We start from the raw sequence: 144,179 nt of genomic DNA, 5'->3' as shown, positions 1-144,179 counted from the left end.
TAACCCCTCATTCATTACCTGAAAGAGGTAGGCTAGGACATATACAGCTCTGGAAAAAATGAAGAGACCACTGCAAAATGATCCGTTTCTCTGGTTTTACTATTTATAGGTATGTGTTTGAGTAAAATTAACATTTTGGTTTTATTCTATAAACTACTGACAACATTTCTCCCAAATTCCAAATAAAAATATTGTCATTTAGAGCATTTATTTGCAGAAAATGACAACTGGTCAGAATAACAAAAAAAGATAGTGTTGTCAGACCTCGAATAATGCAAAGAAAATAAGTTCATATTAATTTTTAAACAACACAATACTAATGTTTTAACTGAGGAAGAGTTCAGAAATCAAATAACCCTGATTTTCAATCACAACTTTCATGCATCTTGGCATGCTCTCCGCCAGTCTTTCACGTTGACTTCCGGCGCCGACAGAGATGGCCGCCTCGCTTCGCGTTCCTAGGAAACTATGCAGTATTTTGTTTTTTTATGTGTTATTTCTTAGGTTTTATTACATACAGTCGGGAGGAACTACTGGATATAAGAGCAACGTCAACTCACCATCATTTATACCAGGAATACGACTAACCAGAAGCGTGTTTTGCCCACCACCCAGGACAATGGATCAGAACCCAGCCGGCGAACCAAAACTATTACGCCATAAAAGGGGCAGACGAAGCAGTCTTCTGGTCAGGCTCCGGAGACGGGCACATTGCGCACCGCTCCCCAGCATACTACTCGCCAATGTCCAGTCTCTTGACAACAAGGTTGATGATGAAATCCGAGCAAGGGTAGCATTCCAGAGAGACATAAGATACTGTAACGTTCTTTGCTTCACGGAAACATGGCTCACTCGAGAAACGCTATCGGAGTCGGTACAGCCAGCTGGTTTCTTCACGCATCGCGCCGACAGAAACAAGCATCTTTCTGGTAAGAAGAGGGGCGGGGGAGTATGCCTTATGATTAACGAGATGTGGTGTGATCATAACAACATACAGGAACTCAAGTCCTTCTGTTCACCTGACTTAGAATTCCTCACAATCAAATGTCGACCCCATTATCTACCAAGAGAATTCTCTTCGATTATAATCACATTATAATCACAATATATAATCATATATTCCCCCACAAGCAGACACATCGATGGCCCTGAACGAACTTTATTTGACTCTATGTAACTGGAAATCACATATCCTGAGGCTGCATTCATTGTAGCTGGGGATTTTAACAAGGCTAATCTGAAAACAAGACTCCCTAAATTCTATCAGCATATCGATTGTGCTACGATCATTGTTACTCTAACTTCCGCGACGCATATAAGGCCCTCCCCCACCCTCCTTTCGGAAAAGCTGACCACGACTCCATTTTGTTGCTTCCAGCCTATAGACAGAGACTAGAACAGGAAGCTCCCGCCCTCAGGACTGTTCAATGCTGGTCCGACCAATCTGATTCCACGCTTCAAGATTGCTTCGATCACGTGGATTGGGATATGTTCCGCATTGCGTCAACAACATTGATGAATACGCTGATTCGGTGAGCGAGTTTATTAGCAAGTGCATCGGCGATGTCGTACCCACAGCAACTATTAAAACATTCCCAAACCAGAAACCGTGGATTCACGCAAAACTGAAAGCGCGAACCACTGCTTTTAACCAGGGCAAGGTGACCTGAAACATGACCGATTACAAACAGTGTAGCTATTCCCTCCGCAAGGCAATCAAACAAGCTTAGCGTCAGCATGGAGACAAAGTAGAGTCGCAATTCAACGGCTCAGACACGAGGTATGTGGCAGGGTCTACAGTCAATCACGGACTACAAAAAGAAAACCAGCCCCGTTGCGGACCAGGATGTCTTGCTCCCAGACAGACTAAACAACTTCTTTGCTCGCTTTGAGGACAATACAGTGCCACTGACACGGCCCGCTACAAAAACCTGCGGAATCTCCTCCACTGCAGCCGACGTGAGTAAAACATTTAAAAGCTTTAACCCTCGCAAGGCTGCAGGCCCAGACGGCATCCCCAGCCGCATGCTCAGAGCATGCGCAGACCACCTGGCTGGTGTGTTTACGGACATATTCAATCAATCCTTATCCCAAATGCTTCAAGAGGGCCACCATTGTTCCTGTTCCCAAGAAAGCGAAGGTAACTGAGCTAAACGACTACCGCCACATAGCACTCACTTCCATGAAGTGCTTTGAGAGACTAGTCAAGGACCATATCACCTCCACCCTAACCGACACCCTAGACCCACTCCAATTTGCTTACCGCCCCAATAAGTCCACAGACGATGCAATCGCAACCACACTGCACACTGCCCTAACCCATCTGGACAAGAGGAATTCCTATGTGAGAATGCTGTTCATTGACTACAGCTCACCATTTAACACCATAGTACCCTCCAAACTCGTCATCAAGCTCGAGACCCTGGATCTCGACCCTGCCCTGTGAAACTGGGTACTGGACTTCCTGACGGGCCGCCCCCAGGTGGTGAGGGTAGGTAACAACATCTCCACCCACTGATCCTCAACACTGGGGCCTCACAAGGGTGCGTTCTGAGCCCTCTCCTGTACTCCCTGTTCACCCACAACTGCGTGGCCATGCATGCCTCCAAGTCAATCATCACGTTTGCAGACGACACTACAGTGGTATGCTTGATTACCAACAACAATGAGACAGCCTACAGGGAGGAGGTGAGGCCCCTCGGAGTGTGGTGTCAGGAAAATAACCTCACACTCAACGTTAACAAAACAAAGGAGATGATCGTGGACTTCAGGAAACAGCAGAGGGAGCACCCCTTATCCACATCGATGGGACAGTAGTGTAGAGGGTGGTAAGTTTTAAGTTCCTCGGCGTACACATCACGGACAAACTGAATTGGTCCACCCACACAGAACAGCGTGGTGAAAGTACCTCTTCAACCTCAGAAAATTTGGCTTGTCACCAAAAGCAGTTGCCTGGTACGGCAACTGCTCTGCCCACAACCGTAAGGCTCTCCAGAGAGTAGTGAGGTCAGCACAACGCATCAGCGGGGGCAAACTACCTGCCCTCCAGGACACCTACACCACCCATTGTCACAGGAATGCCATAAAGATCATCAAGGACAACAACCACCCGAGCCACTGCCTGTTCACCACGCTATCATCCAGAAGGCGAGTTCAGGACAGGTGCATTAAAGCAGGGACCGAGAGACTGAAAACAGCTTCTATCTCAAGGCCATCAGACTGTTAAACAGCCACCACTAACATTGAGTGACTGCTGCCAACATACTGACTCAACTCCAGCCACTTTAATATTGGAAAAATGTATGTAAAAAATGTACCACTAGCCACTTTAAACAATGCCACTTAATATAATGTTTACATACCCTACATTATTCTTCTCATATGGATATATTGTACTCGATACCATCTACTGCATCTTGCCTATGCCGTTCTGTACCATCACTCATTCATATATCTATATGTACATATTCTTCATCCCTTTACACTTGTGTGTATATGGTAGTTGTTGTGAATTGTTAGGTTAGATTACTCGTTGGTTATTACTGCATTGTCGGAACTAGAAGCACAAGCATTTCGCTACACTCGCATTAACATCTGCTAACCATGTGTATGTGACAAATAAAATTGGATTTGATTTGACATTGCTGTTGAGTGACTTTATGCCATTCCTGTTATTTTGACCAGTTGTCATTTTCTGCAAATAAATGCTCTAAATGACAATATTTTTATTTGGAATTTGGGAGAAATGTTGTCAGTAGTTTATAGAATAAAACCAAAATGTTAATTTTACTCAAACGCATACCTATAAATAGTAAAACCAGAGAAACTGATCATTTTGCAGTGGTCTCTTCATTTTTTCCAGAGCTGTATATCAATATTGAACAGGATTATCTATTTTGGATGCAATTTGAATGGAATTGATGAGAAGAGAGGGGAAGACTGCTCCATTTCACATCATGCTGTTGATATAAATCATGTATTGTAGTTTACCGGTTTATCGCTGTATTTTATCCTGGGAAAAGGGAGTGATTTTGGGCCGTAAATCTCAGTAACCGGGTTCCCACCATTCAACCCTACCTTGGACCTTTTACTCCGATACGGTTGAGAAAGAGACGAGGACATAGGATGCAAGGAATCGAAGAAAGACAAATTGAGTCAGCGCCAAGGAGTTGATTCTTAAGGAAAGAGCACACTGTCCGAAAATAATCCTCATTGCCCTTTGACCCAACGGTGCTTTGAGAATGACCTCTGACATCTGAATGGCCTCTGTTTCATCCAGAACATAACATTGCAATTTTGCCAGGGCCTTTTATGATTACGATTGTGTTCTAACAAGCTGACATAACACTAAGAAGCACATGACTAGACTGATAGGTAAGTGCAGTAAACCACTAGGGGGTGATGTGAGCCTAGATTTTCCAGCTAAGGATTATTCATATTCAGCTAAGGGATTGAAACAGAAATCAATGGGCTATAGTTGTAAGAAATACACATACTCTTCAAAGTATCGAAGCAGGCATTGCATTCTACAGTTTGGTCAAATAACAGAAGTTCTATCCGCACTATTGGTTAGAGCCTGTAAGTTAGCATTTCACTGTAAGGTGTCCACCGTACAGAAACAGTTGTATTCGGCGCACGTGACAAATAAACTTTGATTTGATTCTTATTCAGAGTGACTTAGTCAGAAACACAGACAAACATGCGCACACACACACACACACACAGGATGTGTGTGTGTGTGTGTTGGGTAACATGGTGTTTCTGTAACAGGGTTTCTTTGAGGAAGAGGAGAGTAAAGAGTTCATCTATAAGGAGCCCAAGCTGACAGGACTGTCCGAGATCTCCCAGAGGCTCCTCAAACTCTACTCTGACAAGTTTGGGGCCGACAACGTCAAGATGATCCAGGACTCCAACAAGGTCAGTCTACTACCTCCCCCCAGCATCCAAACACTATCACATGTATATGTTTCATATACAGTATTATTCGACGTGTATCGGGCCTCTTTAGTCCTTGTCTCTGTGAATTTCATAGAAAGATTGCTGTCAAAATATTGTAAATGAATTCATGTACTACTACATTTGGTCAGCAATCTTTCTCCATAGAAAAGCAGCCAGTGAAGTAGTGATTCATTTAGACCATGCCTCTCCAACAGGTCCATTGCTCACCAAACAATTTTGAAAGTATATGCAATTTTCACGTGTTCCATCGCAAACTGCCATAAACACATCTCACAAGTATGAGACACCGCAAACTCCCAGCTGCTATGTAATCAACGCAACTTGACATTATTCCACCCCTGGTTAGCCACTATCGGCTTAAAAAGACAAACCTAACCCAATATCTGCACATTAATTTCCAGCAATATTGCCCCAGTGTGTCTGTGTGGTGCACGCGTTTGTCTATCCCTCCCTGTGTAGGCAGTTGATGTGATAACCGTTTAAATGAAATGTTAACGGCACGGTAGGTTTACCTGGCAGAAGTATATCATTTGTATCTTTTATTTGCTATGAAATGAGCATCAGCAGCATCGCTAGACCGGCACATTAGACTGCACATTCCTCACTCGCTAGATGCGCAATTAAAGGGCCAGATGTGCAATTAATGGAGCATTACACTCAAAAATCTCAATTCTTTCAGACATATACACATCAGCAACCCCAGCGAGTAAAGTCACTGCAACCCTGAACAAAGAGCTGCAGTCAGTTTAGAAAAAAAGGTGACCAGTAATAAACTGGTCCTGAACATCTCTAAAACTAATAGCATTGTATTTGGTACAAAGTTGAGGAGACTAAATTACTTGGTGTTACCTTAGATTGTAAATTATCATGGCCAAAACATATGCTGTAGATTCAATGGTTGTGAAGATGGGGAGAGTTCTATCCGTGGTAAAGAGTGGCTTTGCTTTTTTGACACCACGCTCCACAAAGCAAGTTCTGCCGGCTTTAGTTGAATCTTATCTTGATTATTGTGTGTTTAAAGGTCACATGTACAGGTGTGATTACTGTAAAAATGTTAGGCTCGGAGCTCCAACATGCAAGACAAGTGAAATAAAATACTGAAAATGGTATTAGAAAATCAATAGAAATAGCACTATATACATCATAACTATAGCAGTGATTGATAAATAAATGTCCAGAGTAAAAACTCCATAGGCGGAGTAGCATGACCATTGTGAAATAAAAATGATAAAAATGATATATTATGATATTGTCAAGACCTGCAAAGAAGGACCGAGTTAAGCTGCAGCTTGGCACTGAACAGAACGGCACGTTTTGCTCTTCATTAACATCAGAGGGCTAATATCAATACTAGGCATGCCAGTCTCTCTTGGCTAACAGTTGAGGAACGACTGGCTTCATCACTACTTTTTATAAGAAACATGAATTTTTTGCATATTCAACTTACACATACAACTTACACACACACTTACACACACACTTACCCCACCAGACATGCCACCAGCGGTCTTTTCACAGTCTCCAGAACCTGTTTCCAAAACAACGAATAAAGCAACACCTATGTATGGTCTTAATTTGAGGCAATTCGCTACAGCAGGAAAACAATCCTGCAGCAAAAGGAGATGTCAATTATTGTGTGTTTTATCCATTTTTTTATGTGTAGGTGTTGATACATTTTTCGTTAGGGCAAATCAGGTCTGAAATGTTCAAGTGGAAATGACAAACTTCAGAAGCCTTTTAAACCTCAAATACACTGCAAATTTGCATTTTCAGTGGTGCACGAAAATTCCTGCAACAACAGGATGATCAAATTAAGATACAACATCTGTGTGTACTGACATGTATGTGTAACTGATAGATGCATACTGTACATACACACACACACACACACACACACACTACATGTTAATGTATTTAAATTGTAACGTCTTTTCTCTGTAATGTCTTTTTCGTTATGTGTCGGACCCCAGTAAGACTAGCTGTCTCTATTGGCGTCGGCTAATGGAGATCCTAATAAAATCTAAATATACACTTCATCGTTCACAATATATCAGTGCATTCGGAAAGTATTCAGACCTCTTGACTTTTTCCACATTTTCTTACTTTACAGCTTTATTCTAAAATGGATTAAATCGTTTTCCCCCCTCATCAATCTACAGACAATACCCCATAAAGACAAAGCAAAAACAGGATTAGATCATTTTTTTTCAAATTTATAACAAATAAATATTTGAAATATCACATTTACATAAGTATTCTCGACCCTTTACTCAGTACTTTGTTGAAGCACCTTTGGTAGCGATTACAGCCAGTAGGCAGTAGCCTTGCATGCCAGGCTTCGAGGTAGAGCAAGAATACAGCTGACTGACTACGCAAGACTGACTATGAGACTGACTCAACAAGACTAAAGAGACCAACACAATTCGTTAGACTGATCCTTTTAAGAGAGCAGGGTCGTTAGACACCAAATGGTGGAAAACGGACCAAAATGGGGAGAGACTACCTGAATTTGTCCAATAAGTAATTCTCGTTTTTGTTTGCGAAACATTTTCCATTGCAAAAATGTTTTGCCACGGTTTTCTACGTAGTGAACTAATGAATACGACCCAGACTGTGAACTGATTGTGCTGTTTGATATAACCCACCAGGTAAATCCTAAAGACCTGGACTCCAAGTACGCCTACATCCAGGTGACCTACGTAGTGCCCTACTTCGACAACAAGGAGCAGCAGGAGAAGAAGACTGACTTCGAGCGACATCACAACATCAATCGCTTCGTGTTCGAGACGCCTTTCACTCTGTCGGGGAAGAAACATGGCGACGTGGAGGAACAGTGCAAGAGACGCACCATACTAACCAGTGAGTTATTAAAAATATCATTTTTGCTAATATTTGTATCCAAAGAACTGTCAACATTTACTGTCACATACACTACATGGCCAAAGGTATGTGGACACGTGTTCGTCTGACTTCTCATTCCAAAATCATGGGCATTAATATGGATTTGGTCCCCCTCTTGCTGCTATAACAGCCTCCACCCTTCTGGGAAGGCTTTCCACTAGATGTTGGAACATTGCTGCGGGGGCTTCATTTAGCCACAAGAGCATTAGTGGGGTGGGGCACTGATATTGGGTGATTAGGCCTGGCTCGCATTCAGCATTCCAATTCATCCCAAAGCTGTTCGATGGGGTTGAGGTCAGGACTCTCTGCAGGCCAGTCAAGTTCTTCCACACAGATCTCAACAAACTATTTCTATATGGACCTCACTTTGTGCACCGTGTCATTGTCATGCTGAAACAGGAAAGGGAAAGTTGGTAGCACAGAATCGTCTAGAAAATCATTATATGCTGTAGCATTCACTGGAACTAAGGGGCCTAGTCCGAACCATGAAAAACAACCCCAGACCATTATTCCTCCTCCACCAAACTTTACAGTTGGCACTATGCATTGGGGCAGGTGGCGTTCTCCTGGCATCCGCCAAACCCAGATTTGTCTGTCCGACTGCCACATGGTGAAGTGTGATGCATCACTCCAGAGAACGCGTTTCCACTGCTCCGGAGTCCAAAGGCGGCGATCTTAACACCCCTCCACCCAACGCTTGGCATTGCGCATGGTGATCTTAGGCTTGTGTGCGGCTGCTCAGACATGGAAAGCCATTTCATGAAGCTCCTGGCGAACAGTTATTGTGCTGATGTTGCTTCCAGAGGCAGTTTGGAATTCGGTAGTGAGTGTTGCAACCGAGGACAGACCATTTTTACATGCTAAGCGCATCAGCACTTGGGGTTCCCGCTCTGTGAGCATGTGTGGCCTACCACTTCGTGGCTGAGCCATTGTTCCTCCTAGACGTTTCCACTTCATAATAACCGCACTTACCGTTGACTGAGGCAGCAAAAATGTTATGAACTGACATGTTGGAAAGGTGGCATCCTATGATGGTACCACATTGAAAGTCACTGAGCTCTTCAGTACGGGCCATTCTACTGCCAATATTTGTCTTTGGAGATTGCATGGCTGTGTGCTCGATTTTATACACCTGTCTTAAACGGGTGTGGCCGAAATAGCCACTGAGCCATTAGCTTGTATGGTAGTATACTATACTAACTAGGAAGTGTCTGAGTAACCAGTAAATACTGAGCCGTAACTGTCTGAATCACTAGTATACTGACCAGTGCTGTAATTGGTGACCTATTCTGACCAGCAAAGTTTTGGTGTAGGTTCAATGGTTTTCACTTCAAAATGGAAGAAAGATCAGACAACAATTCCCAAACAAACCCAACCGTTCTGGTTTAATACAATAAAATATATCCCATCTAGCAGACACTTTTATCCAAAGCGAGTTATTACAGTAGTGCATGCATACATTTTTTCATATGGGTAGACCCAGTGGGTATCAAACCCAGTCCTGGCTCCCTACTCATGCCTGAGCCACCCAGGACCACAAGGATTAACCAATTGGTTCCTCATACCCTGTGTCTACTCCCCCTTTCTGTCCCCCCCACCCAGCGAATTCCACCTTCCCCTACCTGAAAAAGCGTATCCAGGTGGTGGAGCAGCAGAGCACGGAGATGAACCCCATCGAGGTGGCCATTGACGAGATGTCCTGCAAAGTGTCGGAGCTCAACCAGCTGTGTGCCATGGCAGAGGTGGACATGATCCGGCTGCAGCTCAAACTACAGGGTAGCGTCAGCGTCAAGGTAAGGGTAGGGGTGGAGGAGGAGAAAGATGTAGAGAGACACACAGAAGGGTTGAGTTGAGAAGACATGCACATAGTGTACAGACAAACATACACTCCACCACTCAAGTGGGTTGAGCTGACAGTCAGACACAACTGACAGACAGACACACACACACAACAACATGCATACACACATGAGTGAGTTCACACATAGCTGAGCTGACACACACACACACATCCTGGCGTAGGATGCACCCCACCTCCCCAAACCCCCAAAAATTGGCAGCTATGAAATCGCTATGGCAAAATGTGTAGGAAGTTAGCTGTTTTCCTAAATGCAAATGTATGCTTCATTTGTAAATTGGGAGGTGCCAAGCAAAAAGTGTGTGTGAGAGTGGGGTGTCCAGTGGGGGCTCTGAGGTACAAGAACACATGAAAAAACACACCTTTATAATAAAGCATTGCATGCATATCATTGCATTTCCATAGTGGCGTAGAGCAGTAGAGTAGAGGTGCTTGCAGAAGTTGCACACATGGGGAAAATATTGCCTTTTATAAAAGCATTTTATAATGACTGGAGACTTTAGCATAATATTGTTTAATACTGTACATATGATTAAAACGGCAGGCTACTTTGACACTGACATACTGAGAATATAAGATCAATAGAAAATACCTTGTCTTGAATCCATCAACACCCCAGGCCTGCAGTAGGTGTGTGGAGCCACACATATTGTACAATATGAGGAAGAAATTATAGCTCTGAAAAAGGCTTTCCAGTTTCACTGACTCGCGCAGCTCACCAGACATGGCCTATGCGCTCGAGCCAAAAGCATATCTCTCCATTTTTTGTTAGCCTCTGCAGACAGATTAGAGGCTTCTTTTTTCAACAAGAGCCATTTGCTTTCCAACCTATGTTTTCCCACCATTGTATTTTAAATATTGGGAGGTGCCTATTCACTGACAGATTTGACGCACATTCCGGACTGTAGGCTATGCATTGTAATTGGTCTACACACAATCCACAGCTAGGCAATAAAAGTGTGGCTGTGGCTACATTATAGGCCTACTCCTGGTGTGGTAGTCTGAGTTATTTCATTTATTTCTGAACAGACAGCAGTAATTATATTACTTTGGCAAATGTATTGAAATATGTCAGGGGTGCTGCAGTACCCTTTCCGCAGCTATGATTCTATAAGGATGATGATGACGATGAAGTGCAACGCTGGAGAGATAATAGTTGCAGGCTCATGTCTATCAGAGCAGAGCGAGGGAGAGAGATAATAAAAAGTTTATCTTATTCTAGTCCTGTGATAGATAGGCTGCAGGTATGCTTCTCTCTCACCACAGCAAGGCTACAATGTTGAGCAAACCATAAACCTGACCCCCTCCCGCCACCCAACACCCAAAAGTTCCATCATGATCCGTCTCAAATTAAGCACTGCTCATGAAACGGCGCCAAAGGCACTGGTCACACACTAACATGAACGCACACACGCTTGCACTTATCCACACGTGGTATATTATTACCAAACAGTCTATGCTGAGACCCATGCTCTCCATAATCCTGCCTCTTCTCAGGCTTTTCCCGGCCCTAATCCCCTGTAAATACAGTGAAATGTGTGAAAACAGCTTGGCTCAAACAACTATTCATTACATAAAGAAACTCAAAAGCGCTGTAAAGTAACACAAAAAAGACAAGCAATTTAGAAAACAACAACAACATGTTGAGGTGTATACCACCTCAGTCATCGGCTTTATCAATAAGTGCATCGACGACGTCGTCCCCACAGTGACCGTACATACATCTCCCAACCAGAAGCCATGGTTTACAGGTAACATCCGCATCGAGCTAAAGGCTGGAGCTGCCACTTTCAAGGAGCGGAACACTAATCCGAGTTCTTATAAGAAATCCCGCTATCCCCTCAGACGAACCATCAAACAAGCAAAGCGTCAATACAGAATTAAGATTGAATCCTACTAAACCGGCTTTGACGCTCATCGGATGTGGCAGGGCTGGAAAACTATTACAGACTACAAAGGCAAGCTGCCCAATGAAGCGAACCTGCCAGACAAGCTACATTTGAAGTCGGGAAGGTTACAAACACCTTAGCCAAATACATTTCAACTCAGTTTTTCACAATTCCTGACATTTAGTTCGAGTAAAAATTCCCTGTTTTAGGTCAGTTAGGATCACCACTTTATTTTAAGAATGTGAAATGTTATAATAATAATAGAGAGAATGATTTATTTAAGCTTTTATTTCCGTCATCGCATTCCCAGTGGGTCAGAAGTTTGCATATACACTCAATTAGTAATTGGTAGCATTGCCTTTAAAATGTTTAACTTGGGTCAAACGTTTCGGGTAGCCTTCCACAAGCTTCCAACAATAAGTTGGGTGAATTTTTGGCCCATTCCTCCTGACAGAGCTGATGTAACTTAGTCAGTTTTGTAGGCCTCCTTGCTCGCACACGCTCTTTCAGTTCTGCCCACACATTTTCTATAGGATTGAGGTCAGGGCTTTGTGATGGCCACTCCAATACCTTAACTTTGTTGTCCTGAAGCCATTTTGCCACAACTTTGGAAGTATGCTTGGGGTCATTGTCCATTTGGAAGACCCATCTGCGACCAAGCTTTAACTTCCTGACTGATGTCTTGAGATGTTGCTTCAATATATACACATAATTTTCCTCCCTTGTGATGCCATCTATTTTGTGAAGTGCACCAGTCCCTCCTGCAGCAAAGCACCCCCACAAATGATGCTGCCACCCTCGTGCTTCACGGTTGGGATGGTGTTCTTTTGCTTGCAAGCCTCACACTTTTTCCTCCAAACATAACGATGGTCATTATGGCTAAACAGTTCTATTTTCTGTTTCATCAGACCAGAGGACATTTCTCCAAAAAGTATGATCTTTGTCCCCATGTGCAGTTTCAAACCGTAGTCTGGCTTTTTTATGGCGGTTTTGGAGTGGTCACTTCTTCTTTGCTGAGCGGTATAGGACTCATTGATATAGGACTTGTTTTACTGTGGATATAAATACTTTTGTACCTGTTTCCTCCAGCACCTTCACAAGGTCCTTTTAATGTTGTTCTGGGATTGATTTGCACTTTTCGCACCAAAGTACGTTCATCTCTAGAAGACAGAACGCGTCTCCTTCCTGAGCGGTATGGCGGCTGCGTGGTCCCATGGTGTTTATACTTGCATACTATTGTTTGTACAGATGAACGTGGTACCTTCAGGTGTTTGGAAATAGTTCCCAAAGATGAACCAGACTTGTGGAGGTCTACAATTGTTTTTCTGAGGTCTTGGCTGATTTCTTTTGATTTTCCCATGATGTCCAGTAAAAAGAGGCACTGAGTGTGAAGGTAGGCCTTGAAATACATCCATAGGTGCACCTTCAATTGACTCAAATGATGTCAATTAGCCTATCAGAAGTTTCTAAGCCATGACATAATTTTCTGGGATTTTCCAAGCAGTTTAAAGGCACAGTCAACTTAGTGTGTGTAAACTTCTGACCCACTGGAATTGTCAACTATAAGTTAATTATAAGTGAAATATTCTGTCTGTAAACAATTGTTGGAAAAATGACTTGTGTCATGCACAAAGTAGTCCTAACCGACTTGCCAAAACTATAGTCTGTTAACAAAAAGTTTGGAGTGGTTGAAAAACGACTTTTAGTGACTACCACCTAAGTGCATGTAAACTTCCGACTTCAACTGTAAATGCCTTCGAGGCAAGCAACACTGAAGCATGCATGAGAGCACCAGCTGTTCTGGGCGACTGTGTGATAACACTCTCGGTAGCCGATGTTAGCAAGAGCTTTAAACAGGTCAACATTCACAAAGCCGCGGGGCCAGACGGATTACCAGGACGTGTACTCAAAGCATTTGCGGACCAACTGGCAAGTGTCTTCGCTGACATTTTCAACCTCTCCCTGACCGAGTCTGTAATAGCTACATGTTTCAAGCAGACCCTGTGCCCAAGGAAGCGACGGTAACCTGCCTAAATGATTACCGCCCCGTAGCACTCATGTCGGCAGCCATGAAGTGCTTTGAAAGGCTGGTTATAGCGCACATCAACAGCATCCTCTCGGATACCCTAGATTCGCATACCGCCCCAACAGATCCCCAGATAACACAATCTTAATCGCACTCCACACTGCCCATTCCCACCTGGACAAAAGGAACACCTATGTCAGAATGCTGTTCTTTGACTACAGCTCAGTGTTCAACGCCATAGTGCTCACAAATCTCATCACTAAGCTAAGGACCCTGGGACTAAACACCTCCCTCGGCAACTGGATCCTGTACTTCCTGACGGGCCGGCCCTAGGTGGCAACAACACATATCTTACGCTGATCCTCAACACTGGGGCCCCTCAGGGGTGTGTATTTAGTCCCCTCCTGTACTCCCTGTTCACCAACGATTGCGTCGCCAAACACGACTCCAACACCATCATTAAGTTTGCTGACGACACAACAGTGGTAGGCCTGATCACCGACAACGATGAGACAGCTTATAGGGAGGAGGTCAGAGATCTGGCAGTGTGGTGCCAGGACAACAACCTCTCCCTCAATGTGAGCAAAACAAAGAAGCTGATCATTGACTACAGAAAAAGGCGGGCCAAACAGGCTCCATTAACATTGGAGCTGGGGCTGTAGTGGAGCTGGTCAAGAGTTTCAAGTTCCTTGGTGTCCACATCACCAACGAACTAACATGGTCCAAACATACCAAGACAGTCGTGAAGAGGGCACGGCAACACCTTTTCCCCCTCAGGAGACTGAAAAGATTTGGCATTGGTCCCCAGATCCTCAAAAAAATCTACAGCTGCACCATTGAGAGCATCCTGACCGGTTGCATCATTGCCTGGTATGGTAATTGCTCGGCATCTGACAGACACTAGAGGATAGTGCGTACTGCCCAGTCACTGGGGCCAAGCTTCCTGCCATCCAGGACCTATATACTAGGCGGTGTCAGAGGAAAGCCCTGAAAAATGTCAAAGTCTCCAGTCACCAAAGTCATAGACTGTTTTGTTTCTCTGCTCCCACATGGTAAGTGGTACCAGACAACCAACTCTAGGACCAAAAGGCACCTTAACAGCTTCTAACCCCAAGCCATAAGACTGCTGAAAAATTAATCAAATTATTCACATTGACACACCCCCACACACATTTGTTTTTTACACTGCTGCTACTCGTTATCTATGCATAGTTCACCCCTATCTACATGTACAAATTGCTTCAACTAACCTGTACCCCCGCATTTTGACTCGGTACCGGTACCCCCTGTATACAGCCTCGTCATTGTTACTTTATTGTGTTACATTTTATAGTTCTTCTACTTTATAGTTTATTTGGTAAATATTTTCTTAACTCTTTCTTGAACTGCACTGTTGGTTAATGGCTTGTAGGTAAGCATTTCACGGTAAGGTCTACACATGTTGTATTCTGCGAATGTGACTAATACAATTTTATTTAATTTGATCATCAGTCATGAAAGGGAAGGTCATGAGATGGTCAGAAAATTCATGGTTTGAGTGGCCATTGGAGGGAGGTGGTCAAAAGGGGGAGAGCAAGCAAAGATAGTCTCTGGGACATGTCCGGGGGCAGGCAGGCAGCACGGTGTCATCAAGGTGTCTTGTCATCCTTGCCGTCTGTGTGGCTTCTCCATAGTAAGACTCGGATTAAGTTTGAGCTCAGCCACTGCAGTTCATGGACTCTGTAGTTGGTGTAGCTAGCTAGTTCTTCACGACTACCAAAATGAAGCACCCACTTGGGGCAGTTACATGGCGCCAGAAAGTACACCACATTTCAATAATATTTCAAGAGTAGCCTTGTAACCTAGTCCTCCTCATATGATCCTCATCATTGCATACCTCAGCCGTCTTGCATTTGGGATTCTCTCCATCCTCAACCTCCGGACACATGGCTGGCCTTCGAATCAAAACAATTACCAGCTAGCTAGCTGACATTAAATACAACAAACAAATGACTTGCCAGCTTCAGTTTTAAAAGTCTGTGGTGGATTCTGGGTTGGCAGGTAGCCTAGTGGTTAGAGTGTTGGGCCAGTAACTGAAAGGTTGCTGGATCGAATCCCCGAGCTGACAAGGTTCTGCCCCTGAACAAGGCACTGTTCCTCGGAAGGACGTCATTGTAAATAAGAACTGACTTGCCTAGTCAAATAAATAATTTAAAACATTGGTATATTAATTGTTTATTCTTAAAACAAAAGATTTGCAGGGAAATGTATTAATTATATACAAAATGTACAGGAGCTCTCTGCCTAAGTGACCTCATGGCGCCATGGCAACCACGGAATTAGCATTAGCCTCAAGCATCACTATTATCATTAGCGTTTCGCATCTTTAGCATTAGCCTCTCCCATCACTAGTATTAGCCTCTTGCATTATTAGCATTACCCTCAATACTCTTCATACTGTGCTGTCTGTTGAAAATGATGCAGGTGAATTTTTTTTTTTTCATTTTAATTTTACCTTTATTTTACTAGGCAAGTCAGTTAAGAACAAATTCTTATTTTCAATGACGGCCTAGGAACAGGGGGTTAACTGCCTGTTCAGGGGCAGAACGGCAGATTTGTACCTTGTCAGCTCGGGGACTAGAACTTGCAACCTTTCGGTTACTAGTCCAATAACCATTAACTTACTTTACAGGTGAATGCAGGGCCCATGGCCTATGCCCGAGCCTTCCTGGAAGAGAAAAATGCCAAGAAATACCCTGACAACCAAGTCAAACTGCTCAAGGAGATTTTCAGGTATTCTTCACACTTTTCATGACCTAGATCAAAGAAAATACCTTTATGCACCACTTAGCAGATGCTTTTATCCAAAAAGTACATTTTTAGTATGTGTATATGACCCCTGTGGGAATTGGATCCACGACCTTGGCGTTGCTAGAGCCACACTCTTACCAACTGCGCCACACATAGATCGATGATGCATTTGATACATCTAAAGCAAAAGGGTTGGGGTCAATTCAGGTCAAGATAACTAGAACCCAGAGTTTTTCCAGATCAGGTCACATGATCAGGACAGGGAAAACTCTTGGCCCTTGGCCCTAACAATCTCTGTCTGGCCCTGCAGGCAGTTTGCGGAGGCGTGTGGCCAGGCGCTGGACGTCAACGAGCGGCTGATCAAGGAGGACCAGCTGGAGTACCAGGAGGAGATGAGGGCCCACTACAGGGACATGCTCACCGAGCTCTCCACTGTCATGAACGAGCAGGTCTGTGGAACCGCCCAGAAAACATAGAAACTGCTGTTTCTTTAGAGAACTGAGGGTGTATGCATCAAATGTCTCAAAACAGGAGTGCTACCAGTGCTGTCATCTTATTCATTGTGATGTTAATTTAAAAAAAATATCCTATATCAGAACTCCTATTGTGAGAAGCTTGGTATATGCGGCCATTGGGCATGCCCAGCTACTTACAGTACTAACCTTCACACTCATCTTATCAATGTTTTTGTTCACCTTCGTGTGGTGCACTCTTTTTAATCCATCATTACTTGCTCTGATATCATTGTTTCATTATTTATTTTTACACATATATTTTTCTGGACTAACCAGAGTTTTGTCTCTTGGTCTCATCTCTTTGTGTTGTTTTCTTTGTTCATTTGATCTCTTTCAATGGATCTCAGCTGCATAGACACATCCTCTCATTCAGTTTCTGCTCCTCTCTTTCTAACATCTCCCTCACTATCATTTCTAAGACTGGTATGTCACACAATCCCCCCCACACACACACTTTAGCATTTTGGAGCAAGTGGCACTGTGCTGTGCATTATACTAACCTCTCAGCATATATACACTGCTCAAAAAAATAAAGGGAACACTTAAACAACACAATGTAACTCTAAGTCAATCACACTTCTGTGAAATCAAACTGTCCACTTAGGAAGCAACACTGATTAACAATACATTTCACATGCTGTTGTGCAAATGGAATAGACAACAGGTGGAAATTATAGCTAATTAGCAAGACACCCCCAATAAAGGAGTGGCAGGTGGTGACCACAGACCACTTCTCAGTTCCTATGCTTCCTGGCTGATGTTTTGGTCACTTTTGAGTGCTTTCACTCTTGTGGTAGCATGAGACGTGGTCTACAACCCACACAAGTGGCTCAGGTAGTGCAGCTCATCCAGGATGGCACATCAATGCGAGCTGTGGCAAGAAGGTTTGCTGTGTCTGTCAGCGTAGTGTCCAGAGCATGGAGGCGCTACCAGGAGACAGGCCAGTACATCAGGAGACGTGGAGGAGGCCGTAGGAGGGCAACAACCCAGCAGCAGGACCGCTACCTCCGCCTTTGTGCAAGGAGGAGCACTGCCAGAGCCCTCCAAAATGACCTCCAGCAGGCCACAAATGTGCATGTGTCTGCTCAAACGGTCAGAAACAGACTCCATGAGGGTGGTATGAGGGCCCGACGTCCACAGGTGGGGGTTGTGCTTACAGCTCAACACCGTGCAGGACGTTTGGCATTTGCCAGAGAACACCAATTCGCCACTGGTGCCCTGTGCTCTTCACAGATGAAAGCAGGTTCACACTGAGCACATGTGACAGACGTGACAGAGTCTGGAGACGCCGTGGAGAACGTTCTGCTGCCTGCAACATCCTCCAGCATGACCGGTTTGGCGGTGGGTCAGTCATGGTGTGGGGTGGCATTTCTTTGGGGGCCTGCATAGCCCTCCATCTGCTCGCCAGAGGTAGCCTGACTGCCATTAGGTCCCGAGATGAGATCCTCAGACCCCTTGTGAGACCATATGCTGGTGCGGTTGACCCTGGGTTCCTCCTAATGCAAGACAATTCTAGACCTCATGTGGCTGGAGTGTGTCAGCAGTTCCTGCAAGAGGAAGGCATTGATGCTATGGACTGGCCCGCCCGTTCCCCAGACCTGAATCCAATTGAGCACATCTGGAACCTCATGTCTCGCTCCATCCACCAACGCCACGTTACACCACAGACTGTCCAGTAGTTGGCGGATGCTTTAGTCCAGGTCTGGGAGGAGATCCCTCAGGAGACCATCCGCCACCTCATCAGGAGCATGCCCAGGCATTGTAGGGAGGTCATACAGGCACGTGGAGGCCACACACACTACTGAGCCTCATTTTGACTTGTTTTAAGGACATTACATCAAAGTTGGATCAGCCTGTAGTGTGGTTTTCCACTTTAATTTTGAGTGTGACTCCAAATCCAGACCCCCATGGGTTGATACATTTGATTTCCATTGATAATTTTTGTTTGATTTTGTTGTCAGCACATTCAACTATGTAAAGAAAAAAGTATTTCATAAGAATATTTCATTCATTCAGATCTAGGATGTGTTATTTAGTGTTCCCTTAATTTTTTTGAGCAGTGTATTTGTGTGTGCGTGCCTGCGTGTGTGATCGCATCATACATTCATCAAATGTCTTTTTGTGTGATTTGAAACATGAAATTACTATCCATGTCTCTCCTCCATGCCAAGATCCCTCACACAAGACCACCAGGAACAGAACGACACAGTGCCTTCTGAGCAGCCAGTAGGTATGTTGGAATCTGCCAATGCCCAGGAGGACATGTTTCTCCAAAATGGCTCCTGATGACAGACGTCGTTCTCCCTCCTGCCAGGAATTATACAGGAAGGAGAGCGGGGGACTGGAACTGTGACTTTATGGGACCTGGAAAAAAGGGAATTGGATGGGGAAGTCCAGAAGTCTGTAGACTTTGATCATGGTAGTCTGGAGTTGTATGGTGTCCAGTCCTGGTGATGATGATGATGATGTCCAGTAGACCAGGCTGCTGTACTGTTACTTTGTTTTGTTTTTAAGGCTCAATCCATGTTTTCACTCCCCTGCCGACCGTTTCATCTCCTTACTCTGTACACATACACACACAGACAACACACGCCTTCTCTCCCCAGCCCCATCCCTTTAGAAAATGGTGACCTTAATGAGCTCGAGGTGCGTTCAACAGAGCAAACGTTTGGTTGTAATTCTGGCCACAACCATGTCGATCATAATTTGTCCATATTCTGTTGGTTATCTTTATGCCGCAAATGTTTGTCACCTGTGTGGTTAGCAATTCCAAAAGGTATTGTAAAATGACAGTTCAAGGAATTCTATAAAGGAAATTAGGGTCACATTCAGTAGTCAAACATTGTTGATGTTGCAGATAGAAATAGCATGAACACAGCCAACATGATTACTTCTTCTATACGGCAGAGAGACATGTTTGTTCCACATCATTTATTTCTGTCAGAATGTTCCACATCGTGGTGTCCTGCTGAACAGATTGACATGTAGCCTAATTCTTATTTGATTGAACACACCTCTAGTTCCTGTTTGAATGTACAGCAACTCCCAATAGCGACTTTGTATCCTAACATTCTGGAATTCCCAGCTCACAAATTTTCAAATGGAAAGTTTATGTTTTATAACATTTTTATTATTGATAATGTTGTTATTATTTACTGTACTGTTTTAAATTGTAAATAAGAATTAATATTTAAAAAAATATATGATTTTTTGTTTGGCTAAATAAAAAAAAGAATGAACAAAAGAATGAACAAACTAAAGTTTTATGTATAACATTTAAATAAAATTGGTTAACGTCCATAAACCACAGGGTAAGTGCCCATTTCTCTCGAAGTATTTTTCTTTGCATACCGGTACAAACAAACATAAGGGCTACATATATGCTATTCCCCTTTGAGAATAAAAGTTGAACTCCAATACAATGCAATTACTGAAGTTACTATGTAACAATGTGTCAATACAATGTTACTAGAGTAATTACAGTGTTAATGCACGGGTATAAGACCAACTTAATGCAATAAGTCTGGCTGCACAAAAAGAAGAAACTGTACTATGAAGCAAAGATAAATTATATAAAGAATGATATTAAAAAGCTTTAGAGCACCTTAAATGACGTTTTGGGCAAAAAGGCAAACTCGGCTCCATCATTCATTGAATAAGATGGCTCATTTATCACAAAAAAAATGATATTGCCAACTACTATTACAAACTACTATTTTTTTCATTGGCAAGATTAGCAAACTTAGGCATGACATACCAAAAACAAATTCTGAATCTACAGTATTGTGTGTGTGTGTACTCTGTCTCTCTGGATGTGTCCCAAATGGCATCCTATTCCCATGCATAACTGACAAAATTATGAAAGACACGCATTGTAATTTTGAATTCTGTAAAGTGAGTGTGGAAGAGGTTAATAATTTTTGTTGTCTGTCAACAATGACAAGCCTGACAACTTGGATGGAAAATTACTGAGGATGATAGCAGACGATATTGTCACTCTTATTTTCCAGGTAAGCCTACAGGAAAGTGTGTGACCTCAGGCCTGGAGGGAAGCAAAAGTAATTCGCTACCGAAGAATAGCAAAGCACCCTTTACTGGCTCAAACAGTCGACCAATCAGCCTATTACCAAATAGTAGTGCTATTTCACAGTAAACAAATTAACAACAGATTTTCAGCACGCTTATAGGGAAGGGCATTTAACATGTATGGCACTTACACAAATGACTGATGATTGGCGTAGAGAAATTGACAATAAGATTGTAGCAGCTGTTTTGTTAGACTTCAGTGTTGATTTTGACATTATCGATCATAATCTGCTGCTGGAAAAACGTACAGTACCAGGCAAAGGCTTGGACACACCTACTCATTCAAGGGTTTTAGTTTTGATGTCTTCACTATTATTCTGCAATGTAGAAAATAGTAAATAAAGAAAAACCCTGGAATGAGTAGGTGTGTCCAAGCTTTTGACTGGTACTGTATGTCTTATGGGTTTACATCCTCTGCTATTTTGTGGATCGAGAGTTACCCGTCTAACAAAACACAGAGGGTGTTCTTTAATGGAAGCATCTCCAACATAATCCAGGTAGTCAGGCATTCCCCAGGGAAGCTGTCTAGGACCCTTAATTTTTTCAATCTTTACTAATGACCTGCCACTGACTCAGAGTAAAGCCTGAGTGTCTATGTACTTTAGCTTCCACTGCAAATTAAATCACTGTAACACTTAACAAAAAGCTGCAGTCAGTTTCAGAATGGGTGGCAAGAAATAAGTTAGTCCTAAATATTTCAAAAACTAAAAGCATTGTATTCGGTACAAATCATTCACAAACCCTAAACCTCAACTAAATCTTGTAATGAATAATGTGGAAATGTAGCATATTGAGGAGACTTCACTGCTTGGAGTAACCCTGGAATTGTAAACTATCATGGTCAAAACATATTGATGCAACAGTAGCTAAGTTGGGGAGAGGTCTGTCCATAATAAAGCACTGCTCTGCCTTCTTAACAACACTATCAACAAGGCAGGTCCTACAGGACCTAGTTTTTTCGCACCTGGACTACTGTCTAGTCGTGTGGTCAGGTGCCACAAAAAAATTATAATTACAATTGGCCCAGAACAGGGCAGCACGGCTGGCCCTTAAAATGTACACGGACAGCTAACATTAATAATATGCATGTCAGTTTCTCCTGACTCAAAGTAGAGGAGAGATTGAATTCGTCACTACTTTTTTTGAGAGAAGTATTGACATGTTGAATGCGCCGATCTGTCTGTTTAAAATACTAGCACACAGCTCAGACACCCATGCATACCCCACAAGACATGCCACCAGAAATCTGTTCACAGTCCCCAAGTCCAGAACAGACTATGGGAGGCGCACAGTACTACATAGAACCATGACTACATGTAACTCTATTCGACATCAAGTAACTCATTTACATGAGTTAGTAAAATCTGAGACACATTCATAGACGCACACATGATAACCAACGCACTAAACACACATTGATTTTGTGTTGTAGAGTAGTGGCCTGAGGGCATACACTTAATGTGTTGTGAAATGTATTGTAATGTTTTTAAAATGTTATATAACTGCCTTAATTTTGATGGACCTCAGGAAGAGTAGCTAATGGAGATCCTTAATAAATGCAAATACAAAGTATTACAGTACCACAATTACAGTAAAGCTAAACTTTAGGTTTAGCCAAGCAAGAAGTTAGAGTCGTGATGTACCCAATGCATTTACAAGCCCACCTTCCCTCCCGCACACCCTCCCTCCTTCTCTCATTCGTTCTCTCCTTCACCACCTCCTCCTTTCTGATCTCACCTCAGAATGGGATTCTTCATTCGTCCAACAGTCATTTGCATTCACAACATTATCGGAGGCAACACATTCTGTCCTGTTGTTCTGTGAGAATGAGAGGAGGACTGAGCCAGCTGCGCTCTCCCAGCTGTGCCGCTGCCTGCGCCGCTCCTCGACTGCGTCCCGTATGGCAGCCTATTCCATATAAAGTGCACTAATTTTGACTCTGGTCAAAAGTAGTGCACTATAATAGGGTGCCATTTGGGACAACGCCCTCATTTCCTTTTCGTTGAGTGTGTGAGGAGACAGGGCCGCACCGTCATTATACAGTAGATAATTGCAGGGCCTTCACCTGTATCAATGGAGGGATGTGTGTGAAGTGGGGAGCGTGTGATCAGAAAACCTCCTTTTATGCTATCTGACTGCTAGAGCCTCTGAGAAACAAGACAACAATGAGGTTTCTCTCTCTCTGCTCTCTCTCCCTGTTCTCTCTCTCTTCTATCTCTGACACACTTTCTCTCTCACTCTTTCTTATCCACATGGCTGCTGCAGAAACAACACTACAAATCTATTCTGCTCACTGAACAGAACTGGTCAGGAACAAGTGGGTTGGAATTTGACTCAACAATTCACACGTAGCTGAACATTGATGACAATTAGCAGTGTTGAAAAATACCTCCAGAAAACATTAGCTATCCAAGGCCCTCTTTCTCCAATACCCCCTTTTTCATAGGTCTGAGTGCTGCAGAAGAGGGGGACTGTAATATTGTATTGTGATGCAGAGGAAGAGGCGCTGTTAGCTTGCTGGAGGTCAGACTGACCTGGAGGAATGGATGTGCTGCAGCATTCTCTCTGACCTTTCATTTAGAGAGGAAGAGAATTCAGGTGCATGTGTGTGCGTGTACTCTGTCTCTCTGGATGTGTCCCAAATGGCATCCTATTCCCACCCTATTGGTCCAGGTCAAAAGTAGTGCCCTAAATAGGGAATAGGGGGCCATTTGTCTCTGTCAAAGGAACAACCAGTCTTTTGCTTCCTGATGGTTAGGGGAGAGTGGGGTAAGTTGAGCCAAAGGGGTAAGTTGAGCCACCCTTGTTTCTAGGAAACCATACACAAAATGTATAATTTTACCAAATATTTAGGAAGAGGTGATAATTTCATGGTCTGTGAAGGAAGAAACCACATGGAAAAAGTGGTGTAGGGATCTTAATTTGATCACCCTGTTCCAGGATAACTTTTCTGCAATGCCTTACGAACAATACACTGAACAAAAATATAAACACAACATGTAAACTGTTGGTCCCATGTTTCATGAGCTGAAATAAAAGATCCATACGCACAAAAAGCTTATTTCTCTCAACTTTTGTGCACAAATTAGTTTACATCCCTGTTAGTGAGCATTTATCCTTTGCCAAGATAATCCATCCACCTGACAGGTGTAGCATATCAAGAAGCTGATTAAACATCATGATTATTATACAGGTACACCTTGTGCTGGGGACAACAAAAGGACACTCTAAAATGTGCAGTTTTGTCACACAACGCAATGCCACAGATGTCTCAAATTTTGAGAGAGCACGCAATTGGCATGCTGACTGCAGGTATGTCCATCAGAGCGGTTGCCAGATAATTTAATGTTAATTTCTCTACCGCCTTCAAAGTCATTTTAGAGAATTTGGCAGTACTTCCAACCGGCCTCACATACGCAGACAACGTGAACCACGCCAGCTCAGGACCTCCACATTCAGCTTCTTCACCAGTGGGATTGTCTGAGACCAGTCACCCAGACAGCTGAGGACTCTGTGGGTTTGCACAACCAAAGGATTTCTACACAAAATGTCATAAAACCGTCTCAGGGAAGCGGTTTTATGCTCACCTTCGATGGCCATTGGCATGCTGGAGAAGTGTGCTCTTCACAGATTAATTATGGTTTCAACTGTACCAGGCAGATGGCAGACAGTGTATTGTTTGAGCAAGCGGTTTGCTGATGTCAAGGTTTGAACAGAGTGCCCCATGGTGGCGGTGGGGTTATGTTATGGGCAGTGTCCTGTCTGGAACTGTGAGGGGTAACAGCGTAACCTACTGTTGTTACCATGACGGAGACCAAAGCCAGCGGAAGTACCGTTGAGGACAGTGGTGTCTCTCTGTCACAGGTGAAGGATCTTTTAAACAAACAAAAATAGTTCTACAAGCAGTTGTTACAACAACAAGAAAATAGCTTCAAATGTTAATCCAAATACTGGTGGAGTCAACTAATGAAAGAATGCATGACCTGACCAGAGAGGTCCAGGACCTGAAGAAGAGTTAGCAGTTTTCCCTGGTTCAGCTCAATGAGTTTAAACAGGAGAACGGCAAGATGACAGCAATCTGTAAGTCATTGAGAGAGGACGTCAGTTCTGTATGTAAATCCATGATAACAATGACGGAGAAATCAGATTATCACGAGGGCCAATTAAGGTGGAACAACATGGTTGTGGACGGAATTGCAGAATCTCCCCATGAGACTTGGACTGAGTCTGAGGACAAAGTGAGGGAAATGATCTCAGAGAAACTAAAAATGGACCACAGGAAGATTGATGTGGAGCGTGCCCACAGGACTGGAAAACCCAACACCGGCCCAGGTGACAGGCCCAGTCCGATAGTGGTCAAGTTCCTGAGGTTCAAGGACAAGGTAGCTGTTCTGGAAAGTGCCAAAAACTTGAGAGGAACATATATCTTTGTCAACGAGAACTATCCTGAAGCTGTGCGCCAGAAGAGAAAATAACTTATCCCAGCCATAAAAGCTGCCATAGCGCGTGAGGACATTACATTGCTAACATCCACTAGGACAGATTGTCCACCCTCCCTCCCAAAAGCCTGGAAGGGATGAGAGAGCCAAGCCTATGGGTTCATAGTTTAACCCCAGCAGCACATACACACACATACATACACACACCCACCAATTAATGGACTGCTGAATTAATATTTATTTCTCTTGCTTTGTTTTCTTTTCCATATTATGTCTATCTCTGAAAAGCTACCCAGGAAAGACCTGAGAATAGCCCATATTCATATATGTAGCCTATGACAGACAAAATTGTAAAACAGGGTCCAAAGAATCACATTGTAGGATTTTTAATGAATTTATTTGCAAATGATGGTGGAAAATAAGTATTTGGTCAATAACAAAAGTTTATCTCAATACTTTGTTATATACCCTTTGTTTGCAGAGAGAAATCAATAACTTGCTAACATCAAATAGCATTCATATACTGGCAATTTCTGAGACTCACTTAAATAATGAATTTGATGATACAGCAGTAGCAATACAAGGATATAACATTTATAGAAGAGACAGGAATGCTTGTTGCGGTATACACTGCATTCGGAAAGTATTCGGACCCCTTGACTTTTTACAGCCTTATTCTAAAATGGATTAAAACATTTTTTTCCTCAACAATCTACACACAATACCCCATACTGACAAAGCAAAAACAGGTTATTAGAAATGTGTGCCAAAAATTAAATAAATAACTGAAATATCACATTTACATAAGTATTCAGACCCTTTACTCAGAACATTGTTGAAGCACCTTTGGCAGCGATTACAGCCTTGAGTCTTCTTGGGTATAAACGCTACAAGCTTGGCACACCTGTATGTGTGGAGTTTCTCCCGTTCTTCTCTGCAGATCCTCTCAAGCTCTCTCAGGTTGGACGCAGCACAGCTATTTTCAGGCCACTCCAAAGATGTTCGATCAGGTTCAAATCCAGGCTCTGGCTGGGTGACTCAAGGACATTCAGAGACTTGTCCCAAAGCCACTCCTGTGTTGTCTTGGCTGTGTGCTTAGGGTCGTTGTCCTGTTGGAAGGTGACCTTCGCCCATGTTTGAGGTCCTGAGTACTCTATCCAAGTAAGCCAAAGTTCCAAAAACTGGGCTTAAAATAGTGTATAGGAGATCATACAAAATATTTTGCTGTGCCTCTTATGTGGATGTTAAAAATATTTGTTGCTCTGATGTGATTAATAAGGAGCATCTAGATGCTGCACTTGATGAATTTATGGAATTGTGTTATTCCAATTATTGATAAACATGCACCTATTAAGAAACTGACTGTTAGAACTCTTAAGTCTCCATGGATTGGTGAAAAAGGTATAAACTGTATGACTGAAAGAGATGGGGCAAAAGGAATGACTAATAAGTCTGGCTGCACATCTGACTTACTGCAAATTGAGAAATGATGTGACTAAACTCAATAAAAAGAAGAAGAAGAAACTCTATTATGACGCCAAGGTCAATGATATAAAGAATGATGGAAAAACTTGAGTACTTTAAATGAGATGGCTTTTTTATCACAAAACCATTTCATGTTGCCAATTATTTTAATGATTGCTTCATTGGCAAAGTGGGAAAACTTAGTCAGGAAATGTCAACAACGAACAGTGAGCCAAACTACTCATGCATAAAAAATGAATAATGAAAGAAAAGCAATTTTGTAAAGTTAGTGTTGGAGAGGGAAAAAGGGAAAAATTATTGTTATCATCAATAATGCCAGGATTGGCATTGACAACTTAAATGGAATGCTACTGAGGATGATAGCTGACTCTATAGCCACTCCTATCTATCATATCTTTAATCTGAGCCTACAGGAAGGTTTTTGTCCTCAGGCCTTGAGGGATGCCAAAGTCATTCCTCTACCCAAGAGTCATAAAGCTGCCATTACTGGTTCTAACAGCTAGGGTTGCAAAGGGTTGTAAAACTTTACAGTAAATTTCCATGGGAAGTTAAGCTCGGAATTTTGCTAAAATTCATCAAAAAGGTTAGCTTATAACAGTTAACCTTTTTTTGTGGGATACACGTGGCAACTCTAGGTCTTGTGGAATATTTTGGTTAAACTATCCCCAATTCAATGGAATTGCCACCCTCTGCATGCACAGTGCATTCTTCCATCACCTGTACAGCTGATTCTCAAGATCTTGCACACTAATGAGATGCCATTGAGCCCACACTACTACACTGTCTGAGCCAAGGACCTCATGCTTTCTAGTAAGTTTTGATTACAATACTGGGTGGGGTGAATATATTTTATAGGACATACATTATTTTTTGTTAACTAGTAGCCGACAGCAAAGTGTGTTTAAATCATTTCTAACTTGTTAACAATTACTGCTAGTTAGTTTTTACTACAATGTGGGTTTTAGCTTGCTTGAGCCTTCTAACTGAGGAGTGTTAATTCACCCGTTAACATACATGCGTCATTTTTAAAAATGTATCTTACAATTGAGTTGTTTAATCTAACTGCTTAACTATTTATCTGTACATGAAATTGTTTTTTTTCTTCTAATCTTTACAGGAAAATGCTACGGGCACTATCTGATGTTTGGAGACATTTCACTGCAGCTAATGTAGAAGGAAACGCTTTGAATATTTGCAAATACTGTGCCAAATCATATGTGAAGAATTCAACAAAGATGCAGAATCATCTGGCCAAGTGCATAAAGTTCCCTCAGCCCTCACAATAAGCAACCTCTGACAAAAGTCCCTTTACTTCTATTCAAGGTGAAAATGATGAATCCGACACCTTATTGATAGCAACAGCTTTATGGTCCTTCTGGAATCAGAAGTTTTTTTGACTCAATGTAGGAACATAGTCAGAGAAATGCAGATGGATGTCTTGCTCGAGCTGTGTATGCAACTGGTTCACCTCTGATGCTCACAGGCAATGTGTATTGGAAGAGAATTCTGAATGTTCTTCACCCAGTATACACCCCTCCAACCAGACATGCTTTATCTACTTATTTGCTGGATGCAGAGTTCAAGTGAAGGTCAAGCATATCATAGAGAAAGCAGTCTGTATTGCAATCAACTCTGATGGGTGGTCGAATGTTGGTGGGCAAGGAATAATTAACTACATAATCTCCAACACTTAACCAGTATTCTACAAGATCACAGACACAGACAAGAGCAGGGACAACAGACATACCGGTCTCTACATTGCAGATGAACCGAAGGCAGTCATCAATGACCTTGGACCACAGAAGGTATTTGCACTGGTAACAGACAATGCTGCGAACATGAAGGTGGTTTGGTCTAAAGTGGAGGAGTCCTACCCTCACATCACCCTCATTGGCTGTGCAGCTCATGCCTTGAATCTGCTCCTCAAGGACATCATGGCACTGAAAACAATGGATACACTCTACAAGAGAGCCAAGTAAATGGTTAGGTATGTGAAGGGTCATCAAGTTATAGCAGCAAATTACCTCACCAAGCAAAGTGAGAAGAATAAGAGCACCACATTGAAGCTGCCCATTAACACCCGTTGGGGTGGTGTTGTCATCATGTTTGACAGTCTCCTGGATGGAAAGGAGTCGCTCCAAGAAATGGCCATATCACAGTCTGCCGATACGGACAGCCCTATCAAGAGGATCCTCCTGGATGATGTATTTTGGGAGAGAGTGGTAAGCGGCCTGATACTCCTGAGACCTATAGCAGTAGCCATTGCACCGATTGAGGGAGACAATGCCATCCTGTCTGACTCTGCCATCCTGTTCAGACACTGTTCAGACTCTGCTTGCAGATGTAAGGAAAGAAATCCGTACTGCCCTGTCCACTTCACTGTTGCTCCAAGCAGAGGAAACTGCAGTTATATAGATCAAATAGATCAAAAAGCGTGAAGACTTCTGCCTGAAGCCCATACATGCCACAGCGTACATTTCAGACCCCAAGTATAAAGTCATGTTCTCTGAGGTAGGCATATCTGACAACCTCACAGGTCCCAGTGTCTGCTCCCAATCCCCCCTCGAACTCATCTCCAGGCACACCTATATAGAGGGAAACACCAAGTCAATTAGTGGGCCTAGGTGTGTACTAATTGGCTTTACACTGAGTATCAATCCCATGAGGATGGTTCTGTCGCGTCGTCTTCCTCCGGCTGTTCACTGAACCCTCACAATATCTTTGTTAGAAAGAATACTATATTTCCCTTGATGGAGTGACACTGAATGTAAAAAATGGCTCAACTTACCCCACTCTCCCCTACTGATTGGCTGACAAGTGGGCATAAGAAAGTCAGTGTACTTGCATAGTCTCTTCTCACAGCCTCTGGAGTGTGCAGAGCGCCCTGAGTCTGGCAAAACTTTCCATGTGTGAAAGTGGAAAAATAATATGATATATAAAATCTTTGAGCTGAAGTGATTTGGACACTTTTCCTCCTTTGCTGTGTTTGTCTCTATTGACCTATTTGAAAGGGACATTTTTCGGAGTCCTGCTTGAATTGGGCGGTGATGGGCAGCAGTCTTAAGGAAAGCTGTGCACTGTGAACGTCGGCTTTCCCATTGTCTGGTGTCAGATGGCGTCACTCCTACGCAACACTTGTCCCTCAGACGGCTTGTCGCGCTATCTGACGTAAGACAATGAGGTTTTCCATAAATCCCATTTGGAGGAATCCTAGATTTCCAGCTTAATCCCTCAAAATGTCAGTAATATTCCAACAGGGATCTCTGGGAATTTAGGAAAAGTTATCAGCATTTTGCAACCCTAACCCTTATATCGTATGCAACTCTATAGACTGGTTTCTCAGACATAGTTGAGCCTAGTCCTGGACTAAAAAGCATATTCAATGGAGAATCCCTATTGAGCGTGCTATTGCAGGACTAGATTTAATCTCGCGGAAGATCCACGTTAAAATGTATGGAAATAGAAAACTAGAAAACTTTTAGACCTGACTATACGTATTAAGTATATTTCAGTGGTGTGTCCTGGAGAGACGGGGGGAGGTGGTAGAGGGGATGGGGGGGGGGGCAGTCTCTCTGAAGTTAGCTTTCTGATTGATTTCCACTTCAAAGTAGAAAGTCAGAGACCACATTCAATTAGGACTGAGCCGTTCTGGAGAGATATGTGAGAGCCCAAAGGCCCAACACATTGCTCTCTCTCTATATATTTCTCCTGTACTGTCTTTCCTCGCTCCACACCTAATCACATTGTTAAAGGACTTAAAACATGTGTGTTTGAAGCTTGTTGAATGAACTCGTATTAGAATTATCTAAATATAACTACAAAGATGAAAAAGTGTGTGTGTGTGTGTGTGTGTGTGTGTGTGTGTGTGTGTGTGTGTGTGTGTGTGTGTGTGTGTGTGTGTGTGTGTGTGTGTGTGTGTGTGTGTGTGTGTGTGTGTGTGTGTGTGTGTGTGTGTGTGTGTGTGTGCGTGTTTGATATTAACTCAGGCCAGGATTTAATCTGACCATGTTCTGTTGTCGTGCTTTGTCGATGCATTATTTAAAGGTCATTTAAAATTAAATTAAGCTGACATATGGAGTGGTTACTGTGAATGTTTCCTTTGATTCTCTCTCTCTCTTTCTCTGTATGCATGTTGGTTTGATACTGTGTCACTCTCATCTCTGTGTGTGTGTCTTTTCTGTCTGCCTGCATGTCTGTCCGTCCGCCTGTCTTTCTGTCCTTCCGTCTATTTGTCTGTCTCTGTCAATGTTTGCCAGGCTCAAAGGGAAGATAAGGATCATCATTAGGGATGTCATCACTGCATCAGTGTACCAGGCTCTTAAAAAATTCATCCACCAGGCTAATACTTCAACAAGAATATGAAGATGAGTCCTCAATTATTCCATGGTCATCTCTATTTGTTGTGTGGGCTCATTTCCAGAGCAATGCTTTAATCCAAGAGAGGGGGAACTGGAGTCTTGAAACAAACTATGTCTGAAGACATGTAATGTGTCTGAATGTGATACACCTAGCCATTATTGTAATTTTACTCTTAAAATGATAAACTCTTTATTTTCGATTATCTATGATACAGTAGCATTTAGTCTTACAGTCCTAGACTGGAATTAGGGTGCCATTTGGGACACAGACCCAATATTTTCCATCTCGCTGGAAGTATATTTACTGCCCATGGAAATGCAAGGAGCAGAGTGCCTCTTTACTTATTAATGGTAAGCCTCGTGCTCGAGCAGCACACATGAAAACAGGGTTAAGTGTCCCCGTGGCTTAGCGATAAGGGCCCTGAGTGAGGTGGATGAAGGGAGAGAGAGGCTGAAATGAATCATAGGGGTGTCACAAAATCCTTCCCTCCCTTCCGCCCTTCCTTGTCTCCTGTGTCCATAGGTCTGAGTGGCAGTCAGTCAGTCTGTGTAAAAGCGATTGGGTTTCTCTCCCACACAGACAGGCTCATGTATGATTCACAGACTGGCCTGGACTCTGCAGATTGCTCTGAGCCAGCAGAATCCAAGAACTGGGTTGAATCCAAGAACTGTGTTGAATCCCAAATGGCACCCTATTCTATGGGCCCTGGTCAAAAGTAGTGCACTATATAGAGAATAGCGTGCCATTTGGGATGCAACCGTGGCCGGTAAACTAACTAACGATCATATTCATGAAAATAATTATACTGCTATGTGTGACTGGTGTAGTAGTACTTTGTTTGACACAATGTTGTTTTGCACAATTTCAGTACTGCATGATTTTTGTGTTATATGGTTTGTTACCATCGTTAAACCTAAAGGTGTCTTGCAATGATCAATAGATCAATCAAATGAGCAGTTACCATGGTCATGATTTCTCACTGGTTGTTTGAGCTACTAACCACATGACCTGCATTACAATACCTGACCACACAACTTCTATCACTGCACGGGGAAACTGTGATTCAGAGACTATGCATATTAGTGTAATTACCTGTAATTTTCTCCTTTGTGTGTTTTGCAGTGTGCTTTTATTTGATGTTTATCACCAGGGTTTGTTTTCTTGTTTTTATCAAAAGCCCAGTTTAATTTTGTATGTATTTTGGCGTACGCTGTCTGTAATCATTGGGCTGACCCCTGACCCCTGTCTTTATATAGTTGGGACATGCATATTCAAAAGCCAGGACCATAGAACTGAACTATCAATACAACATAATAGAACATCATAAGAACATAATAGCAACGCCCCCGGCCCATACATGGACCCTAATTACACCCACCTGACAGCACAGCCTCTGATTAGATGATTGGATGGATCTAGCTACTTACTTTCATTGCTGGGTTTTGTTTTGACCAAACATAGCCAATCAATTTAGGCCAATTGCTATAATTCCATTATCTTGATTGTACAAAAAAAGCTAAAGTAAATAAGAGAAGAAAAGGGAGAGCTTGTGAACATCAGCGGCTGATTTGATAATAATTTGATATTTAACCAGGTAGGCCAGTTGAGAACAAGTTCTCATTTACAACTGCGACCTGGCCAAGATAAAGCGAAGCAGTGCGACACAAACAACAACACAGAGTTACACATGGAATAAACAAACGTACAGTCAATAACACAATAGAAAAAGTCTATATACAGTGTGTGCAAATGGCGTGAGGAGGTAAGGCAATAAATAGGCCTTAGTAGTGAAGTAATTACAATTGAGCAAATTAACACTGGAGTGATAGATGTGCAGATAATGACGTGCAAGTAGAAATACTGGTGTGCAAAATAGCAAAAAAGTAAATAAAAGTTATGGGTGGTATATGGGGCGTGGGGACAAAATGGATGGTACTGTGGTAGACTGTGAGTGAAGGAGGCTTTGTTGTGAAATAGTAAGCCGGTTCTAGATTTAATTTTAGATTGGAGATGTTTAATATAAGTCTGGAAGAAGATTTTACAGTCTAGCTAGATACCTAGGTTTTTGTAGTTGACCACATATTCTAAGTCAGAACTGTCCAGAGTAGTGATGCTAGTCAGGCGGGTGGGTGTGGGCAGCGATCGTTTGAAAAGTATGCATTTAGTTTTACTAGCGTTTAAGAGCAGTTAGAGGCCACGGAAGGAGTGTTGTATGGCATTGAAGCTCGTTAGGAGGTTTGTTAACACAGTGTCCAAAAAAAGGCCGGATGTATACAGAATGGTCTGCATAGAGGTGGAGTCGAAAGCCTTGGCCGGGTCAATGAAGACGGCTGCACAGTACTGTCTTTTATCGATGGCGGTTATGATATTGTTTAGTACCTTCAGCATGGCTGAGGTGCACCCGTGACCAGCTCGGAAACTGGATTGCACAGCGGAGAAGGTACGGTGGGATTCAAAATGGTCAGCGGTCTGTTTGTTAACTTGGCTTTCAAAGACTTTAGAAAGGCAGGGCAGGATGGACATAGGTCTGTAACAGTTTGGGTCTAGAGTGTCTCCCCCTTTGAAGAGGGGAATGACCGCGACAGCTTTCCAATCTTTAGGGATCTCGGACGATACAAAAGAGAGTTTGAACAGACTGGTAATAGGGGTTGCAACAATGGAGGCGGATCATTTTAGAAAGAGAGGGACCAGATTTGTAGCACATCTGATTTGTACGGGTCCAGGTTTTGCAGCTCTTTCAGAACATCTGTTATCTGGATTTGGGTGAAAGAGAAGCTGGGGAGGCTTGGGCAAGTAGCTGCGGGGGGTGCAGAGCTGTTGGCCGGGGTTAGGGTAGCCAGGAGGAAAGCATGGCCAGCCATAGAGAAATGCTTGTTGAAATTCTCGATTATCGTGGATTTATCGGTTGTGACAGTGTGGGGCATGCTTATTTAAGATGGTGAGGAAATTACTTTTAAAGAACGACCAGGCATCCTCTACTGACGGGCTGAGGTCAATATCCTTCCAGGATACCCGGGCCAGGTCGATTAGAAAGGCCTGCTCGCAGAAGTGTTTTTAGGGGGCACTTGACAGTGATGAGGGGTGGTCGTTTGACCGCGGACCCATAGCGGGACGTAGGCAATGAGGCAGTGATCGCTGAGATCCTGATTGAAAACAGCAGAGGTGTATTTGGAGGGCAAGTTGGTCAGGATAATATCTATGAGGGTGCCCATGTTTACGGATTTAGGGTTGTACCTGGTTGGTTCCTTGATAATTTGTGTGAGATTGAGGGCATCTAGCTTAGATTGTAGGACTTCTGGGGTCTTAAGCATGGGGGAAAATCAATTCACATATGGTTTCCAGGGCACAGCTGGGAGCTGAAGGGGGTCTATAACAGGCAGCAACAGTGAGAGACTTATTTCTGGAGAGATACATTTTTTAAATTAGAAGCTCGAACTGTTTGGGCATAGACCTGGAAAGTTTGACAGAACTTTGCAGGCTATCTCTGCAGTAGATTGCAACTCCTCCCCCTTTGGCAGTTCTATCTTGACGGAAAATGTTGTAGTTGGGGATGGAAATTTCAGAATTTATGGTGGCCTTCCTAAGCCAGGATTCAGACACGGCAAGGACATCAAAGTTGATGTAGTGTGCTAAAGCATTGAGTAAAACAAACTTAGGGAGGAGGCTTCTGATGTTAACATGCATGAAACCAAGGCTTTTACAAAAGTCAACAAATGAGAGTGCCTGGGGACACGCAGGGCCTGGGTTAACCTCCACATCACCCGAGGAACAGAGGAGGAATAGGATAAGGGTATGGCTAAAGGCTAATCAAAACTGGTTGTCTAGTCCGTTGGGGACAGAGTAGCAGATTTCTGGGGGTGGTAGGATAGATTAAGGGCATAATGTACAGACGGTATGGTAGGGTGCGGGTGGCGGTAAACCTAGGCATTGAGTGACGATAAGAGAGATTGCATCTCTGGACGTACTAGGTGAGGTCACCGCATGTGTGGGAGGTGGGACAAAAGAGGTATCTGAGGTATGTTGATTGGGACTAAGGGCTCCGCAGTGAACTAAAACAATGATAACTATCCTAAACAACAGTATACAAGGCATATTGACATTAGAGAGAGACAAAGCGAGGCATAAAGCAATCACAGGTGTTGATTGGGAGAGCTAGCTAAGACAACAACAGCTAATCAGCTAAGACAACAACAACAGGTAAAATGGTGTTGACTGGGCAGAGAGGGTCAGTTAACTACACAAAGGGCCTGAGTTCAAGAATGGGGGCGAGAGATAAATGAACTAAATGGAGTACCGTGGTAAATGAACAATCCAGCAGGCATCAGCTATGTAGCCAAGTGATCATAGGGTCCAGTGAACAGCAATAGATGAAACAAGGAAGTCGTTAGGTAGTCGTTACTACACTAGCAAGCGGGAGACGCAGCATTCAAAAAAAAGTTAGCCTGCCGGGGCTAGAAGAAGTGTTTGCTCCGACGTCCGGCAAAGGCCGGTTGAGGGCACAACGGATGGAATTACGTTGGCAGACCAGTCATGATGGAACGGCGCGGCTCGTGGTCGACAAAGAGCCCAGGCCAGTGGCAAAAGAGGTATTGTAGCTGGAGTCATTTTGTTTGCTAGCCGGGAGATGCGCCTGGCTTGCGGCTAACTGGTGCTAGCTTCGGGACAAGGGCGTTTGCCACTATAGCCACTCGGTAGCAGCTAGCTAACAGCAATGATCCGATGCAAACGTCCAGAGCCTACGGCAGGAATCCGGTGGTGTAGTGGATTCTAGTCGTGTTAGTGAAGAATCCAGGAGGCATCAGCTGTGTAGCCGAGTGATCATAGGGTCCACTGAGCAGGCCGGGAGATGGGCCTGGCTCAAGGCTAGTTTCGAGCATGGGCCACTCGGTGGCAGCTAGCTAGCTGCGAAGATCTGGAGTAATGGTACAGGGCTTACGGCAGGAATCCGGTGTTGTAGTGGAGAAAAACAGTCCGATATGCAGACTGGCAGGCTGGCAAGTATTATCCAGGCTAAAAGCGGCTGGTGTCTGTGCTAAAGGTAAAGGCTGCTAGCAGTGGCTAACAATGACTGAATAGCTAGCAGCTAATTAGCTGGTTAGCTACTGATGGCTAGCTTCTGATGGAGGTTCCATATCACATTGGGTGAGGTGGGTTACCGGAAGGTATATTTAATTTTAAAAATGGAAAAAGAGATTAAAAATATATTGAAATATTTACAAAAAAAATATGAAAAATACCAAATTTACTCAGGAGAAAGACAAACAACGTCTGCACTGCTACGCCATCTTGGAACAGGGCAGCGAGCTACCATTTATATTCACTCAATATCCAACCTTTGCAATTGCCACACAAGTGATGAACAACTCTTTTGCTAGACTGGTCCCAGATCTGGCTGTGGTCTTGTCTACTCCATTGCTGTCATTGTCTAGCCAAACTTATAATGAACAAAAATATTAACACCACATGCAACAAAGATTTAACTGAAATACAGTTCATATATGTCACGTTCGTTCGTAGAAACGGACCAAGGCGCAGCGTACGTGAGTTCCACATATTTATTAGACAGTGAAACTTAGAAAAAACAAAACAACAAAGAATAAATGAAACGTGATGACAATGCAGTGCTGACAGGCAACTAAACATAAACAATTTCCCATAACCCACTGGTGGAAAAATGCAAAAATGTATGATGCCCCATTAGAGACAACGATTACCAGCTGCCTCTAATTGGGAATCATACACAAACACCAACTAGAAAAACAAACCTAGGACCCCACGTAAACTACACTAAAACCCCTAGTCACGCCCTGACCTACTCTACCATAGAAAATACAGGCTTTCTATGGTCAGGATATGACAATATAAGGAAATCAGTTAATTTAAATTGTCATGTCTACTCCCGCTCCTCCCCTCTGGCGTTCAACGCTGCCGGTATACTATCCTTCATTTTGCACTCCTGGCATCAATCATTACATGCACCTGCACATCAGACACACCTGGACTCCAATTACCTCACTTATTACCTTCCCTATATCTGGCACTCCCTTAGGGTCTTTCCCCAGTCAGTATAGTTTATGTGTTTCATGTCTATATGCTACTCGGGTTTGTTGTATTGGTCGATGTTCCGTTTATTATTAAACTCACCACCTGCACTTGCTTTCTGACTCCCAGTGTATATGTTACAGAAATGAATTCATTAGGCCCTTATCTATGGATTTCACATGACTGGGAATACAGATATGTATCTGTTGGTCACAGCTACTGTACCTTTAAAATAAATTTAGGACCGTGGATCAGAAAACCATTTAGCATCTGGTGTGACCACCATTTAGCCTAATGCAGCATGACACATCTCCTTCGCATAGAGTCGATCAGGCATGTTATCCCACTCCCACTCTTCAATAGCTGTGCGAAGTTGCTGGATATTGGTGGGAACTGGAACATGCTGTTGTACACATCAATCCAGAGCATCCCAAACATGCATTGCTTGCTGTTTGGGGTTTTAGTCTGGTTTTCTGTACAGCACTTTTGTCACTCCCTGGTCTAAGTATTTTGTGTTTTCTTTATTATTTTGGTCAAGCCAGGGTGTGACATGGGTTATTTATGTGGTGTGTTTTGTCTTGGGGTTTTTGTAGGTTATGGGATTGTGGTATAGTAGAGTTGTCTAGGTAAGTCTATGGTTGCCTAGAGTGGTTCTCAATCAGAGGCAGGTGTTTATCGTTGTCTCTGATTGGGAACCATATTTAGGCAGCCATATTCGTTGAGTGTTTCGTGGGTGATTGTTCCTGTCTCTTTGTTTGTTTGCACCAGATAAGGCTGTTTAGGTTTTTTACGTTTATTGTTTTGTATTGTTTGTCATCATTTATTAAAGATGTTTAATGATAACCACGCTGCATTTTGGTCCGATCCCTGCTATACCTCCTCTTCAGAGGAAGAGGAAGAAAACCTTAACAACTTTGAGATATCAGTTGATTGTAAGAAGGGCTTTATAAATAAATTTGATATGATTTGATTACCTGGCAACAGCTCTGGTGGACATTCCTGCAGTCAGCATGCCAATTGCACGATTTGATTATCTGGCAACAGCTCTGGTGGACATTCCTGCAATCAGCATGCCAATTGCACGCTCCCTCATCTTGAGATATCTGTGGCATTGTGTTGTGACAGTACTGCACATTTTAGTGGCCTTTTGTTGTTCCCAACTTAAGGTGCACCTGTGTAATGATCATGTTGTTTAATCAGCTTCTTGATATGCCACACCTGTCAGGTGGATGGATTATATTGGCAAAGGAGAAATGCTCACTAACAGGGACAAATTGTGCATAGCATTTGAGAAAAATAAGATTTTTGTACATATGGAACTTTTCTGGGATCTTTTATTTCAGCTCATGAAACATGGGACCAACACTTTACATGTTGCTTTTATATTTTCGCTCAGTGTAGTTTATCAAACGTTGTCAAGCCAAAGGAGTTTGCATAGCATAAAAATACTGGCACTCGAGCTATGCTTTTGCCTTTTTTTCATGGTAATGTTTGTTTACAGTAAATCATTTGTAGTGACAAATGGTGACGGCTTGGCCATCCGTCATCACGACAGCAAAACCTGGGGCAGGGTTAATGTTATGAAAAGGGAAAATTGGGCAAAGAAACAAGATCAGGATTGTATCCCAATGGTACCCTATTCCCTTTACAGTGCACCACTTTTGACTTGGGCACATAGGGCTCTGCAGTCAATGTATGCAACAATAACAGAAATAGGCCTACATCTATGTTTTTTTTAAAAGTACACACACATACACATTTCTGTGTCAATATGTTGCGTTTGTTCTGCTTTTACCACATTGTATGTCTAGCATTTGGATACCAAGATAGGCCTGCCTTGTTTTCTGATTAGCTGAGGTTGCGTATTCAAAGTCAAACGCGCATCATCAAACAGAAAGGTGATGCCGAAAAAGTTAGAGAATAAAATAAAGGCTCTTGAGGCCGACACTGCTAAATGTGTGAAATTAATCAACTTATTTGTGAAAAGTTCTGGTACTACTGGTCCGAGTGCTGTGTCTGTGTCTCTGAGAAATTACAGATCAGCTGCTGTGGTGTAGTCTGGGCAGGAAGAAAACAGAGTAGGACACACTCACGCACACTGACATATTAGGCCAGTTAGGCCTAATATTTTGGCTGTATATTGTAATTAGGGAAGGGGGATAATTTAGACACTAGGCTACATGCAATATGGTCTAACAGCTCATTAGATTTAAGCAATAAGGTGTGGTACATGGCCAATATACCACGGCTAAGGGCTGTTCTTAAGTACGACGTAACGCAGAGTGCCTGGACACAGCCCTTAGCCGTGGTATATTGGCCATATATCACAACCCCCTGAGGTGCCTTATTGCTATTATAAACAGGTTACCAACATAATTTGAGCAGTAAAAATAAATGTTTTGTGAGACCCGTGGTATATGGTCTGACATACCACGGCTGTCAGCCAATCAGCATTATGGCTTGACCCACCCAGTTTATAATGGCTTTTGTAACAATGTAGCCATCTACTTGATATGTATACAGTGCTTTTCACTAAACACAAGTCATCATGTATTACAATAAAGGTCCATCCTCTTTGTCTATTTGAATTGTTTCATCAATGTTTATTAGCTTCTAAATCTCAGTAGCTATAGCCCAGTGTGTGGGTATATGAGCTGGAGTAACAAGTGACTCTGGTGTCGGATTACATTGCATAGCCAATGCACTGAAGGCTGTAAAGTCCTGCCTATCTCCCGCTTATTTCATTCGCTGAAAAGCCCGTCACTTCTTGACAGAAAAATACGAATAACCGTGTGTGTTTCACACACACATGTAGTAACCAAAAAAGTGAATGCCAAGAGTGTGCAAAGCTGTCATCAAGGCAAAGGGTGAGTACTTTGAAGAATCTCAAATATAAATATATTTTGATTTGGTTACTACATGATACCATATGTGTTATTTCATAGTTTTGATGTCTTCACTATTATTCTGCAATGTAGAAAATAGTAAACATAAAGAAAAACCCTTGAATGAGTAGGTGTGTCCAAACTTTTGACTGGTACTGTATGTTTTTATTCATTCACAACTAGGATGGATAACACTTTATTTTAAGGGTCCGTAATAAACCATTTATAAGGCATTTATAGACTGTCTGTTCTCTGATTAATAAACCATATACTAATTGTTAGTAAAGTATTTTTGCTGTCCCTAATCCAAAGTGAGTGCTATTTATGATTGAGGCTTTATATGCAAATACATTATATGAGTTTTTGCTTTAGGTTGGTTGTTATTAGTTGCACTTACTGTTGTGACCAGTGGCACCTGTCTCAATGGCAGTGCACAACAAGTCCCTGTCAGGAGCAACACTTAAAGGCTACTGTAGAAGGAAAGGGCCTCAAGAAATAAAATAATCAACAACAACTCAAATTGCCTTGACAATGTTTATTAAATTCCAAATCTGTCCTCTCCTTTTTAGACCTGTCTAATTCAGGACAGAAGTTCCCTACGAGCTTTCTGTATGTCCTCAGATTTATTCTGCTCCCACTTCACGCTTATCTCCAACTCCTGAATTTTTCTTATCAAGTGCTCGTGCTCAGATTTCCTCTCTCCTTCCATCCTTTCCTTCAATCGCTCACACCTTGACTTTTTCTCTAAACCACACATTCTTAGAGACCTGTCAAGACCGATACAGTTCAGTAGCTGCTTTCTGTCCTTGGGTGCAAATACGTTACAATTATATTATCAAAGCATTCATTACATTCTCTCATTGAAGAGACAATCAAATTACAGTAGGCCAACGTTGTCCTGGTGTTTGACAATATAGTTTACCACCAAACTATTTTACAACGCATGTTGTAGTAGTTATTACCTTTACTTTGAACATAGTCATACTTTCACTTATTCAGACTTAGTGTCCATCACTTCTATGCCCTGCATAGAAGCTTCCTGTGCTGCTTGCTGGGGAAAATAGTTGTACGGTATTTTATTGTCTATATGAAACAGTTTGTAACGATATTCGTCTTCCTCTGACGAGGTGTATGAAGGATCGGACCAATATGCAGCGTGGTACGTGTCCATGTTGATCATTTATTAACTTCGAACACCAAAAACAAAATAACAAGGAGAACGAACGAAAACGAAACAGTTCTGTCTGGTGAAGACACAGAGACAGAAAACAATCACCCACGAAACACTGGTAGGAAAAGGCTACTTAAGTATGATTCTCAATCAGAGACAACTAACGACACCTGCCTCTGATTGAGAACCATACCAGGCCAAACGCAAAATACAACATAGAAAAACAAACATAGACTGCCCACCCCAACTCACGCCCTGACCATACTAAAACAAAGACAAAACAAAGGAACCTTAGTTCAGAACGTGACAGTACGCCCCCCAAAGGTACGGACTCCGCCGCAAAACCTGAACCAATAGGGGAGGGTCTGGGTGGGCGTCTGTACGTGAACCCCACTTCACCATAGTGTTTCTCCGCCTCTTTAACCGCCTCCGTGGCCTCTTGAAAGCAGCGACCTTCGCCGCCGACCTCGGACTGGAGACCCTAGCCCCGGGTCCCAAATGGACGGGAGATTCCGGCAGCACCGGACGGACGGGAGACTCCGGCAGCTCCGGAGTGAAGGGAGTGAAGGGCGTGATGGACGGCTCTGGCAGCTCCTGACTGACGGGCGACTCTGGCAGCTCAGGACAGACGGGAGACTCTGGCAGCTCAGGACAGACGGGAGACTCTGGCAGCTCAGGACAGACTGGCGACTCTGGCAGCTCAGGACAGACGGGAGACTCTGGCAGCTCAGGACAGACGGGAGACTCTGGCAGCTCAGGACAGACGGGAGACTCTGGCAGCTCAGGACAGACGGGAGACTCTGGCAGCTCAGGACAGATGGGAGACTCTGGCAGCTCAGGACAGACGGGAGACTCTGGCAGCTCAGGACAGACGGGAGACTCTGGCAGCTCAGAACAGACGGGAGACTCTGGCAGCTCAGGACAAGCGGGAGCACCTGTAGGAAGGAGACGGAGAGACAGCATGGTGCGGGGGGCTGCCACCGGAGGGCTGGTGCATGGAAATGGCACCGGATAGACCAGACCATGAAGGCGCACTGGAGGTCTCAAGCACCGAGCCTGCACAACCCTCTACCTGGCTGAATGCTCCCCGTAGCCAGGCCAGTGCGGCGAGGTGGAATAGCCCACACTAGGCTGTGCTGGCGAACCGGGACACCATGCGTAGGGCTGGTGCCATGTACCCCGGCCCAAGGAGACGCACTGGAGACCAGATGCGCTGAGCCGGCTTCTTGGCACCTGGCTCGATGCCCACTCTGGCCCGGCCGATACGAGGCGCTGCAATGTACCACACCGGCTATGCACGCGCACCGGGGACACCGTGCGCCTCACGGCATAACACGGTGCCTGCCCGGTTCCTCTCGCTCCACAGTAAGCACGGGGAGTTGGCGCAGGTCTCCTACCTGACTTCTCCACACTCCCCGTGTGCCCCCCCCAATACATTTTTGGTGCTGCCTCTCGGGCTTCCAGCCGCACTGCCGTGCTGCCTCCTTATACCGCCGCCTCACAGCTTTCGCTGCCTCCAGCTCAGCCTTGGGGTGGCGATATTCTCCAGACTGTGCCCATGGTCCCTTGTCATCCAGGATCTCATCCCATGTAGTGATACTGAACACAGAAACAGTCTGTCATCCAGGCTAACCTTCCAAAGGATTCTAACTCTGTTTCCCCATAGCTCTATATCTGACCAATGTTTACCACAATACCAATGATCTTTCTTCTGTACTGAAATTCCAAATACTGTACCACTTGGCAGTTATGTACATATTGTTGTTTTATTCCTTTTGCTTATTTTCTGAATAACTGTAAGATGTAAATATTGTGTCGTTCCTGGAAGCTGTTGCCGTAGTGATAACCAAAAGATACCTGTGTTGTCCTGAGATCGCTGCTGCTGCTGCCCGTTACCACGCTGCTTGGTCCTTTGGTGGTGGGTGATTCTGTAACGATATTCGTCTTCCTCTGACGAGGAGTATGAAGGATTGGACCAATATGCAGCGTGGTACGTGTCCATGTTGATAATTTATTAACATTGAACACCAAAAACAAAATAACAAGGAGAATGAACGAAAACGAAACAGTTCTGTCTGGTGAAGACACAGAGACAGAAAACAATCACCCACAAAACACTGTTGGGAAGAGGCTACCTAAGTATGATTCTCAAGCAGAGACAACTTAACGACACCTGCCTCTGATTGAGAACCATAACCAGGCCAAACGCAAAATACAACATAGCAAAACAAACAGACTGCCCACCCCAACTGACGCCCTGACCATACTAAAACAAAGACAAAACAAAGGAACTAAGGTCAGAACGTGACACAGTTGTGCAAATTCCAATCACATTTCTTAAAGCTGTTTTAACCAGGAAATTGGTATCCAGTTTTATCATCTGATTACGGTGCCTTCAGAAAATAGTCATAACCCTTGATTTATTCCTCATTTTGTTGTTTTACAGTCGGATTTTAAAATTGCTCAAATATTTTTTTTTCTCACCCATCTACACACAATACCAAATCAAATCAAATGTATTTATATAGCCCTTCGTACATCAGCTGATATCTCAAAGTGCTGTACAGAAACCCAGCCTAAAACCCCAAACAGCAAGCAATGCAGGTGTAGAAGCACGGTGGCTAGGTGGCTACCACATAATGACAAAGTGAAAACATGTTTTAGATTTTTTTTGCAAATGTATTGAAAATGATATACATAAATATCTCACCTATGGCAGTGATTACAGCTCTGAGTCTTTCTGGGTAAGTCTCTACGAGCTTTGTACACCTGGATTGTACAATATTGGAACATTATTTATTTTTTTGTTCTTCATGCTCTGTCAACTTGGTTGTTGATCACTGCTAGACAGCCATGTTCCAGTCTTGCCATAGATTTTCAAATCAATTTACGTCCAAACTATATTTAAAAAAAAATATATATATATAACCTTTATTTAACTAGGCAAGTCAGTTAAGAACAAATTCAAATTTACAATGACGGCCTACCAAAAGGCAAAAGGCCTCCTGCAGGGACGGGGGCTGGGATTAAATATACAAATATAAGACAAAACATGCATCACGACACTACATAAAGGCAACAACATTGCATGGCAGCAACACATGACAACACAGCATGGTAGAAACACCACATGACAACAACATGGTAGCAACACAACATGTTAGGAAAACAACATGGCAGGAGCACAACATGGTAGCAACACAAAACATGGTACAAATATTATTCGGCATAGACAACAGCACAAAGGCATGATGGTAGAGACAACAATACATCATGCGAAGCAGCCACAAATGTCAGTAAGAGTGTCAATGATTGAGTCTTTGAATGAAGACTGCCCAATTTGAGTGTTTTTTTTTCCAGCTCGTTCCAGTTGCTGGCTGCAGCAAACTGAAAAGAGGAGCGACCCAGGGATTTGTGTGCTTTGGGGACTTTTAACAGAATGTGACTGGCAAAACCGATGTTGTATGTGGAGGATGAGGGCTGCAGTTGGTATCTCAGATAGGAGGCATCAACCAGTGTCTCTTGAAACGGGTATACAGAGATGACCAGTTTACAGAAGAGTATAGAGTGCAGTAATGTGTCCTATAAGGAGCATTGGTGGCAAATCTGATGGCCGAATGGTAAAGAACATCTAGCCGCTCGAGAGCACCCTTAACTGCCGATCTTTCCGTTAGGTCTCCGTCTCAGGCCGGTGCTGATGGTGGACGATTACACCCAGCAACGGTCAACAAAGAATGTTTAATGCTTAAAACCAGCAAATCAAATTGTTTGGAGACAGACTTGGTGGAGACAACCGAGCACTGAAGGTGTTCCTTGGTGGAGATTGCCACTCCACCAACTTTCGGAGATATGTCTTGCTGAAAAAGGTTATAACCAAAAAGGTTAAGATCAGTGTTCAAAACAGTCTTTCTTAACCACGTCTCAGTAATGACCAACACATCTGGATTGGAGTTGTGAACCCACACTTCCAATTGATCTATTTTAGGTACTAAGCTTCTAGTGTTAACGTGCAGAAAACCCAGGCTTTTATGAGAGCAGAAATCAGTGAAACAGATATCAGAGCACAAGTCAGAATTGAGGCTAGCAACAGTAGATGGGCTAGGGTATACATGCACATTTCCAGATATCATCAGCAGTAATACAATCAGGGCACAGGAGAGGACAGGGAGAAATCTGCAGTGTTGATTTTTTATGACATTTGAATGTGCATCAGATGGCAACAAGATCATATTGTACAGCAATTTCATTAGGTAACATGAATACACAGCCGGCGAGAGGTGGTTAGAATAGGATGGGAGGCCAAGAGTCCATTTAACCAATAGAGAGTCAGAGTCCCTAGTGTGGGGAAGAAAACATAGTCTGTCCCAAGGTTGGGTTAACAAGCAAGTTCATAATCAACAAAGCATGCAGGAGTCACGAGACAAATAGCATAAAGCACAACAAAAAATATAACAACTTGGGGCTAGCTACTGTAAGTTCAACTAGGCCACGAACATTCAATGTCGTCTTGGTAAGCAACTCTAGTGTAGATTTGGCCTTGTGTTTTAGGGTATTGTCCTGCTGAAAGGTGAATTCATCTTCCAGTGTCTGGTGGAAAGCAAACTGAACCAGGTTTTCCTCTAGGATTTTGCCTGTGTTTAGCTCTATTCCATTCATTTTTATCCCCCACCATGCTTGTAAATATGAAGAGTGGTACTCGTGATATGTTGTGTTGGATTTTCCCAAAACATAACGCTTTGAATTCAGGACAGTTAATTTCTTTGCCTCATTTTTTTGCGGTTTTACTTCAGTGCCTAATTGCAAACAGGATGCATGTTTTGGAATATTTTTTATTCAGTACAGGCTTCCTTCTTTTCACTCTGTCGTTTAGGTTAGTATTGTGGAGTAACTACACTGTTGATCCATCCTCAGTTTAGTTTTTTCCTATCACAGCCATTCAACTGTTAATAAGAAGGAAGCCTGTACCTTTGTAGTGGCTGGATGTATTGATACACCATCCAAAGTGTAATTAATAACTTCACTATGCTCAAAGGGATATTCAAAGTCTGATTTTTAAATGTTTTACTGTTCTTTGTGGTTGAATCTGTTTGAATCTGTTTTTGAAATTCACCTCTCGACTAAGGAGATGAAGTAGTCAATCAAAAAGCATGTTAAACACTGTTATTTCACACAAGAAAGGGGTTGAATACTTATTAACTTATGACATTTCAGCGTTTCATTTTTTTATAATTTGTAAACATTTCTAAAAACATAATTCCACTTTGACATCATTGGGTATTGTGTGTAGGCCAGTGACACAAAATCTCAATTTAATAAATGTTCAATTCTGTCTGTAACACAACAAAATGTGGAAGAAGTCAAGCGGTCTGAATACTTTCTAAAGGCACCCTATCTTATAAGCATAAACCTACATGTAATAGCCTAGCTCATTACAGCATTGTAATTCAACTCAGCATTGTTTAGGCTATCCTACCTTTTCTTCCTTCCTCCAATATTTGAGCTGCATGGCTGAAAAACAAACTAAATGTATATTTTAAATTAAATGGTTATGCTGAAAGATGCCTGCAAATGTTATTAAATAGATGATGCGTTTACTGTGCTATCCTACCATTTTACTTTGGATTGCACAAAAATTGCTTTGGAGCGTTTGTGTGTCATCATCCCACTGGGAATCAGTTTGATTATTTGATTTGTTATCAACTCAAATTAATAAATATAAATTGTTGGTTGCAGTCCAATAGCCTAAGTTAAAATAACGTGGAGGCAGCTTCAGCTTGTGTCCATGATGTTGCCAACATTCTAGAATATCTGATACCATAGTGGTAGTAAGATTTAGAAACTACCCATTTTGACCTGTCAGTCTGTTTCAAGGAAAATTGTTGCCTACAACAAAAAACAATCCTTTACAAGTGGCGTGTATTTATGAATGCCAAGGGAAGCCAGGCTTCCCCAAAAAAATGTACCAAGAAAAAATAATTTTCCTTCAATTGGCAAGAGGCTGAATGTATCTCACCAGAGAAAGCATTCCAGTGAGCGAAAACAACGCCCCTCTGTCTCTACATGTAGGCCGTCAATCTGATGCTGTCTGGTCCAAACGAGTATGACATTGTTGCCGCCAGTAGAATTGAATGGAATGCAAGGGAAGCCAACGAGAATTTGGCCTCCCTTGAGAAAAAATTGCCAATTGAGCTAAACTGAGCGAGCTCAAAAAGTGTCAAGGTCCTTGCAAACCTCCAAAAATTGTCAAGGGAAGCCAGCGTCACTCCTATCAAAAAGCATTGAGAGCACTAGCATACATCATTGACAGAAACAACTTAAATTGTTGTGTCTCATTGTGTTGTTGTCCTCCGGTGGCTAGCTAGCTACCTAAAGTTGGCCCTTTTCTAAATTACTGTAACGGTTTTCTAGTGGTGATGAAGGAGAGTCGGACCAAACTGCAGCGTGTCGATTGCAATCCATGTTTAATACAACAAAGAAACACGAACTTATAAAAAACAATAAACGAAACCGAAACAGCCTATCTGGTGCAAACTAACAGAGAGTACACATAGGACACTAAGGACAATCACCCACGACAAACTCAAAGAATATGGCTGCCTAAATATGGTTCCCAATCAGAGACAACGATAAGCACCTGCCTCTGATTGAGAACCACTCCAGACAGCCATAGACTTTGCTAGACAACCCACTAAGCTACAATCCCGATACCACCACCAAAACCCCAAGACAAACACACCACAATTACAAAAACCCCATGCCACACCCTGGCCTGACCAAATACATAAAGATAAACACAAAATACTTTGACCAGGGCGTGACAGAACCCCCCCCCTAAGGTGCGGACTCCCGAACGCACCTCAAAACAATAGGGAGGGTCCGGGTGGGCTTCTGTCCATGGTGGCGGCTCCGGCGCGGGACGTGGACCCCACTCATTTAATGTCTTAGTCCCCTCTCCCTTCGTCCCTGGATAGTCCACCCTCGCCGCCGACCATGGCCTAGTAGTCCTCACCCAGAACCCCACTGGACTGAGGAGCAGATCGGGACTGAAGGACAGCTCCGGACTGAGGGGAAGCTCGGGAGTGAGAGAAAGCTCGGGAGTGAGAGAAAGCTCGGGAGTGAGAGAAAGCTCGGGAGTGAGAGGAAGCTCGAGTGAGAGGAAGCTCGGGAGTGAGAGGAAGCTCGGGAGTGAGAGGAAGCTCAGGAGTGAGAGGAACCTCAGGAGTGAGAGGAAGCTCAGGAGTGAGAGGAAGCTCAGGCAGGTAGATAGATCTACCAGCTCCTGGCTGGCTGGTGGTTCCGGCAGATCCTGGCTGACTGGCACTTCTGGCGGATCCTGGCTGACTGGTGGATCCTGGCAGACTGGCGGATCCTGGCTGACTGGTGGATCCTGGCAGACTGGCGGATCCTGGCAGACTGGCGGATCCTGGCAGACTGGCGGATCCTGGCAGACTGGCGGATCCTGGCAGACTGGCGGATCCTGGCTGAATGGCGGATCTAACTGATCCTGGCAGACTGGCAGATCCTGGCCGACTGGCAGATCCTGGCCGACTGGCAGATCCTGGCCGACTGGCAGATCCTGGCCGACTGGCAGTTCCTGGCGGATCCTGGCAGACTGGCGGATCCTGGCAGACTGGCGGATCCTGGCAGACTGGCAGTTCTGGCGGATCCTGGCTGACTGGTGGATCCTGGCAGACTGGCGGATCCTGGCAGACTGGCACTTCTGGCGGATCCTTGCAGACTGACAGCTCCTTGCAGACTGACAGCTCCTTGCAGACTGGCTGCTCCATGCAGACTGGCTGCTCTATGCAGACTGACATCTCTGGCTGCTTCATGCAGACTGACAGCTCTGACTGCTCCATGTAGGCTGACAGCTCTGGCGGCTCCGTGCAGACTGGCAGCTCCTTACAGACTGGCAGCTCCGTGCAGACTGGCAGCTCCGTGCAGACTGGCAGCTCCGTGCAGACTGGCAGCTCCGTGCAGACTGGAAGCTCCGTGCAGACTGGCAGCTCCGTGCAGACTGACAGCTCCTTGCAGACTGACAGCTCCATGCAGACTGGCTGCTCCATGCAGACTGGCTGCTCCATGCAGACTGACATCTCTGGCTGCTTCATGCAGACTGACAGCTCTGGCTGCTCCATGTAGGCTGACAGCTCTGGCGGCTTCTTACAGACTGGCAGCTCTGGCGGCTCCGTGCAGACTGGCAGCTCCTTACAGACTGGCAGCTCCTTGCAGACTGGCAGCTCCGTGCAGACTGGCAGCTCCGTGCAGACTGGCAGCTCCGTGCAGACTGGCAGCTCCGTGCAGACTGACAGCTCCGTGCAGACCGGCAGCTCCGTGCAGACCGGCAGCTCCGTGCAGACCGGCAGCTCCGTGCAGACCGGCAGCTCCGTGCAGACCGGCAGCTCCGTGCAGACCGGCAGCTCCGTGCAGACCGGCAGCTCCGTGCAGACTGACAGCTCCTTACAGACTGGCAGCTCCTTGTAGACTGGCTGCGCTGAACAGGCGGGAGACTCCGGCCGCGCAGGAGAGGAGAAAGGCTCTGGCTGCGCTGAACAGGCGGGAGACTCCAGCAGCGCTGTAGAGGAGAAAAGCTCCGGCAGCGCTGAACAGGTGGGACGCACTGTAGGCCTGATGCGTGGTGCTGGCACTGGTATGCCGTGCATGCTATGCCAAGCCCACACCTTTCTTTCTACTCTGTCCAATACATCCTCCACACTCTCAGACTCAGCACTCTGCTTCGCCGACAGCTCCAATTCCATCCATGGCTCTGCCCAGGGTCCTTGTCCGTCAAGGATCTCCTCCCAAGTCCATTTATCCAAAGAGTGCAGCCTCTCCCAATGCTGCTGCTGCCTCTGTTGCTTCTCCTGCTGCTGCCTTTGCTCCTGCTGCTGCCTTTGCTGCTGCTGCTGTTGCTCCTGCTGCACCTGTCGCTTCTCCTGCTGCTGCTGTTGCTGCTGCCTCTGTTTACCACGCCGCTTGGTCCTTGGTTGGTGGGTGATTCTGTAACAGTTTTCTAGTGGTGATGAAGGAGAGTCGGACCAAACTGCAGCGTGTCGATTGCGATCCATGTTTAATACAACAAAGAAACACGAACTTATTAAAAACAATAAACGAAACCGAAACAGCCTATCTGGTGCAAACTAACAGAGAGTACACATAGGACACTAAGGACAAACTCAAAGAATATGGCTGCCTAAATATGGTTCCCAATCAGAGACAACGATAAGCACCTGCCTCTGATTGAGAACCACTCCAGACAGCCATAGACTTTGCTAGACAACCCACTAAGCTACAATCCCAATACCACCACCAAAACCCCAAGACAAACACACCACAATTACAAAAACCCCATGCCACACCCTGGCCTGACCAAATACATAAAGATAAACACAAAATACTTTGACCAGGGCGTGACAATTACCCATGGATGAAGATAGATATTTGGTTTTACTTAAATTCTCCATACTGATCAATGATTATAAAGGCGATTCTGATCCAGCCATTAATTCATACATTTTAGTGCCCCTGGCCTGAGAGGATGGGAGATCAATATGTAGCTAGTAGAATGCTAATGTATGTTACATGCAATATGCTTTGTGGACTGAACCGGACAGAGGCTGCTTTCCGGTTTCGTGAATTTATTCTGACGCTGTGACTTCTTATCGTCTCGGCCTTTAGGCCCATATATCACGGTCGCAAAGCATATGAATTAACAGGTTATAGAGCAAACAACGCAATTATCACACCAAATAGGTTGTAATATGGCTTTTTTTCGTGCTCCCCGGTGATTTTACCTACGCACACAGCTACCGTCTCTCATCTTTTAATGGCTGGGACAATGCAATTAAAGATCCGTTCACCTTTCTCACGTTGGATGAGAAAATAGCCTATATACTGAACAAAAAAATATAAACGCAACATTCAACAATTTTACTGAGTTACAGTTAGTATAAAGAAATCAGTCAATTTAAATAAATCAATTAGACCAAAGGAGGCTGAAATGCAAAAATAATATAATTAACTTAATCAATGCTCATAAGAATACAAAAACGGAAAGTGCAAGGTGCTGATAAAAAAATAAACTGAGCATACTTTCGGCCTTATGCCTTCTTGAAGTCATGTAGCAGATAGTTAATTAGATCCTGGCGAATAGGGAGTCGACGCATAAGAATATATAAAAGAGTATTAAAAAACGAAGATTCACGTCATATATAATTAGGGAAGAGACAACAGTCTGGGCTACATAGCAATATCAGAAGCAGTAGATATGAAATACTTGAGTATCCTAAAAAGGTCGGGAGGCGACTTTTTAAACTATTAATGAACGTGAGTGATAACCATGTCTTTTTTGTTCCATATTTATTATCACAATGGGACCCAACCAATCTGTGACAACCAACCTGTTGTGAGCGATATCACATGTCTACTTTGCTGTGCACGTGCTGCAATGTGTAAACGTGTAATGTTTCGTTTGGTTCTGGTGGCTGCAGTCTCTCTGGTAACAGATAAATGAACCTGATGTCATCCGACCTAAACCCATCAAAACCTATAGTAGCCAATAGAACCTTCTCGTCCATTTATGACACCTTTTTATTGAGGCGTTTCATTAAATAAAAGATAGCAACTATAATGTGTCTGCAGGTTGTTTTTCCACCCTATATTAATAGTTGATATTTGTTGACTATTAGTAATGCATATTATAGGTGTTGTGGGTGGTGGGAAGGAGATACACATCATTTGCCCCAGGGTACAATTGTAATCTGCCTCATGATCAGATTCACACAATGGTCTAGCCTACCTTTAATTCAAGACAACAGGTTATTATAGTTTACCTGCTTTGCTGAAATGTTCGGACCAAGGATTTCACCTCCTTGTCCATTGTTCATTCCGCAGCATGCTTTTCCTGAAACACGACACCCCGCGCCAATTAATAAAACATTGCTGATGGCTGATCACCCGAGCCCTTTCGGCTGTATAAGTGGTGAAAGGCGACATAATCGTCTTTGCACAAGATCTAGATTGAGATTGAGAGACTCAGACAGAGACTGGCAGAGAGCTAGTACAGGCAGCATGTTAAAACCGCAGCAAAGCGAGCTCCTCTTGCACGAGTCGCGGTTGTATGGGAAGCCGTGGTTCTGGCAGAGGAATTCCAGCACCATGGAGAGCAGCCGGAGCCTCGCACAGGTGATCATGGAGATGCGCAACGAAATCAAGAAGCTCGAGACCGAGAACAGTGTGCTCAGAGGGGAAATCGGTCAGCCGACGATTGGGACTGAGCAAGGGGAACCGAATCCGTATTCACCGGCAGGACAGCCCAGGACCGGGGCTGACGACAACCCATCCCACATGAACCTGAGACGAAATGCGTCCGCGCCCGCACTCGAGCGGCAATACAAGGGTAAAGTCGCACGATTAAGCTATTATGTTGTAACGGCATTTTTTCGTTTTTAGCAGCAAGGTAAAGCAAACAATTGTAATATATCAACATTGTTTGAAATTGGGCTATTTAAAGCTAGGCCTAGTTTGAACAAAATAATCTGATCAATTTGGTTTATTGATTTCACAGAGAACATTGTAATGACTGTCCGGAGATACTCAATCGCCTCCAACATGCCAAGTGTGATCAGGAAGAGTGAGAGCGAAGATAGGGTGTCGAAGAATAGAGATGTTGCGAAAGGAAGTAACTCAAGTTGGGGTCGACTTCACGAGGAAGTCCACGGAAGGGCCCCATCCGTCTTCGGGAATTCCACGCGAGACGAGTTCAGCACCACTGCAAATAAGTTAACCAACAGGTTATTTCTCCAAGAATTTGTTCACAAAAACAGGTGAGTGGCCCAGTGGGCCTTCTCATCCAACCTCACCAGAACTTTTAGATAACCAAATTTAAAACTAAATGTAGAATATCGCTTAGGTTGCTATTAATTCCCTCTTATTTTGCAGGGCCAAAGTAAAGACGGTCACATTTCTTCTGCCCGTGGATAACATCTACACCAACCGACCAGTTCTGGCCAACCATCTGACAGACCTGGATGCGATTGCGGAGACGGATTCGTAAAGTGAAGATGGATGGCGACAGGTGGCGGGACAATATTTAATCTATAGCCCATAAATATGTGAAGAGCGGGGAGTTAGGCCTACATAAATGGGCCTGTCACACAAACAGTATCTAGGGCAGAGTGTCAGCTACATCGTTTTTTAGGTCAGCCAGAAGATTGATTTTATCACACCTGACCTGAACTCCACACACGGAGACTCCGGTTACAGGTGTTGTTTCCATACGGCCGAGGTGATCAAACGCCCGGTCGTCAGTGATGAGCCGCCAGCCCTCCCTCTGTTGCAACACCATCACAACACTCCCTCCACGGATCAGATGTCCGGGCCTGCAGCCCATCGTGTCAATCGGAACCTTGAGAACGCTGCAGGTGACGATCGTTTTAGTGACAGTATAGTCTCTTTTTTTCCAGAGCAATGGGCATGCAGCCTCTTGGTGAATTTTCTCTTGGCTTTGAGAAAAAAATCTATTTGAATATCAATATTTTGCATTGGGTCAAGACAGAGAGAACACTAATTCATTAGAACCAGGGTTCCTTATTACAGATTTTATTTTATTCTCTCAAAATTAATATTGTCCCTTCTTTACCTTGGTATTCATGTACAGTAAATGAAGTAAATTAATTCCCAGTGCAAGTTATTTTATCTGCTTTGGTTCTGCTGAAAGGAAAAGTAGGCCTATATCATACAGTATATAATTTGTAAATAGTCAATAAGTACTTAATTATTTTGTCTAACTTTAAATATAATGTTGTCTTTATTAAATATTTCAGTCTTATTATAAATGTTAAGGTTTGTTTATTCTTTTTCTAGATATAATATTTACACACACGATTGACTTTTTCATAATATAAAATTATATCTTATTGCTTGGGTATTTTAATATTTTATGCTTAAAAATAGTCTTCAACCGTTTAAAAAAACAATAATTAGGAGGCTACATTTCTTTTTTAACGCATTAAAACTTCATAGACAATATAATATTGGCACAGGACTGTCAAATACCTTATCAGGAAATACAAATTATATGTATGTAAATGGACAACCTTAGTATGTCTATTACTCATATATACAGTACGAGTCAAAAGTATGGACACACCTACTCATTCAAAGGTTTTCTTTATTTTTACTATTTTCTACACGGTATAATAATAGTAAAGACATCAAACTATGAAATTACACATATGGAATCATGTAGTAACCAAAAAAGTGTTAAACAAATCAAAATAGATTTTAGATTCTTCAAAGTAGCCACCCTTTGCCACCCTTATAGTATTGCATTTTTTTTGCCAAATCAGCTACTTCTAATTGAAGTATTCAAAAGTATTTTCAAATAACTTCCTAGAAATAGAGTGGCGCAGCAGTCTAAGGGACTAAACAGTCCTGGGTTCAAATGCAATGATTTGAATATTTGTGTATTTTAATATTTTTCAAAGACATGCCATGTGTATTTCCAGTATTTCCATATTAATTCCAATATTCAACTACTTGTATTTAAAAGTAAAATAAATTAATAAATACTTACTTTGAAATGTCTTTGAAAGTAATTGAAATGCCTTAAATATTATTTGAACACAGGTCGTTCAACCTGCAGTCTGGTAGCTCTGGTCCCATCACACAATGACAACGAGTTACCTATGCACACTATTTTTATTTTTTAAAATTTCATTTCACCTTTATTTAACCAGGTAGGCCAGTTGAGAACAAGTTCTCATTTACAACTGCGACCTGGCCAAGATAAAGCAAAGCAATGTGACACAAACAACAACACAGTGTTACACGTGGGATATACAAGCGTACAGTCAAGAACACAATAGAAAAATCTGTATACAGTGTGTGCAAATGAAGTAAGGAGGTAAGGCAATAAATAGGCCAATAGTGGCAAAGTCATTACAATTTAGCAATTTACACTGGAGTGATATATGTGCAGATGAGGATGTAAAGTAGAAATACTGGTGTGCAAAAGATCAGAAAAACATAAACAAATATGGGGATTTAATTATTTATTTATTTTAACTTCATTTAACCAGGCAAGCCAGTTATGAACACATTCTTATTTTCAATGACGGCCTGGGAACAGTGGGTTAACTGCCTGTTCAGGGGCAGAACGACAGATTTGTACCTTGTCAGCTCAGGGGTTTGAACTCACAACCTTCCGGTTACTAGTCCAACGCTCTAACCACTAGGCTACCCTGCCGCACCTATGAGGTAGGTTTACATAGCAAAGATGACCTGGGGCCAGTGGGTTTGGCCACGAATATCTAGCGAGGACCAGCCAACGAGAGCATACAGGTAGCAGTGGTGGGTAGTATATGGGGCTTTGGTGACAAAACGGATGGCACTGTGATATAGACTGCATCCGATTTGCTGAGCAGAGTGTTGGAGGCTATTTTGTAAATGACATCGCCGAAGTCAAGGATCGGGAGGATGGTCAGTTTTACGAGGGTATGTTTGGCAGTATGAGTGAAGAAGGCTTTGTTGCGAAATAGGAATCCAATTCTAGATTTAACTTTGGATTGGAGATGCTTAATGTGAGTCTGGAAGGAGAGTATGTGAATATGTGGACAACTATAAATGTGAATATGTGGACAATGATAAATACCTAGGTGTCTAGCCAGACAAGTCAGAACCGTCCAGAGTAGTGACGCTAGTCGGGCGGGCGGGTGCGGGCAGCGATCGGTTGAAGAGCATGCATTTAGTTTTACTAGCATTTAAGAACAGTTGGAGGCCACGGAAGGAGTGTTATATGGCGTTAAATCTCGTTTGGAGGTTTGTTAACACAGTGTCCAAAGAAGGGCCAGGTGTATACAGAATGGTGTCGTCTGCGTAGATTTGGATCAAAGAATCACCTGCAGCAAGAGCGACATCATTGACATATCCAGAGAAAAGAGTCGTCCCGAGAATTGAACCCTGTGGCACCCCCATAGAGACTGCCAGAGGTCCGGACAACAGGCCCTCTGATTTGACACACTGAACTATATCTGAGAAGATGTTTGTGAACCAGGCGAGGCTGTCATTAGAGAAACCAAGGCTGTTGAGTCTGCCGATAAGAATACGGTGATTGACAGAGTCGAAGGCCAGGTCGATGAAGATGGCTGCACAGTACTGTCTTTTATTGATGGTGGTTATGATATCGTTTAGGACCTTGAGTGTGGCTGAGGTGCACCCGTGACCAGCTCGGAAACCAGATTGCAGTGAGCAGCAATGATGAAACAGGGAGCCGTTCGGTAGTAGATTCCTATGCAAGGCCTGCGGGAGACACGGCGTTCAGGAAGCTAGCAGGTCGGGGCTAGCAGATAGATCAACACCAACATCCACGACACAGAGGTCGGTTGAGAGCACATCGGCCGAATTACATCATCAATTACATCAGCAGATGTAATTGGTGTACTTCGTTTGCTAGACGGGACATGGGCCTAGCCCGAGGCTAGCTGGTGGATGCTTCTGGACAAGGGCATTAGCCACAATAGGCACTCGGTAGCAACTAGCTAGCTGCGAAGATCCGGTGTAATAGTCCAGAGCTTGCAGCAGGAATCTGGTGATGTAGTGGAGGAAAAAAGCAGTCCGATATGCTCAGGGCTGATATCGTGCTGTGCAGACTGGCAGGTATTATCCAGGCTATCCGGGCTAAAGCGGCTGGAGTCCGAGCTAAAGATAAAGACTGCTAGCAGTGGCTAACAATGACTAAAAAGCTAGTAGCTTATTAACTTGCTAGCTGATGATGGAAGTTCCAGTTATAAGGTCTAAAAAGTAGCAGATCCGTACCACATTGGGTGAGGCGGGTTGCAAGAAGGTATATTTAATTCGAAAATGGAAAAGAGATTGAAATATAATGAAATGTATACAAAAAAAAGAAAGAAAAACATGGGAAGGAAACAAACACGTCTTACTGCTCCGCCATCTTGGTTCATAGTGCCCTGGACCAGAGGTACTAGTCTGGTTACATTTGACTTCTATATATCACATAGATCACATAAAATGAAACATTAGCAAGATTACCATAGACACTGTAATTTCAATATTCATAAAACACTGTAGTCTCAGAGTATAGGCTCATCAGCAGAGATAGTCCAATTTAATTGAATGTCCTATATTCCAGCAGTTGTGATCCAATTGAATGGGTGGGTCACTTAAGCTCAGTTTATATCTGGTGCTAACATGCGTCCTTTGCCTGATCTTGTTCACATTCTAATTGTGCCCACCTTTTTAGACAGGTGTAGACGATTAGAATATGTATTGTGATCTCATGTTCCTGACAACCTCTGGAGGTAGTTAGGGAAGCATTGTGTCTGAATATCTTAGGCGGATCTGGACAGTAAAACTTGTTAAATCATCATTATCCCTCCCTCTGAAATCATTGATAGTTGGCACCATTGACTTATCAATATGTGTCTTAAATTATTGTATTGCATACTTGGAGGTACCAGGAAATCTGGTCACAAGGATAAGAGACACATTTTAATATTTAATAGCAACAGCTAAAATGTGGGCACAATCAGAATGATGACAAGATCAGGATCATGTGTTAGCAACAGGTATAAACGGGGCTACAGTGACTAGTCTGGATAGTACTACAACAGCTCAGAGGACCACACAGAAACTGGTCCGGATGTGTTTGGTGGAATGAGGAGCATCAGCCTCTATGGGAGTGGGACTCTGGGACAAGGTTGCTCTGGTCAGCTGGTGGTCTGGTTTGGGGAGACCTCCCTCCACTGACTTCTTGTCACTGTGGAGACTGCCGTAGCTCTCTGAGTCCCGAGGTTTTCCTGTGAAACACACACACCTCCCGTGAGTCACCACTGCAGGTAGAGTGGAAGGCAATGGAGGTAACGAATAGGAGAAATGTAAAAGAAATGGAGGAGCAGTCTTTTACCTGTGATTTAAAGATCATCTTAGAATAAGATAAAGAATACAAGATACTACGAATATAATACTTAAATAAAATGTACATATTAAAGAATATCATTCAATAAAAAGAAAGAAAGAATGAATTATCGAATAAAAGAAAGAGGAGGAGGCACCTTTGAGGCTCTTGGCTCTGACTTGTGGCTGGGGTTCAATGAGCTGGACTGAGGGCGGCGGGTCGGCCAGGCTGTCTCCATACTCCATGGGCACTACAGGATTCCTGTCCTCACTCTGCACCCTCTGGATGGCTGTGGGATCATAGATTACAACAAAGAGGTCTAGCTTTAGAGTGAGGCATTAACAATATACCACAGCCATGAAAGGGAAGCTAGAATGGGGTTAGTGTTTGTCTCTGTGGTGATTATGACTAAATGCGCCATAAATATTGGGGAACAGAAAACCTGTTGAGATAATGCACACTGAGGCTGAGCTACCTTAAATTAGACACACAAATAAGGTGCAACAAGGTTAGACACACATCTAAGACATTTTCTTAGGTGTACTATATATTTATAAAGGTGTGTATTTTTAGTAGTTGAGTAGTTGAGAAGCAGACAGACAGGAGAACCTTGTTTACCCGGTCTGTACAGGGCTGCCTCTGTGTTGCAGTCCCGTGCCGACTGTACAGACGCACGGCCCGAGTCGGCCTCCTTAACTGAACGGCCCATGATCTCGTGCTCCGTGGCGGTCAGGTTCCCTTCCAGGAAGTAGGTGGACATCCTGCCCTTCCCCTTCACATCGATCTCCCCTCGCTCCTGGATCATGAAGCCCTTGTCTTTCAGAACCCTGGAGGAGGAAGACATATAAAAACAAAGCCTGCTTCCCAAATGGAACCCTTTCCCTTATATAGTGCACTACTTTTGAACAGAGCCCTATGGGCTCAACCAACCAAGCACTCAATTAATAAATCAATAAATCAGTCCATCATCCAACCAATCATCAAGCACTTTTGACAACATTTGATGTAAAAACGGCTTTCTAAATAAATTGCTGGCTTGCTTTCTTGATCGATTGCTTGATTGATTTAATTTCCTGCAGTTCAGTCATGTGACATGAGCTGAGGTCTTACAGGTAAACACTGGGGCTGAGGTGGATCTTGTTGGGGAGGCCGTGGCTCTCCATGCGAGACGCCGTGTTTACTGTGTCTCCGAACAGGCAGTACCGAGGCATCTTCTCCCCCACCACACCAGCTAGAACTGGCCCGCTGTGTACACCCACCCGAATCTACAGCAGAGAGGTATTGTTTGTTTTTTAAATATATTTTGTGGGATATTTTTACTTTATTGAGACAGAAATAGGTAGAAATGAGCATTGACTAGTGGAAGGATTCTTATCCACAATGGGGGTTGACCTTTATGTGCTGCTGGCGGCTGCGTTGCCCACTAGACCAGCCTCAGACACAGAGAGAGGTATTGTATTGTGATAATAAACTAGCAGGAGAACTGAGAAAGATCAGCTCAAAAAGAAAGACAAGGGCATGGAAATTACAACCCTTTGGATTTGGATCAATAGAACAGAGATGTTACAAAAATATTGTGAAAAATCTATCCAGCATTCAAACACACCAGCCATCTGTGGGTCTCACCTGGATAGGCCCCCCTGTGATGGGGTTGATGACCTCCCTAGCTGCTATGACCATGCCCAGGGCGAAGTTGGCCACCCTCTCAGCATGGCTGGACACTGGGATGGGCACGCCACCTACCACCATGTAGGCATCACCTATGGTCTCCACCTGATGCAGACACAACCACAGGCAGATTGATATCGATGAGTTAAGTACTGGAATGGCTATTCCAGGCTGCCTGGTCTAGATGAATGAATAGATGGATATGTAGAATAATTCGCAAGATGTTTCAATTATGAATAATAAATGTTTAGCCTACCTGACAAATGTAATATTTTGTTACCTTGTAAACTGTGTGTACTGTGGTGAGCCGGTCGAACTTGAGGTACATGGAGTTAAGCATGTTGACGATCTGGATGGGCTCACACTCCGAGCAGATGTTGGTGAAGGTGACCACATCACTGAAGAGGATGGTGCACTCCTTGAACTCTCCTTTAGAGCAAACATAACCACAACCACCACCATATGGCCATTTCCATTAATATACTACTGTTTCAGTCCTTTTACAATGTCGAGAACAATAGTGAAAACTAGTTATTCTGCTTAATACTTATCCACATGTAGCTGACCTGTTGCTTCATATCAATACATTTTGTGTGTGCGCATGTGTGTGTACTGTTCATGCATGAGTCTGTCTGTTTTTATCTCTGTATGTCTGTCTGTCTGTCTTTCTAGCTGTCTGTGTCTGTCTGTCTGCGCCTATGTTTGTTTGTCTGTCTGTCTGTGTACTGTGCTTCAAAGACAGATGTGTCTGGGAGCCGCTGGCTGTGTCGTGGTGCTGTTTCAATCTGTAATTCATGCCTTCATTAAATATGAAATACACTGCAGCAAGGCAGGGAAATATCCTTCAAAAATCCCCCCAATTCCACTCTGTACATCTCTACTGTCTGTTGTGTGTCAGAGCAAGGGAGGCATAGGCTACTGTGTACAGGTTTTGGCAAAGGAGTGTTTGGCCCTACTAGGGCATTTCACACACCACCAATCCTCTCACCAATTATCTTTTTTACTCTCATCTTCTCTACTTTCTTCCCTTCTCTTCTTTCCTCACCTTTTCTCCTCTCCTCTCCTCTCCCCACATCTCCTCTCTACTTATTCCCTCTCCCCACCTCTCCTTTCCTCTTCTCTCCTCAACTCGCTTCTCTGCATCTTTCCTCTCCTCTATTCTACTCTCCCCATCTCTCCTCTCCCTGTGTCATTCACCTGCTTCCACTCTCTTCCCCTCCTTCAGCTGGTTGGCCACATGTTTGGGTAGCATGGCGTACAGCAGGTTCTCCGTCTTGGTCCTCTCCTCCTCCAGATGCTGGGACAGGTGTCGGAGCTCCTCCTTCTTCCTCTCCAGCTGGTTGGAGAGCTCCATCTCGGCCAGCCGCTGCTGGTTGAGCAGGATGAGGTCCCGCGTGACGTCGTGAGGCGCGATGTCAGAGATGTGCATGCTCCGCTCCTCCAGCTCGTGGAGGCTCCGCAGCAAAGGGGAGGCCTGGTACAGCATGCACTGCAGAGACTCCATCCACAACATCTGACCTGGGAACAGGGGAGTGAGGGGTGGAGATAAAGAGAGAGGTGAAATTAAATGGAGGGGGGATGTGTGTGTTTCTGTTAAATGGTTATGGTGGAATAGGTTGCATAAGTGGCATGACTCAATAACAAATAATCATTCATGTATTTCTTCCTTCTATTATCCATCCATGCATTCATCCATCCAGTTTTTCATTACTTCATCTGTTCATTCATCCGTTCATTCATTAATTCCACCTCTGAGCTCCAGCATGGGTCTATCCCTCCAGGCCTCGGGCATCATGTCCCGTCGCGTCTGCAGGACAAAGTGGCTGTTGATGAACTTCCTGATGCTGGAGATGGTGAAGGTGACCTCGGGGTGGACGATACTGAAGTACTGATCCAGGTGAATGCTCATGGTCTGCAGCCCGGGGACGATCTTCTGGACATTCACCCCCGCTTGTCTCACCACCAGCTACAGGGGTTGGACCAGAGAGCAGAGATTCAGGCTGGGTCCCAAATGTCACCCTATTCCCTATATACTGACTGCAGTGCACTACTTTTAACGAGGGTCAATAGGGCTCTGGTCAAAAGCATTGCACTTCAGCAGCCTTACTCCAGGTATTAAGATTACAATTCATATCTACATAAAGGGCCCGTTTCTGGACACATTTTAAGCCCAGTCCTGGACTAAGAAGCACTTCTAATTGAGATTCCTCATTGAGAATGCTTTTTAGACTAGGCCTAATCTGTGTCCGGGAAACCATCCCAGTGATTACCTGGCATTACTAAACCACGCTGTAAAAAGTGGGACGGCATGGTTGTTCATCTGAAGTGCTTTTTCTGATTGACATGATCCAAAATTGTGCTTTGGTTCAATCAACCTATTCTATTCAATTTGTATGAATCAAATAAAGAATTTGAAAGATCATGTGATGTTTTTAATTGAATGAAAGCTTATAAATTGCTTTCAACACCACATAGCGGTAGGCTGCCACCGCTACATTGCACCCATCAGAAGATTTGGAAGCATGGCCTTTACAGGGGGCGTGGCTTTCAGTTTGTTATTTTTGGCCACCTATGAGATTGAATGTCATTCTAAGTAATGTGTTGTTGTTTTTTTTATGATTATATGTTCACTGCCAGCACTGAATCTTAAAGGGAAATTTAATAAAAAAGTACTTCATATTCATCATCTCCAGCAACACCCCAACATCAACATACCTATGTGAAAATGGCACATTTATATGTTTTGAAGTTTAAAAAAAGATAGAAGAAGGTAAGTGTTTCCAATGACATCATCAACCTATTAGTAGACAATTAACAGGCAATAAGTAGGCAATGCCTCCTCATTGGTTAAAATCCCATGATGCACACCAATGACGTTATTGGAACACTTAACTTCCTATGTCTTTTTTTACTACAAAATATAAAAACGTACCGTTTTCACATGTTGGGGTGGTGCTGGAGATGATGAATATGAAGTTGAACAATATGACATTTCTCTTTCTATGATATCTCTGTAAGTACTGTGACTCTAAAGAGCCTGGAAAGGATTCAATTGATGAGACGGTCACCATTTGGTTACAATATTGGTAACCAGTTCATGTGAAATTCTTATGGAAAAAAGCATTTGGAGTCATTATTTCATGTAATGGAACCAACGTAATATCTTGATTAACAGGAAACTGATTTAATTGCTTGTAACCCAATTGAAGAAATTTGGATAGGTAACTCCAAAGTGAAAAATCAACTTGGTACAACATAAACAATGGGGTGTAGCCATTTAGTTTTGCATTTATGTTATCTATTCGGCTTAACCAATGGGGAAAAGTTTGTAACTGTTGGCACTGAATGATATATTTGGTTTCAACAAATGTCAATTTTTTTCAATTGAGAAAACCAAACAAATTTACTAACACATTTTTTTTTAGGTATATACATTTACAGTGCATGTACTCAATACCAAGAGGGAATCTGGGAGATAATAATACTTTTGTACCTCCTTGTCGAACACTATATGGAAGGGAAAGGCATTGCAAAATGTCTTCAGGTCGATGCAAAGGTTCTTCGGGTAGACTGGCTCAAATCCTCTCAAGAGTTTGCCTATGATTGAAGTAAACATCTATTAATGATAGTAAGGGTATCAAGATTAGAGATATCTTGACAAGCAAGATGGAATAGACAGGCTTTATCGATATCTGAGGTGGACTGAGCCAATCCATTAGAAAAGGAATGATGAGATATTTGGTCTTTACCCTTCCCAAGCTGGACCAACCCCCTCACAGTCTCCCAGTGGTTCCGACACATGGAAAATCCCTGAGATTGGAGTTTCCTCTGCAATGATTTCTGCATGTCCTGATAGATGGGGTGAGGGACACATTGGAGGAAATTCATGTTATGGTTAAATTGCATAAAAAGGTTAACTATTAAACCATATGGAAAATTGGCTGTATTGGGTTGGGTTATTGAGATAGTTTTGGGACAATTCTTTGGAGATCCTCAGAGATGGCATCTGCTTGTTTCTGTAGCCTATGTATGCATCGCAAATATCACCCTATTACCTATGAGCCCTGGTCAAAAGTGGTGTACTATCAAGAGAATAGGGTGCCATTTAGGATGCAAGCCAATGATTTGTGGGTCATCTGTTGTCCTGACACGGATTTTACCTCCTTGTTTGGGTTCCAGTGCATTGTGTTGCGCCTGGGGCCTCTTGGCAAACATGGCGGTGTTTGTGAGAGCTTGTTACTGCACATTACATTCGAAAATGTAGGTTTCTGAGTGACAAGGAATACTACATGCTCCTTCTTTCCTGTCCTCTCTAGTTCCTCTATTTGGTTGACGATTTCCATCGTTATCTCGCTGTTGAAGAAGTCTTTTGCTACAGCTTCAATGATACCTGTAGAAATGGGAAACAGTCGTTTCACTTTTATGCACAAAGCCCCTAATTTTACGCACGCTAAAATCTCACGATATTGAGTGTATTAAGTTGTTTAACACATTTGTTCTTAACGTCAATAATTTAATCTATCAGCATTCAGCATAATTACCGGGCACAATTTGGCATAGGCCTCGGCGGTCGGAGTAATAGTGAAGAAACATCGTGCCGTCACAGTTCCTCTCTGCTCTAAATGATGGCGCGTTCATCTCCTGCAAGCATATTTCCAAATAATTTGACACTGTTTTTTTCTGTCCAAAATATGACGTGTGTCCATTGTCCACTATTTATAGATTGATTATCACATATATACCTATATCAATAGAGTAGGCTATAATAGAGTAGGCTACACACACACACACACACACACATTATACCTTGTAAGAAAGGGCGAGGTAGCTGTGCAGTGCATCCAGATTCTCTATAAACTCGAACAGGTTCCCTCCCAGAGTCCGTAACATGTGGTCGTATCCAGATCGTTTACAAAAGTCAAAAAAGTATTCCCCAAATTGTCTCAACACCACCTCTGGTTTAACATCTTCGAATAGAAAATAAAGTAGGCCTAATGAATATATAGGTTAATACCAACATGTACGCCTTTACGTAAAACATCACATAAAACACATTTTGTTCTATCATGTAATATTTATAATATGTATTTGTATCATCCTCTTGAGTCATGTATTTTGCCTGTCAGCAATAGAGTTTCGATTCCATTTCAAATCAAGCCATGCAGTGCAAGAAATTCACTATTCTAAAATGATTCCTAATTTTTTGTAGCTATTTCTCAATCCATGACTTGAATTATAATTCATAATCTGGAAGTAACCGTGATTGGCATGGAAATGTACGCTTTTATAACACCTCTCAGAATATATATATATATATTAGCTCCAGATCGTTACTGGTCCAGAGCTACATTGATATGACATTATTCATCAAATAATTATAAATTAGCCTACCAAGTAGCTTGCAGGCCGCAGCCACCAGTTGCATGGTGATGTCGTCTTTGTACACTTCATATGTCAAGAATGTATCTTGAACCCCGGCCTCATCTCTGCATATAATTATGATGATGAGATCATTTCAGCAGGTTACACATCCCATTGATGACCAATAAACAGAAAGCAGTGAATGAATCCATCAATTAGCTAGCATATAGGTCCACGCTGAGGGGCCGTGCTCAATTGCTAGCCTTTAACGCCACCTTCTGGAATTACGCAACATATTATTACAAGTGTTAATGTTTGTTAGTGTTAATTAATAACATTGTTACCTGAGCTTCATCCATGTCTCCTCGCCAAACTTGTCAACAACCAGCGACTTCAAACAGGTATTGATAAATCCATACTGCAGAGAGAACATTGCAAATTTAGCAGCATTTTTGATTTTGATGCCATTCATAAAATATAGGCTATATTTATATAGGTAAGAGTGACATAGCCTGTTGAATCGTCCATGTAGCCTAATAAGACTAATGAGTAGGCCTACAGGCTGGAAACACATTGAGTCATGATTTTCGAACAGTTCAGTCCAGTAACCTATACAACATATGCTTGCCTATACTGTAACATATCAGTTTAGACTATCTATCACTATGAGTTAATTTATGAGTCGACACACACAACTTACCATCTCTTTTGGTTTGGATTCTGCCGACACTTTGTTTAAAAACCTTAATTCCCAATGTATCCTTGCACGAACACGACCCCAAGTTGACCACATACTCTAACGCACAACATTATCTCCGTCGACAGCCTACCTGAATATATTTAATTAAAGTGATATGCCTAGGCCTATATCCTGTATATACACAAACGCTTCAGCTCCTTATTCCGTCACTTCTGCCGCTGCGCATCGAACAGTGACTGAAGAAAGCCGTTCACCCATCTCCAGCTGTTGGCGAGAGCGTTGGTGCGCGATGCGGTACAGATGAGTGTCAAAAGGGGCTGTTCAGGCGATAGATGTGCTGATCTCAACTCCGTACACGCAGTGGCATCTAGGTGCAGAAGTTCTAATTCGCATTAGGCTACCAATGTGACGTTCAACAAATGGTTTAGATGAAATATTTGAAATAAAACGACAAATGTATTTATTTAACAGGGACAATATTATTAATTAAGATTTCTGTAAATATGAAGGGTTTAGCCAGTTGGCTAGTTTTAATCTGTAGTCCCTAGGCAGATAGATGAAAACATTTAGCATCACAAGCTTTTCACACAAAAATGCAAGAATAATTATAATAACAAATAGTAATTGTTAAAAAAAAATCAATAAATACAAACAACCAAATACACTGAACAAAAATATAAAACAAAACATGCAAAAATGTCAAAGATTTTACTGAGTTACAGTTCATATAAGGAAATCAGTCAATTGAAATAAATTAATCTCCTTCACATAGAATTATTCAGGCTGTTGATTGTGTCCTCTGGAATGTTGTCCCAATCCTCTTAAATGGCTGCGCGAAGTTGCTGGATATTGACGGGAACTGGAACAGACTGTCGTACTCGTCGATCCAGAGCATCAGAAACATACTCAATGGTTGACATGTCTGGTGAGTATGCAGGCCATGGAAGAACTGGGAAATGTTCAGCTTCCAGAAATTGTGTACAGATCCTTGCGACATGGGGTTGTGCATTATCTTGCTGAAACATGAGGTGATGCCGGAAGATGAATGGCACGACAATGGGCCTCAGGATCTCGTCACGGTATCTCTGTGCATTCAAATTGCCATCGATAAAATGGAATTGTATTCGTTGTCCGTAGCTTATGCCTGCCCATTCCATAACCCCACCACCACCATGGGGCACTCTGTTCACAACGTTGACATCACCAAACTGCTCGCCCACACAACGCCATTCAAGTTGTATGCCATCTGCCTGGTACAGTTGAAACAGGGATGCATCCTTGAAGAGCACACTTCTACAACGTGCCAGTGGTCATCGAAAGTGAGCATTTGCCCACTTTAGTTGGTTGCAACGCCGAACTGCAGTCAGGTCAAGACCCTGGTGAGAACGATAAGCACGCAAATAACTTTCTCTGAGACGGTTTCTGACAGTTTGTGCAGAAATTCTTTGGTTGTGCAAACCCACAGTTTTATCAGCTGGTTTCAGACGATCCTGCAGGTGTAGAAGCCGGATGTCCTGGGCTGGCATGGTTACACGTGGTCTGCGGTTGTCATGCCGGTTGGATGCACTGCCAAATTCTTCAATATGACGTTGGAGGCAGCTTATGGAAGATAAATTAACATTAAATTCTCTGGGAACAGCTCTGGTTAACATTCTTGCAGTCAGAATGCCAATTGTATGCTCCCTCAAAACTTGAGACATCTGTTGCATTTTGTTTTGTGACAAAACTGCACATTTTACTGTCCCCAGCACAAGGTGCACCTGTGTAATGCTGTTTAATAAGCTTCTTCATATGCCACACATGCCATGCTCACCAACAGCATAGTACAAACAGCAACAAAAAATAATTCATAAGTGACTTCTAATGAAAATCATATCGGGGTGCAAAGGGCCCCGGTTTCATGGTTGAGTGCCATTTCAATATAATATGCAATATCAGTGGACTATTATTAGAAGAATCTACATGATCCCACCTCATTATCCCCCTTCCAACCCCCGCCACCACACACACACACACACACACACACACACACACACACACACACACACACACACACACACACACACACACACACACACACACACACACACACACACACACACACACACACACACACACACAGAATAACAAAATTACGTGTTTTATACTGTATATATTTCCACACTATGAGATTGGAATACATCTGTGAATTTGTTCAATTATGATAATGCCCTTTTATTGTAAGAGCTGTTTGAAAAGACCACCTGAAATTTCAGCCTGTTTTGGTGGGATGGAATTTTGGCCTGCCTGGTGACATCATCATCATCATCATCATTCGATAATAGAGAGATGAAAATCGATTTCCAAACCTCTCTATCATAACAGCCAGTTTTCCTCTACCTAATCAGACCACTCCCAGACAGTCCTAGCTAGCAAAATTCTTGCTTGAGAAATTGCTCTTGCTAAGAAGCTATTTTATTTGTTTATAATGGATTAGTAAATATTTGATTTACTAATTATTACTCCATTCATAAAATGTTTAGTATAGGTCCCTATAAACTATTTACTTATCATTAGATAAGTCTTTTTGCGTGGACTCATCTAAAGTGTGGGCTATTTATACTTTAGAAATGTTTTGAGTGACCAGTGTGTTTTTTAACAAAAGGATGGACATGCCATTGGTAGACATTCCAGCAGTAGGCCTGATGCTCCTTAAGGTCTCAAAATATCTTAAATCAAATCAAATCAAATCAAATCAAATTTTATTTGTCACATACACATGGTTAGCAGATGTTAATGCGAGTGTAGCGAAATGCTTGTGCTTCTAGTTCCGACAATGCAGTAATAACGAGCAAGTAATCTAACTAACAATTCCAAAAAAAACTACTGTCATACACAGTGTAAGGGGATAAAGAATATGTACATAAGGATATATGAATGAGTGATGGTACAGAGCAGCATAGGCAAGATACAGTAGATGATATCGAGTACAGTATATACATATGAGATAAGTATGTAAACCAAGTGGCATAGTTAAAGTGGCTAGTGATACATGTATTACATAAGGATGCAGTCGATGATATAGAGTACAGTATCAACGTATGCATATGAGATGAACAATGTAGGGTAAGTAACATTATATAAGGTAGCATTGTTTAAAGTGGCTAGTGATATATTTACATAATTTCCCATCAATTCCCATGATTAAAGTGGCTGGAGTAGAGTCAGTGTCATTGACAGTGTGTTGGCAGTAGCCACTCAATGTTAGTGGTGGCTGTTTAACAGTCTGATGGCCTTGAGATAGAAGCTGTTTTTCAGTCTCTCGGTCCCAGCTTTGATGCACCTGTACTGACCTCGCCTTCTGGATGACAGCGGGGTGAACAGGCAGTGGCTCGGGTGGTTGATGTCCTTGATGATCTTTATGGCCTTCCTGTAGCATCGGGTGGTGTAGGTGTCCTGGAGGGCAGGTAGTTTGCCCCCGGTGATGCGTTGTGCAGACCTCACTACCCTCTGGAGAGCCTTACGGTTGAGGGCGGTGCAGTTGCCATACCAGGCGGTGATACAGCCCGCCAGGATGCTCTCGATTGTGCATCTGTAGAAGTTTGTGAGTGCTTTTGGTGACAAGCCGAATTTCTTCAGCCTCCTGAGGTTGAAGAGGCGCTGCTGCGCCTTCCTCACGATGCTGTCTGTGTGAGTGGACCAATTCAGTTTGTCTGTGATGTGTATGCCGAGGAACTTAAAACTTGCTACCCTCTCCACTACTGTTCCATCGATGTGGATGGGGGTGTTCCCTCTGCTGTTTCCTGAAGTCCACAATCATCTCCTTAGTTTTGTTGACGTTGAGTGTGAGGTTATTTTCCTGACACCACACTCCGAGGGCCCTCACCTCCTCCCTGTAGGCCGTCTCGTCGTTGTTGGTAATCAAGCCTACCACTGTTGTGTCGTCCGCAAACTTGATGATTGAGTTGGAGGCGTGCATGGCCACGCAGTCGTGGGTGAACAGGGAGTACAGGAGGGGGCTCAGAACGCACCCTTGTGGGGCCCCAGTGTTGAGGATCAGCGGGGAGGAGATGTTGTTGCCTACCCTCACCACCTGGGGGCGGCCCGTCAGGAAGTCCAGTACCCAGTTGCACAGGGCGGGGTCGAGACCCAGGGTCTCGAGCTTGATGACGAGCTTGGAGGGTACTATGGTGTTGAATGCCGAGCTGTAGTCGATGAACAGCATTCTCACATAGGTATTCCTCTTGTCCAGATGGGTTAGGGCAGTGTGCAGTGTGGTTGAGATTGCATCGTCTGTGGACCTATTTGGGCGGTAAGCAAATTGGAGTGGGTCAAGGGTGTCAGGTAGGGTGGAGGTGATATGGTCCTTGACTAGTCTCTCAAAGCACTTCATGATGACGGATGTGAGTGCTACGGGGCGGTAGTCGTTTAGCTCAGTTACCTTAGCTTTCTTGGGAACAGGAACAATGGTGGCCCTCTTGAAGCATGTGGGAACAGCAGACTGGTATAGGGACTGGTATAGGGATATGTCTTAGAACATATCAATCTTAAAAGAATAAGCCCACGACACAGGATGCTAAAGGAAATATACTGAACAAAAATATAAACCTAACATGCAACAATTTCAACGATTTTAATCAGTTTTAGTTCATGTAAGTGCCCCGGGCTGCGAGCTCGTCTTTAATCACCTCCGATATTCACCTTCACAATACAGACATCAAGAGCTGTCTGTATGGTGGAGCTACGGGACATTTCTTAACTTTCCCGTTAAAAGACCAGGCTCATCAGTTGGTACGAGTAGACTGGTGAGCCGTACGGGGAGTTTTCAATCTCGCACTACTCGTAAACTCCATTTTTGCTACCCTGTTGTGTGAAGACCAGTCCAAATCCATCCGGGTGCTCATTGACTCTGGGGCCGACGAGAGCTTTATGGACACTACCCAGGTGTCGGAGCTGGGTATCTCGACTCAACCCCTTTCCATCCGGATAGACGTCAGAGCGCTGGATGGGCGCTCTATCGGCAGTCACCCACAATACGGTTCATATCCACCTGCTAGTGTCAGAAAACCCCAGTGAGTCTATGCAGTTTATGCTCCTGGAGTCTCCTCATTTACCCATGGTTGTGGGGTTTTCATGTCTTTGTGGTTTAATCTGTGCTTAAAATTCACTGCTCGATTGTGAGACCTTACAGATATCCCCCCAGGTATGTGTGGGGTACAGAGATGGGGTAGTCATTCAAAAATCATGTTAACCACTATTAATCGAACACAAAATAAGTCCATGCAATTTATGTGTTTTGTTAGGCACATTGTATTCCTTATTTAAGCTTGCTATAACAAAGGTGTTGAATACTTATTGACTCAAAACATTTCAGCTTCTCATTTTTTATTACAAACAAACAAAATTCCACTTTGACATGTGTAGATCAGTGACACAAAATCTCAATTGAATCAATTTTAAATTCAGACTAACAACAAAATGTCACACAAAGTCATACAGGTAGCCTAGTCAAATAATTTACATCCAATCACATTAACCGTTACTCTATCGCGGGAAACCTTCACTCTTGCGCAGACATTTAGAAACGAAACAGTCCAATTTTTTTAAAGATGACTTTCGGATAGTAAGACATGTATAAAAGCAACAGATACCATTAATAAGAAGGGGCTAGAAGCGTCTTATATGGTGAGCTCCCGAGTGGCTCGGACAGGCAAGCCCCATACTATTGTGGAGGACTAAATTCTTTCTGCCGCTTGCAGATATGGGTTGGACAATGCTGGGGGGAAAGGCAAAATGCCTTCATCACCACGCATCAGTGACATGGCAGGAGATGTTTTGAAACAATCACTGCTTCGCATACAAGCCAGTGAATTCTATGCATTACAGCTGGATGAGTCAACAGACTTGGCGGGCCTGGCACAGCTTCTGGTTTATGTCCGTTACATTTATTGGGGGCTATTAAGGAGGACATCAACTTCTGCAAACCACTGGAAACCAGGACAACAGGCAGGATATTTTTAAAGTACTGTACAGCTTTGTGACATCAAATGGACTTTGGTGGTCAAGATGTGTTTGTATCTGTACTGATGGCGCAAACGCCATGACAGGGAGACATAGTGGAGTGGTAATGCCCGTGCAAGCAATTGCTCCCGACGCCACTTGGATACACAGCAGCATCCACCGAGAGGCTCTTGCTGCCAAGGGAATGTCTGACAGCTTGAAAGACGTTTTGGACACTACAGTGAAAATAGTTAACTTTGTTAAAGCAAGGCCCTGAACTCCTGTGTATTTTCTGCATTATGCAACGATATGGGCAGCAACCATGTAACTCTTTTACAACATACAGAAGTGTGCTGGTTATCAAAGGCAAAGTATTGACACGTTTTTTAAATTGAGAGACAAGCTTAAAAGTTCTTTACTAACCATACTTTTCACTTGTCTGACAGCTTGCATGATGACGAGTTTCTCACACGACTGGCCTATCTGGGTGATGTTTTTTCTCACTTCAATTATCTGAATCTTCGATTACTGGGACTCTTAGCAACTATATTCAATGTGCGGGACAAAATTGAGGCCACGATTAAGAAGTTGGAGCTCTTCTCAGTCTGCATTAATAAAGGACAACACACAAGTCTTTCCGTCACTGTATGATTTTTAGTGGGCAAATGAACTCAAACTTACGGACAATGTCAAATGTGATATAGTGAAGCACCTGAGTGGGCTGGGTGCACAATTTATGCAGGTACTTTCCCGAAACAGACGACACAAACAACTGGATTCGTTATCCCTTTCATGCCCTGCCAAGAGAGCCTCATCGAAATTGCAGCAAGCGGTTCTGTGAAACTGTCATTTAATCTGACGCCTCTGCCAGATTTCTGGATTGGGCTGCGCTCAGAGTATCCTGCCTTGGCAAATCGCACTGCTAAGACACTGATGGCCTTTGCAACCACGTACCTATGTGAGAGTGGATTCTCAGCCCTCACTAGCATGAAAACTAAATACAGACACAGACTGTGTGTGGAAAATGATTTAAGACTGAGACTCTCTCCAATACAACCCAACATTGCAGAGTTATGTGCATCCTTTCAAGCACACCCTTCTCATTAACCTGTGGTGAGTTATTCACATTTTTTTGATGAACAAATAAGGTTTTATATGTAAGATGGCTAAATAAAAAGCAAAATTATTGATTATTATTATTTGTGCCCTGGTCCTATAAGAGCTCTTAGTCACTTCCCACGAGCCGGCTTGTGACAAAAACTCAAACTCATTCTTATGTTTAATAAATGTATTGTATAGTGTGTGTGTGGCAGGCTTACAATTATGGCAAAAAAAAAAAAAAAATTGAGAGTGCTAGAGGGGGTAAGCAGCTGGAGGTTGAATGTTTGAATGGGTACGGGACTATAAAAAGTTTGGGAACCACTGATCTACATGAATGCAGCTGTCACTTCATTAAAGACATTAGATGCAGTTTACCATAGTGCACTTTGTTCTATCAGGGTGAGAGGTTTTGCACTCATCACTGCTTGCTCTATCAGAAAGTAGGATGGCCCTCTTTGACCTCATGTCGAAACACTGCATTTTATTAATTTTTAAAGCCCTTTTGCAAAAACTCCCACTTTAGTTTTTTGCAAAAATTCCCACACTACCTGACATCTTTACTTACCCATAGATGTATGAGTTACCATACCCATCACAGGGATGGATAACTGGACATTCCTTGTTGCTACAGAAAAAGGAATAACGGCTTTTAGTTTCTTCAGTGTTCCCTACAAGTGGATGTATGGGTGCCTTTCAGGCAGTTCAGAGTGCTGATTGAGGACCTTTTTGCTGAGGAATGTGATTGTTTTTCATGTGTGTTACCTTTTCTTTTTTTTGGAATCGCTTTGTATTTTTTATTTTCTATGTGTAATTTGTTGTTTAAATTGTAAGATGCAGGGCTACCCTGCAGAAGACAATTAAACAGCTGAAGAAAGTTCAACTTTATTTTTCTCTCCGATGTGAGCAGATAGGACATCACAAACGTAGGCTACATTATATGTACCTCCTAATAATGGCTGACTGTAGTTAAAATCTCATGTCAGGTGATCAAAAGTTGACAAACTAAGCTTGCTATCTTTATATTTGGATAGAACTCTGGATTTGACTAATAATATATTGAGAGGGTGGTGGTACATGAAGGCCGAGTGATGTCCAATGCAGCCATTCAAGGGCAGAAACCGGTGGAGGCTTGACTTCAGTGCAGGACAGGATTTGACTGTGAGGACAAAAAACAATAACACAACACACTACACAGTTCAACGATAGAGCTAAGAATGAGTTAGTCCAAGTAAGGAGTAAAATTATTGATATGCAATAATGTGATTGTGTATGTGATTGACACTACATACAGTAATGCGAGAAAAATGATAGGGGTACTCAGAGTGCTTGGAGAGGAAACATTAAATGTAACAGTGGATGAGCGGGCACGTGAGACGTGGCTTCTGTTCATGTCAGGAGAGAGTTGACAATCGCAGTGGAGTGGAGTGGTCACTTCTTAAATCAGGGAACAGGAGGGGACAGCTGGAAATACAAATAGCAGATACATTCCATTAGAGCTGCGCTGATGTAGGTTTGAATAACAAGTTTGTCCATGAAGTTAAACAAAGTCTGCGCATCTTACCCACTTGACACATAAAAGTAGCCCAAGAAACGTTCCTGAATAAGTCCTGAACGGCAAGCAGGCTGGTGGCAACCAGTTGGGGGCAATTTTTACCCCCTTGGGGCCTGGAGTTTTTCCTTATCTGTTAACCTAACCAGGAAAACTCTGACCCCTATACGGTCCCTATACGGGGGTCAGCAATCGTATAGTATACTTGTTCGTAGTAATTATATTTATTTAGACTAGAGTAGGTGGGGGATTTCCTCTACCTAGACAGAGACAACAACTGATAGAGACAATAGAACTCACAGGGCTGAGCTTGCTTTATGCATCATGCAGGCCTATGCAACTGCAGGCCTTTAAAAAATGTACTTACATCTGTCATCACTATTATGTTGATTGATTCATTCCAGTTAATCATTTTGGATTGAAATCGTATAGGCAGCCTAGCCAGCCCAATTTTGAATATAAACCAAATTTGATCACATTCACATTTTCTCCTGACAAAAAAATGGACAATAAATACATAACGATACCAATTAGTTACCCTGGCCAAATGGAGAGCGCCCATAGTAGGCTGTATGCATCTGCTCTTATTAGTAGCCTACAGTTGATCAGACTGTAGACTGACAAAAATGGTCTCGTTTTCATCCCATACAGCAAGTCAAATCACGAATGTTTAGGTGTAGCCTAGGCTACTGCAACATTTAGTTAATTCGTTTTTGCTTGTCTCTGTCCGGTGTGATTATGTGTTATCGTCTTTACTAAATAAATACCGGAGGAACGTGGAAAGCCTACTTGAGCGCGCTGCGTCAACCTCTCTCTTTAATCTAACTTTTAATGGATGATGCGATGGAAGCTATCAAACCATTCTGAATGATCCCAGAAAAGACTGAAAGTTCCATATGTTCAGCAAGTAAAGCATCGAAACGTGCAATTACTGCTACAAGCTCCTTGTGGTTGCACTTGTTAGTTAGCGGAACATTCCCTCTCGTTGTGCCCTCTAAATGCCAATTTTTGCATGCCCAAAAACGCAGTGGTGTTGATAAACCGCTTGAGAACATCCCTGTTTCTTCTTACTTTCTCGTTGGGTTGCGCATTTTGAATAGGCAGACCTTCGACACGGTCGATGTGGCTTTTTCCCAGAAGCTTGAATCTTATAACGTTACGCTCTCTGCTTTTGTTTTGCCGTTTAGCTGAACGATCAATGTTCTTCAGGTCACTATACTCCTCTTCGGCCAAAGCGCTGACTTTCCAAAAAGCAGGCAATGCCAGCAATACAGGCGGATTGATGAAAGGCGGGAGCCTTAACCAGCTATACTTTTGATACCAATTGGTATTGAACGCCGTCACCTTTTCATCTTTCTTCATGAAACTGATCTCAGGTTGTCGACCTCGGCTTTTAATTCGCACCTTTTCTGTGTACCCCAGAGGATGAAAGGGGTTCAACAAAAAATAAACAACATTTGCGGTAGCGTTGGCGGCGAAATAAATTGCAGTATCTGGACACAAACATAAAGTTATAAAACCAAGAAACAATGTATAATCAACCTCCTCCGTCTCCTGTAATTTGAATAATAAAAGTGATAGTTGATGGATGTCCCTCCACTGAATCCTCAATGATCCCCTATAGTAGCTCTCGATAACCCTTCTCTCCATAGGGTTTCCAGCAGTTAGCTTCGCCCACTGCTGGCTCCATGTGAACTACAATTCCGAATCCGTGTTTTAAAGTTTAGAAACATAAATAATCAACAGTATTGCTTCTGTCCCTCTCCTCTCCCCGAACCAGGGACCCTCTGCACACATCAACAACTGACACACACAAAGCATCATTACCCATCACTCCACATCACATACGGAACGGTAGAGAGCCGTGCGTCCTTCGAAACACAACCCAGCCAAGCCGCACTGCTTTTTGACACAACGCCCGCTTAACCCGGAAGCCAGCTGCACCAATGTGTAGGAGAAAACACAGTACACCTGGCAACGATGTCAGCTTGCATTGCGCCCGGCCTGCTACAGGAGTCGCTAGTGCGCGATGGGACAATTGGTATTGGTAACCAGGGACCCTCTGCACACTCAACAACTGACACCCAAGAAGCATCCATTACCCATCACTCCACAAAAGCCTCGGCCCTTTTTCTCCACAATTTCGTGGTATCCAATTGGTAGTTGGTCTTGTCCATCGCTGCAACTCCCATACGGTCCAGTAAGAACATCCCTGCTGGCCAAACCCTCCCCACAAAAATATTTGTTATAAAACCAAGAAAACAATGTATAATCAACCTCCTCCATCTCCTGTAACTTGAATAAACTAATTTGAATTGAGCAATATCAAAAACATGCTAAACTATCACTTTTCAATCTCTATCCAATGAAGCTTCTCAACACATAGAACCCCTCATAATGCTCTGCAGCACAACCCCAAAACAAAGCACTAGGTTTGTTCTCTGATCCTAATCATATGATTGGATGGGAAACATGTCAGTTCATACTGAAAAAGGCTTTTATTGGTTGGAGGAAGTCCTCCAGAAGTGGTCATAATTACCTCCTAGGTTTTCTATTGAAGTCAATGGATCCAAAGCTGTCATCAGGCCACACCATGGTGCTGACCCATTGAGTGCTGTTGAAGTTACTATAGACATTCATTGCAAAATAGTGTGTTTCAAACAATTATTTGGTGACATGAATATATTTAGTATAGTTTATCTAAAAATGAAAACGTTTTTAGTTGTTTTACTATTTATTTTTTAAATGAAATTTCACTGAGGATGGTCCTCCCCTTCATCCTCTGAGGAGCCTCCACTGGCTGCGATGCAGTGCCTTAGACCACTGTGCCACTCGGGAGGCCGTACTATTGTTTTTTCATTGAGATTCAAAGACATACAGTTTACTATATTACATTTTTAGTTCAAAACATTTAGCATATTTCATATGTTGATACAGATCTTCTCCCCATTATAGCAAGTCTCTAAGGATTATCACCTCTAATTGTGGTATTGGGTTCCTCATACAGAACAATGGGATGAAAACATTAGACACTATATATTAAGGTATGCGGTGGCCTGCGGCCAGAATACGTGTGTGCTGGCACTGTGTGATGATGGGAACCAGATGTCTGTCTGACCTGAATATCTTCACAGCACCACTATATTGTATCTGACCTCCAACAACCTTCCTACATATTTCTACCCATTCTGGTCTGGGTGTGCGGCTGAGGAAACTGCTTTAGAAACCTTGTTTTTTCTTAGGTTGCATCACAAATGGCACCCTACCTATGCGATGCAGACAGGGCCTCCCGAGGGGTGCAGTGGTCTAAGGCTGTGCCACTAGAGATCCTGGTTTGAGTCCAGGCTCTGTGGGTCTCCCGGCAACCCGGAGACCCATGGGGCAGTGCACAATTTGCCCAGCGTTGTCCGGATTAGGGGGGGGTTGGCCGGCAGGGATGTTCTTGTCCCATCACACTCTAGCGATTCCTGTGGAGCCGGGCACAATGCACACTGAGACGGTCGTCAGGTGTAAGGTGTTTCCTCCGACACATTGGTGCGGCTGGCTTCCGAGTTAAATGGGCATGGCTCTCGACCTTCGCCTCTCCCGAGTCTGTATTGAAGTTGCAGCGATGAGACAAGACTGTAACTACTAACTGGATACCACAAAAAGGGTTATAAAAAAGGATCTCTGTGCTTTGCTCTGTTCATGTTTGCCTCGATCCTGACTAGTCTCCCAGTCCCTGCCGCTGAAAACATCCCCACAGCATGATACAGCCTCCATCATGCTTTACCGTAAGGATGGTGCCAGGTTTCCTCCAGACGTGACGCTTGGCATTCAGGCCAAATAGTTCAATCTTGGTTTCATCAGACCAGAGAATCTTGTTTCTCATGGTCTGAGAGTCTTTAGGTACCTTTTGGCAAACTCCAAGCGGGCTGTCATGTGGCTCTTACTGAGGAGTGGCTTCCGTCTGGCCACTCTACCATAAAGGTCTGATTGGTGGATTGTTGCAGAGATGGTTGTCCTTCTGGAAGGTTCTCCCATCTCCACAGAGGAACTCTAAAGCTCTGTCAGAGTGACCATCGGGTTCTTCGTCACCTCCCTGACCAAGGCCCTTCTCCCCCAATTGCTCAGATTGGCCGGGCAGCCAGCTCTAGGAAGAGTCTTGGTGGTTCTGTGTTCTTGGGGACCTTCAATGCTGCAGACATTTTTTGGTACCCTTCCCCAGATCTGTGCTTTGACACAATCCTGCATCGGAGCTCTATGGACAATTCCTTCGACCTCATGGCTTGGTTTTTGTTCTGACATGCACTGACAACTGTGGGACCTTTTATAGACAGTTGTGTGCCTTTCCAAATAATTTCCAATCAATTTAATTGACCACAGGTGGACACCAATGAAGTTGTAGAAACATCTCAAGGATGATCAATGGAAACAGGATGCACCAGAGCTCAATTTCAAGTCTTGTAGTAGTGTCTGAATACTTATGTAAATAAGGTGTTTTTTATTTTTAATACATTTGCAAAAATGTCTAAAAACCTGTTTTTGCTTTGTGATTGTGGGGTATTGTGTGTAGATTGCTGATGAAATGTTTAATTTAATCCCTTTTAGAGTACGGCTGTAAGGTAACAACATTTGTAAAAAGTCAAGGGGCCTTTACGAAGGCACTGTACATTACCAAAGTTATGATAGATTGATTTTCTGTTAATTACCAAAATTCCTGAAGATTCCAGTAACTTTGCAACCCTTTGTCCAGTACACAGCAACTGGTTTGGAGTTCTCATATTTTTTAAGGGAAAACATTACATAGGAGAGACTTCATCTATCAAGTATCAACCAACATTTGTCCCATAGGAGAAGTAAATGAATCTGTAAAACAATATTTGGCCTAACATTAATTTATATTCACAAGGTAGTTCATTATAATCAGTGGCCATTTAACTGAAATGAACTCAGCAGAAAAAAAAAACATCCTCTCACTGTCAACTGCGTTTATTTTCAGCAAACTTAACATATGTTCATACAAATATTAACACAACAAGGTTCAATAACTGAGACATAACCGGAACAAGTTCCACAGACATGTGACTAAATGAAATTGAATAATGTGTCCCTGAACAAAGGGGGGTTCAAAATCAAAAGTAACAGTCAGTATCAGGTGTGGCCACCAGCAGCATTTAAGTACTGCAGTGCTTCTCCTCATGGACTGCACCAGATTTGCCAGTTCTTGCTGTGAGATGTTACCCCACTCTTCCACCAAGGCACCTGCAAGTTCCTGGACATTTCTAGGGGGAATGGCCCTAGCCCTCACCCTCCAATCCAACAGGTCCCAGATGTGCTCAATGGAATTGATATCCGGGCTCTTCGCTGGCCACTGACATTCCTGTCTTGCATGAAATCACATCCAGAACAAGCAGTATGGCTGGTGGCATTGTCATGCTGGAGGGTCATGTCAGGATGAGCCTGCAGGAAGTGTACCACATGAGGGAGGAGGATTCCCTGTAACGCACAGTGTTGAGATTGCCTGCAATGACAACAAGCGCAGTCCGATGATGCTATGACACACCGCCCCAGGTCATGACGGACCCTCCACCTCCAAATCGATCCCACTCCAGAGTACAGGCCTCGGTGTAATGCTCATTCCTTCGATGATAAACGCAAATCTGACCATCACCCCTGGTGAGACAAAACCGCGACTTGTCAGTGAAGAGCACTTTTTGCCAGTCCTGTCTGGTTCAGCGACGGTGGGTTTGTGCCCATAGGCGACATTGTTGCTGGTGATGTCTGGTGAGGACCTGCCTTACAACAGGCCTACAAGCAGTCAGTCCAGCCTCTCTCAGACTATTGCAGACAGTCTGAGCACTGATGGAGGGATTGTGCATTCCTGGCGTAACTTGGGAAGTTGTTGTTGCCATCCTGTACCTGTCCCGTAGGTGTGATGTTCGGATGTACCAATCCTGTGCAGGTGTTGTTACACGTGGTCTGCTACTGCGAGGACGATCAGCTGTCTGTCCTGTCTCCCTGTAGCGCTGTCTTAGGCATCTCACAGTACGGACATTGCAATTTATTGTCCTGGCCACATCTGCAGTCCTCATGCCTCCTTGCAGCATGCCTAAGGCATGTTCACACAGATGAGCAGGGACCCTGGGCATCTTTCTTTTGGTGTTTTTCAGAGTCAGTAGAAAGGCCTCTTTAGTGTCCGAAGTTTTAATAACTGTGACCTTAATTGCCTACCGTCTGTAAGCTGTTAGTGTCTTAACGACCGTTCCACAGGTGCATGTTCATTAATAGTTTATGGGAAACAGTGTTTAAACCCTTTACAATGAAGATCTGTGAAGTTATTTGGATTTTTACAAATTATCTTTGAAAGATATGGTCCTGAAAAAGGGAAGTTTCTTTTTTTGCTGAGTTTAGATTGTGGAAGTAACACTTGTAAGAGTTTAGATGACCGACAAAACATTCTCTTGGAGGATGCCATGGAACGCTCATACATCAACATCACAGTGCCTATCGCTTATCACCCCATTACTTAAAATCTTCTCTCCCATTCCATATGATCTCATTCTCTTATCTGATCCCTGAGCAAACACTTTTTTTGGGGGGGGGGATAACAGGTACAATATTTAAAGTCATTTCATATCACATTTTCCATTCATTATGTCACACATATAGATTATTTTTGTACCCGTGGGCTGCCACTCAGAAGAATAAATTAAAACTTTAAAAAAAGGTACATAACTACAAATTATTGGTCATATTACAGAGTATATTGCAGAGTTTGGTAAATGGCCAATATACCACGGCTAAGGGCTGTATCCAGGCACTCCGCGTTGTGTCGCACTTAAGAACAGCCGTTAGCCGTGGTATACTGGCCCTATACCACACCCCCCGTGCCTTATTGCTTAAATGTAACATTGTCATGTATTCTTATCTAGTCTTTCTTTCTTCCAGAACCACACAGTGTTGGTGTTCCGGGCCAGTGCGTACTGGATGGGGTCGGCTCAGGGGAACGTGAGCGTGGCTCTCCTTCTCCAGCAGCGCTGGCCCCACCTCCCACTGGCCATCGAGGCAGAGGCCTTCTCCCCGCTGGACAGCAAGTGATACTTCTTCAAAAGGTAATCTCCTTAAATTCACTTTAGTCAGTGAAAGATCTGGGACCAGGCCTTTTCACATGATCAGTGTGCTTTAGCCAACTCTCCTGACTGTGGCTGCATGACAATGAATTCAACACAGCAGAGGACTTTGCTAAAGAACAAAGAGGCTAAAGTACCTCAGTGAGTAAGTAGTGTTGTTGATTGTGCGGAATTGTCTCGCTCCCTACCCCTCCCTCTCGAGGTAAGCGTAGTGTTGCTCGGGCCGTGCCCTGGACCCTGGCTTCCCCAGGAGGAGCAGCCAGGCCGGCCTCCCCCACCACCCAGACTGTGCCTTCTACTATGTTCCCCTGCGACAAATGGTCCTCTTTAAGGGCTCTGGCTACTCCATGCTCAACCTGCACACGCTGAGGTCTGACCCTTACTGGCTGACTGGACAGTGATGCCTCAGGTAACCAACAGTGCGCTGACACATCCCGACGGGCACCTCGATCTCTTCAGGGAGCAGCAGTACAAGAGGTTTGACCCGGTGAAGGTGCGCATGACCAGAGAGGGCCAGTGAGCTCAAGACCTGGAATGGATAGGCTGCAGGAACAGGACTCACCAGGGCAATGACATCCTGTGACAAACAGTGGGGAGCTACAGCCCTCACATCAAAGTTAATGAGCCAAAAGGCTGAAACATTAGCTTGGGTACAAATCTGTTTCTGCTAATATTCCAGTCCTTGTACTCCATATCATATGCCAAACAGTTTTGAATGACAAGGAGTGGAATGATGGCGAAACAGACTGGTGGCCAGGCTACCAAAACATATAAAAGGCCATAATGTCTGTGCAATCTAAATATGGAAGACGTGGCTGGAGCCGGCCGGCGTCATTGGCCTAAAACTCAGTCATCAGTGCCATTGAACCAGACTTTTTGGTAAGACTCATGACACAATAAAACTGACACTAGTCATGAACATTGTTGAGCTCGTTACACCTGTGCCGGGCCAGGCATGTTGAAGAGCACTGTCGACAATTCGTATTTTAAAGCTAATGTTCCAACATTTGTGAAGATCGCATTCATGGTAAATGCTGTAGATATTGGCTCAATAGGAAATGATCTTTACAAACAAACGCTCTACAACGTGCCTCTGATTGAATCCCGGCCCTAGTGACAAATACTTGCAGTGGTAAATCAACAACTCCATGGAAAATGATTTTGAATATCATATACGGTGCATTCAGAAAGTATTCGGACCCCTTGACTTTTTTTCACATTTTGCTACATTTTGGCCTCATCTTAAAATTGATTAAATAGTTTTTCCCCCCTCATCAATCTACACACAATACCCCATAATGACAAAGCAAAAACAGGTAAAGAAATGCTTGCAAATTTATAAAACCTGAACTATAACATTTACATAAGTATTCAGACCATTTACATAAGTATTACTCATTACTTTGCTGAAGCACCTTTGGCAGCCTCAAATCTTGGTTATGAGGCTACAAGCTTGGAACACCTGTATTTGGGGAGTTCCTCCCATTCTTCTCTGCAGATCCTCTAAAGCTCAGTCAGGTTGGATGGACAGCGTCGCTGCACAGCTATTTTCAGGTCTCTCCAGAGATGTTAAATCAGGTTCAAGTTCTGGCTATGGCTGGGACACTCAAGGTCATTGTTCTGTTGGAAGGTGAACCCAATGTTTGAGGTCCTGAGCACTCTGGAGCAGATTTTCTTCATCAAGGATCTCTCTGTAACCTGCTCCGTTCATCTTACCCTTGATTCTGACTAGTCTCCCAGTCACTGCCGCTGAAAAACATCCCCATGCTTCACCGTAGGGATGGTGCCAGGTTTTCTCCAGACGTGATGCTTGGCATTCAGGCCAGAGCTCAATCTTGGTTTCATCAGTCCTTTAGGTACCTTCAAAACAATTGAATCCATTGTAGAAGAATAACGTAACAAAATGTGGAAAAGTCAAGAGGTCTGAACACTTTCCAAATGCACTGTACATTTAAGCTTTGTCTTCTTAAAGATTTCTTAAGAATGTTTATGCTTTGGTATTGCACTTGTACATTTAAGATATTCAACAAAACCAACAATGTGTAATTCACTTTTTTGAGACAAAGTAAAAGTTATTTCTATAAAATCGCATGTGATAACTTCTTTGGAACACTGCCACCTTCCAGTGGTTAAATTATTTTATTACAGACTTATAAAATGTAGAGTACTGTATAAGACATTTTGTCTACTGAAACTGACCTAATCCAAATGTATACTTATCCAGCAGCGTTGCTGATACTAAACAAAGAATATTCTTAGTTTAACTGTCCAATAAATATAAATATACCTTTTTTGAGAAAGGGCATCGGCAAGATTAGAACCTGTGACCTTCTGTGCCAGTAAGGGGGAGAGCATCCGAACACTTTTTATTAGATTTTTTAAAGGTCAGTGAGTTAGTTATTTCCTATATCAGTAGATTATAAAGTTGCATTGGGATTTATCAAGAGCGAACAACACTTTCACACGTAAAAACTCCTAAGGGGTGGATTAAATCTGTATCGCGGAAGATCAGCGTTAAAATGTAAAGGCAAGTTCTGATTGAGCCGAAAATATGCAGCATTTACCGTGAATGCAGTCTCCGTGAACGCAGGAATATCGCCTTTAAATTGAGCTATAACCTGGATATTCCGTAATACTTCTGCGATACAGATTGACTCCAGCCAGCCCTAAGTCATTACTTCACGTGCTTGACATAGGCCTACATCACTTTGTTCTGAGCCAACTTCAACATCGGCTTTGAATGGGGCACCTGGCGGGACAGCCCGGTTTCAAAACAGATGCAATCACTTTTCACCCACTGCAAACACCATCCACCCGGACCAGCACTAACATCCTCATTACCAAACTCTGCCCACTGTGCTTTTATCCAACCAATCAATTTGTCCCAGACTCCCTCCGAAGGTGGTCAGGAAGATCTGATCACAATCGGTTATTTTAATAGTCTACACCAGTCAAAAAATGTGGTCACAATCAGAATGTGGACAAGATCTGTACAGATGTTAGCACCAGGTATAAACAGGCCTCAATAGATGATACCCAATGAATCAGTACAAAAGGTATTGGAGTTACATTCCTCATCACGTCTTAAAAACAATCTGAAACAAATGACAGTATATTCCCAAATTAGTGGGAATAGTCAATAATAATTTAGTGATGCATAATGCTGGTTCATAATTGGTTTTAGGAACATGGTTAAACAACAACCATCCTGTTTCACAACTCACGTCTTTAAATTAATTAAATTATTAAGGGATGGTTTCCGGGACACAGATTACACATAGTCCTGGACTAAAAGGCACTCTCAATGGAGATTCTCCATTGAAAGCACTTTTTAGTCCAAGTTTAGGCTAATTGGTCTAAGAAATCGGCCTCTAGACGATCAGTTTGGTAAACAGTTATAGACAGCCTTGCAAGGCCTCATGGTAATGTCAGCCAACACTTTGTTAATAATGTATAGAGTATCATCACAGATAAGCATTATCTCTTAGCTCTCTAGTCTTTCTAAACACAGTCCTTGAAACAAGCAGCTTTACAAAAAGGTTTCCCAGAAAATAAATGAATTATCAGCATTTAATGTCTTATCAAAATGTGTCCTTTCAACACAGTGGTTTGGCAAGGTCTACTCAATACAACCAATGGTTTAGTATTGTTGAAATACAATGTGTTAATTCTAGAAAAATAGGATAATGATACTGTACAATTACTAACCTCTGACCCAGGAGTCAGACCTAATAGACAGTGCATTCTTGGGGTAAGGATTTAGTTCACTCAGATACGCTACCATTCCGATGCCACACAGATCAGCTTTCACAGTGCACAGACAACCACATGTATCTACCCACTCACGGCACATATTTGTATCCATTTCTACTTCCACTGGTAATAAAATGCATAGTAGCCTAGTTAGTTATACAATAATTGTGCATCTGAAATCCCTGGGCGTAACATCGTTTCATTTACTATAGGCTTTACAACGTCCTAGCCTAGCTAGTTTGCGTCCAAAAGGGCACCCTATTCCCTACTGCGCACTACTTTTGACTAGAGCCCACCAGCCCTACATAGGGGATAGGGTGACATTTTGGACGCAAACCTAGACTGGCATGACGGTCTGAGCACCAGGAAGTTAGGTCCTTTGTGTCTCCATGGTTTCAATGAGCTTCCCAGTATCTCTCTGGAGGCAACATCAAGTTATATTATGTTAGATAGTGACAAAATGTCCTACAACTGCCTGCCTTCTTACACTGCAGAAAGGAGTCAGATGAAGAACTCATCTATTGGGTCTATATTGTGTGTGAGTGACAGAGCCTTTGCTGCTGGCTTAGCAGGAGTCTGTGGCCCCACAGGCCCTCTGGAGTAGCTCTCACCCAGCGATGCCCAGCTGATAACACCGCTATCCCAGGCTTGTGACCCTGCCATGCATCCGGGACTGGCAGCTTTGGTAGAGCTGCTCACAACCCAAGTCCTGTGGTGGGGTGGAGGTGTGTGAGCTTCCGGTAGACAGGCACTCAGCTCCCTTGCCAGACTCTCCAGGGAAGAGGCTCCCACAGCGGCTGGTCTCTCGGAACGCGGCGTCACCGAGACGCCTGTGTCCCTCGAGCTGGTCGCCATGGTGAAGTCTGTGTCCGAGCGCGGGGTCGTTGTCACAGGGACACCCGTGTCCACGTTGGTCTCCGGCTCTTCCTCCTCCTCCAGCAGTAGATGGGAGATGGACAGGGAGGGCCGCGCCGGGGAGGCGGAGCATGAGAGAGGGGAGGATTCGTGGGGGTGGTTAACAGATAGCGTGGCGGGGCTGCTACGCTGAGATGAGTAGCAGGAGCTGCCTGGAGGGGTGCTATAGCAGCTGTCTGAGCCCATGCTCTCCACCCCTCCCCCACACCGTAGACCCCCGGGTAAAACAGGCCTATCCAGGCTTGGGTCGGTGCGCGGCCTGTTCCCTGGACGGGTCACTGGGGTCATCTGGCCACAGGGCTGCAGGGCGTGGGCTGCTGGCGGGGTGGACACGACGCTCCTCAATAGCCCCCTGGGCGAGACGCTGGGGCAGGTCAGAGGGAAGGCACAGGTCAGGGGTCGCTGAGGCTGCTCTGGGGCTTTCACCTGGGGGACAGAGATTGACAGTCTTAACTTTCTCTGGAAGACTTGAGGTGAACGGAATGGACGGTTCAACAATTATGGAGCCCACAGAGACAGGAAAAACAAACCTAAGTTCAAATTAAAGATTGCACTATGCAGAAATCGCCCTGCCATTTCCTGGTTGCTAAAATTCGAATAGTTTGCCTAATTTCAGTTTCTGTGACGAAACAAGCAAGTACAGTGTAGAGAATCATTGTACCATCTATACCGCTGTGAAATAAATTTTCCATAACCAAAAATATTGTATTTGCAGTGATATACAGTGCAGTGATATACAGTGAGCTCCAAAAGTATTGAGACTGTGACACGTTTTGTTGTTTAGGCTCTGTACTGCAGAACTTTGGATTTGAAATGATACAATACCTATGAGGTTAAAGTGCAGATTGTCAGCTTTAATTTGAGGGTATTTTCAGCCATATCGGGTGAACCTTTTTGAAAGTATAGCACTTTTTGTACATCATCCCCCCATTTTAGGGAACCAAATGTATTGGGACAAATTCACTTTTATGTATTAAAGTAGTCAAAAATGTTGTATTTGGTCCCATATTCATAGCACGCAATGATTACATCAAGCTTGTGACTCCAAACTTGGATGCATTTGCTGTTTGTTTTGATTATTAATATTGATTATTGCCTGAATCAGTTTGTGATTTCATGCCTGTATTTAAACCTGCTAATTGATGATTGGTTAATAATGGTACGGTTCATATTGAGGGTAGGGTATTTAAGCCTTGTCCCCTCCCTAGGCCAGGGCGAGGACAGGTGATATAGAGACCTGGGTTGTTTGAGCGCAACCTTTTATTTGGTTTATCCCCAGTTTATGTTCCTCTTGCAACTTTGTTTTGTTACTTTCTTTTGTAAAGTTTTCTATTGGCCACAAAATAATCTGAAACCCAACCAAAACCAAGAGCAAATGCATCCAACAAATTTGTAGTCACAAGCTTGATGTAATCATTGCGCACTCTGAATATGGGACCAAATACTACACTTATGACTAATTTAATACACATAAGTCTCCTAAAATGGGGGAACCATGTTCAAAAAGTTCTGTAATTTCTTAACGGTTCATCCGAATATGGATGAAAATATCCTGGTCATTGTATCATTTCAAATCCAAAGTGCTGGAGTACAGAACCAAAACAACAACAAATGTGTCACTGTCCCAATACTTTTGGAGCTCGCTGCATCCCTGTGCTGCACACACAGACTGCATTTACATTATTTTGCTCTTTATCCTGATGGTTTTACAAGACAATCAGCCTGAATGCAGAACAGTAGTCTCACTGTAACTAAAAGATAATCATAGAGTAACTTCATCCAGCGTTACAAGTTTTCAAGAGGAGGCTGGTGGGAAGAAATATAGGAGGGGCTCATTGTAAAGGCTGGAATTTTATCAACGAAACTGAGTCAAACACATCGTTTCCATTTGTTTGATACCATTCCAGCCCGTCCTCATAGCTCCTCCCACCAGCCGCCTCTGGTGTTTTCACAGCCATAGAGAATTGCTTCCAATCGCTCCTCAGGGGCAGAAACCACAGAGGTTTCACATAGCAGCTAAACATTTACCTCAACTCTAAACCCAAACATATTTCCATCTCGAGAAGCAACTGGGCTTCACAAGTCTCATCATTTAAACGTAGGGAAAGAAATGCAGCAAGACGACGCAGTGTGGCGAAGGTAAGACAAAAGGCATATCATAAAATACACGGTAGCTTATTTATATTACTGGCACCATCTCTGACCACAGATCCGCACAGGAGTCTCAATAAAAGTATTGTAGTGCAATATAGGAAATAGTGTCATGTCAATTAAAATACCTGGAAAAGTATCTTGTTCCCGTCCAGGTCTTCGGTCTGCCAGCGTGTGGCGCTGATGGGCGTGCACGGATTGGGCAGCAGGGGCACGAGCTGACCCATCTCCTCTACCCTGAACTGCAGCACAGCTGAGTTGCAGGCCTCCACCCTGACCCCTGGGGAGAGCTGTTTGAGAGCCAGCTGCAGACACAGCCCCGGTTCCGTGTAGAGCGTAAACCAACAGAACCCAGTCTTCTGCTCCTCCACCTGCCTCTGCAGCACTGTCTCATAAAGCCGCACCGCGTCGTCAAAGTTATCGTAGCTGCTGTAGAGCGTCACCCGCAGCATCTCCCCGCCGCAGTGCACCGGGCGCACCCCCCACACAGGCATCCCCGTGCCCAGGCTGTAGAAGTCTCGGCTGGGCAGGAGGTAGGGCCGGAGCAGGGCATTGGCCGGGGAGGTGGAGGAGGTAATGTGGACGCCCCCGGTCCTCCCACCGCAGCTCTCCGTGTGGTGGTACTGCCAGGGTGGGCGCTGCAGGAAGTCCAGCACCCGAAGGATGCGCTCCTCGCCATAGGCCTCATGGAGGAAGACAGTCACAGCCAGGGAGGGGTACCCGGCCACGGGGCACAAGCGGGAGCGGGTATAGTCGCGGAGGGGGCAGGCCCGTTCAGAGACATGGAAGAGGCGCAGGCTGGGGCACACCCAGCGGAGGATGCGGTCCAGGGTGTGCTGCAGCAGGAGAGAGTCCCCAGGGTTGGCCAGCAGGTGCATGCTCATCATCAGGGGCTCCTGGACCCGACTGGCCAGTAGCTCACCTGACAACACAGCCACAGAGGAACAAGGTTAGGGAGGTATGAACCAAGACATGAGGATCACAGTGAAACTGAGGGAAAACCCTTCCACTGACATTACAGAATAAGACAGTCAGTTTGTACAGAATATTGTCTGTATCAGAAGAGACACCAACAAAGTACATGTGCAAATGAAATATAAATGGCTAATACTTACTGCTTGATGTCATCTTACTGCAATCAGATCTAGAAAATAAGTGAGTGGCAGACAATTATAAAGACAATTCCAAAAACACACAATGGAAAAACAAATCAATAAGCCATTGTTTTAGCACGCGCTAAAAATACATCTTTGTACCATAATCTGTTCAGAAGTAAATGATCTAGGAGCCAGCTACCCCTCATGCTTGAAATCAAATGTAGGCACCATGGCAGCTAGGAGCATGCAGAGAAGAGTCATAATAGCAAGGAAGTAAAGCCGCACTGGATTTTGTTGTTACATTAAAACAGGATTTTAAATGTATTTTCAGAAGGGCTCATCTCACTACATACATCTCTTGGTAGTCAGGAGCCATTTTATATATATTTTTTTCATTGGTCCATTATCTTCCCCATTTACATCTTATAGCAAACCTATATTCTTGGCAGCCCTAGTGTGATGGAGAGGAATGGCAGAGCAGACAATCATATAACCCTAAATAATTTGATGTGCAACTTGTAATTACAATTAATATAGCAGATTTTTTTTGTTGAGAACAATACGAAGTGAGAACAATCCGTTCTTTCAAGTTTCGCAGTGTATGTTCAGAACGTTTGCATTAAAATAACGTGTATGCATTGCAGTGCCACCAGAGACTCTGGGTTTGCACCCAGGCTCTGTCGCAGCCGGCCGCGACCCGGAGGTCCGTGGGGCGACGCACAATTGGCCTAGCGTCGTCCAAGTTAGGCATGTAGGAAACACCGTGCACCTGGCGACCTGGTTAGCGCGCACTGCGCCCAGCCCGCCACAGGAGTCGCTAGTTCGCGATGAGACAAGGATATCCCTGTCTCCTTGTCTCGTCGCCAGGTGCACGGTGTTTCCTCCGACACATTGGTGCGGCTGGCTTCCGGGTTGGATGCGCGCTGTGTTAAGAAGCAGTGTGGCTTGGTTGGGTTGTGTTGTGTTTCGGAGGACGCACCTTAGTCTCTCCCGAGCCCGTACGGGAGTTATAGCGATGAGACAAGATAGTAACTACTAACAATTGGATACCACGAAATTGGGGAGAAAAGGGGGTAAAAAAAAAATGTATAGGCTATTACATAACACTGGAGTAGCCTATAGGCCTTTTTTTTTTTTTCATGGAATCTAAACTGTTTGGATCCCTTTCACGTACTGGAAAAATGCACTATACAGCGCAAAGTTCGCCACGATTACAAGCCCAGACCACCACTGCTTTGATCTCCCATCAGGTCATAGAAATTAGACAATTAAATGGCGCACAGTGTTTTCTGTTTTGTTTAGGCCTATGTGATGTGTGAGAAATGCTAAGATTTCCTCTTGTACGACAAACATAAATCGGAAGTTTTCCCTTTTCCATTATACGAACATCATCAAAATCAAATGAATTTTTTTGTCAAGTCGGTTAGGACATCTACTTTGTGCATGACAAGTCATTTTTCCAACAATTGTTTACAGAGATTATTTCACTGTATCATAATTCCAGTAGGTCAGAAGTTTACATAAACTAAGTTGACTGTGCCTTTAAACAGCTTGGAAAAATCCAGAAAATTATGTCATGGCTTTAGAAGCTTCTGATAGGCTAATTGACATCATTTGAGTCAATTGGAGGTGTACCTGTGGATGTATTTCAAGGCCTACCATCAAACTCAGTGCCTCTTTGCTTGACATCATCGGAAAATCAAAAGAAATCAGCCAAGACCTCAGAACAAAAATTGTAGACCTCGAAAAGTCTGGTTCATGCTTGGGAACAATTTCCAAACTCCTGAAGGTACCACGTTCATCTGTACAAACAATAGTACGCAAGTATAAACCCCATGGGCCCACAGAGCCATCATACCACTCAGGAAGGAGATGCGTTCTGTCTCCTAGAGATTAATATACTTTGATTTGCACTTTTCACACCAATCTCAGAACAACAGCAAAGCAGCTTGTGAAGATGCTGGAGGAAACAGGTACAAAAGTATATATAGCCACAGTAAAACAAGTCCTATATCGACATAACCTGAAAGGCAACTCAGCAAGGAAGAAGACACTGCTCCAAAACAGCCATAAAAAAAAGCCAGTTTGCAACTACACATGGGGACAAAGATCATACTTTTTGGAGAAATGTCTTCTGGTCCAATGAAACAAAAATAGAACTGTTTGGCCATAATGACCATCATTATGTTTGGAGGAAAAAGGGGGAGGCTTGCAAGCCGAAGAACACCATCCCAACCGTGAAGCACGGGGGTGGCAGCATCATGTTGTGGGGGTGCTTTGCTGCAGGAGGGACTGGAAGCACGGGGGTGGCAGCATCATGTTGTGGGGGTGCTTTGCTGCAGGAGGGACTGGTGCACTTCACAAAATAGATGGCATCATGAGGACGGACAATATATCCACATAATTTAAGCATCATCTCAAGATATCAGTCAGGAAGTTAAAGCTTGGTCCTAAATGAGTCTTCCAAATGGACAATGACCCCAAGCATACTTCCAAAATTGTGGCAAAATGGCTTAAGGACAACAAAGTCAGGGTATTGGAGTGGCCATCACTAAGCCCTGACCTCAATCCTATACAACATTTGTGGGAAGAACTGAAAAAGTGTGTGCGAGCAAGGAGGCCTACAAACCTGACTCAGTTACACCAGCTCTGTCAGGATGAATGGGCCAAAATTCACCCAACTTATTGTGGGAAGCTCGTGGAAGGCTACCCGAAACACTTGACCCAAGTTAAACAATTTAAAAAGGCAATGCTACTAAATACTAATTGAGTGTATACAAACTTCTGACCCACTGGGAATGTGATGAAAGAAATAAAAGCTGAAATATATCACTAATATTATTCTGGCATTTCACATTCGTAAAATAAAGTGGTGATCCTAATTCACCTAAGACAGGGATTTTTTATTAGGATTAAATGCCAGGAATTGTGAAAAACTGAGTTTAAATGTATTTAGCTTAGGTGTATGTAAACTTCCAACTTCAACTGTATATACAGGGGGTCCGGATTCGAGTCAATGTGCGTTGGTACAGGCTAGTCGAGGTAATATGTACATGTAGGTAAGGGTAAAGTGACTATGCATAGATAATAAACCACGAGTAGCAGGGGGGCAATGCAAATAGTCCGGGAAGCCATTTGATTAGCTGTTTAGCAGTCTTATGGGCTTAGGGGTGGAAGCTGTTATGGGTGTCCCTATATCGGGACGGTTGAGCTAACATGCGCTAAGGTGATTAGCATGACAGTCTCAAAGTCAACAGTGAAGAGGCGATTCCGGGATGCTGGCCTTCTAGGCAAAGTTCCTCTGTCCAGTGTGTTCTTTTGCCCATCTTAAAATGTATTTTTATTGGCCAGTCTAGCCATTTTGAGCCTGCAATCAAACCGACAAATGCTGATGCTCCAGATACTCATCTAGTCCAAAGAAGGCAAGTTTTATTACTTCTTTTAAAATCAGCACAACAGCTTTCAGCTGTGCTAACATCATTGCAAAAAGATTTTCTAATGGCGGCAGGGTAGCCTAGTGGTTAGAGCGTTGGACTAGTAACCGGAAGGTTGCAAGTTCAAACCCCCGAGCTGACAAGGTACAAATCTGTCGTTCTGCCCCTGAACAGGCAGTTAACCCACTGTTCCTAGGCCGTCATTGAAAATAAGAATTTGTTCTTAACTGACTTGCCTAGTAAAATAAAGGTAAAATAAAATCAATTAGCCTTTTAAAATTATAAACTTGGATTAGCTAACACAACGTTCCATTGGAACACAGGAGTGGTGGTTGCTGATAATTCCATTAAAAAAATCTGCCGTTTCCAGCTACAATAGTCATTTACGACATTAACAATTTTTTCTTTCAAAAACAAGGACATTTCTGAGTGACCCCAAACTTTTGAACGGTAGTGTACTTACATCCTGAGGGTCCAGGAGATAAAATGTAGCATAGTTTTGTTTGATCAAATCCATTTTTATATTAAAAATGTAGGAGCTGGGTTCTACAGATTGAACCCCTGCGGTCTCTGGCTCCACACCTACGCCTGGCCATCTAGATGTGTGAAAAGGTAGCTTATACACTAATGATCCATCATGTTTGACATTCCTGGGAGTGTGTAAACTTAAATTGTGTATAATATCATTTTTGTATGTTCTCTATAGTTATGTATTTGAAAAGATATATATATATATATATATATATAAAAAAATTGACCAATTCGGCACATTTGGGTAAAATTTATATAAAATATTGTCCAGTATTGCCATGCTTCGCTGGATCAATCTGAAACTTTGCACGCACTGTGTGGCCAAAATCAAAATAGCAGCTAAACGGCAATAATACATTATGGCCTTTCTGGGCGACGCATTTCTTTTGTTTGAATCATCTTTTACCAGATCTAATATGTTATATTCTCCTACATTAATTTCACACACCATTTGAAAGGAAACAACACTTTGAAGTATCAAGAATGTGCATATCCTTGCTTGAGGTCCTGAGATACAGGCAGTTAGATTTGGGTATGTCATTTTAGGCGAAAATTGAAAAAAAGGATACGATCCTTAAGAGGTTGAAGCCTTTTGTAACTAGAGTTGGCACTCCGGTACTCCTTGCCGTGCAGTAGCAGAGAGAACAGTCTATGACTAGGGTGGCTGGAGTCTTTTTAGGGCCTTCTTCTGACCCCCGCCTGGTATAGAGGTCATGGATGGCAGGAAGCTTGGCCATTCCTGAGGGGAATAGGCCCTCTTCACGACTGTCTTGTTGTGTTTGGACCATGTTAGTTTGTTGGTGATGTGGACACCAAGGAACTTGAAGCTCTCAAACTGCTCCACTTCAGCCCCATCAATGAGAATGGGGGCTTGCTCGGCCCTGCTTTTCCTGTAGTCCATGATAATCTCCTTTGTCTTAATCACGTTGAGGGAGAGGTTGTTGTACTGGCACAACACTGCCAGGTCCCTGACCACCTCCCTATAAGCGGTCTCATCGTTGTAGGTGATCAGGCCTACCACCGTTGTGTCGTCGGCAAACTTGATGGTGTTGGAGTCATGCTTGGCCATGCAGTCATGGCCCGTGTTGAGGATCAGCGTGGAAGATGTCTTGTTGACTACCCTTACCACCTGGGGAAAGCCCGTCAGGAAGGATCCAAATGCAGAGGGATGTCTAGTAGTCCCAGGGTCCTTAGCTTGGTGATGTGTTTTGAGGGCACTATGGTGTTGAACGCTGAGCTGTAGTCAACGAACAGCATTTTATTTTTTTATTTTTACCCCTATATCGTGGTATCCAAATGGGTAGTTACAGCCTTGTCCCATCGCTGCAACTTCCTTCCGTACGGACTCAGGAGAGGCGACGGTTGAGAGCCGTGCGTCCTCCGAAACACAATGCCCGCTTAACCCGGAAGCCAGCCGCACCAATGTGTTGGAGGAAACAATGTACACCTGGCGACAGGGTCAGCGTACATTGCGCCTGGCCCGCCACAGGAGTCACTAGAGCGGAATGGGACAAGAACATCCCTGCCGGCCAAACCCTCCCCTAACCTGGACGACGCTGGTCCAATTGTGCACCGCCCCATAGGTCTCCCGGTCGTGGCCGGCTGCGACAGAGCCTGGACTCGAACCAGGATCTCTAGCGGCACAGCTAGCACTGCAATGCAGTGCCTTAGACAAACAGGACTACTTAACGGAGGACAGAGTGCTGTCAACCCTAGAGGACATCCCCCGATATCTCACAGACAGCTCCAGTTCTGACTGATATCTAATAGACAGCTAAAGTTCTGACCGCTCACCAACGTTCCTGGACAGCAACCTGAGAATTGTTAGACAGCAACCAAGTCAAGTTGCCTAGCCAACACTGGAAACGTACCAACTCCAGCAAGCTCAAGGAGTCCCACAAAAGAAATGAGGAACGTAGGTATCCTGAAAGGATCTGTAATGTTCCGAAAACACTTGACCTGTAAGTAACAAAAACAAGACTGTTCAGTTCAAAGATTATTGAATTCAAAGACTGAAAAACATTTACAATTGTGGTAATGCTTAAAATGTATATGTGAGATGTTACGGTGTAAACGAGTGTAATATATTGGTCTATTAACATGGTAATCTGCCTAGATAGGATTATCACTTACTTGATTGGTTAATACTGTGACCTCTTAATTTTGATACGTTGAGAAAACGTGCTGCCTCGAACATGCCCCTGTGTTGTACTACCATGGTTTGGATTAGTACAGTTTCCCAACGAACCTCTTCTCTTCTGTCCAGTTATTCTATAGGTAATCAAACCAAAAACACTACAAATACAACAGGAGAGAAATGCTGGTTAATGAGGAAGGCTTTATAAAATAATTGCCTCTGTTTCTACGGATGGATTTTTGCAAGGCTACTTTGAAGCAAGGTACGGCATGGCATGTCTTGTTATTTGAAGTAAAGTAAAATATTCAGGTTTCAAACAATTATACTGCCTCAAACTCACACTGCAATGTGGTGGGTGAAATGCTGATAGTACTTTAATTACGAGTTGAGATTGAGAAATAAAAATAGCCCCTTTTAAATCGTGGCCACAAGTTAACAATTCTAAATGCAATCACGTGTTATTTGTTGCGCAATGACTGGTCTTACAAAAGTAGGTTTCACACCAGTAGCCTACAGACTTTTTGAGGAGCTACTCTCGGGCTGTCTGACAGGTGGTAGGCTATTCCGCTTCCCAAACTAGGCTCGGTTTGCTGTGATAAATAATATGCATGATGACTAGGATGCACGATATATCGGTAAGCATATTGGAATCGGATGATATTAGCTAAAAATGCCAACTTCGGCCCGATGTCTAGTTTAATGCTGATGTGCAAAACCGATGTCAAAGCTGTCGTGCATACCTATATAACATAGGTAGATAACGTAATGACGGCACGAAAAATACAGCGCTATATGGAACATAAGCAGAAAAATACCAAGAGCACACTTCCAAGAACTAAACAAGTTAAGTCGAGCAGTCATTTCAAAGAATAAGAACATTTCAGCGAGACAACTCAAAAGGTGAAATGGAATTCATTGACTATCAACCGATCTTTGTCGTGGATGATGTTGGCTTTCGCCGACTGGTCGAGCACCGGTACACACTACTAAGTAGGCGCAATTTTTCAGATGTTGCCCTACCGAAGTTACACAGTATTGTTGAAACGCACATCTATGAGCTACTTGCTATGGGTGTCACTGCCATTAGCTTCACGACTGACATTTGGACCAGTGATGTCAGCTCCATGATCATGCGGAGTCTGGCAGCACAGTGGGTTGACAAGGATTTCGTACTGAGGAATGCTGTATTGCATGTTGAAGATGGTGGCTGGTTCTCATACCGCTGCTGCCATTTCAATGGCATTTGAGAACATGTTTGAAACATGAACACACTCCTAGCTCCATTTGAACAACTGACTCGAGAAATAAGTCTGCAGCAAAAGTGATACCGTCTGTCATGGCATTGAAACGCCTGCTCAGCAAAATTGCCGACACATACCATGTGGTTAAAACTTGCAAAAGTACTCAAGAGGGTGTGAACAAGCGATTTGGTGGTATTCTCTCCGAGCCTCTTTACTATGTCGCCACCATGCTCGATACAAGGACCGCTACTTCGATGCAGACAAGAAATAGGGTTTACGTGAAACGTTAGACACAGCTGGACAAGATGGAAACAGACACAGTGACATTGCGCACCGAGGAAGAGAGGCCACGGACAGAGCTGAAACTTCACTGCTTGACATGCATGATGAAATCCTGGTTGAGACTGAACAACGAAACAGCACAGCAAGTAAGTGAGAGAAATGTTTTGATTATGTTTTACTGGTAATGGGGGAAAAAGTAAATGCCAACAAAATAACGTTTTGGTCAGTATGTGTGTTACAACTATTTAACTGTACTAGAATGCTTCAAAAGGCCACAGAAAATTGTAATAGCACCAATTTAATTCCACAAAAGTATGCCAATGTCCTATAGACCGATAAGCATAAGCATAACCGACCGGTCAAATGTATTTTCAACAGCTAACCGATTAACGGTTAACATATGTCCTATTAATAGACATAGGTGATTTTACCACTAATCAGAAAGAAATTATTAGTAATTGAATTGATTTGACCAATAACCAAGTTAAATGTGTAGTGTAATGAATTGGGCAGCTAGTAACCTATTTGCTAATAGGCTAATTATATTCTGGCCACCGACAAGCTCAGGAACAAAATGGCTGGAGGTCAAACCTAGTTGCCTGTATATATATATATTTACAACTTTTTTCACATACATTTTATTTTTATTTTCCATCAACTCATCCGAGCGCAGCGCGGCTCGGAACGGAACATACCGGACCAATTTTTCTCTCCATGTCCCTGGATTTCGACTGCTCTCTGGACATTCATACCCGGATCTCACAGCTAGCTAGCTGCTATCCGTGTGACTATCGGCCTTCGTCGATTCCGGAGCAAACATCAATTATTCCGGAGCTAGCCAGCTCCGTCAATCACTCCTGGGCTGCAGTCACCTATCCCTACCCGTTTTACTGCCTACGCGGCCTTCACAACTGGACTGCCGACGTTATCTACCCGAAGGAGATCCGGCTGGCTCCTCCGTCGCGACGTTACCTGAACGCCCATCTGCGGCCTGCTAACCGTTAGCTGTCTTACCGGCTGCTATCTGAAAAGACAATCTGACAATTTATTTATTTGTATTATTATTATTATTATTATGTTTTCTTCTTGGGCCTCTATAACTATATCTATTGTTTTTATTTTTGTTGTTGTTGTGTGATTTGGATTAATCCCCTCTACCACACAGAACCCCACTAATCTACTGACGGAACGCAAGAGGTGGCTAACAACAGACCTCCATCCTATGCTAGCTTGCTACCGATGGCCTGGCTAGCTGTCTAAATCGCCGTGACCCCCAACCAACCTCTCCACTCACTGGACCCTTTTGATCACTCGACTAAGCATGCCTCTCCTTAATGTCAATATGTCTTGTCCATTGCTGTTCTGGTTAGTGTTTATTGGCTTATTTCACTGTAGAGCCTCTAGTCCTGCTCACTATACCTTATCCAACCTATTAGTTCCACCACCCACACATGCAATGACATCTCCTGGTTTCAATGATGTTTCTAGAGACAATATCTCTCTCTTCATCACTCAATACCTAGGTTTACCTCCACTGTATTCACATACTACCATACCTTTGTCTGTACATTATACCTTGATGCTATTTTACCGCACCCAGAAACCTCCTTTTACTCTATGTTCCAGATGTTCTAGACGACCAATTCTCATAGCTTTTAGCCGTACCCTTATTCTACTCCTATGTTCCTCTGGCGATGTAGAGGTGAATCCAAGCCCTGCAGTGCCTAGCTCCACTCCTATTCCCCAGGCGCTCTCTTTTGACGACTTCTGTAACCGTAATAGCCTTGGTCTCATGCATGTTAACATTAGAAGCCTCCTCCCTAAGTTTGTTCTATTCACTGCTTTAGCACACTCTGCCAACCCAGATGTTCTAGCGGTGTCTGAATCCTGGCTTAGGAAGACCACCAAAAATTCAGAAATTTTAATTCCAAACTACAACATTTTCAGACAAGATAGAATTGCCAAAGGGGGCGGTGTTGCAATCTACTGCAAAGATAGCCTGCAGAGTTCTGTCCTTACTATCCAGGTCTGTACCCAAACAATTTGAACTTCTACTTTTAAAAATCCACCTCTCTAAAAACAAGTCTCTCACCGTTGCCGCCTGCTATAGACCACCCTCTGACCCCAGCTGTGCTCTGGACACCATATGTGAACTGCATCTGTAATGGGTCAGCGGTCAAACGACCTCCACTCATCACTGTAAAACGCTCCCTGAAACACTTCTGCAAGCAGGCCTTTCTAATCGACCTGGCCGGGGTATCCTGGAAGGATATTGATCTCATCCCGTCAGTAGAGGATGCCTGGATATTTTTTTTAAATGCCTTCCTAACCATCTTAAATAAACATGCCCCATTCAAGAAATTTAGAACCAGGAACAGATATAGCCCTTGGTTCTCCCCAGACCTGACTGCCCTTAACCAACACAAAAACATCCTATGGCGTTCTGCATTAGCATCGAACAGCCCCGTGATATGCAGCTGTTCAGGGAAGCTAGAAACCATTATACACAGGCAGTTAGAAAAGCCAAGGCTAGCTTTTTCAAGCAGAAATTTGCTTCCTGCAACACTAACTCAAAAAGTTCTGGGACACTGTAAAGTCCATGGAGAATAAGAACACCTCCTCCCAGCTGCCCACTGCACTGAAGATAGGAAACACTGTCACCACTGATAAATCCACCATAATTGAGAATTTCAATAAGCATTTTTCTACGGCTGGCCATGCTTTCCACCTGGCTACTCCTACCCCGGTCAACAGCACTGCACCCCCAACAGCAACTCGCCCAAGCCTTCCCCATTTCTCCTTCTCCCAAATCCATTCAGCTGATGTTCTGAAAGAGCTGCAAAATCTGGACCCCTACAAATCAGCCTGGCTCGACAATCTGGACCCTTTCTTTCTAAAATTATCTGCCGAAATTGTTGCCACCCCTATTACTAGCCTGTTCAACCTCTCTTTGAGGGATTCTGAGATTCCCAAAGATTGGAAAGCAGCTGCGGTCATCCCCCTCTTCAAAGGGGGGGACACTCTTGACCCAAACTGCTACAGACCTATATCTATCCTACCGTGCCTTTCTAAGGTCTTCGAAAGCCAAGTCAACAAACAGATTACCGACCATTTCGAATCTCACCATACCTTCTCTGCTATGCAATCTGGTTTCAGAGCTGGTCATGGGTGCACCTCAGCCACGCTCAAGGTCCTAAACGATATCTTAACCGCCATCGATAAGAAACATTACTGTGCAGCCGTATTCATTGATCTGGCCAAGGCTTTCGACTCTGTCAATCACCACATGCTCATCGGCAGACTCGACAGTCTGTGTTTCTCAAATGATTGCCTCGCCTGGTTCACCAACTACTTCTCTGATAGAGTTCAGTGTGTCAAATCGGAGGGTCTGCTGTCCGGACCTCTGGCAGTCTCTATGGGGGTGCCACAGGGTTCAATTCTTGGACCGACTCTCTTCTCTGTATACATCAATGAGGTCGCTCTTGCTGCTGGTGAGTCTCTGATCCACCTCTACGCAGACGACACCATTCTGTATACTTCCAGCCCTTCTTTGGACACTGTATTAACAACCCTCCAGGCAAGCTTCAATGCCATACAACTCTCCTTCCGTGGCCTCCAATTGCTCTTAAATACAAGTAAAACTAAATGCATGCTCTTCAACCGATCGCTACCTGCACCTACCCGCCTGTCCAACATCACTACTCTGGACGGCTCTGACTTAGAATACGTGGACAACTACAAATACTTAGGTGTCTGGTTAGACTGTAAACTCTCCTTCCAGACCCATATCAAACATCTCCAATCCAAAGTTAAATCTAGAATTGGCTTCCTATTTCGCAACAAAGCATCCTTCACTCATGCTGCCAAACATACCCTTGTAAAACGGACCATCCTACCAATCCTCGACTTTGGCGATGTCATTTACAAAATAGCCTCCAATACACCCTACTCAACAAATTGGATGCAGTCTATCACAGTGCAATCCGTTTTGTCACCAAAGCCCCATATACTACCCACCATTGCGACCTGTACGCTCTCGTTGGCTGGCCCTCGCTTCATACTCGTCGCCAAACCCACTGGCTCCATGTCATCTACAAGACCCTGCTAGGTAAAGTCCCCCTTATCTCAGCTCGCTGGTCACCATAGCATCTCCCACCTGTAGCACACGCTCCAGCAGGTATATCTCTCTAGTCACCCCCAAAACCAATTCTTTCTTTGGCCGCCTCTCCTTCCAGTTCTCTGCTGCCAATGACTGGAACGAACTACAAAAATCTCTGAAACTGGAAACACTTATCTCCCTCACTAGCTTTAAGCACCAACTGTCAGAGCAGCTCACAGATTACTGCACCTGTACATAGCCCACCTATAATTTAGCCCAAACAACTACCTCTTTCCCAACTGTATTTAATTTTAATTTATTTATTTTGCTCCTTTGCACCCCATTATTTTTATTTCTACTTTGCACATTCTTCCATTGCAAAACTACCATTCCAGTGTTTTACTTGCTATATTGTATTTACTTTGCCACCATGGCCTTTTTTGCCTTTACCTCCCTTCTCACCTCATTTGCTCACATTGTATATAGACTTGTTTATACTGTATTATTGACTGTGTTTGTTTTACTCCATGTGTAACTCTGTGTCATTGTATCTGTCGAACTGCTTTGCTTTATCTTGGCCAGGTCGCAATTGTAAATGAGAACTTGTTCTCAACTTGCCTACCTGGTTAAATAAAGGTAAAATAAATAAATAAAAATTGCCAACCCCTGTTATATATTTAAGCAATAACGAGGTGGTGTGGTGTGAATTCACATTATAAACTGGGTGGTTCGACCCCTGAATGCTGATTGTCTGACAGCCGTGGTATATCAGGGGTATGACAAAATATGTATTTTTACATTGGTAACCAGTTTATAATAGCAATACGGCACCTCGTGGGTTTGTGGTAAATGGCCAATATACCATGGCTAAGTGCTGTTCTTACGCTCGATGCAATGCGGAGTGCTTGGATACCGCCCTTAGCCATGATTTTACCTGTGTTTAACTAGGCAAGTCAGTTAAGAACAAATTGTAATTTACAATGATGGCCTTCCAAAAGACCTCCTGCGGGGACAGGGGCTGGGATTAAGAATACATTAAATAAAAATATAGGACAAAACAGACATAACAAGAGACAACACGACATAGTGAGACACATGACAACAACATGGTGGCAAACATCGCAGTAGCATAAAACACGGTACAAACATTATTGGGCACAGACAGATGTATATATTTAATGTATTACATGAATGGTGACCACAACCCTCCCGAAAATACATTTACATAAGTGTATTAATGCGACCTTTTCCACCTTGCTCAATGTATTCAATTTCAAATGTGGCTCCCAGTGCGACTTTACTTCCAGACTATTATCTGGCAGCTCCTTCTCTGTACGTTCCTAGCCCATCAGTGTCATCTCGCCGTGGAAACATGCATCTTTCGTTACTATGACAACGGCTATGTGGTGAGTTAGAAGCCCAGCTGGTAACTAAACAGCAACAATCAAGCCAACAGTAAAACAAAAATGCTAGCTAGTTAAGGTTAGTAAACCACATTAAGGTGTCTTACTTGTAAGTTGACACAATAAGATTATAAGTGTAACTGTAGCTACCTAGCTAATTTAGACCAGAAAGAGGTTGACCATTTACAATTGCCTGTTTGGGCTGATGTTGCATGCAAAAACGTTCGGCAAGCTATCTTTAGCTATTGTAGCTAGCTAGTGATTCCCACCCACTAAGTTGTATGTGACTCGTTTTAAATGACTAAAGTTAGCTAATCACACCGCCTGTAACGTTGATAGAAAACACTGAAGTAGATTTAGCTGGGGAACTTATACTGCACAAAGGGAAATGGTAATGATTCACATCTTGCCAGTACTTGGATACCGCAAACAAATGCTAGCTAGCTAACTAGCTTAAGGAACTTACTCGGCAGTCTCAGCTCCCGAATCCACGTTTTCATCAACGGTTCCGTTGAATAGAATCGATCTTCGTAGCATTGTCCGATAATGCCACCGGACTTCAATCGAGTCCTATGGAGAGAAGCACATTTTTTTGTAGTGGCCCTAACTTCTAGACTGATGACAAGAATTGGCACCGTTCAGTCAGCCCGTTAGCAAAGTCTTTTTTTCACGAGCATCGTTCTAGCTGGGACACTGACGTCATCTGCTGTACTGGTACCTTTTAGACATAGCTATTTTATACAGGGAGTAGAATGTCATTTAGAAAGTCTGTAAAAAAAAGAAGGATAAATAGAAAAGTCGTGTCTACTCACCAGCATATGAATAAATACGTGCAGAGTTGACCAGGATAAATGAAAAATGGGAGAAAGGGCTTAGTCTACTCTAAATGAGGAAAATAATATGCAGAATAGCGCCAGATGGCAGTCGTCTCACCGTCACGTATGAGCAGACAAAGGATAGTCCAGACGGGTTAACTAGACTTTGAGGGGCAAAGGAGGTAATACCACTTCCGTAATGTAAATGAAAATGGAATCCTGAGAAAATTAGGCCATCATCTGTCACATTTCTGTTTAAAGAGCATTAACAACCCTGGCACCTATGCCCCATTTTAGACCTTGTTACATTGCCACATGCTTGATGTGTTCTAGCTTGTGATTTGTTTGTAGACATAGGAAATATAATGATTCTAGTTCTGTGGTAGCCAATCTGGAACATTGGAGACTATAATTGGCATCGTCTGTTGGCCACAAATGTCTCATTAATAAATTATTTTTCTAATAATCAACATTAACTTGTCATAGCAGCTGTCTGTATTATTTGTGAGATGCACATTTATCCCATGTCATGTGGCCTCAACCAAATTAATTGCACACTGAGAAATAACATCCACTTGAGGGGATTCAGTAAGAAACATTGCAGTTCTAAAGCAAGTGCAGACTCAAAGTTGGCTGAAAGCAATACAAATGGTTATGTTGAATTCCTCTTCATGGCTGTGTAACAGTTTGACTGTGGTTCCCGTTATGCATTAGGCAGATATTTCACAGTAAAGACTATTTTAGTGTGGCTTTCTCTGCTCTGAGAGGAATACACAAGGCAGTTGTGAAACAGGTAGGAGGCAAAATTCCCTTCGTTGTACAATTTATTTTTCTACACTTAATATGATGAAAACTAGGCCCTGTACAGTCCACTTTAGTGAGTACAATTATTTACAATTTATACACATTAAAACATGGTGATAAATTGGTTCCAATTGAAATGCAATAAGAAAAAAATGAACTCCCCTTTGTGATCTGCATTGGGAAGAACCTACAATTCCAAGGAGAGAAATATTTCTGGGCTGACGATCCAATTTTACAATAGGCCCCATTGAAAAAGAAAAAAAACATACACCTTGTATAGAGCACTCCATAAGATAAAGCATGCTATCAAGCAACTGCTCCTGTTCTCTGCAAACCAGCAACAACATCCATGTCCTCTTCTCTTTGATTAAAGTCCTAGAGGGGAAAAAAAGGCCAATAGTGTCTTGACAACCTGTACAACCAGCATGGTGCCACGAAAAAACACAAACACATTTACATCAACATTTAAAACGGGAGAAATGTGAAATATTTTCTTGGGCTTTGTGTAGCCAACCCACAGTCGCTTGGTATATGTTTTGTTTATGCTAGTTTTCTTTTCCTTTGTTTATTGGGCAGTACTTTTCCTTTGTTTATAAATGCAGTACATTTGATGCATTTCCCACTCTCCGCCCAAATTCTCCCCAAGGCCACATAAGGAACATGAAACTGTAACAAAACTATATCCAATCCCTCCATTTAGCTAAAATATATTTTAAAAACCTTCTTTTTTTTCCAATGAAAGAAAGGTAAGCTTCCCAGTATCAGACAAACTTCCAAGTTCATACACATAACACAAGCCCCCAAAAAAGTATTGTTTATTTTTGTGTCAAGTTTGATTGAATTCACACCCTTATGCTACATAAGTGTACACTTTGCGATCCTCCGGTGTCCGTGCCAAATATTCCCGCTCAATGAGTCCTTCAATACGCTTCTTGATGACTACAGGACTGGGGAGGAATCGCGATCGCAATTGCTGGGTGACCTGGAGAGATGGTACAAACACAATCAGAACCGGATCTTACATCTAATTACTGAGAGGTACAGACAGAAGTACCCCGAAACACCTCAATATTCATACACTGTATTCCACTGACCTCTGCTACCAACACGTTATGCTGCATCTTCTTTCTAGACTTCATGATGCGGACGATGGCCGCCTCGATCTCGTGCTTCCTATCATCGTCCACTTTCTGCCGCGTCTCCTTCCTCTCCGGGTCAGTCTCTCCTTGCTTAGCGGCGACTAGCGACCAACACAAGGAAACCAGTTTCAGCCAGGCACCTCATATGACAGCTACATGCACAGGACTATATCATTGGGCTCCCAAGTGGCGCCGCGGTCTAAGGCACTGCATCTAAGTACAAGAGGCATCACTACAGTCCCTGATTCGTATCCAGGCTGTATCACATCCGGCCGTGATTGGGAGTCCCATAGGGCGGCACCCAATTGGCCCAGCGTCATCCGGGTTAGGCCGACATTGTAAATAAGACTTTGTTCTTAACCGACTTGCTTAGTTAAATAAAAATAAATTCACGCTACACAGGTAAATCTTTGGCTGGGTTATCCAGACGAGTGGAGATCAGTTGTGTTTTCACTAAAACTATCTGAGGTAGAATCAGAGAAATAGAATCTCATTATAATTCTGTGGTTAGAATGACCCTAGAAGGTTGGTATGCATACAGTTCAATGCCATGCTTCAGAAACCAATGTTGAAACAAAATAAATCCTGGTTGTTTTTGTGTCATTTTGGTTTTGCATGCCATATATCTTTAAATCTGTGTTCTACAAGACCGGTCTGTATGGCTAACTGGGTTTGTCTACCTGTCTGGATCTTGACGCGGTGCAGCTTGGAGGTGAACTGGTCGTTGACGGTGAACACATGACCGTTCTCGATCTCCTTGGACTTGGGCTCCTTGGTGAGGACCCGCTGGGTGGGCTTCCCGCAGGCCAGCGACTGCAGCGCTCGCACTAGCTCCCTCTCTGGGATGTCTGTCTCCTGCTGGATCTCCTACATAGCAGAGAGTGAGAGATGGGGACAAAGAGGAGAGATGGAGATGAGGCAGAGGGATCCTTTGATCCATGACTGCACTATGCTGAAACCAAATAATAAATTGTTTTTTAGAGAAACAAGAGTGTCTAACTTTTTCAGTTCAATATAACTTTATTTATTCCCTCAGGGAAAGACATTGCCAGACCACAAACTTGAACATCCTGCACATATAATAAAGATATCACTTTGCCCAAATACATCCCTCCTTACAAACTTGACTTTATTCTGTGATGTGCTACGCACATAATTAGCAGCTGTACCTCAAACATGGACTTCTCCCGGTTGTTGAAGATCATGAGTATTGTCATCTGGAAGGTGGACACCTGCAGTATGTGCTTCCTGGTGTTGGAGCCTGTTACTTGGGCACCGCCCACCCCCACCTCCAAGCCGTCCTCCTGGGAGGAGAGGAGAGGTCACAACCGGCCGGCCGCCTTCAGGTAACTCAGTCACACAGGAGTAATCAATGTAGCCTCTGTTCAATCACTGACCATGTCATGCTTATATAAACACATACAGTTGAAGTCGGAAGTTTACATACATACTTGTATGTATGTATGTACAGTGCCTTGCGAAAGTATTCGGCCCCCTTGAACTTTGCGACCGTTTGCCACATTTCAGGCTTCAAACAAGGATATAAAACTGTATTTTTTTGTGAAGAATCAACAACAAGTGGGACACAATCATGAAGTGGAACGACATTTATTGGATATTTCAAACTTTTTTAACAAATCAAAAACAGAAAGATTGGGTGTGCAAAATTATTCAGCCCCTTTACTTTCAGTGCAGCAAACTCTCTCCAGAAGTTCAGTGAGGATCTCTGAATGATCCAATGTTGACCTAAATGACTAATGATGATAAATACAATCCACCTGTGTGTAATCAAGTCTCCGTATAAATGCACCTGCACTGTGATAGTCTCAGAGGTCCGTTAAAAGCGCAGAGAGCATCATGAAGAACAAGGAACACACCAGGCAGGTCCGAGATACTGTTGTGAAGAAGTTTAAAGCCGGATTTGGATACAAAAAGATTTCCCAAGCTTTAAACATCCCAAGGAGCACTGTGCAAGCGATAATATTGAAATCGAAGGAGTATCAGACCACCGCAAATCTACCAAGAGCTGGCCGTCCCTCTAAACTTTCAGCTCATACAAGGAGAAGACTGATCAGAGATGCAGCCAAGAGGCCCATGATCACTCTGGATGAACTGCAGAGATCTATAGCTGTGGTGGGAGACTCTGTCCATAGGACAACAATCAGTCGTATATTGCACAAATCTGGCCTTTATGGAAGAGTGGCAAGAAGAAAGCCATTTCTTAAAGATATCCATAAAAAGTGTCGTTTAAAGTTTGCCACAAGCCACCTGGGAGACACACCAAATATGTGGAAGAAGGTGCTCTGGTCAGATGAAACCAAAATTGAACTTTTTGGCAACAATGCAAAACGTTATGTTTGGCGTAAAAGCAACACAGCTCATCACCCTGAACACACCATCCCCACTGTCAAACATGGTGGTGGCAGCATCATGGTTTGGGCCTGCTTTTCTTCAGCAGGGACAGGGAAGATGGTTAAAATTGATGGGAAGATGGATGGAGCCAAATACAGGACCATTCTGGAAGAAAACCTGATGGTGGAGTCTGCAAAAGACCTGAGACTGGGACGGAGATTTGTCTTCCAACAAGACAATGATCCAAAACATAAAGCAAAATCTACAATGGAATGGTTCAAAAATAAACATATCCAGGTGTTAGAATGGCCAAGTCAAAGTCCAGACCTGAATCCAATCGAGAATCTGTGGAAAGAACTGAAAACTGCTGTTCACAAATGCTCTCCATCCAACCTCACTGAGCTCGAGCTGTTTTGCAAGGAGGAATGGGAAAAAATTTCAGTCTCTCGATGTGCAAAACTGATAGAGACATACCCCAAGAGACTTACAGCTGTAATCGCAGCAAAAGGTGGCGCTACAAAGTATTAACTTAAGGGGGCTGAATCATTTTGCACGCCCAATTTTCCAGTTTTTGATTTGTTAAAAAAGTTTGAAATATCCAATAAATGTCGTTCCACTTCAAGATTGTGTCCCACTTGTTGTTGATTCTTCACAAAAAAATACAGTTTTATATCTTTATGTTTGAAGCCTGAAATGTGGCAAAAGGTCGCAAAGTTCAAGGGGGCCGAATACTTTCGCAAGGCACTGTATATATGTAAGATCTTTGTCCCCAGGTGCAGTTGCAAACCGTAGTCTGGCTTTTTTATGGAGGTTTTGGAGCAGTGGTTTCTTCATTGCTGAGCGGCCTTTCAGGTTATGTCGATATAGGACTCGTTTTACTGTGGATATAGATACTTTTGTACCCGTTTCCTCCAGCATCTCCACAAGGTCCTTTGTTGTTGCTCTGGGATTGATTTGCACTTTTCACACCAAAGTATATTAATCTCTAGGAGACAGAACGCATCTCCTTCCTGAGTGGTATGATGGCTCTGTGGGCCCATGGGGTTTATACTTGCGTACTATTGTTTGTACAGATGAACATGGTACCTTCAGGAGTTTGGAAATTGTTCCCAAGCATGAACCAGACTTGTCGAGGTCTACAATTTTTGTTCTGAGGTCTTGGCTGATTTCTTTTGATTTTCCCATGATGTCAAGCAAAGAGGCACTGAGTTTGATGGTAGGCCTTGAAATACATCCACAGGTACACCTCCAATTGACTCAAATGATGTCAATTAGCCTATCAGAAGCTTCTAAAGCCATGACATCATTTTCTGGAATTTTCCAAGCTGTTTAAAGGCACAGTCAACTTAGTGTATGTAAACTTTTGACCCACTGGAATTGTGATACAGTGAATTATAAGTGAAATAATCTGTCTGTAAACAATTGTTGGAAAAATTTCTTGTATCATGCACAAAGTAGATTTCCTAACCAACTTGCCAAAACTATAGTTTGTTAACAAGAAATGTGTGGAGTGGTTGAATAACTAGTTTTAATGACTCCAACCTAAGTGTATGTAAACTTCTGTCTTCAACTGTAGCCCCCCCACACATCAATGTTCATGCCATATTCAAAGGCAAGTACAGCCTTCATACACCTGCTGTTATCAGGCCTGATGTTGACATTAGTGGTGTGTGTGTGTGCGTGCATGCATCAGTCTGTATACCTGCCAGCCAGTCAAAGGCTGTCCCCTGCATACCTTTTTGATTGGCCCGTAGAAGGTGGCATTGAGGTCTGCAGAGCCCATGTGATGCTGCAATGTAAGCTGCCTGCCGCTGTGTTTTGCCAGATAAAATCTATGGCCACAAAATCAGAAGACAGTCACACACTACAGCATTACAGACAAACACAGACAAAGGACAGCGCCCCGCTTCCACAACCTGCAGCAGAGAATTACATGGCCTCTGCTATGCAAAGTAAATGAGATACAGTGAAGGACAGAGGAGATAGACAAACCTTCTAAAGACTTCAAATGCATGTCGAGGAGAAGGGGGGATATTACATTTGGGCGTGGCGGACTGCGTTGGCCAGTAACCTGTCGTCAAAACCCTCACTGTGAGATCGACTCCACCCAACGACACCTGGGGATGGAAGTTAGATCTACGTCTTTCACTGAGGTTCCCAATTGTCAGAATGACCATCAAAAGCTCCATAAGATGTGCTCTTCGCTTTGAGAGAGCTAGGTTAAATAGAGAGCAATAGTAATGGCTTCTTTGGACAAAGCCTATGGGAAAATGAATGGAGTTTTTGATAAATGCCCAAAATATGGTCTGTGGTAAAGACAGGCTTAGGTGATCTTATATGTTTTGTCCCAAAACCCTATTCTTTCCCCATAGGAATGGCTGAACGAACCAGAGGTAACTCATTTCTATTTTTTTAGGACTACAAGCTGGCGAGCTCTATGTTCCCCAGAACCAACACTGGACTGGTTCTGTGAGTGGGTGTCTCACCGCCGTTGACTGTAGATGTTGGCGGAACTCGTCCATGGTTGTGTTTGAGATGCTCATGTCTCGGAACATGCCTTCTAGTTTGGAGGTGAACTGGCAACCACACTCCGTCTAGCCAGGGGAACCAGAGAAAGAGGAAGAGAAAGAGATATACAGGATGATACAGATCTATTAAACAACACTTCACTCGCACTATCGTTTCTGTCACACTGACTCTTCACTCAGTTGAGCTGTAGTTCAACATACAGTTTGTACAGTTAAAAAGGTGTAAAGTACTTAAGTAGTACTTGAAAGTATGTTTTACTTAAGTCTTTTTTGGGATATCTGTACTTCACTATTTCTATTTTTGACAACTTTTAATTTTACTTCACTACAATTCCTAAAAGAAATAATGTACTTTTCACTCCATACATTTTCCCTGAACCCCAAAAGTACTTTGTACATTTCGAATGCTTAGCAGCACAGAAAAATTGTGCAATTCACACACTTATCAAGAGACCATCCCTGGTCATCCCTACTGCCTCTGACCTGGCGGACTCACGAAACACAAATGCTTTATTTATGAACGATGTCCGAGTGTGCCCCCGGCTATCCGTAAAAATGTTTAAAACCAAGAAAATGGTGACGTCTGGTTTGCTTAATCTAAGGAATTCTAAATTATTTGTACTTCTACTTTTGATACTTAAGTATATTTAAAGCCAAATACTTTTACTCAAGTAGTATTTTACTGAGTGACATACTTTTACTTTAGTTATTTTCTATTAAGGTATCTTTACTTTTACTCAAGTATAACAATTGGGTACTTTTTCCACCACTGGTGCAGTTCAAGTTAAAAATATATTGCATTGTGTAAAGTACCAGAACTGGGATCAAAATACAATTTAATAATAATTTAAAATATTTTAGCTTTGCAATTGAACCAAATCAAAAAATAACCAAAAGTGCAAACCCCGCCCACATGGCACCCCAAGCAGGCTAACGCAAATACTCAAAGTATTTGAAATAGTATTTGAACATAGGTCTGGCATATACTTATATTGCAAATCTTAAGGTTGCACTTATTAGGTATTGAAGGTGCTACAACACAATGCATTCGGAAAGTATTCAGACCCCTCGACTTTTTCCACATTTTGTTACGTTAAAGCCTTATTCTAAAATGGATTTTCTCATCAACCTACACACAATACCTCATAATGATAAGGTGAAAACAGGTTTTTAGAAATTGTTGCAAATGTATTAATTCTAAGAAAACAGATACCTTATTTCCATAAGTATTCAGACCCTTTGCAATGAGACTCGAAATTGAGCTCAGGTGCATCCTGTTTCCATTGATCCTCCTTTAGATGTTTCTACAACTTGATTAGAGACCACCTGTAGTAAATTCAATTGATTGGACATGATTTTGAAAGACACCCACCTGTCTATATAAGGTCTCATAGTTGACAGTGCACGTCAGAGCAAAAACCAAGCCACGAGGTCGAAGGAATTGTCTGTAGAGCTACGAGACAGGATTGTGTCGAGGCACAGATAAGTTTACCAAAAAAATGCATTGAAGGTTCCCAAGAACACAGTGGCCTCCATCATTCTTAAAATGGAAGAAATTTGGAACCACCAAGACTCTTCCTAGAGCTGGCCGCCAGGCAATCGGTGGAGAAGGGCCTTGGTCAGGGAGGTGACCAAGAACCCAATGGTCACTGACAACCATCTCTGTAGTACTCCAGCAATCAGGCCTTTGTGGTAGAGTAGCCAGACAGTAAAAGGCATATGACAGCCCGCTTGGAGTTGCCAAAAGGCATCTAAAGTACTCAGACCATGAGAAACAAGATTATCTTGTCTGATAAAACCAAGATCGAACTCTTTGGCCTGAATGCCAAGTGTCATGTCTGGAGGAAACCTGGCACCATTCCTACGGTGAAGCATGGTGGAGTCAGGATCATGCTGTGGGGATTTTTTCAGCGGCAAGGACTTGGAGACTAGTCAGGATCGAGGGAAAGATAAACAGAGCAAAGTATAGAGAAAACCTTCACCAACCTCAGACTGGGGGCAAAGGTTCACCTCTAACCAGACAACGACCCTAAGCACACAGCCAAGACAACGCTGGAGTGGCTTCGGGACAAGTCTCTGAATGTCCTTGAGTGGCCCAGCCAGAGACAACATCTCTTCAGAGACCTGAAAATAGCTATCCAGCGACGCTCCCCATCCAACCTGACAGAGCTTGAGAGGATCTGCAGAGAAGAATGGGAGAAACTCTCCAAATACAGTTGTGCCAAGCTTGTAGCGTCACATCCAAGAAGACTCAAGGCTGTAATTGCTGCCAAAGGTGCTTCAACAAAGTACTGAGTAAAGGGTCTGGATGCTAATGTATATGTGATATCTGTTTTTTATTTGTAATAAATTTGAAAAAATTACTTCCATTCCTTTTAGAATAAGACTAAGGTCACAAGATGTGGAAAAAGTCAAGGGGTCTGAATACTTTCCGAATGCACTGTATATCTGAAACAAACAGTTGATGAATCTGTTAATGGATGGAAGATCTTAAGAAACTGCTCTTCCTCATCCTGTTTCCTCACCTTGAGTTTAGAGATCATGTTCTTCTCCGAGTCGTCCGAGACGCTCTTGTTGGTGAGCAGCCTCCTGGCCAGGTGCTGTTTGTAGTACCTCTCAAACACATCCTTCTCCTGCATGAACCTGAAGAGCACCATGGCCTTGTCCAGGATCGACTCCACCTCCTGCTCCGTCAACTACACACACACAGAACGAGAGGACAGCGAGTGTTACACGACCACACATACACACTTTAAATGATTACATTTGAAACACTGATTTAATCAAATATATTGAACTCCTTATACAGTGAGCTCCAAAAGTAAAGGGACAGTGACCCGTGTGTGGTTGCTTTGGCTCTGTACTCCAGCACTTTGAATTTGAAATGATACAATGACTGAGGTTAAAGTGGAGTCCGTCAGCTTTCATTTTAGGTAATTTTCATCCATATCAGGTGAACCGTTAAGAAATTACATCACTTTTTGTGCATTTTAGGCGACCAAAAGTATTGGGACAAATTCACTTATGTGTATTAAAGTAGTAAAAAGTGTAGTATTCGGTCCCATATTCATTGCATGCAATGACTATATCAAGCGTGTTACTCTACAAATGTGTTGGATGCATTTTCTGTTATATTTGGTTGTGTTTCAGGTTATTTTGTGCCCAGTAGAAATTAATGGTAAATAATGTATTGTCATATTTGTGCGTATAACCTTCTCACTCATAATTATTCACAATTCATTCCAGATTAACTGTAATCATGGTAGCATCCAAATTAATGTAGAAGTGTTTAGAAATATATTATATTCTTATTTACAATAAAAGTGACTCCAAAATGACACAATACATTATTTACCATTCATTTCTACTGGGCACAAAATAATCAGAAACACAACCAAATATGTGTCACAATCAAATGGCACCTATTCCTTATATTGGGCCCTGGTGAAAAGTAGGGCACTATGTAGTGAATATGGTGCCATCGGGCTCTGGTTAAAAGTAGAGCACTGTATAGAGAATATGGTGTCATTTAGGGACGCAGTCTGTGTGCTCTGAGGAGAGGAACGTTCCTCCCCATTACATCAGAAAACGACTCACTCCTTTTACGCCTTTCTTCAGCTTGTCGTCGATGAACAAGGAGAGGTACTCGGGGGAGCGCGAGTTGAGGTTGAGGAAGTATTCAAAGTCCCCTGCGATGGTCTGCTTGAAGAGCCGGTCGTTGTTGAACGACTCTAGAAGGAAGCGGTCGAAACGAGACTTCAGATCCAACAGACCCTGCAGAGAACAAAAACCAGAGGAAGGAAGAACACATGACATTATTGGAAAGCAATGGCACTTACTACATGCTTTTGTATCTAGTGGCAATATGGAGTATAAACAACAGAAATTGCATCCCAACAGTGGATTTAAAAGCATTGAATCAGTATAAGCATTCACTGGAGTTTCCCCTATTGTTAAATCCATGACCAGGGAGTGTGGAAATGCACACTTTGGGAGAATGGGAATGTAGCCAGATAATTTTTTTGTGGACCCCCTGCCAATGATGTCACTTCCGGTGTAAATTACCTGGATGTAATCCACAGGGTTTTTGCCCTCGCCCTCCTCTGACACCAGCGCCTTGCCCTGCTCGCGGAGATAGGAGCTCATGCACTCACACATGGTCTTCAGTCCGTTTGGCACTCTGCTAAAGAGCTTATACATACACGCCAGGTCTGTGTTCACGCATGCACGCACGCACACGGGCACACACATCAGTACAAACACATTAGTATCCAAAGACCACCCACCAATATCTTTCACCATAAATATAGAATTGCTGACATTGATATCAAAACAATGGCACGGGTGGTGCCAAGTATGCACACGATAACAACACATATTCACACAATGTACATTACTCAATTATTCTGCTCTGCAAAAGAACTCAAGATGTATGCAAATGTCTGACACTAACATCGGGGTGAAATATCCCTTTCATGAAAAAAGAAAAAAGTCTGGTGTCCCAAATGGCACCCTATGACCTATATATATATATTTTTTTAATTTGACCTTTATTTAACCAGGCAAGTCAGTTAAGAACACATTCTTATTTTCAATGACGGCCTGGGAACAGTGGGTTAACTGCCTGTTCAGGGGCAGAACGACAGATTTGTACCTTGTCAGCTCGGGGGTTTGAACTCACAACCTTCCGGTTACTAGTCCAACGCTCTAACCACTAGGCTTCCGGTTACTAGTCCACTAGGCTTCCGGTTACTAGTCCAACGCTCTAACCACTAGGCTACCCTGCCGCCCCAGCCCTATCGGCCCTGTCAAAGGTATTTCACTGCATATGTAATAAGGTGCCATTTGGGATGCAAAGTATAGCTGGGACTGGAGTAGTACTAGTGTGGCAAACTGACCCTCTGTCTTTCCGTTCTTGAGCATGTGGACGAGGCCCGAGTTCTCCATTTCCACGATGGTCTTCATGTGCTTGGAGATGAGCCCCCGCTCCACCACCTTCACAATGGGCTCTTCTGTCGTCTTGTCTAGGCAGTGCAGCACGCGCTCGATCTCCTCGTTTATCCGCGCCTCCACTTTCTTTATGTACACGCTTGCGCTGTTCTCCGCCAAAAACTTTTGACTTTCCATCTGGGCGGGCAAACAAACACGGGGTTAGGAGCGCCTTGGGTGACAGAGGGCATACACATGATGTACATAATATGATAATAGTAGGCAAACAACAAATATCAATGCAAGTCAACGTGCATGACATATAGCATTGATGCGAATGAAATGTATGGATAGATGTGGTGGGGAGGGGATTCTTACAAACCTGGAAGAACTCTGCAGACATTTCTAAAAACGGGGCCTCAAAGTCCTCTTCGTAAACCGACCTCCCTTCAAGGCCTAAGATCATTAACATCTGGCAGGCATTTCTGATCGCCCCCCTGAGAGAGAGCGAGAGAGACAGAGAGACAGACAGACAGGGTCAGGTTAACTTGACAACTGTGGGAAGCATTGGGGTCAACATGAGCCAGCATCTATCTCTGTGGAACACTTTCAACACATTGAAGAGTCCATGCCCCGATGAATTGAGGCTGTTCTGAGAGAAAAGGGGGGTGCAACTCCTAATGTTTTGTACGCTCAGTGTATAGGATATCATTTAGGTCTGGGTCAGCTCAAAAACTATCAGATACTTTTTAAATTCAACAAAGAGCACAATGAAATACGGTTGTGGTTTTCTTCATCGGGAAAAACACTGCTTCCTTCAGCTCAGAAACTGTGGCTCTGTTTGAATTCATTCAAAGTGCATCCTTCCCTCCTCCCTTCAAACAGTCGATGCTTAGACATGACTGGACAGATGAACACAAGCTTTCCGCCGCATGGCTTCCAGTCATTTCCAGTGATTACACTTGTCAAGTCATTTCAGTGATCCCTTCAACGAACCTAGGAGTTTGTACACTTTTAAAGAAGAAGTCGAACGGGACCTGTGTATAGACGGGTCATATTATTATACCTGTCCACCACTTCGCCCTTCCTCTCTCGTGCGATCATGTCCAGGAGGGTCTGTCGGAGGTGGTCTCGGATGCAGCCGTAGCGCACCACCTGGTCTCTGAAGATGATCAGGCCCAGGTTATAGACGTTCTCCACATTGTTCTGCTGCACATACACCCGGTCCTGGGAAACAAGAGAAAGAGAGGGTGAAGCTTTGTCATTCAAGGCTGATCTTGGGCAAGTTTTGCATTTCCCCCACTAATGGTTATGTTTAGGATTAGTGGATGGGAAGCTGATCTCAGATCTGTACCTCACCCCGTAGCGCGTTTGAGACCTGCAGCCAGGAAGCAATGCATTACCAGTCCAAGGGAGGGTTACGAGATGACACTGTATTGAGAAATACAGTCAAATCCTAATAACTAAGAAGTGTGCACGTCTGATAAGCACAAATTGTGCATGTCAGCAGTTACGTTTTCTAAAAGTGTGATTGATCACTTTTAGATTTTGCTGTATCTTGAAAACGTATCTGCTGACTGGAACAACATGAATGAACAAAATACCAAAAACATGTTTGTTTTTTGTAAAACATCCCTGGTTTACGACTGCACCTTGTAGCTGTCAGAGCCATGTATTTAGAGAGTTTGGACATTGAGGTGTCTGCATAATTATGCATTTACATGACCCTACAATACTATGGCAGCCATGTTAGCACCCCATTAATTTAAAATGGGGAATATTAAAATAATGCTATGTATGTCTAGAATTAAAATATAACTCTCTAAATACATGGCTCTGGTAGCTGGTGGTGCCACTCACCATGTACATGAGGATGTCTCTGATCATGACCATGGCTGTCTGGTGGTCGTTCCAGGCTTGGTTTAGTGTTTGGAGGAAGTTGTTGTTTAGTGAGTTGAGGACATCTTCCCGTACCTATGGGGAAGCAGTAGCACAGTCAGGCAGAGAGGCATTCGTTTGATACTACAACACCACACTGATGACTTGGCACACTGAGCCCATCTCGCTTTCTCTGCATGACACACTCTCTGTCCGTGAGTCTCTTCCTCCACAAGCTCCTCTCTCTGAGTTTCCTCTCTCTGTATGGGACTCTAAAGAAAACTGTGCTCATCAACTTCAGGCAGAGAAACAATCAAACAACAACAATTTAGTGAAACAGTTCCCAGCATACTATCTCAATGGAAAGTGAACCCCTCTCAGTTCACTATAATCACCTACTGATGAATCTGTTGTACTTACACCAGTGCATTTGGAAAGTATTCAGACCCCTTGACATTTTCCACATTTTGTTATGTTACAGCCTTATTCTAAAATGGATTAAATACAAAACAATCCTCAGCAATCTACACACAATAACCCATAGTGACAAAGCGATAACAGGTTTAGAATTTTTTTGCAAATGTATTATAAATAAAAAACAATTTATTCACGTAAGTATTCAGACACTTTGCTAAGAGTCTCGAAATTAAGCTCAGGTGCATCCTGTTTCCATTGATTGTCCTTGACATGTTTCTACAACTTTATTGGAGTCCACATGTGCTAAATTCAATTGATTGGACATGATTTGGAAAGGCACACACTATATAAAGTCTATATAAAGGTACCACAGTTGACAGTGCATGTCAGAGCAAAAACCAAGCCACGAGGTCGAAGGAATTGTTCGTAGAGCTACGAGACAGGATTGTGTCGAGGCACATATCTGCGGAAGGGTATGAAAAAAATGGACGTGGCATTGAAGGTCCCCAAGAACACAGTCACCTCCATCATTCTTAAATGGAAGAAGTTTGGAATATCTGAAAACTTAAAAGGCCATTTCATTCCGATTACATTTTAGTAGATGCTCTTATCCAGAGCAACTTACAGTAGTGAGTGCATACATTTTCATACTGGTCCCCCGTGGGAATCGAACCCACCACCCTAGCATTGCAAGTGCCATGCTCTACCAACTGAGCCACATCATCACAAACCACTTGATGTCTCAATTAGAGGTCAGACGATTAATTAGGGCCGATTTCAAGTTTTCATAATTGGTAATAGGCCTTTTTGGACGCCGGTTACATAGCAATCCACGAGGAAACTGCACAGCAGGCTGACCACCTGTTACCCGAGTGCAGCATCAAAAGGACCTTGTGGCTGCAAGGAGCCAAGGTAAGTTGCTTGCTAGTATTAAACTTAGCTTATAAAAAACAATCAATCTTCACATAATCACTAGTTAACTACACATGGTTGATGATATTACTAGGTTAACTAGCTTGTCCTGCGTTGCATATAATCAATATAGTGGCTGTTAATTTATCATCGAATCACAGCCTACTTCGCCAAACGGCTGATGATTTAACAAAAGCGCATTTGCGAAAAAAGCACAATCGTTGCACGAATGTACCTAACCATAAACATCCATAAAATCAATACACAGAAGTATATATTTTTTAAACCTGCATATTTAGTTAAAAGAAATTCATGTTAGCGGGCAATATTAACTAGGGAAATTGTGTCACTTATCTTGCGTTCAGTGCAAGCAGAGTATTAAACTTATTCAACAGTTTGGGCAGCCTGGCTCGTTGCGAACTAATTTGCCATAATTTTACATAATTATGACATAACATTAAAGATTGTGCAATGTACCAGCAAAATTTAGACTTTGGGTTGTCACCCGTCCGAAAGATTATGGAAAGGTTCCGTATTTCACTGAAAGAATAAACGTTTTGTTTTCGAAATTATAGTTTCCGGATTTGACCATATTAATGACCAAAGGCTCGTATTTCTGTGTTTATTATATTATAATTAAGTCTATGATTTGATAGAGCAGTCTGACTGAGCGGTGATAGGCAGGAGCAGGCTCGTAAGCATTCATTCAAACAGCACTTTACTGCGTTTGCCAGCAGCTCTTAGCAATGCTTGATTCACAGCGCTGTTGATGACTTCAAGCCTATCAACTCCGAGATTAAGCTGGCAATACTAAAGTGCCTATAAGAACATCCAATAGTAAAAGGTATATGAAATACAAATGGTATAGAGAGAAATAGTCGACATGTCAGAATTCCTATAATAACTACAACCTAAAACATCTTAACTGGGAATATTTAACCACCAGCTTTCATATGTTCTCATGTTCTGAGCAAGGACCTTAAATGTTAGCTTAGCTTTTTGGACCTGAATGCCAAAACATTCAAGGAGGGGACGGTATTGAAAATCATACCGTCTGTATTTCAAAATACCACCGGTAAATGGTATATCGCCCAAGACCAATGGTGTAAATTGCAGTGGTCTGAAATAATTAATAGAATGGACCTATCCTATTGCGATGATTGAAATGACACCCACCCTTTATTTAAGAGTACGATGTGTCTCAACACAAAAACCTCAGATGATATGAAATAGGGTCTAAGCTACAACTTATGCAAATATGAGTTCATGGACTTTTTGATAATTGATAAGGCAATAAAGGTTCAAAAAAGGAACATTTTAATAAAAAAAGGTCCTCAATAAACAATGACATAGTTTGACAACACTGTAAGCAGTGTTGGCAGCAGCACAACATGGCAGCAGCACAACATGGTAGTTGCACAAAACAGGGTACAAACATTGTTGGGCACAGACAACAGCACAAAGGACAAGAAGGTTTGACAACAATACATCACACAAAGCAGCCACAACTGTCAGTAAGAGTGTCTGTGATTGAGACTTTGAATGAAGAGATTGAGATAAAACTGGTGTTGTATGTGGAGGATGAGGGCTGCAGTATATCATAGATAACCATCTTAGAAGGGAGTGAGGGCCTTTCTAAATAAGAAACAACCAGTGGGTCTTGCCATGTGTATACAGAGATGACCAGTTTACAGAAGTGTATAGAGTGCAGTGATGTGTCCTATAAGGAGCATTGGTGGCAAATCTGATGACCGAATGGTAAAGAACATCTAGCCGCTAGAGAGCATCCTTACCTGCCGAACACAAAATCCGGGGAGGGGCCAGTTGGGTATAAGACTATCATCTGAATATAAATGGAGAGAGAGAGCTTCCTACTGCCTGAGCTATGTTGTTGATGATCCTAGGCGTGCAGCCTAGGATCGACCCTTGGGATACACCCTTGGTGACAGGCAGTGGCTGAGACAGAAGATGTTCTGACTTTATACACTGGACTCTGAGGTAGTTAGAAAACCAGGCCAAAGACCCTTCAGAGACACCAATACTCCTTAGCCGGCCCACAAGAATGGAATGGTCTACTGTATCAAAAGCTTTGGCCAAGTCAATAAAAAAATAGCAGCACAACATTGCTTAGAATCAAGGGCAATGGTGACATCATTGAGGACCTTTAAGGTTGCAGTGACACATCCATAACCAGAGCGGAAACCAGATTGCATACCAGAGAGAATACTATAGACATCAAGAAAGCCTGTCAGTTGATTATTGACAATTTTTCCCAATACTTTGATAAACAGGGCAAAATAGAAATTGGCCTATAACAGTTAAGGTCAGCTTGATCTCCCCCTTTAAATTAAGGACTAACCGTGGCTGCTTTACAAGCAATGGGATGCTCCCCAGAGAGGAGAGACAGGTTAACAAGGTCAGAGATGGGCCTAAAATTGTTTGAATGATGTCTGTAAGTATAACAGAACTCATATGGCAGGCAAAAACCTGAGAAAAATCCAAGTGGGACATCTGAGGTTTGTAGTTTTTCAAAGCTTTGCCTACCAAGTACACATTGAGATATGGATGAGGTTACACTTCCTAGGGCTTCCACTAGATGTCAACTGTCTTTTGAAACTTGAATGAGGATTCTACTATAAAGGAGGGGCTCATGAGACCTGTTTGAGTCAGTGGTCTGGCATTGTGCCTCGGTCTCATGATGCGCGCTCCCGACAGAGTTACCTCTCGTTCCAGTGCCTTTTCTGAAGACAAAGGAATTCTCCGGTTGGAACATTATTGATGTTTTATGTTAAAAACACCCTAAAGATTGATTCCATACATCGTTTGCCATGTTTCTAAAGGACTGTAACGGAACTTTGAGTTTCTGTCTGGATGAAATGCTCACGCCTCATGAAGATGGATTACTGGGCTGAACACGCTAACAACAAGTGGCTATTTGGAAATAAATGATGGAACTTTATGGAACAAATCAGTCATTTATTGTCGAACTGGGATTCCTGGGAGTGCCTTCTGACGAAGATCATCAAAGGCAAGTAAATATTTATGGTGTTGTTTATAACTTTGTTCGATTACAAATTGGCAGCTAATTCCTCTGGCTGTTTTGGGTTCTGAGCGCCGTTCTCAGATTATGCTTTTTCTGTAAATCTGACACAGAAGTTGCATTAAGGAGAAGTCTATCTTTAATTCTGTGAATAACACTAGTATCTTTTATCAATGTTTATTATGAGTATTTCTGCTAAAATCACCAGATGTTTTGGAATCAAAACATTACTGCACGTAAGGCACCAATGTAAACTGAGATTTTTGGATATAAATATGCACATTATCGAACAAAACATACATGTATTGTGTAACATGATGTCCTCTGAGTGTCATCTGATGAAGATCATCAAAGGTTAGTGATTAATTTGATCTATATTTCTGCTTTTTGTGACTCCAATCTTTGGCTGGAAAAATGGCTGTGTGTTTTTTTGACTTGGCAGTGATCTAACAATCATATGTTGTGCTTTAGCTTTAAAGCATTTTTTTTTAAATCGGACACGATGGGTAGATTAACAAGATGTTTATCTTTCATTTGCTGTATTGGACTTAATGTGTGAAAGTCAAATATTTCAAAAAAATATTTTTGAATTTCGCGCGCTGCCTTTTCAGAGGAATGTTGTCGAGGTGTTCTGCTAGCGGAACACCTGCGCTAGAATGGTTAAAGAAGAAAAGGTCTAAACCATCTGACTCAAATTTAAGGAGCTCCTTTAGCTCCTCGGACTCAGTGACCGCCTGCAGGGAGAAACTTTGTAGCGGGGCAGGGGGAAAAGAGGGAGGAGCTTTAGGGCTTAGTCACATGAGAAGGGGTGGGAAATTAGGAAATGTTGGACGGGCAAGGAGGCATGGCTGAGTCAAATAGGAATCCTGACTTAATGAAGTGGTGATTAAAGAGCTCAGCCATGTGCTCCTTGTTAGTAAAAACCACATCAACAACATTAAGGGACATGAGCAGCTATGTGGAGGAGGGTTTATTCTCCAGGTCTTTAACCATTTTCCAGAAGTTTTTGGGTTTAAACCCTGAGAGAGAGAGAGAGAGAACTGCTCCTTATTAACTTCTTAGGGATATGAAGTATCTAACTTTGGCCTTCCGGATAGCCTGAGTGCACTTATTTCTCATATACCTGAATGAGAGCCAGTCAGCCTGAATATGCGTGTGCCGAGCCTTTCGCCAAATGCAATTCTTGATGTGGAGTAACTCTGCAAGATCACGGTCAAAGCAGGGTCTGAACCGGTTTTAATTAAAATGTTCTTTATGGAGGCGTGTTTGTTAACAAATTCACTGAAGATATCAAAAAAGAAAGTCCAAGCTTCTTCGACAGACAGGATCAATTTGATTCTATACCAATTAGAGGTCGACCGATTATGATTTTTCAATGCCGATACCGATTATTGGAGGACCAAAAATAGCCGATAGCGATTAATCGGCCGACTTTAAAAAAAAGTATTTGTAATAATGACAATTACAACAATACTGAATGAATACTTATTTTAACTTAATATAATACATCAATCAAATCAGTTTAGCCTCAAATAAAATGAAACATGTTCAATTAGGTTTAAATAATGCAAAAACGCAGTGTTGGAGAAGAAAGTAAAAGTGCAATATGTGCCATGTAAAAAAGCTAACGTTTAAGTTCCTTGCTCAGAACATCAGAACAAATGAAAGCTGGTGGTTCCTTTTAACAGGAGTCTTCAATATTGCCAGGTAAGAAGTTTTAGGTTGTAGCAATTACAGGACAATTTCTCTCTATACGATTTGTATTTCATATACCTTTGACTATTGGATGTTCTTATAGGCACTTTGGTATTGCCAGTGTAACAGTATAGCTTCCGTCCCTCTCCTCGCCCCTACCTGGGCTCTAACCAGGAACACATCGACAACAGCCACCCTCGAAGCAGCGTTACCCATCGCTCCACAAAAGCCGCGGCCCTTGCAGGGCAAGGGGAACAACCACTCCAAGTCTCAGAGCGAGTGACGTTTGAAACGCTATTAGCGCGCACCCCGCTAACTAGCTAGCCATTTCACATCGGTTACACCAGCCTAATCTCGGGAGTTGATAGGCTGGAAGTCATAAACAGCTCAATGCTTGAAGCACAGCAACAAGCTGCTGGCAAAACGCACGAAAGTGCTGTTTAAATGAATGCTTACGAGCCTGCTGGTGCCTACCATCACTCAGTCAGACTGCTCTATCAAGTCATAGACTTAATTATAACATAATAACACAGAAATACGAGCCTTAGGTCATTAATATGGTCGAATCCGGAAACTATCATCTCGAAGACAAGACGTTTATTCTTTCAGTGAAATACAGAACCGTTCCGTATTTTATCTAATGGGTGGCATCCATAAGTCTAAATATTCATGTTACATTGTACAACCTTCAATGTTATGTCATAATTACGTAAAATTCTGTCAAATTAGGCGGCCCAAACTGTTGCATATACACGGACTCTGCGTGCAATGAACGCAAGAGAAGTGACACAATTTCAACTGGTTTATATTGCCTGCTAACCTGGATTTCTTTTAGCAAAATATGCAGGTTTAAAAATATATACTTCTGTGTATTGATTTTAAGAATGGCATTGATGTTTATGGTTAGGTATAGTCGTGCAACGATTGTGCTTTTTTCGCAAATGTGCTTTTGTTAAATCATCCCCCGTTTGGCGAAATTGGCTGTCTTTGTTAGGAAGAAATAGTCTTCACAGAGTTCACAACGAGCCAGGTTAGCAGGCAATATACTTGTGTATTGATTTTAAGAAAGGCATTGATGTTTACACATTGAAGCAAGATGGTCTTTTTTCGTGAATACGCACCGCATCGATTATATGCAACGCAGGACACGCTAGATTAAACTAGTAATATCATCAACCATGTGTAGTTATAACTAGTGATTATGATTGATTGATTGTTTTTTTATAAGATAAGTTTAATGCTAGCTAGCAACTTACCTTGGCTTCTTACTGCATTCGTGTAACAGGCAGTCTCCTCATGGAGTGCAATGTAATCAGGTGGTTAGAGTGTTGAACTAGTTAACTGTAAGGTTGCAAGATTGAATCCCCGGGCTGACAAGGTAAAAATCTGTCATTCTGCCCCTGACAAGGCAGTTAAACCCACCGTTCCTAGGCTGTCATTGAAAATAAGAATGTGTTCTGAACTGACTTGCCTAGTTAAATAAAGGATAAATAAAGGTGTACAATTATTATTTATTTTTTAAATCAGCCAAATCGGTGTCCAAAAATACAGATTTCCAATTGTTACGAAAACTTGAAATCGGCCCTAATTAATCGGCCGTTCAGATTAATCGGTCGACCTCTAATACCAATATACAGAGGCCAGGTCATGAAGGAAGGCTTGCTCATTCAAGTTTTTTAGCAAGCATCTATGACAAATCAGGACAGGACGTTTCACTGAGCAGCCATTATGAACACAGGCTGTAAAACAGTGATCACCTGACTGTATAATACAGCCACACTGGCAGTCAGGAGTCATGACCACAGTCATCTGATGCCTCTGATTGTCATTAGTAGCCTAGCAAACTTACTAACGGCCGGTACTCAGCACTCTATTGTCCCTCTAATCACTCTGACATCAATACAAATGAAATCTAAAAGTAAATACTTCATGAGAGCCCTGGCATTCAGAGTTTGAGCAGAATAGGATCACCTTCTGTGCAGGGAGAGACTGGTACCTATCAGGATTATTTGTGAGGATAACACTGAGGAGAGTATCCTTTTCTGGGTGTTTGGAGTCATACCTTGTGGGATTGGTAATAATCTGAGAAAAATGTAGGGAGTCCCATTGCTTTAGGACTTGGTTAGATGGTTTAAGCATGTCCCAGTTTAGGTCACCTAGCAGGACAAATTCAGATTTAGTGTAAGGGGCCAGGAGAGAGCTTTAAGGCAGCTAGGGTTCAGGCCGGTGCTGAAGGAGGATGATACAACGCCCTGCAACAGTCAACAAAGGGATATTTGAAAGTTTACATTTATTTAACCAGGTAGGTTAGTTGAGAACAAGTACTCATTTGCAACTGTGACCTGGCCAAGATAAAGCAAAGCAGTTCGACACATACAACAAAGTTACACATGGAATAAACAAACATACAGTCAATAATACAGTGGAAAAAGTCTATATACAGTATGTGCAAATGAGGTAGGATAAGGCAATAAATAGGCCATGGTGGCAGAGTAATTACAATATAGCAATTAAACACTGGAATGGTAGATGTGCAGAAGATGAATGTGCAAGTAGAGATACCGGGGTGCAAAGGAGCAAGATAAATAAATAAATACAGTATGGGGATGGGCTATTTCAGATGGGCTATGTACAGGTGCAGTGATCTGTGAGCTGCTCTGACAGCTGGTGCTTAAAGCTAGTGAGGGAGATATGAGTCTCCAGCTTCAGTGATTTTTGCCACTTTATGACCAGTTCTTCCATAGCAAAACATGTTTGGAAAGTTTTGTTTAAATCAAACTGGATGCTGTCAAAAAGGGATTGAATTCAAATAGATTTACCCTATTACTCTGATTGCAAATGTGGGGGACAAGAACAGAATGTCAATGGGAGAGTATTTGTTTTAATTCTGAGATGCCAATTGGGTGGTGTTTTTTTAAGGTCACTGCTGAAATATCCAGAGCGATGATTGATAATCTGAAAAGGTAGGCATGCCAACCTACATAGGCCTATGGTGACTGTAATACAGCCACACTGGCAGTCAGGAGTCATGACCACAGTCATCTGATGCCTCTGATTGTCATTAGTAGTCTAGCAAACTTGCTAACGGCCAGTACTCAGCACTCTATTGTCCCTCTAATCACTCTGACATCAATACAAATGAAATCTAAAAGTAAATACTTCATGAGAGCCCTTGGCATTCAGAGTTTGAGCAGAATAGGATCACCTTCTGCGCAGGGAGAGACAGCTTCTCATAGCTGGTTGATGCATGGAATGAAAGTGTTCCTGTTGCCTTTCTAAAGGCTATGCTATGCAATCTGTTAAAAAGAGGAGAATCCCATCAGCTTTCTATAGGCTAGGCCTACTATATGTACGTCTCAGCTTTCCAAATATTAAGCAAATTGCTTCGCTTTTCAACCAAAGTTGCCTAACTGGCTTGCATGAAAATGAACCGCGGGAAAAGCGTATCCATTTGCTATTCTAGTGCATATGGAAGACGTCTTTTTTTACCCTGCCCCTGTTCCGACAGGTGCATGATAATCACCCATTCTCACATTATTTAGTATATGTAAAGACAAGATTAAATTGAGAATAGTCTGAATGATGAAAATATTATCAGTTGTGAATGATTCACAGTGCACGCATTTTTTTGCACATTTTTCAAATCATAGTTGCATGCATTATGTAACCTAGTCCATAGGCCTATATGCTTTGCTAAGGTTTGTATCACAACTGAAGTGGCCAAATAAATCCAAAACGTAGCCTATATGCTCAAGACCCCTGGAACATGGTTGGAGAGCCCATAGCCTACACAGCCTGGTGAAACGTGTTCTGAGTTTTGACTGGCCACTATTTAATAAAAGTGTATCCCAGCTTCCTTGTGCTGCTATATTTAAATTAAGCACATAAATCTGCTTTACAAACAGTGTAGCCTACCTGGCATATTAAAAAAGTAACTGCACATAACCTCCATTCGCTATTCGAGTGCAGGCTATGGATGATTTTCCTTTTTTGTGGGCCATTCTAAATAAAAAATTATTCCACACATATGTAAAGACCAGATTAAATGGAGAATACTGCGTGAGGATATTATCAAGTGCATGTCAAATTCTGAATGTGAGACTAATGAGGTGTAGCCTGCGCAAGAAAAAGAGCAGAGCACTTCCCTTTCATGCAACTTTTTTCAAATCATCATTATTTGCTTCATGCAGCCTTAATGTATTAGAAATCAAAACATATAACCTAACGTTTCTATCACAACTAAAGTTGAATAAATAACTGTAAATTAAGCATATTGGAGGATCTGTTTCTTTGTTAAGCGCTCAACACCGAATAGCCGCATGTGCGCACTCCATCGAAAATCATTTGGGAGAAAAATACCCAATTTTATTCAGTTATGTTCAATTGTATTGCTCTTACTATAAAATAATGCCACCGGAATTATAAGCTAATATTGCCTGATAAATGAACTAGTGTACCCAACTGCCATATGGCACAGCCAGATCAGGGCCTACCAAAGGAATATGCTATTCTGTTCTTCTGGAATAGGCTACATTTTCTTCATGACTAAAAAAAAAAAAGATTTATTGTGATGTGCTGGCTATATTAAATGGATTTATTAGATGTTTTAAAATGTAGATGTTCCAAAGGTCCGCATCAGTGGCTATAAGTGGAAACCGGAGATGCAAAGCATCTTTATGTTAATTAAATGGTCAATTACCGTGAGACCAGCAGTTATTTAAATGACAATCAACCAGCTGAAAAAATGTAATGACCGGTCCAAAGCCCTACCCCTGCATAGATATTTAATTGGCCCAGTAATGTCATTGTTTCCAAATAGTTTGCCGACCCCATAGAAACCTGTCACAGCTTTAAGATAATCTGATGCTGCTTCCTGCTGCTACTCATTCAGTGGAATATGTTGACCTACATGGTGTGTGTGGTTTAAACATGAACGTTATAGGGATCATGTGATAGGATAGTTTGTGGAACTAAATCACACAAACGCTTTCCCAAGGTCAAAGGCTATCACAATCACTGATTCAAGCACCAAAAGGCAGATCGATCTGCTTCCTAGTACCTACATAATTCGACAAAACACAAAGCAAAAACAAAAATCCTGCTTCGCTCTCCGAAACAGAATACTTTTTCAATCAACCGAGCTTGTCATAGATCAGGACTGTGTGTGTTTACTGAAAGAGAGCTTTCAAATCTCCAGTCAGATGCCTATGGGCCCTAGTGGAGCTGGGCCTTCTGATAGCCCCATTCCTCAAACTTAACTCATTTAAATTCCAACCACTAAATATAAGGCTTCTGAATGAATGGAAGCAACTCATGTTTTCCGGATAGTTTGCTTTCTTTTGCAAGTTCGCCGCATCCAGCCATAGTCAGACAGATTCTCTGAGCTTTCCACAGTAATTGGTTTAATATGAGCACTCCACTTCATCACGCTGTCAGCATACCAAACAGGCCCAACACTGAACAGGGCAATTGGCCTGTAATTTAATATCGCCTGGATTCGATTGACAGACAAGGTTTGTTTCCTTGCTTTTCAACAATGAAAATGTTATTATGGTCAAGGTGAGTAACATCTTGTGCTCAAGCTCAGTGACTATTCTACCACTGTAGAGATCCTGTAAGACGGAAAATACTCTGCCAGTGATTTTACAACGGTGATTACTGCCATACACAAATCCAGCAAAGGGACGTTAATCCAGACCATGGTAGTGTTCATGAAAAGTAAAACTAAAGAAAACTGGCTGAAACAGGGAGGGACTAGCTGGACTGGTCCAATAAGAAACACTCGTTTTCATTGTCTTTTGTAAAACGTTTTAACATTATTCCATCACATGCCCTAATGAACAGCACCCAGTACTGAATCAACTCCCCGACTTGCACTGGGATGAGCATGAGTCTACCACCCTGCATTCATTGGCCTTACTTTGTTGATGAGGTGCTCGGTGACCACCTCCCGGAGGCCTGTGTAGAGCTTCTCGCCGTGTTTGTGCAGCACCATGGTGTAGGCGTTCCTGTAGAGCTCCTCGAAGCTCAGCCCGCTGTTGTTCTTCCTCTGGATCTCCTGGATGGCATTCTTCAGAAGGTCCCAGATGTTGTTGACATACTTCTCGTCCATCGTCATCTGCAGTGGAGAAAGGGAGTGAGAGGCGAGCAGACAAATAGACTGACAGGCCAAAGTTTCGGGGATCTTTGGCTCCCTCGTTTGAGGGAGAACTGGAGCAAAGCAAGCTTGATAGACACCATATGCATAGCCTCCATTTTTATCAGTCTCCTGCTAGGCTAGCCTACTTCTTTAGGTCAGCAACCTGCGAGAGAGACGAAACAAGTCAACACTTGCTACACTTCTGCAACCCCAAATCCCCTACTTATTTAAAGAGTGCCTATATTATATTGCAATATCTAACAGTTTGAATGTAACATTGATAAAAGAATGCTCCTCCTGAAAATTCATGATTTAAAGTATATTAAAGCAAATCAAAGGAAACAGAGGTGTGTCCCTATTTGTGTTCCTTGTGATGAACTAAGAGTGCAGGACTGCAATATCATGACAATATTCCCAATAAGGTTCCATCCAGTCCATAGCATGAATGAAAGCGTTTTATATTTTACACCTCTAACTGTGCCTCGTAACATTTGCCTTTCCCCCAAATTCTCATTTTAACTGGACAAACAGTAACTGCACTGTAGCCAACCATCACACTCAGATAAACATGGCCATATTCACAGCTTGATATAAATCCCTTGTCACCTTTGGCTGTCACACTCAACCATAGCCTGTTAAACCTGGAGGCTCTCCAAAGTGAGGCTGGCCAAAAGCTGCATACAAGGTGTCTGGATATGGCACCATCCAAACACAAACATATTTCACAGGAAGTATCGGTGTGATTGGACAGGGTTCACAAGGATCCGGGAGGTAACATAGCAGGACAATCCATGACCCTACTCAACCCGAGAACAATTATGCAAGGTTAGTATTTGGATTTCTTATTGGAGTGAGGGATGGGGATCCCGATGAAGTGAAACCCTCTGCCTTTTACTCACAAGTCATTTTTATAAAACCTAGAAACTTACCACAATAAATTAACTGTCTTGTATCCCACTAATAATCCAGGTACAGGGCCTGAACCTTTTTCGGACCATGATTGCACAGTTTTGTTTCGCTCTGGTCAACGTTAGTAGAGGAAGTGCACTAACACCCTGGACCAGAACTACACAAAACAGTCCTATTTTCTGTGGTACTCAACATCATTTTAGTCTGTGGCCAGACTAATTGCTGATTCTGAGGACATCTCTGAATGTCTGAAATGGACCCTAGGAAGTCCCAGCCAAGACATAAAACAAGAATTTTAAAGATCTATTCTACACCATCTCTCTGCATATCAAAAGTGTGTTCCAAAGTGGCTTCAGCCGCTTCACATGGGTTAGTGTGACACTCAGTAGATGGCAAACTGGATAGAATCTGAGGGGCACTCATTTCCTTCCCATCCCTTTCATGATAATGATTTAACGTTTTGTCATATGGAGATCTGAACAGCAAGGGGAGGTATAACATGATCTGATGGCAGTGAACTTTCAACTAAACACTGGGCTAAGCATATGATCCTTTCATTTAAGGCCTAAGGTAATTTGACGTTTATGTTGAGTCACTGCCTTGGTGAAGATTAAACTAACAAAACTGGCAAAACTAGCTACCGGATGTCACAATAATTAATTTAGCCCATTCATAGACGCTAACTACCTTAAGCCTGATGCTTGCTCTAAACGTTAATGCGAAAGTGGTACGGTTTTGGAAACACAAGTAATGTATCTCTCATATCAGCGAGAAATAATTTTATAAAAACAAAATGTTAACTTACTACACACATTAATAGGGTTAGTGTTCACACATGGCCATATTTCCACATTACCGCACTTGTTTACAGAAGACAGACAAGAGGAGACCAACTGTGCCAATTAGCTGTCTAGCCTGTTCCGAACACCCCTGTAAGCTTAACTGGGAGGAAGTGTAGTTTATCAACTGGAGGCACACATTTATACACTTATACAGTAAGTGAATAATTGTTTTTATTTCAAATATAACTTTTCGGGCCTCCTGCGTGTTGCAGAGGTCTAAGAAACTGCATCACAGTGCCACTAGAGATCCTGGTTCAAGTCTAAGCTCTGTCGCTGCCGGCCGTGACCTGGAGACCCATGGGGAAGCGCACAATTGGCCCAGCGTCGTCCGGGTTTGGCCGGCAGGGAAGTTATTGTCCCATCGCGCACTAGCGACTCCTGGGCCGGGCGCAATGCAAGCTGACACGGTTGCCAGGTGTACGGCGTTTCCTCCAACACATTGGTGCGGCTGGCTTCCAGGTTAAGCGGGCACCGTATCAAGAAGCAGTGCGGCTTGGCTGGGTTGTGTTTCGGAGGACGCATAGCTCTCGACCTTCGCCTTTCCCGAGTCCGTACGGGATTTGCAGCGATGGGACAAGACCAAATACCAATTGGATACCACGAAATTGTGGAGAAGAGGGAACAAAATATATAAAACATATTTTAAAAATAGATTATTTGACTGATATGAAAGGGCCATTTGTTTCGAAAACCTTTTCGCAAGCAATGATTATTTTCGTTTCTAAACTTTAAAACACGGAGTCGGAATTGTAGTTCACATGGAGCCAGCAGTGGGCAAAGCTAACTGCTGGAAACCCTATGGAGAGAAGGGTTATCGAGAGCTACTATAGGGGATCCATTGAGGATTCAGTGAAGGGACATCCGTCATAACTGAACACTGATCTTCTGAAAACTGATGTCAACCAATAGCTTACTCCCATTAGCTTTTGTCCATTAGTTTTAGCAAACTGTTTACAAATTAAACTTAGGCTAACGTTAGCTACTTCAATCTTGAAAGACAAAGTATCTAACGTTACATTAACTAGGTGTAACAGTCTAAAGTTAGCTATCTATATCCAACAGTTAAAGTTAGTCGGGGTATCGAAAGGTTTTATTGGCATGTAACTAAAGAACGTTTTTTTTATTAACTAAAAGAACGTGATTCAGCAAACCATGTCATGCAGAATAACAACAATTTTCTGATTTGACCTAACGTTAAATAAAACAGTCGTTCAGCCACAAACAAAGCTACGACCCCAAATATTTAGTTAACTAGCTAGAAACCATGTTTTTCTCCGGGTAAAATGACAGTTGGTCGTTCGCTAGCTAATAATTGTCTGACAACAATAACGTTACTAGCTACTGTATCTAACAGTAGGTAGCTAGCTAGCAACTATCCATAACCTCTTGTAGGGGGTAGCTAGCTATCTACTTCGGCCTTGCAAACTGCACTCCCCAGCTAGCTAGTTACTCGAACCTCGGTGGTCCAGTCACCGCCTGCTGCTGGCAGGGACAGGTCCTATTAGCGGTGTGTACTTACAGGAAAAGCTCGTATCCTCATCTTGGTGTCCTTTTTTGTGCCGCCTTTGCTGAGATTGGACATGGTTACCTCGTCTGTGTGTTCTGTATTTTCATGAAAATATTATCTGGTTAGGTACAGGGAAGTATACTTGTGGAGCTTCCACTCGACCCTCACTAGTCCGTAGTTGGTTGTTGACAACCAAACGGCAATGTTTCTCTAACGTAGATCTCCACACTCAGCAATGGCGGACAACCTAGCTACAGTTCTCACTGCGCAGAGCTCACATGATGCAACTCACGCGAGACTAAGGGTACTGGGCTGGGAAGGGATAATTTTCTCATGAATAAAATGTTTTGATCAATAAATTCCATTGGGCTTTGCCAAACACTTAAATAATAATATATAATATATGACATTTAGCAGACGCTTTTATCCAAATGACACATGACAAATCCAAATGCTTAAATGTTTTTATAGCATTTTACCACCCACTCCATCCCAGTTTACTAGGAATTATTTAGGCTCTGTCTCTGCCAGTGGAGGCTCCTCAGAGGAGGAAGAGGAGGACCATCCTCCTCGGTAAAATTTCATAAAAATAAAAAATAGTGAAACACAAAAACATTTTTGCTTTTTAGATAAAACTATACTAAATATATTCATATGTCACCAAATAATTGATTAAAACACACTATTTTGCAATGAAGGTCTATAGTAACTTCAAAAGCACTATCTAAGTCAGCACAAAGGTGTAGCGGGAGGACAGCTAGCTTCTGTCCTCCTCTGGATCCATTGACTTCAATACAAAACCTAGGAGGCTCATAGACCTCACCCCCTTCCATAGACCTACATGGTAATTATGGCCAATTCTGGAAGACCTCCTCCAAAAAATCTAAGCTTTTTCAGTATGAACTGACATGTTGTCCATCCAATCATACGATTAGGATCAGAGAAGGAACCTAGTGCGTTGTATTGAGGTTGTGCTGTAGAGCATTATTGGGGGGGATCTATGTGTTGAGAAGCTTGGTGAAATTATTGGATAGAGATTGAAAATATTTATTTGAGCATTTTTTAAATTATTCAATTCAAATTAGATTATTCAAATTACAGGAGATGGAGGAGGTTAATTATACATTGTTTTCTTGGTTTTATAACTTTTTGTATCCAGTTAGTTAAGTTTATTTCAATTTTCCATGATAACAAGCTAGCTACCAGTTCGAGTGTGCACCTTTCGCCGCAAATGCTACCTCAAATAGTTTTTACTTTTTGTTGAACCCTTTTCATTCTCTGTGGCACACGGAAAAGGTGCGAATTAAAACCGAGGTCGACTGCCTGAGATCAGTTTCATGAAGAAAGATGAAAAGGTGATGGCGTTCAAAACCAATTGCTATCAAAAGTATAGCTGTTTCAATTATGTATTCAATTTAGAGAAGAAAAATACAATCATTTGTGTGTTATTAGTGTAAGCAGACTGTTTGAACCCCCCAGGCTAATGAATAACCTGTCTCTGTCTCCTACCCGGTTCCCTTTAACTCTGCTCCTGTTGTTGTGACTTAGATGAAGATCAGATAAAATTTGATGACCAGGGAGCCTTTCATCAATCCGTCTGTATTTTTGCTTTTTGGGAATTCTGAGCCTTGGGCGATAGCAGGGTACAGTGCCCTGAAGAACATTGATCATTCAGCTAAATGGCAAAACAAAAGCAGAGAGCATAACCTTATAAGATTCAAGCTTCTGGGAAAAAGCCGCATCGACCGTGTCGAAGGTCTGCCTATTCAAAATGCGCAACACAACGAGAAAGTAAGAAGAAACAGGGATGTTCTCAAGCGGTTTATCAACACCACTGCGTTTTTGGGCATGCAAAAATTGGGAGGGCACAACGAGAGAGAATGTTCCGCTAACTAACAAGTGCAACCACAAGGAGCTTGTAGCAGTAATTGCACGTTTCGATGCTTTACTTGCTGAACATATGGAACTTTCAGTCTTTTCTGGGATCATTCATTAAAGAGAGAGGTTGACGCAGGGCGCTCAAGTAGGTGTTCCACTTTCCTCCGGTATTTATTTAGCAAAGATGATAAAACATCACTCCGGACAAAGACAAGCAAAAACTTATTAAATAAACGTTGTAGCAGCATAGGCCACACCTAAACATTCGAGATTTGACTTGCTGTATGGGATGAAAACGAGACCATTTTCAGTCTGATCAGCTGTAGGCTACTAATAAGAGCAGATGCATACAGCCTACTATGTGCGCTCTCCATTTGGTCAGGGTAATTAATTGGTAGCGTTATGTATTTTACAGTCCATTTGTGTGTCAGGAGAAAATGTGAATGTGATCAAATTTGGTTTATATTTCAATTGGGCTGGCTAGGCTGCCTATACGATTTCAATCCAAAATTATTAACTGGAATGAATCAATCAACATAATAGTGATGACAGATGTAAGTACATTTTTTTAAAGGCCTGCAGTTCCATAGGCCTGCATGATGCATAAAGCAAGCTCAGCCCTGTGAGTTCTATTGTCTCTATCAGTTGTTGTCTCTGTCTAGGTAGAGGAAATCCCCCACCTACTCTCCTCTACATATAATTCATATGAACAAGTATAAGGTTGCTCGCCCCCCACATGTGACCTGATTAGGGACCTTAAGGTCCAGAGTTTTCCTGGTTAGGTTAACAGATAAGGAAATACTCCAGGCCCCAGTGGGTAAAAATTTCCCCCCAACTCTGTTTTCCTCCAGTCTGCTTGCTGTTGTCAGTTATTGTCAGGTATGTAGATGATCAGGGCTTTATTCAGGAACGTTTCTTAGGCTACTTTGATGTGTCAAGTGGGCGAGATGCGCAGTCTTTGTTTAACTTCATGGACAAATGTGTTATTCAAACCTACGATGGCGCAGCTGTAATGGAATGTATCTGCTATTTGTAGTTCTATCTCAGTCTCTTCCTGTTCCCTGATTTAAGAAGTGACCACTCCACTCCACTGCGATTGTCAACTCTCTCCTGACATGAACTGAAGCCACGTCTCATGTTCCCACTCATCCACTGTTACATTTAATGATTCTTCTCCAACCACTGTGAGTACCCCTATCAATTTTCTCTCATTACTGTATGTATACTCAATCACATTACACATAAATGATTTTACTCCTTGCTTGGACTAACTCATTCTTAGCTCGTTTGTCTTAACTGTGTAGTGTGTTGTGTTAATGTTTTTTGTCTTCCCAGTCAAATCCTGTCCCGCACAGAAGTCAAGTCACTGAAAACCTCAATTCATGCCTTATACCCTCATTCAATCACTGCTGTGATCCCTTCCCAAAACGGTGTATGTAGCCCTCTCATTCTCATTCCCCATAATATTGTACAATAAATGTCTTTACTAAATTCTTTAGGTTAAAACAATTACTCTGGCGATTTTTGAAACAAGCTTTGACATCTCCGTGTGTCTATAACATGGGTTTCCTCAGTTTTTCAAGTCTCCAGCCTCCACTGATCACAGTGCTAGCTGTGCCACTAGAGATCCTTGTTCGAGTCCAGGCTCAGTCGAAAAAGGAATAAGAAAATACAATAGTTTCCAGAGGGGTGGGGTTGATTCTCCTCCACAAATCACACAGAGAAAGGCATCTAGAATTAGCATGCCAACAAGACTACATTTTGTTGGATCCAGGTAGGACTGTAATCATAGCCACAGAGACATTCCTGCATAAATGCCTGCAGGAGGATGGATGGGACTCCTCATACAACAGCAACATCAACCTGTGGAAACCTATCTTACACATGCCAGGAGGGAGCGAAAACCTCCAGTGCAAACAGCTACTCAATTTGTTCTACATAAAAACATGCACTGTAGGCTATGCATGCAGAGTAGGGTTGATTATTTTTCCCGGTATTTTACAAATGTTCCATCCTGAGAATAAATCACTTTTTAACCAGGGAACCTGGTGTAATTCAAAAGCATATAATTAGGCCTATGTCTGGATTTGATTAGAGCTTTGATCTAAAATTCAAGCCTGATGCTACCTGATTCTGATGAGCCATACATTAAATACATTTTATGACCACAACATTAAAGACATTTAATGAGCCCAAGCCCAAAGAAGCCCAAATTATTGTGCCATTATTCAATACATACAGTGCATTCTGAAAGTATTCAGACTCTTTGACTTGTAACACATTTTGTTAAAGTACAGCCTTATTCTAAAATGTATTAAATCATTTTTTTCCCTCATCAAGCTACACACAAAACCCCATAATGACAAAGCAAAAACTGGTTTTTAGAAATGTTTGCTGATATGACAGTGTTGGTATTGCTGCTGTAAAATAATATATATTGTAATGTCAATCTACGTAACATAATAAAAAAGTCCCCATCAAAATCCATAAATTTAATCCAGTTTAATATTTTTGCATATTTGCTACGGGGAAGGATGGCCAGCCACACAGGAGGGTGATTTTTTTACGAAGGAGGAAAAGGAGGCCGTGCTGACCGAGATGCATGTTGGCCATTTCGGAGTGAAGAGCATGATTGCCAAAATCAACCTACGCTTCTTCTGACGGGGAATTGTCAAGGAGGTGGACAGCTGTGCAAGTGAAATAACCTTTTGTTTATCAATCACATTCTATTATATCTGAAATTATTATGATTTCAATGAATGTCATATCAGAGAGCACACAATGTTTAAATTAGTTACTTTTAGCTTTAAAAAGGTCGGTATCCTGTCTAGCGTGACAGAAGTTTGAGATGGCAAAGACTGTGGCGCCGGAGTTGAAGCCCATCAAAGTAGTTTCACCATGGCACATGATCAGTAAGTGTCCCAATTCAAATTTTGCAGATTTCAGTCAAATCAAAGTTTATTTGTCACGCACGCCGAAAACAACAGGTTACAGTTCACCTTACAGTGAAATGCTTACTTACAGGCTCTAACCAATAGTGCAATTAAAATAAAAAAAGGTGTTAGGTAAGTAAAGAAATAAAAACGACTGAAAAATAACCGTAGCGATGCTATATACAGGCACCGGTTAGTCGAGCTGATTGAGGTAGTATGTACATGTAGATATGGTTAAAGTGACTATGTATATATGATAAACAGAGAGTAGCAGCAGCGTAAAAGAGGGGCACACAATGCAAATAGTCCGGGCTATATTATTATAGTGTGTGTGTGTGTCAGTGTCCAAACAAATATGAACATCTGCATACTTTTAGCCCTTTCCAGCTTTATGCAAGTCAACAATTCTCAATCTTAGGTCTTCTGAGATCTTTGGTCGAAGAATGGTTCACATCAGGCAATGCTTCTTGTGAATAGCAAACTCATTGTGAGTGTTTTTTTTATAGGGCAAGGCAGCTCTAACCAACATCTCTAATCTTGTCTCATTGATTGGACTCCACTCATTGATTGGACTCCAGGTTAGTCATTAGCCTGGGGGTTAATACTTTTTCCAACCTGCACTGAATGTTTCAATTATGTATTCAATTTATTTATTTATTTATTTATTTTACCTTTATTTAACCAGGTAGGCAAGTTGAGAACAAGTTCTCATTTACAATTGCGACCTGGCCAAGATAAAGCAAAGCAGTTCGACAGATACAACGACACAGAGTTACACATGGAGTAAAACAAACATACAGTCAATAATACAGTATAAACAAGTCTATATACAATGTGAGCAAATGAGGTGAGAAGGGAGGTAAAGGCAAAAAAGGCCATGGTGGCAAAGTAAATACAATATAGCAAGTAAAACACTGGAATGGTAGTTTTGCAATGGAAGAATGTGCAAAGTAGAAATAAAAATAATGGGGTGCAAAGGAGCAAAATAAATAAATAAATAAAAATTAAATACAGTTGGGAAAGAGGTAGTTGTTTGGGCTAAATTATAGGTGGGCTATGTACAGGAGCAGTAATCTGTGAGCTGCTCTGACAGTTGGTGCTTAAAGCTAGTGAGGGAGATAAGTGTTTCCAGTTTCAGAGATTTTTGTAGTTCGTTCCAGTCATTGGCAGCAGAGAACTGGAAGGAGAGGCGGCCAAAGAAAGAATTGGTTTTGGGGGTGACTAGAGAGATATACCTGCTGGAGCGTGTGCTACAGGTGGGAGATGCTATGGTGACCAGCGAGCTGAGATAAGGGGGGACTTTACCTAGCAGGGTCTTGTAGATGACATTGAGCCAGTGGGTTTGGCGACGAGTATGAAGCGAGGGCCAGCCAACGAGAGCGTACAGGTCGCAATGGTGGGTAGTATATGGGGCTTTGGTGACAAAACGGATTGCACTGTGATAGACTGCATCCAATTTGTTGAGTAGGGTATTGGAGGCTATTTTGTAAATGACATCGCCAAAGTCGAGGATTGGTAGGATGGTCAGTTTTACAAGGGTATGTTTGGCAGCATGAGTGAAAAAAGCATCTTCGCTTACAAAGCATCTTCGCTTTGTTGCGAAATAGGAAGCCAATTCTAGATTTAACTTTGGATTGGAGATGTTTGATATGGGTCTGGAAGGAGAGTTTACAGTCTAACCAGACGCCTAAGTATTTGTAGTTGTCCACGTATTCTAAGTCAGAACCGTCCAGAGTAGTGATGTTGGACAGGCAGGTAGGTGCAGGTAGCGATCGGTTGAAGAGCATGCATTTAGTTTTACTTGTATTTAAGAGCAATTGGAGGCCACGGAAGGAGAGTTGTATGGCATTGAAGCTTGCCTGGAGGGTTGTTAACACAGTGTCCAAAGAAGGGCCGGAAGTATACAGAATGGTGTCGTCTGTGTAGAGGTGGATCAGAGACTCACCAGCAGCAAGAACGACCTCATTGATGTATATAGATAATTTAGAGAAGAAAAATACAATCATTTGTGTGTCATTAGTGTAAGCAGACTGTTTGAATCCCCCAGGCTAATGACTAACCTGTCTCTGTCTCCTACCCGGTTCCCTTTAACTCTGCTCCTGTTGTTGTGACTTAGATGAAGATCAGATAAAATTTGATGACCAATTTATGCAGAGATCCAGGTAATTCCAAAGGGTTCACTTACTTTTTCTTGCCACTATCTCCCATTTATAACAATGCACTATTCCATCAAATTTTCTCACAGTAAGTGTAACCTGTGTATGTGCTTGTTTATGTCTCTGTCTCCTACCCTGTTCCCTTTAACTCTGCTCCTGTTCTCCAAGACCTAGAGGTTCTGCCCAACACCCAGACGTGGATCCACCTGATGTCCTCCATTACCAACCACCCTCCAACTTTTCATTACATCATCTACAGGTACTGTTGTTCTCATGTTGTCATTATCTGCTAAGAAAGTTTTCTTTCTCGATCATACCGAGCACATAATGTGGAGATACACAGATTAACTTAACAAGAGCACTGCAAACACTCAGAACACCTCCTTTGCCCGCTTTGAGGAGAATACAGTGCCACCGACGCGGCCCACTACCAAGAACTGTGTTGCTCCCCCTCTCCTTCTCTGTGGCCGATGTGAGTAAGACATTTTAAATGTGTTTACAGGCATATTTAATCTCTCCCTATCCCAGTCTGCTGTCCCCACATGCTTCAAGATGGCCACCATTGTTCCTGTACCCAAGAAGGCAAAGATAACTGAACTAAATGACTATTGTCCCGTAGCACTCACTTCTGTCATCATCAAGTGCTTTGAGAGACTAGTCAAGGATCATATCACCTCCACCTTACCTGCCTCCCTAGACCCACTTCAATTTACATACCGCCTCAATAGGTCCAAAGACGATGCAATCACACTGCCCTATCCCATTTGTACAAGTGGATGTACAGCATGTAAGAATGCTGTTCATTGACTACAGCTCATTATTCAACACCATAGTTCCCTCCAAGCTCATCATTAAGTTTGAGGCCCTGGGTCTCAACCCCACCCTTTGCAATTGGGTCCTGGACTTTCTGATGGGCCGCCCCCAGGTGGTGAAGGTAGGAAACAACATCTCCACTTCGCTGATCCTCAACACCGGGGCCCCACAAAGGTACGTGCTCAGCCCCCTCCTGTACTCCCTGTTCACCCATGACTGCGTGGCCATGCACGCCTCCATCTCAATCATCAAGTTTGCAGACAACACAACAGTAGTGGGCTTGATTACCAACAACGACAAGACATCCTACAGGGAGAAGGTGAGGGCACTCTAAGTGTGGTGTCAGGAAAAAAACTCACTCAACGTCAACAAAACAAAGGAAATGATTGTGGACTTCAGGAAACATCAGAGGGAGCACTCCCCCTATCCACATTGACGGGACAGCAGTGGAGGAAGGTTCCTCTGCGTACACATCACGGACAAACTGAAATTATCCACACAGGCAGTGTGGTAAAAAAGGCACAAACAGCTCTTCTTCAACCTCAGGAGGCTGACGAAATTTGGCTTTCGCCACCTAAAATCCTCAAACTTTTACAGATGCACAATTGAGAGGATCCTGTCGGGCTGTATCACCACCTGGTAAGGCAACTGCACCGCACACAACCGCAAGGCTCTCCAGAGGGTGGTGCGATCTACACAACGCATCACCAGGGGCAAACCATCTGACCTACAGCAACCGATGTCACAGGAAGGCCAACAACAAAAAAAGCGAGGTCAGTACAGGTGCATCAAAGCTGGGACCGAGAAGCTGTTTTTCAGTCTATCTCAAGGCCATCAGACTGTTAAACAGCCATCACTAACAGAGAGGCTGCTGCCTACATACAGACTCAAAATCATTGGCCACTTTAATAAATTAATCAGTCACTTTACTAATGCCACTTTAATAATGTTTACATATCTGACATTACTCATCTCATATGTGTATATATTGTATTTTATGCCATCTATTGCATCTTGCCTATGCCGCTAAGTCATCGGTCATCCATATACAGTTGAAGTCGGAAGTTTACATACACCTTAGCCAAATACATTTAAACTCAGTTTTTCACAATTCCTGACATTTAATCCAAGTAAATAATTCCCTGTCTTATGTCAGTTAGGATCACCACTATATTTTAAGAATGTGAAATGTCAGAATAGTAGTAGAGAGAATGATTTATTTCAGTTTTATTTTTTTCATCACATTCACAGTGGGTCAGAAGATTACATACACTCAATTAGTTAGGGTCAAACGTTTTGGGTAGCCTTCCACGAGCTTCCCACAATAAGTTGGGTGAATCTTGGCCCATTCCTCCTGACAGAGCTGCTGTAACTGAGTCAGGTTTGTAGGCCTCCTTGTTCGCACACGCTTTTTCAGTTCTGCCCACACATTTTCTATAGGATTTGAGGTCAGGGCTTTGTGATGGCCACTCCAATACCTTGACTTTGTTGTCCTGAAGCCATTTTGCCAAAACTCTGGAAGTATGCTTGGGGTCATTGTCCATTTGGATGACCCATTTGCGACCAAGCTTTAACTTACTGACGTCTTGATGTTGCTTCAATGTTCCTCGGCTTGCAAGCCTCCCCCTTTTTCCTCGATCTTTGTCCCAATGTGCAGTTGCAAACTGTAGTCTAGCTTTTTTTAATGGTTGTTTTGGAGCAGTGGCTTCTTCCTTGCTGAGCGGCCTTTCAGGTTATGTCGATATAGGACTCGTTTTACTGTGGCTATATATACTTTTGTACCTGTTTCCTCAAGCATCTTCACAAGGTCCTTTGCTGTTCTGAGATTGATTTGCACTTTTTGCACCATAGCACGTTCATCGCCAGTAGACAGAACACGTCTCCTTCCTGAGCGGTAGGATGGCTGCGTGGTCCCATGGTGTTTATACTTGCGTACTATTGTTTGTACAGGTGAACGTGGTACCTTCAGGCATTTGGAAATTGCTCCCAAGGAGGAACCAGACTTGTGGGGGTCTACAATTTATTTTCTGAGGTCTTGGCTGATTTCTTTTGATTTTCCCATGATGTCAAGCAAAGAGACACTGAGTTTGAAGGTAGGCCTTGAAATACATCCACAGGTACACCACCAATTGACTCAAATGATGTGAATTAGCCTATCAGAAGCTTCTAAAGCCATGACATCATTTTCTGGAATTTTCCAAGCTGTTTAAAGGCACAGTCAACTTAGTGTATGTAAACTTCTGACCCACTGGAATTGTGATACAGTGTGAAATAATCTGTCTGTAAACAATTGTTTGAAAAATGACTTGTGTCATGCACAAATTAGATGTCCTAACTGACTTGCTAAAACTATAGTTTGTTAACAAGACATTTGTGGAGTGGTTGAAAAACTAGTTTTAATGACTCCAACCTAAGTGTATGTAAACTTCTGACTTCAACTGTATTTATATGTACATTTTCTTATTCCATCCCTTTAGATTTGTGTGTATTCGGTAGTAGTTGTGGAATTGTTCGATTACTTGTTAGATATTACTGTACTGTTGGAACTAGAAGCACAAGAATTTCGCTACACTCACATTAACATCTGCTAACCATGTGTATGTGACCAATCAGCTGTGATTTGAACAAAGAGCAGCAGTGCCTGGATTTTGCAGTCTACCTCTTCAAGTCCCCCTTCTGAGACTGTCTGTCTGTTGAGAACAGGCAGAACCTCGCAACCACCTCTATATTCCAAACACCAGAATGCAGTTTTTTAGTCTGATGGCCATGTGAGTGGTCAAAAAAATCGTAGAAAATAAATTAATCATACAATTGTACCAAAAACTATCAAAGTTTATGTATTAAAATCTTAATATTGCCAGGTTGGTTTTCACAGCTGTTTCACAAGGTATTAGTTGTAAATTACCCTTAGATCGTAGTTAGTTGCTCCACGTTATTGTTGTATTTATTCTAGGACCTACAATAGATACAACCACAAGGGTGTACTAATGAGCTATGCGAGTTAGAAAAAAATAATTGTGGGACTACTGAAATTATATTATTTCAGTGTAGGTAAGGGAAGGGCAGGTAAAAATGAAAACATGATAGCTAGACAAGCCAGTCTATTAATCAAACGAATTTGCATATAAATGGAGTGTAAATTAGCGGACTTCGTGATCTGTCAAGCAGATTACACGTTCTTTGCCTTTTCCGAAACGTAGCAATGTTGAAGTCATAGAACATGAAATCTAATGTTAACAAGGTACCCAAAAGTAGTTCGAATTAATTTTTTCATTATATTAGCTTACAGCTTGTTAAAACAGCGAAATTGTCGCGGAAATCAGGCGACGTTGAAAATTATGTCATTTAGGCCTTAATGATCATCACAGCGTTGATAAAGCAACGTGCGGTAATATTTGGCATGACAGAGCCAAAAGGAGTGTAAATTGGGATGGAGCCTATCAAAGATCAGCCACAGAGATGTGACTGGGAGGTCTCGCCAGAGCTGTAGTGAATGCAGTGCACACTTGATTCATCTCGATCATGGACACAGATTTCTTGGTAATCTGGAAATTAAGATGAATTAAAAACTAAAACTGGTGAATTTGTAATTGTTTTCAAGAGTGCGATCTAGCAGGCGTATTCTTTAAATCTGTGTCCTTGAAATACGCGAGCATGGTT

General features: G+C 42.9%; 4 protein-coding genes and 1 long non-coding RNA gene across 15 annotated transcripts in view; 2 read left to right on the top strand and 3 right to left on the bottom strand.

Moving 5' to 3' along the window:
- Window positions 1-20,258, top strand: part of dock10 (dedicator of cytokinesis 10) — a 185,030-nt gene extending 164,772 nt beyond the window's left edge. For all 9 annotated transcript variants that reach the window (XM_024444381.2, XM_024444380.2, XM_042297075.1 and 6 more), the window contains 6 exons: window positions 4,771-4,917; window positions 7,608-7,818; window positions 9,463-9,653; window positions 16,305-16,405; window positions 16,734-16,872; window positions 19,110-20,258. In XM_024444381.2, coding sequence (XP_024300149.2) covers window positions 4,771-4,917; window positions 7,608-7,818; window positions 9,463-9,653; window positions 16,305-16,405; window positions 16,734-16,872; window positions 19,110-19,157 — 837 coding nt within the window. In that variant the 3' untranslated portion in view covers window positions 19,158-20,258. The remainder of the gene's footprint in view (window positions 1-4,770; window positions 4,918-7,607; window positions 7,819-9,462; window positions 9,654-16,304; window positions 16,406-16,733; window positions 16,873-19,109) is intronic.
- A 36,329-nt stretch (window positions 20,259-56,587) lies between these two features.
- Window positions 56,588-66,410, bottom strand: LOC112267547 (guanylate cyclase soluble subunit beta-2-like). Its single transcript, XM_024445768.2, has 16 exons — window positions 66,050-66,410; window positions 65,694-65,767; window positions 65,380-65,474; window positions 64,795-64,955; window positions 64,530-64,629; window positions 64,149-64,378; window positions 63,738-63,837; window positions 63,482-63,585; window positions 61,738-61,954; window positions 61,186-61,506; window positions 60,269-60,417; window positions 59,947-60,093; window positions 59,431-59,585; window positions 58,939-59,147; window positions 58,478-58,609; window positions 56,588-58,222 (listed from the first exon to the last, which is right to left on the bottom strand). The coding sequence occupies exons 1-16, from the start codon at window positions 66,140-66,142 to the stop codon at window positions 58,038-58,040; spliced, it is 2,472 nt and encodes an 823-aa protein (XP_024301536.1). The 5' UTR covers window positions 66,143-66,410; the 3' UTR covers window positions 56,588-58,037.
- Window positions 66,411-85,346: 18,936 nt separating this feature from the next.
- On the bottom strand, window positions 85,347-103,948 carry LOC112266703 (protein FAM124B). Of its 2 annotated transcripts, XM_024444407.2 has the most exons (6): window positions 103,300-103,437; window positions 95,805-95,966; window positions 95,543-95,630; window positions 89,725-89,753; window positions 88,738-89,531; window positions 85,347-86,884 (listed from the first exon to the last, which is right to left on the bottom strand). In XM_024444407.2, exons 4-6 carry the CDS (start codon window positions 89,735-89,737, stop codon window positions 86,045-86,047), a joined length of 1,647 nt encoding a protein of 548 aa, XP_024300175.1. In that variant the 5' UTR covers window positions 89,738-89,753; window positions 95,543-95,630; window positions 95,805-95,966; window positions 103,300-103,437; the 3' UTR covers window positions 85,347-86,044. The 2 variants fall into 2 exon arrangements, with proteins under 2 accessions (XP_024300175.1, XP_024300174.1); XM_024444406.2 differs by lacking the exons at window positions 95,543-95,630; window positions 95,805-95,966 and adding an exon at window positions 103,646-103,948 and having other exon boundaries at window positions 103,300-103,403.
- Window positions 103,949-104,454: 506 nt separating this feature from the next.
- LOC112266701 (cullin-3) lies at window positions 104,455-133,011 on the bottom strand. 2 transcript variants are annotated; one of them, XM_024444404.2, is made up of 18 exons: window positions 132,752-133,011; window positions 129,263-129,460; window positions 117,261-117,374; window positions 116,760-116,831; window positions 116,467-116,627; window positions 115,783-115,897; window positions 115,370-115,598; window positions 114,537-114,682; window positions 114,069-114,245; window positions 112,997-113,167; window positions 110,430-110,537; window positions 109,936-110,060; window positions 109,679-109,775; window positions 106,761-106,895; window positions 106,272-106,458; window positions 105,547-105,692; window positions 105,301-105,434; window positions 104,455-104,827 (listed from the first exon to the last, which is right to left on the bottom strand). In XM_024444404.2, exons 1-17 carry the CDS (start codon window positions 132,812-132,814, stop codon window positions 105,303-105,305), a joined length of 2,376 nt encoding a protein of 791 aa, XP_024300172.1. In that variant the 5' UTR covers window positions 132,815-133,011; the 3' UTR covers window positions 104,455-104,827; window positions 105,301-105,302. The 2 variants fall into 2 exon arrangements, with proteins under 2 accessions (XP_024300172.1, XP_024300173.1); XM_024444405.2 differs by lacking the exon at window positions 116,760-116,831 and having other exon boundaries at window positions 104,455-105,434; window positions 132,752-133,010.
- Window positions 133,012-135,683: 2,672 nt separating this feature from the next.
- LOC121839187 lies at window positions 135,684-136,108 on the top strand. Its single transcript, XR_006078736.1, has 2 exons — window positions 135,684-135,801; window positions 135,953-136,108. It is a non-coding gene; the product is annotated as an uncharacterized LOC121839187 (long non-coding RNA).
- Window positions 136,109-144,179: the final 8,071 nt, after the last annotated feature.

The sequence above is a fragment of the Oncorhynchus tshawytscha genome, linkage group LG14 (assembly GCF_018296145.1).
Source record: "Oncorhynchus tshawytscha isolate Ot180627B linkage group LG14, Otsh_v2.0, whole genome shotgun sequence".
Lineage (NCBI taxonomy): Eukaryota > Metazoa > Chordata > Actinopteri > Salmoniformes > Salmonidae > Oncorhynchus > Oncorhynchus tshawytscha.
Note: the sequence above shows the minus strand (reverse complement) of the source record. Positions and strands in the feature narration are given on the sequence as shown.

What these genes read in the sequence shown, in the direction of transcription:
- LOC112267547 (XM_024445768.2), bottom strand. Translation starts at nt 66,142, where the DNA reads ATGTGGTCAACTTGGGGTCGTGTTCGTGCAAGGATACATTGGGAATTA. An exon ending in ACCTCGCCCTTTCTTACAAG is followed by an intron (nt 64,630 to 64,794) that starts GTATAATGTGTG and finishes ATATGCTTGCAG; the next exon opens with GAGATGAACGCGCCATCATT. An exon ending in GTTGGTCCAGCTTGGGAAGG is followed by an intron (nt 63,586 to 63,737) that starts GTAAAGACCAAA and finishes CTTCAATCATAG; the next exon opens with GCAAACTCTTGAGAGGATTT.
- LOC112266703 (XM_024444406.2), bottom strand. An exon ending in TCGGGAGCTGAGACTGCCGA is followed by an intron (nt 89,754 to 103,299) that starts GTAAGTTCCTTA and finishes CTTATTTTCTAG; the next exon opens with ATCTGATTGCAGTAAGATGA. An exon ending in CAGTAAGATGACATCAAGCA is followed by an intron (nt 89,532 to 89,724) that starts GTAAGTATTAGC and finishes CTGTGTTGTCAG; the next exon opens with GTGAGCTACTGGCCAGTCGG.
- LOC112266701 (XM_024444404.2), bottom strand. Translation starts at nt 132,814, where the DNA reads ATGTCCAATCTCAGCAAAGGCGGCACAAAAAAGGACACCAAGATGAGG. An exon ending in TGAGGATACGAGCTTTTCCT is followed by an intron (nt 129,461 to 132,751) that starts GTAAGTACACAC and finishes TCTCCACTGCAG; the next exon opens with ATGACGATGGACGAGAAGTA. An exon ending in GCATTTGAAGTCTTTAGAAG is followed by an intron (nt 109,776 to 109,935) that starts GTTTGTCTATCT and finishes TTGTGGCCATAG; the next exon opens with ATTTTATCTGGCAAAACACA.